This window comes from Oncorhynchus clarkii, chromosome 4 (assembly GCF_045791955.1).
Source record: "Oncorhynchus clarkii lewisi isolate Uvic-CL-2024 chromosome 4, UVic_Ocla_1.0, whole genome shotgun sequence".
In the NCBI taxonomy this organism is placed as follows: Eukaryota; Metazoa; Chordata; class Actinopteri; order Salmoniformes; family Salmonidae; genus Oncorhynchus; species Oncorhynchus clarkii.
This window is the reverse complement of record NC_092150.1, coordinates 45803479-45947657: the sequence shown is the minus strand read 5'-3', so window position 1 is coordinate 45947657 and position 144179 is coordinate 45803479. Positions and strand designations below refer to the sequence as shown.

The following is a 144179-nucleotide window of genomic DNA, read 5'->3' as shown; positions in this document are numbered from 1 at the left end:
AGACAGGTGTGTGCCTTTCCAAATCATATTCAATTAATTGAATTTACCACAGGTGGACTCCAATCAAGTTGTAGAAACATCTCAAGGATGATCAATGGGAACAGGATGCACCTGGACTCAAAGGTAAGGGGTCTAAATACTTTCTGAATGCACTGTATGTGGAATGATAAATAACATTGTGGCTGCTACAAGTTAGGTAGTCTTGGGTGTAGCCAAGTAGTGTCTCACTCTCTGCTTCCGTCTGCTAGCTCCAATCTCACCTGCACAGCTGCAGTAATATAGTGCCAACCTCTCCCTCACACAGCAGTGCTCGGGTTAAAGATGTATGCACTACATGTAATATTTTTGTGGCCAGCAAATCTCTTTTTGTCAAATTGACTGGGGCTGAGCGTTAGTGTATGGCTTAGACCCAGTCAATTTTAGTATGTGGTGGGTCGAACTGACAAATGTGAAGTTGATCGATCCCTGTTGAGGGAGGAGCTGATTTTTGTATACAACAGAAAAAACAATTGTTGTTGACACTTTCGATTCTTGCACATTTTATAATTTAAAGTATATTTCAACAAATCAAATCAAATCAAATTGTATTTGTCACATACACATGGTTAGCAGATGTTAATGCGAGTGTAGCGAAATGCTTGTGCTTCTAGTTCCGACAATGCAGTAATAACCAACAAGTAATCTAGCTAACAATTCCAAAACTACTACCTTATAGACACAAGTGTAAGGGGATAAAAAATATGTACATAAAGATATATGAATGAGTGATGGTACAGAGTGGCATAGGCAAGATACAGTAGATGGTATTTAGTGCAGTATATACATATGAGATGAGTATGTAAGCAAAGTGGCATAGTTAAAGTGGCTAGTGATACATGTATAACATAAATATGCAGTAGATGATATAGAGTACAGTATATACATATACATATGAGATGAATAATGTAGAGTATGTAAACATTATATTAGGTAGCATTGTTTAAAGTGGCTAGTGATATATTTTACATTGATGATCTTTATGGCCTTCCTGTGACATCGGGTGGTGTAGGTGTCCTGGAGGGCAGGTAGTTTGCCCCCGGTGATGCGTTGTGCAGACCTCACTACCCTCTGGAGAGCTTTACGGTTGTGGGCGGAGCAGTTGCCGTACCAGGCGGTGATACAGCCCGACAGGATGCTCTCGATTGTGCATCTTGAAGTTTGTGAGTGCTTTTGGTGACAAGCCAAATTTCTTCAGCCTCCTGAGGTTGAAGAGGCGCTGCTGCGCCTTCTTCACGATGCTGTCTGTGTGGGCGGACCAATTCAGTTTGTCTGTGATGTGTACGCCGAGGAACTTAAAACTTACTACCCTCTCCACTACTGTTCCATCGATGTGGATAGGGGGGTGTTCCCTCTGCTGTTTCCTGAAGTCCACAATCATCTCCTTAGTTTTGTTGACGTTGAGTGTGAGGTTATTTTCCTGACACCACACTCCGAGGGCCCTCACCTCCTCCCTGTAGGCCGTCTCGTCGTTGTTGGTAATCAAACCTACCACTGTTGTGTCGTCCGCAAACTTGATGATTGAGTTGGAGGCGTGCGTGGCCACGCAGTCGTGGCAGGGAGTACAGGAGAGGGCTCAGAACGCACCCTTGTGGGGCCCCAGTGTTGAGGATCAGCGGGGTGGAGATGTTGTTGCCTACCCTCACCATCAGGAAGTCCAGTACCCAGTTGCACAGGGCTTGATGACGAGCTTGGAGGGCACTATGGTGTTAAATGCCGAGCTGTAGTCGATGAACAGCATTCTCACATAGGTATTCCTCTTGTCCAGATGGGTTAGGGTAGTGTGCAGTGTGGTTGAGATTACATCGTCTGTGGACCTATTTGGGCGGTAAGCAAATTGGAGTGGGTCTAGGGTGTCAGGTAGGGTGGAGGTGATATGGTCTTTGACTAGTCTCTCAAAGCACTTCATGATGACGGAAGTGAGTGCTACGGGGCGGTAGTCGTTTAGCTCAGTTACCTTAGCTTTCTTGGGAACAGGAACAATGGTGGCCCTCTTGAAGCATGTGGGAACAACAGACTGGGATAGGGATTGATTGAATATGTCCGTAAACACACCAGCCAGCTGGTCTGCGCATGCTCTGAGGGCGCGGCTGGGGATGCCGTCTGGGCCTGCAGCCTTGCGAGGGTTGACACGTTTAAATGTTTTCCTCACGTTGGCTGCAGTGAAGGAGAGTCCGCATGTTTTAGTTGCGGGCCGTGTCAGTGGCACTGTATTGTCCTCAAAGCGGGCAAAAAAGTTATTTAGTCTGCCTGGGAGCAAGACATCCTGGTCCGTGACGGGGCTGGTTTTCTTTTTGTAATCCGTGATTGACTGTAGACCCTGCCACATACCTCTTGTGTCTGAGCCGTTGAATTGAGATTCTACTTTGTCTCTATACTGACGCTTAGCTTGTTTGATTGCCTTGCGGAGGGAATAGTTACACTGTTTGTATTCGGTCATGTTTCCGGTCACCTTGCCCTGATTAAAAGCAGTGGTTCGGGCTTTCAGTTTCACGCGAATGCTGCCATCAATCCACGGTTTCTGGTTTGGGAATGTTTTAATCATTGCCATGGGAACGACATCTTCAACGCACATTCTAATGAATTCGCTCACCGAATCAGCGTATTCGTCAATGTTGTTGTCTGACGCAATACGAAACATATCCCAGTCCACGTGATGGAAGCAGTCTTGGAGCGTGGAATCAGATTGGTCGGACCAGCGTTGAACAGACCTCAGCGCGGGAGCTTCTTGTTTTATTTTCTGTCTGTAGGCAGGGATCAACAAAATGGAGTCGTGGTCAGCTTTTCCGAAAGGAGAGCGGGGCAGGGCCTTATATGCGTCGCGGAAGTTAGAATAGCAATGATCCAAGGTTTTTCCAGCCCTGGTTGCGCAATCGATATGCGGATAAAATGTAGGGAGTCTTGTTTTCAGATTAGCCTTGTTAAAATCCCCAGCTACAATGAATGCAGCCTCCGGATATATGGATTCCAGTTTGAAAAGAGTCAAATAAAGTTTGTTCAGAGCCATCGATGGGGGGGAAAATTTATGGCTGTGATTATAATCGAAGAGAATTCCCTTGGTAGATAATGCGGTCGACATTTGATTGTGAGGAATTCTAAATCATGTGAACAGAAGGACTTGAGTTCCTGTATGTTGTTGTGGCCACACCACGTCACGTTAACCATGAAGCATACGCCCCCGCCCCTCTTCTTACCAGAAAGATGTGTGTTTCTGTCGGCGCGATGCGTGGAGAAACCAGCTGGCTGCACCGACTCCGATAGCACCGGCTCAGGCAAATTTGCCAAACTGCTAAGGTTTGAATCAATCAGAACTCCTGTACATACCTTGTGAAGACTTACAGAATACGTTTGACCTCTGTCATTGTCAACAAAGGGTATATAACAAAGTATTGAGATAAACTTTTGTTATTGACCAAATACTTATTTTCCACCATAATTTGCAAATAAATTAATTAAAAATCCAATAATGTGATTTTTTTTCTCATTTTGTCTGTCATAGTTGAAGTGTACCTATGATGAAAATTACAAGCCTCTCTCATCTTTTTAAGTGGGAGAACTTGCACAATTGGTGGCTGACTAAATACTTTTTTGCCCCACTGTACACATCGTGTTGAAGGTTGCCAATGGCCTGCTTCTATCTACAATGTAAACACAGTCTTTTGTGAAAACATGAGTGGCTGTCTGATGTAGAAGTGAACGACTTTTTGAGTCGACTCTGACACCTGTGTTTGGAGTCATAGTCGACTTTTGCTCGACTCCCAAAACACGCCAAAAGGCCTATCTTGTTTGAATATATACAGGTATAGAAGGTGATGTGTAGGAACTAAAATATTTCGGTGATATTTCTGCTGTGCCCATCCTTGACAGATCCCATGGGATGATGTGGCGCTCTCTACGCTAATAACCAGATGATCATTGTGCACATGTTGATTTTGTCTATCCCCACCAGATGCGTTCATGACATGCAGGTTAAAATACCAAAACCAACTGTGAACCAACTATATTAAAGGGTATTAAAGGGTAATTTCATCCTGGCTCTGCCACGGCATTTAGTCATTTCTATATTAACATTATGTTTTTATCATAAACAGGCCACCATTGTTCCTGTTCCCAAGAAAGCTAAGGTAACTGAGCTAAACGACTACCGCCCCGTAGCACTCACTTCCGTCATCATGAAGTGCTTTGAGAGACTAGTCAAGGACCATATCACCTCCACCCTACCTGACACCCTAGACCCACTCCAATTTGCTTACCGCCCAAATAGGTCCACAGACGATGCAATCTCAACCACACTGCACACTGCCCTAACCCATCTGGACAAGAGGAATACCTATGTGAGAATGCTGTTCATTGACTACAGCTCGGCATTCAACACCATAGTACCCTCCAAGCTCGTCATCAAGCTCGAGACCCTGGGTCTCGACCCCGCCCTGTGCAACTGGGTACTGGACTTCCTGACGGGCCGCCCCCAGGTGGTGAGGGTAGGCAACAACATCTCCTCCCCGCTGATCCTCAACACTGGGGCCCCACAAGGGTGCGTTCTGAGCCCTCTCCTGTACTCCCTGTTCACCCACGACTGCGTGGCCACGCACGCCTCCAACTCAATCATCAAGTTTGCGGACGACACAACAGTGGTAGGCTTGATTACCAACAACGACGAGACGGCCTACAGGGAGGAGGTGAGGGCCCTCGGAGTGTGGTGTCAGGAAAATAACCTCACACTCAACGTCAACAAAACTAAGGAGATGATTGTGGACTTCAGGAAACAGCAGAGGGAACACCCCCCTATCCACATCGATGGAACAGTAGTGGAGAGGGTAGCAAGTTTTAAGTTCCTCGGCATACACATCACAGACAAACTGAATTGGTCCACTCACACAGACAGCATTGTGAAGAAGGCGCAGCAGCGCCTCTTCAACCTCAGGAGGCTGAAGAAATTCGGCTTGTCACCAAAAGCACTCACAAACTTCTACAGATGCACAATCGAGAGCATCCTGGCGGGCTGTATCACCGCCTGGTACGGCAACTGCTCCGCCCTCAACCGTAAGGCTCTCCAGAGGGTAGTGAGGTCTGCACAACGCATCACCGGGGGCAAACTACCTGCCCTCCAGGACACCTACACCACCCGATGTCACAGGAAGGCCATAAAGATCATCAAGGACATCAACCACCCGAGCCACTGCCTGTTCACCCCGCTATCATCCAGAAGGCGAGGTCAGTACAGGTGCATCAAAGCTGGGACCGAGAGACTGAAAAACAGCTTCTATCTCAAGGCTATCAGACTGTTAAACAGCCACCACTAACATTGAGTGGCTGCTGCCAACACACTGACACTGACTCAACTCCAGCCACTTTAATAATGGGAATTGATGGGAAATGATGTAAATATATCACTAGCCACTTTAAACAATGCTACCTTATATAATGTTACTTACCCTACATTATTCATCTCATAGGCATACGTATATACTGTACTCTATATCATCGACTGTATCCTTATGTAATACATGTATCACTAGCCACTTTAACTATGCCACTTTGTTTACATACTTATCTCATATGTATATACTGTACTCGATACAATCTACTGTATCTGCCTATGCTGCTCTGTACCATCACTCATTCATATATCCTTATGTACATATTCTTTATCCCCTCACACTGTGTACAAGACAGTAGTTTTGGAATTGTTAGTTAGATTACTTGTTGGTTATTACTGCATTGTCGGAACTAGAAGCACAAGCATTTCGCTACACTCGCATTAACATCTGCTAACCATGTGTATGTGACAAATAAAATTTGATTTGATTTGATTTGATTATCATTCACTGTTCTACCTATCAGAGATTCACCCCGATTCTGCCAGTGGCTTGCGGTTATCAAGAATAGTGCAGTGACCAAAGATTAGAGTGATTTTACGGCTAAACTGATGGGGAATCCATTTCAACGGCAGCTGAGAAGTGATGCAATACCATTGATTTTTATTTTTTTTCACAACAAAATGGAAGATTCCCAATTAGAGACCTAAAAGTGGACACCAGGCTCCTCCGCCCCTGCAACCCCTCACCTGGCCTGCTGAGCCCTAGGAGCACCTGCAGTTGGATATCTGCAGTGAGATCCATGGGGTTCCCCACCACCAACGGTTCTTGGTGGTGTCCTGCAGTCTACGCTCAAAATAACCAGTGGTCATTGCGGTGGGCTCCGTCCCCTTGCAGGTTATCATCGACTTCTTAGAGTCCGTCTTCTCCCTCTGTGATTTAGCAAAGACCATCACTACACACAAAGGGCCCCATCTCATGTCATACGAACTGTCCACCTACCAGGAAAGCAAAGGCATCCATCACGTCCGAATGGAGTACAACAACCTCCAGGCCAACAGAGGGGTGGAGCGCAACAATCAGTCTTTAAAGAATGGACTCAACACACACCTAGCCGAGGGGTGTACTTTAAACAAGGCCCTCTTCCTCACGCTGCTACACTACAGAGCAACGCAACATTCCACAACGGGTGTCTCACCAGCATCCGTCATGCTGGGCCGCGAGCTAGAGCTGCCCCTCGACAGGCACAGCGCCACTCATCCTCTGATCCCCGTTCCTGCTCCTCGTGTCAAAGCCTCGGTCACCAGACAGAAACTGCGGATGAAACAGCAACTAGACCAATCAGGACGGGCTCGGGCTCCCAACATCGCTGTTTCAGACAGGGTCAGAGTTAACAGGCCCCACCGCAACAACAAAATGGCGTCAGCAGCCAACTTGGCCCAGCCACCTTCTGCCTCACTGATGCCTCCCGGTGTCATGCTAGACACTTACGGAAGGTGTTAGAACCCTCTGGTGCAAGACCACACACAACTCACCTCCAAGACATGCGCCCGCAATGGCTGAATGCACCTGTGGCTCAGCCTGCCACAACCACACGAGTCCCCACCTTGGCCTGCTCAAGGAACAGTGCCTCAGCACGACCACACAAATCCCCACCTCGGCCTGCTGTACACCTCGGCCTGCTTGTACACGCTCTCGCCCATACCACCTACAAGACTTTGCCACTACATTTCACGTTTGAAATCCTGTGAGGGGGAAGGAAATGTTATGTCAGCACACTGAATTTACAGTGCTGCATTGAGTTACACTAGTACACAGTTCGATAGAGCTTTTATTGTTGGGTTACGCCTTATATATTGGGATATGCCATTGATTGCGTTGTGCTGAAACCGTCACTTGAGTTTGAGATAAAGAGCAAAATGGTTGATTAGAAATTGCTGTCACAGAGTGTAATTCTAAACACAACAGAATGCACTTGAAATATGCATCATCAACAGGGCTGTAGTAGAGCAGGCTAAGAACTTCAAGTCCCTTGGTGTCCACATCAGCAACAACCTATCATGGTCCAAACACACCAAGACAGTCATGAAGAGCGCACAACAAAGCCTATTCCCCCTCAAGTGACTGAAAAGATTTGGTGGGCTCTGGCCGGGCTCTGGGTCCCGGGGACTTTCATCTCCAGTGTCATGCCCTGACCGTAGAGATCTTTTTATTCTCTATGTTTGGTTGGTCAGGGTGTGACTCGGGTGGGAAACTCTATGTTTTTTGTTTCTATGTTTTGGCCGGATATGGTTCTCAATCAGGAACAGCTGTCTATCGTTGTCTCTGATTGGGAATCATACTTAGGCAGCCTTTTTCCTTTTGTATTTGTGGGTAGTTGTCTTTGTTAGTGGCATTATAGCCTAAGTAAGCGTCACGGTCGTTTCCTTGTTCTTTGTTTTGTTGGCGACATTTATCAATAAAAGAAATGTACGCTCACCATGCTGCACCTTCGTCCGGTCCTTTCCCCGAGGACAGTGATCGTGACATCCAGAGACCTCTCAGGCTCCTCGGCTGTAAGGGGGGTTGGCGGCGAGTGAGCTGGGGACGCCTCCTTTTCCCCACGTTTGGAATCTAAACCAGTAGATGAATGTCTGTACATTAAATCAAGTGCATAACAGACCTGGTGGGTTTTTAAATACTTTGTGCTAAGTATTCACACCCCTTGACTTTTTCCACATTTTGTTTGTGTTACAAAGTGGGATTAAAATTGATTTGTCATTTTTTGTCAACGATCTACACAAAATACTCTGTCAAAGTGGAAGAAAAATTGTAACATTTGTAAAACAAGAAAATAAAAAGAAAACATGGTATCTTGATTAGATAAGTGAGTCTTTTGTGGTAAGTCTTTAAAAGCTTTGCTCACCTGGCTTGTAAAATATTTGCACATTATTCTTTTTTAAATTATTCAAGCTCTGTCAAGTTGGTTGTTGATCATTGCTAGCCAGCCATTTTCAATTCTTGCCATAGATTTTCAAGCCAAATGCAAACTGCAACTAGGCCACTCAGGAACATTCAATGTCTTGTTTACCAACTCCAGTGTATATTTGGCCTTGTGTTTGAGGTTATTGTCCTGCTGAAATGTGAATTTGTCGCCCAGTGTCTGTTGGAAAGCAGGCTGAACCATGTTTTGCCTGTGCTTAGCTCTATTCTGTTTCTTTTATCCCCCAAAAAAACTCACTTGTCCTTGCCAATGACAAGTATACCCATAACATGACGCAGCCACCACCATTCTTGAAGAGTGGTACTCAGTGATGTGTTGTTGGATTTGCCCCAAGAATAATGCTTTGTATTCAGGACAAAGTTCATTTATTTTCCACATTTTTGGAAACTGGATGCATGTTTTTAATATTTTTGTTCTGTTCAAGCTTCCTTCTTTTCGCTCTGTCAATTAGGTTAGTATTGTGCAGTAACTAAAATGCTGTTGATCCATCCTCAGTTTTCTCAGTTTTCTTTTTCAGACATTAAACTCTGTAACTGTTGTAAAGTCACCAGTGACTGCGTGTATTGATACACTATCCAAAGTGTATTTTAATATCTTCACAATGCTCAAAGGGATATTCAATGTCTGCTTTTTTATACCCATCTTCCAATACATGCCCTTATTTGTGAGGCATTGGAAAACCTCTCTGGTCTTTGTGGTTGAATCTGTGTTTGAAATCCCCTGCTCGACTGAGGGACCTTACAGACAATTGTATGTGTGGCGTACAGTGATGAGGTAGTCATTTAAAAATCATGTTAAACAGTATTATTGCACAAATAGTGAGTCAATGCAACTTATTATGTGACTTGTTAAGCACATTTTTACTCCTGAGCTTATTCAGGCTTGCTATAACAATTGGCTTGAATACTTATTGACTCAACACTTCTCCACTGTGACATTATGGGACATTGTGTGTAGGCCAGTGACACAAAATCTCAATGTAATCCATTTTAAATTCAGACTGTAACACAACAAAATGTGGAACAAGTCAAGGGGTGGCAATACTTTCTGAAAGCACTCTATATGACATTACAAATGTTAAAATGATACAAAACTGTAAATGATAGAAAACCCTCACACTGGTTGGTTTGAAATACTAGCATTAGGTAAAATTACACTTCAGAAAACCTTCTATTCTGTTTTATCTGCAGATGCATATAACCTTGCCCTAAGACATACAGTGCCTTGCGAAAGTATTCGGCCCCCTTGAACTTTGCGACCTTTTGCCACATTTCAGGCTTCAAACATAAAGATATAAAACTGTATTTTTTTGTGAAGAATCAACAACAAGTGGGACACAATCATGAAGTGGAACGACATTTATTGGATATTTCAAACTTTTTTAACAAATCAAAAACTGAAAAATTGGGCGTGCAAAATTATTCAGCCCCTTTACTTTCAGTGCAGCAAACTCTCTCCAGAAGTTCAGTGAGGATCTCTGAATGATCCAATGTTGACCTAAATAACTAATGATGATAAATACAATCCACCTGTGTGTAATCAAGTCTCCGTATAAATGCACCTGCACTGTGATAGTCTCAGAGGTCCGTCAAAAGCGCAGAGAGCATCATGAAGAACAAGGAACACACCAGGCAGGTCCGAGATACTGTTGTGAGGAAGTTTAAAGCTGGATTTGGATACAAAAGATTTCCCAAGCTTTAAACATCCCAAGGAGCACTGTGCAAGCGATAATATTGAAATGGAAGGAGTATCAGACCACTGCAAATCTACCAAGACCTGGCCGTCCCTCTAAACTTTCAGCTCATACAAGGAGAAGACTGATCAGAGATGCAGCCAAGAGGCCCATGATCACTCTGGATGAACTGCAGAGATCTACAGCTGAGGTGGGAGACTCTGTCCATAGGACAACAATCAGTCGTATATTGCACAAATCTGGCCTTTATGGAAGAGTGGCAAGAAGAAAGCCATTTCTTAAAGATATCCATAAAAAGTGTTGTTTAAAGTTTGCCACAAGCCACCTGGGAGACACACCAAACATGTGGAAGAAGGTGCTCTGGTCAGATGAAACCAAAATTGAACTTTTGGCAACAATGCAAAACGTTATGTTTGGCGTAAAAGCAACACAGCTGAACACACCATCCCCACTGTCAAACATGGTGGTGGCAGCATCATGGTTTGGGCCTGCTTTTCTTCAGCAGGGACAGGGAAGATGGTTAAAATTGATGGGAAGATGGATGGAGCCAAATACAGGACCATTCTGGAAGAAAACCTGATGGAGTCTGCAAAAGACCTGAGACTAGGACGAAGATTTGTCTTCCAACAAGACAATGATCCAAAACACAACCTTGGAGGACTGACATTTCAGTAAAAGCATTCTTCCCCAATACAAAGAAACAATACATAAACACAAATGTGACCATACATTTTGTGTGAGTCACATACACATACGATCTTGCTTTCATTCAGCCACAAGAGCATTAGCGAGGTCGGGCACTGATGTTGGGTGCTTAGGCCAGGCTCGCAGTCGGCATTCAAATTCATCCCAAAGGTGTTCTAGGGAGTTGAGTTCAGGGCTTTGTGCAGGCCAGTCAAGTTCTTCCACACTGATCTCGACAAACCATTTCTGTATGAACCTCGCTTTGTGCACTGGGGCATTGTCATGCTGAAACGGGAAAGGGCCTTCCCCAAACTGTTGCCACAAATTTAGAAGCACAGAACCGTGTACAATGTAATTGTATGCTGTGATTTTAGCTGTCTGGCAGCTAACATGTTCCTGATGTGTTCAACAACTTTAGCTAAATAGTAATTACATATGAATTACCTAACATCACATTTTGATAATATGCACCAAGTGTAGAACAACTTTGCGACAAATAAAATAACATTTGATTAATTGTTCAGCAGTCTTATGGCTTGGGAGAAAAACCTGTTAAGGAGCCTTTTGGACCTAGACTTGGCCCTCCGGTACCGCTTGCTCTGCGGTAGCAGAGAGAAAAGTCTATGACTTGGGTGAGTTTTGACAATTAGGTCCTGGATGGAAGGAAGCTTAGCCCCAGTGATGTACTGGGCCATAAGCACTACCCTCTGTAGAGGCTTACGGTCGGTCGGATGCCGAGCAGTCGCCATAATAGGCAGTGATGCAACTGGTCAGAATGCTCTCAATGGTGCAGCTGTAGAAGTTTTTGAGGATCTGGGGATCTATGCCAAAAAAATGTGTTGTTGTGCCTTCTTCATGACTATCTTGGTGTGTTTGGACCATGATATTTATTTATTTATTTGTTTTTTTCACCTTTATTTAACCAGGTAGGCTATTTGAGAACAAGTTCTCATTTGCAACTGCGACCTGGCCAAGATAAAGCATAGTAATTCGACACATACAACAACACAGAGTTACACATGGAATAAACAAAACATAGTCAATAATACAGTAGAACAAAAGAAAACATAAAGTCTATATACAGTGAGTGCAAATTAGGTAAGATAAGGGGGTTAAGGCAGTTTGTTGGTGATTGCCTACCACTGTTGTGTCATCAGCAAACTTAATGATGGTTTTGGAGTCGATCTTGGCCACGCAGTCGTGGGTGAACAGGGAGTACAGGAGGGAACAAAGCACTTCATGGCTACAGACATGAGTGCTACAGCGCGGTAATCATTTAGGCAGGTTACCTTCGCTTTCTTGGGCACAGGAACTATGGTGGTCTGCTTGAAACAGGTAGGTATTACAGGGAAGGCCAAACCTTCCCCAAACCTTCCCAAACCTTCCCTTAACACGGAAGACACTGGACCTCATGGGTCTCCCGGTTACATCCGGCTGTGACACAGCCTGCAGTGGAGCCTTAGCACTCATTGTTGAATTTGTGATTTCCAACTTGTTGTGTAATATTTATGTCCAATGGCCGATAAGCACCAATACGTTTTATCTAGAATTCCTCTTCATATGACAAGGATTGAAAAGGATTTGCCAGTAGATTGCCGCCTTGATTCATGATGATGACTGCTAGCTTGCTAGCTAAGATTTTGAAGTATGGTGAGTCCAATCAAAGCTACTGTAGATATAACGTGATTTGACATACTTTTATTTGTGGCCAATGACCTTGAGCCTTCTCGGACAGGCACTTCTAATGTAAGTCTATGTCAGCACCCAAGGGGCTTGAATTTTCAATCTCTAACCATAGATTTTGGGGGATCACGGCACAACTAGAGAACATTACCAACCCCTACGCTCCATATTTTCAACTGGCAGCCACTGTGCTAGGCGGAAACACCTGCATTTTGGAACTGCCTTACTCAAGAAAGCAAAAAAGTGACCATGTTTGTATGCAGCTTTATTAATGATTTATTTATTTACATCTCTTGCAAACTGAAATGTGACACATATTGAAGCCAAAATAATAACATGCAAAACAGACAACAAAATATATATACATGCCCCACCTGCCCTGAATGACGAGTCGCCAATGGTTGAACTGTGTGATGTTTTGAAGCAAATTATTTCATTTGACATATTTCCTTGTTTGTAAGAATTGCAAAGAAGCCTGCATTGGACATTGAGGGAGTTATATTCACCTGAGCCCCAATTAAATATTGAAGCATTGAACCACTAACTAAAGGCTTCAGTCATACAAAAAGTTGTACTTAAATCCAAACTGGTTTTCCAGCAGGTTAGTAAGAATGGCTCACCCAGTGTTCAAAAATGGCATTTCTCCCTTTATTCAGATGACAACCTCTCACATTCGGTTATTTGAAAATGAAATCATCTCCAAAATATTGCTATTTTTAAAACAAGCCATAGAAAACTGGTTGCAATTTCAGTTTAATCCACCAGCAAAGACAGAACAAATATTACAACAAATATTATGGTTACATTTAATTATAATAGTTGATAAAAAAAAAAAGTTGATATTTTTGTAAAAAATGTATTAAGAACAGTATAATCTTTCTTAATTAGATCATAAATAGGACTGGTGGAGTTACAGTTGAAGTCAGAAGTTTACATGCACTCAGGTTGGAGACATTAAAACTCATTTTTCAACCACTCTACAAATTTCTTGTCAACAAACTATAGTTTTGGCAAGTCGGTTAGGACATCTACTTTGTGCATGACAGAACTCATTTTTCCAACAATTGTTTACAGACAGATTATTTAACTTATAATTCACTGTATCACAATTCCAGTGGGTCAGAAGTTTACACACACTAAGTTGACTGTGCCTTTAATTAATCGGCTTGGAAAATATATGATGAATGAAATGAATGATTGATGATTTAAATTTTTATTTCAGGTGGTAATGCAGTGACCATTACCAAATACTAGTTATTTTATTTTTTAAGAGGTGATTCAGTAATAATCATCTATTTTATTTTGGGTGGTAATTTCAGTGACCATTACTGTCACGGTTTTCTGTATGTGAAGGAGAGTCGGACCAAAATGCGGCGTGTAGATTGCGATCCATGTTTATTCAACTGAAACAACATGAATCTAAATACAAACACTACAAAACAATAAACGTAACGAAAACCGAAACAGCCTAATACTCGTGCACATAAACACAGAATACGGACACAAAGGACAATCACCCACAAACACACAGTGAAACCCAGGCTACCTAAATATGGTTCCCAATCAGAGACAATGACTAACACCTGCCTCTGATTGAGAACCATATCAGGCCAGACATAGAAATAGACAAACAAGACATCCAACATAGAATGCCCACCCAGCTCACGTCCTGACCAACACTAAAACAAGGAAAACACACACGAACGATGGTCAGAACGTGACAATTACTGAATACTAGTTATTTTGGTTTTGAAGAGGTGGTTCAGTGATAATCATCCATTACATATTGGGAGGTACTGCAGTGATCAATGAAGCCTGTCACACCTGTTGAATATATGCTAAATAAGTTTCCCGCTGTGGAATTTACATTCACTTAAAAAAATGGCATATCTGGACAGAGATGGCAAGAGAAAATAGATACCCAATGGATGGTTCATTCAACAAGACTAGGTTGGATTTAGTCAAGGAGATAATTCAGACAATAAAAATGGACAAAAAGAAGGGGATGAAGAAAAGTACCCTTGTATCAGAAACTGTGATAGAAATGATGATGCTGGAAGGACAGATCTTCATGAGCAGACCAAACTAAAAGCTGGGGAGAACAGTAGAGTGTGGGAGGAAAGAAATTAGTCAGGACAGAGGCAGAACATGAGTACTCCCCACCGCCGTATGAGAATCAACCCAAAGGACCCCCGGGCGACTATACACAGATCTACCCTCTCATACCACTGACAGAAGAAAATGGAGAAGCAACCACAATTATCCTCAAGGAAGGGGACTCTGATGAAGGAGGTGGATGACACAACAGCAGCAACAAGTGACATGAGAACAATAGAATTTGATGAAAAAAGGAGGCACCGTTCCTGGAGGGAGTTTCCCTCACCACCCCAACTCACTCCACAAAAAGGAACAGACTGGAAGACCCTAGACATATGTAGAAAACAAACTAACTACTAAAGAAGTAAAATAAAAGTACAAAGAGTTACCATCCATGGGTGACCTATTCAGAAAGGGAGAGGCATATTTTATGATACCCTTGGTGTATTGTACGGGTCCAGGGGGACAGGTGACTCGGGAATACAAGGCTTGGAGTTTTGGAGACCTGAAAACAGCAGTAAAAGGCATGCCCAGGATCTCAAAAGGAGCGGATGGGTGGATACAGACTGTTGAGCATTTACACGGGCACAACGAAAAACAGCGCCTGGGGGACATCAAGGCGCTGCTGGTGAGGATGATGACACCAGGGCAATTGGAGACACTGTTGTTGAGAGCCCTCATCGATGATGCCCCACCTGAAACAGTATTGCATGAAGTCCGAGCACCCCTATGGAGGACTCTAAAATATGAATACCCCACTGTAAGAGATATGACCAGACTAAGCGATGTGGCCCTCGATGAAAACACAGATTTCGCAGAATGGCTTGAAAAGTTTAAAGCAATATGGAATGAGGAACTCCGAGAAAGATATGACAAGAATGACACTGGAGAACGCATGTTCTATGATTATACTGCCAAGAATTGCCCTGAACCCATCAGAAAAAAGGTTGAAGATGAAACAGTCACATCTGGCACCCGTGAACCTGGTGCCTGCAGGGAAGGTGCCTTTCCCCATTCAGCCTCATGGTGACCTAAAAATATGGTTTGGAAGAGGATATGGGCCCGCCAGAGCTCCTCGTGACTGGAACAGTCAATGCTGGACCTGTGGGCAGTTGGGACATATGAATTTGCAGTGTGGGGGACATGGAAGAGGAAGGGGTTACAGCAGGGGCAGAGGAAAGCTTGGGCCTGGCAGAGGAAATTTTGCTAATGCACATTCTGAAGTGTACTACCCACCATGGCAACAGTATGCTCCTCAGCCACAGTACCAGTCGCCCGGAGCTGAAAATGCTCCCCAGGGGCCACCTATGCCCTATGGACAAGGAGGACAAGTTCATGACAGAGGACAGCCATGGCCAATGGGAAATCAGCCGTTCTTATTTCCCTCAGAATCAACAATGAAGGTGCCTAACTCCCCTGCTCCAGTGTCACCGGTACGAATTCAATGATGGAAGAGAAGAGCCAATGGTTACTCTTAATGTTAATGGACATGACCTACCATTTCTAATGAACTCATTCTAATTCATGAGCTCACTGTTCCTGTTTAGGCAAACCTGGACAAGTTGTTTGGGCTTCTCTGAGCAAATCATCAGTAACAATAACAGGGACATCTGGACAGCCCAGGAATGTGTACTGGACAAAGACTTGTTTGATGAACCTCTTCTTGACTCTGACATGGTGCTGTTCGTTGTTGGTTCTGCTTACATAGATCAAAGCACAGGGAAGAAACATTTAGGATTTGCTGTAGTAAATGTGGAAGGTGATATTGAGGTTATACAGCCCCTACCAGAACACTTATTAGCGCATCAGGCAGATGTATTAGCTCTGAACACAGCTTGTGAATTGGGGGAAGGGAAGGCCCTTACTGTCTACTCAGATTCAGCATATGCTATTGGGGTTTGGAGAGCAGGAGGGTTTACTTATACAACAGGCACACCTATTAAAAACAGACCTTACGTTGATTGAGACTATGTGAAAACCTACCAAATTGGCTATTGTTAAGGTTGAGGCATACACAGGTAGGAGTGATTATGCTAGTATTGGTAACAGTATAGCTAATAAGGCGGCCAAATTGGCTGCTTCCTGTTGTCACACACATGCATTCTATTTTTAGTCGTTTGTGTCATTTGAAACTACTGATCTTGAGAAACAGCATCAGGCGGATATTCTCAATCACCATGTGTGGAGGGAGAGAGGGTGTGCTCTCTGTCCTAGGTCTGGCTTATGGCTACATATTTTGTCTGTCATGCCCTGTTTACCATCAACCATGATCTTTAATATTTGCCGATTGGCTCATGGATTGAGCCATTTGTCAAGGGGGATATGAAGGAGGAGAAGATTTAGGAGGAGAAGAGTTCGGCTCAATGGTTTTGCCAAAATTTGAATCAGCACATAAAAAAAGTTAATTTATCATTGCGTGACATGTCTTTTATATAACATAGACAAGGGAACTTCACTGCAACCAGGGAAGTTCCCCACTTCAAAAGGACTTTTGTCCACCTTGCTATGACTTTCATAGACATGGCAGAGCGAACAGAAAGAAAGAGATACTGCCTGGTGATAATTGACAGGTTCACCAGGTAGTTTGGAAGTATTTCCCACTACCAACTGTGTTGTGCGAACAGTTGCAAAATTGCTAGTCAGGAAAATCATACCCAGGTTCGGAATGCCTGAGGTTTTGTCTGCAGACAATGGGACCCATCTCATAGATGTGGTTGCCCAAGTGGTTTTCTTTGCTAGGATCACTTAAGGGTATGAGCAAAATACCAGCCTTGGTAAAGTTTCAAATGTACCCTGAGGCCTTTGGCTCTACAGCTACCGTACTCACCAGTTTCTCCCCAGAGGTCCATAGGTCATCCCTGTAGACTGTCCAAAGCTGGTGCTTTAAAACGTATCATTTATTTATCAACTTAGGATAGTGCCCTAAGCATCACACAGCTAATTAGGAACGTAATGTACTTCAATAGTCACAGATCAAAATACACTGAACAAAAATATAAAACGCAACATGTTGGTCCCATGTTTCATGAGCTGAACTAAAAGGTCCCAGAAATGTGTTTACATCCCTGTTAATGAGCATTTCTCCTATGCCAAGATAATCCATCCACCTGACAGGTATGGCATATCAAGAAGCTGTTTAAACATCATGGTCATTACACAGGTGCACCTTGTGCTGGGGACAAAAAAAGGCCACTAAATGTGCAGATTTCTCACACAATGCCACAGATGTCTCAAGTTGAGGGAGCATGCAATTGGCATGCTGACTGCAGGAATGTCCACCAGATCTGTTGCCAGAGAATTTAATGTTCATTTTTCTACCATAATCCGCTTCCAACGTTGTTTTAGGGAATTTGGCAGTGTTTCCAACCGGCCTCACAACCGCAGACTATGTGTATGGGATTGTGTGAAATCAGTCAAATTGTAACATGTTGCGTTTATATTTTTCTTCAGTATATTAAGCGTCTCGTTCTACAATTTAATGGATGGTATCAGGCAAGATTGTGTCTAGGCTTCAGTTATTGTTATGTGAATAGCTATTTAGGGTTGTGACTGTTTAATCTCACTCTCACACACCAGGCAAACTTTTCACTATGGCTAGCAGTGGCTTGCTGTAATGTTACAGGCATGCAGTCTTGCGATTCATTCCATTTGGCTAGTTTGACGCCAAAGCCAGCCAACAAAGCTAACGTACTTCAAAATTGTCAGTCATGGGTCAATAATATATGGATATTAGAAGCGTGTCTAATACATTTAATAACAAACCATGTACCTACTTAGGTAAACATATGAATTACCTGTTGCCCAAAGTTCGGCGCAACTGTTAGTAAGTGGTTCGCCATGTTCAGAACATGCGGCCACAGGGGGAAAGATGTGGCGTGTAGTGGTGACGTCAGACCGTCTGGTTAAGTAGCCCAAAAAATAAACTCATGTTCATTGATTATGTTAAAGTAAATAATCCCTCAAATTAGTGGACCAATGGAGACTCATTGTCTACACCTCCTTCTAAACCCTGCCCTTCACAACAACAAAAAGCCAAAACTCACAAAAAAAACTGGCAGTGAAAACAAAGAAATTGAGAGCCAAGACATGAGTAGCATAACCAAAAGGTAGTAATTGCAGCCAAGAGCATAGTGGAAATGGATTCAATAGGATTGGTTGTTGGGGAAGTTGAACTGAAAACATTTTTGCATTGGTTTTCAAATACGTTTCTCAATAATTTCAAGAGTTTTTGCTCTCGCTTTAAAATTGTCTTTGCAAGTTTTGGGGTTTTGCTTTTGATATACACTGCTCAAAAAAATAAAGGGAACACTTAAACAACACAATGTAACTCCAAGTCAATCACACTTCTGTGAAATCAAACTGTCCACTTAGAAAGCAACACTGATTGACAATACATTTCACATGCTGTTGTGCAAATGGAATAGACAACAGGTGGAAATTATAGGAAATTAGCAAGACACCCCCAATAAAGGAGTGGTTCTGCAGGTGGGGACCACAGACCACTTCTCAGTTCCTATGCTTCCTGGCTGATGTTTTGGTCACTTTTGAATGCTGGCGGTGCTTTCACTCTAGTGGTAGCATGACACGGAGTCTACAACCAACACAAGTGGCTCAGGTAGTGCAGCTCATCCAGGATGGCACATCAATGCGAGCTGTGGCAAGAAGGTTTTCTGTGTCTGTCAGCGTAGTGTCCAGAGCATGGAGGCGCTACCAGGAGACAGGCCAGTACATCAGGAGACGTGGAGGAGGCCGTAGGAGGGCAACAACCCAGCAGCAGGACCGCTACCTCCGCCTTTGTGCAAGGAGGAGCAGGAGGAGCACTGCCAGAGCCCTGCAAAATGACCTCCAGCAGGTCACAAATGTGCATGTGTCTGCTCAAACGGTCAGAAACAGACTCCATGAGGGTGGTATGAGGGCCCAACGTCCACAGGTGGGGGTTGTGCTTACAGCCCAACACCGTGCAGGACGTTTGGCATTTGCCAGAGAACACCAAGATTGGCAAATTCGCCACTGGCGCCCTGTGCTCTTCACAGATGAAAGCAGGTTCACACTGAGCACGTGACAGATGTGACAGTCTGGAGACGCCGTGGAGAACGTTCTGCTGCCTGCAACATCCTCCAGCATGACCGGTTTGGCGGTGGGTCAGTCATGGTGTGGGGTGGCATTTATTTGGGTGGCCGCACAGCCCTCCATGTGCTCGCCAGAGGTAGCCTGACTGCCATTAGGTACCGAGATGAGATCCTCAGACCCCTTGTGAGACCATATGCTGGTGCGGTTGGCCCTGGGTTCCTCCTAATGCAAGACAATGCTAGACCTCATGTGGCTGGAGTGTGTCAGCAGTTCCTGCAAGAGGAAGGCATTGAAGCTATGGACTGGCCTGTCCGTTCCCCAGACCTGAATCCAATTGAGCACATCTGGGACATCATGTCTCACTCCATCCACTAACGCCACGTTGCACCACACTGTCCAGGAGTTGGCGGATGCTTTAGTCCAGGTCTAGGAGGAGATCCCTCAGGAAACCATCCGCCACCTCATCAGGAGCATGCCCAGGCGTTGTAGGGAGGTCATACAGGCACGTGGAGGCCACACACTAGAGCCTCATTTTGACTTGTTTTAAGGACATTACATCAAAGTTGGATGAGCCTGTAGTGTGGTTTTCCACTTTAATTTTGAGTGTGACTGCAAATCCAGACCTCCATGGGTTGATAAATTTCATTTACATTGATAATTTGTGTGATTTTGTTGTCAGCACATTCAACTATGTAAAGAAAAAAGTATTTAATAAGAATATTTCATTCATTCAGATCTAGGATGTGTTATTTTAGTGTTCCCTTTATTTTTTTTGAGCAGTGTAGTTTACAATTCTCTAAATTTTGCTTCAAATCGTTTGGTTTTTGATTAACATCAATTTCACTCCTCAAAATAATGTTTACATTAGCAACTTTTTCATGTTTACGATGCATTTAAATTCAATGGCGTGAAATTGGCCACAAGGTACGATTGATTTAGTTTCTCCCAGTTGCTGGCCCACACTCCAGTACAGTAGGTGGCAGTAATAAGGTTGGATGCCAACCAATGATGAACCTGGTCATTTAGATTACTGAACAGGATGACACTAACTAAAAGTTTAAAAACAAAACTTTATTTCAGGAGAATCAGAACAATTCCATTGAGGGTTCCCCAGTCTTGCTTTACAGAATAAAAATGAGCAATATTTGCCAACTCTTGGACATGCACTTTGCAACACATTTCCTTACTCCCACAAACATTTTCAATAACCAGGTTTCCAGCCAACCTTTATGTGAGTAAAGGACATCAGATACAAAAAAGTAGTGACAGGCCGTAGACATTTTTGGGGTAAATTATCCAAATGTCAAAACAAAAAACACACTAGACAAAGTAGAATATTGTAAGTAAAATTAATTAGAAAAACAGTGGAAATGCTTTTATGCGCAAATATTGATACAATAACCATCATATTGAAGTAAACGTGGCGTCATGTGGTCCTCCCACAACAACTAGTCGGGAAAGCATGCTGTTCATTAAACTACAGATGAAATAAGTGAACTTCACAGGGTGGTGAAAGCGCAAGGTAATTAGCTTGATGCTACTAACCAATAAATATCTAGGGTTTTCGTCTGGTGACATGATAATCTATGCTTGGTTGTTAAAAAAAAAAACTATTGTCCATATGATGTCATGTAGGCAATATGTGCGCTCTAGCCAACAGCACACAGATCGTGCTATTGGTTAGAGCACACATGCCAATACCAAAGTGAGCACACTCACTATAACGCAATCAGTGGAGTTGAAAATGTGATGAAACCCATTTAACTAGTTTTTCATTTTTGATACATGGGAATTTAACCACAAAATGCTTTTAATTTGCACTACATCACACAGCCTTTTATTTGCAACAAGTCAATAGGATGGAAACATGCGCATGTTTTTAGGCAAATTCAAGAATATGTGCATGAAAATCTGTCGTCAATTGAATGGAAACCTAGCTGTTGCTGTACATTTTCTTGAGGGTAGACATGTGTCCAGACAGTTGAGTAAGATGTTCTCAGGTTTGTACTTAAAGTAAAAGGAACATGAAGGCTCCAAAATTATGAAGGAAAAAAAGAATCTAACAAACATGGACTCATACAAACCACATGGGGGGAAATGTTAAATAAAACCAAAACGTAACCCCAATAAAAATAAAAATACAACCCTGGTTGAATAAAGAAAAATACACCAACTGAGATTAAGAAAAAGAAAAACAAATATTTCACCCTAACTACGCCATCTCTGCCTCGCTCGTGAAGGTACTCGTTAAGTACTTGACAGAGCAGAATGTGAGATTAAAGTTCCGGTTGGGGGAGAGCGTGAATGTTAAGGGACAGTGAGCACCGTTCTCAGTTTGGTACCGAGGGACGGGTTTGAAATAATTGTGGTGAGGACCTCGTCCTTGGGGTTCAAATACAGAAGAAACAAAACCCTACTTAACCCATAAAACTGACAGTTTGTTTCTTATGCCTACACTGCGCCGTTGTGGTTTCTAACAGGGCAGCAGCTCATTACAATATCCTTCACACTAACAGGGAAGGAGTATGTGAGTTTGTGTTGGATACATTTATTTTTTTAAAGGAAATTAGTAAAGATGGCAAAGCCCCTCTCAATACTCTTCTGCCTGGGTCTCCACCTTGTAGCCGTTCTCATTGGAAACGTAACCCTCCCCCGATTGCACCGACTCTTGGTCCATCATCAACCCATCCTGGCTGTTCTCTTCTGGCTGGGGTGGCGCGTCGCCCTCATCCCCGTTACCCACGTCGTTCTGCTCGGCCGAAGGGAGCAGGAGAGAGCCATGCCGGTCCTCCCTGCGCTCCCCGCCACCCCGCTCCCTGTCTCTCTTATGCTCCCTGTCTTTCTCCCTGTCGCCCCTGTGCCTCTCACGGTCCCTCTCACGGTCCTTGTCCCTGTGGCTGCGCCTCCGGTCACGGTCCCGCTCCCTGTCTCTGTCCCGCTCCCTCCCGCCGCGCTCCTCTCCCACTTCCTCACCCACACTAGGCTCTTCAGGCATCCTCTCTCCTCCCTCCCCTATCATACCATCTCCTAGCACCAAGCCCTCATCACCTTCGCCACCCTTGCCCCTCTCCCGGTCTCGCTTGCGCTCTCGACTGCGGCTCCTCCTCTTCCTTTCACCTTTGTCTCTGCTCCTCTCCCTGCTATGACTGTCTCCCCCTGGCCCTCCTCCCCCCCTCTCCCTCTCTCTGTCTCTCCTTCTGCCACCCCCTACACTCTCTTCTGCAGGCCCAGCCTGGACCAGACCCCTGTCACCCCTCTCCCTGGAGCGGGAGCTGCGCCTGCGTCTTTCCCGGGACCGGGACCGCCGTCTCTCGCCACCGCGCTCTTTCTCCACACCCCGTTCGCGCTCACGGCTGCGCTCTCTGCGTTCCCCTCTGGGCTCAGGTCCACGTTCGCGCTCACGTTCCCTGAGGTGAAGAGAAGGGCAAAAATAAGTCAACTGTCAAACCTCTATACAGAAATATCAAGTCAGTCAAACAACAAAATGTCCAATCCCAAATCTACCACTGGCCCATACACTCTACACAGATCTCAAATAAATTGGATTGATGTAACTAGGGAATATGGTAATCTCTCGCCTTCAGATTATCCAATTCTTTCAGGTCTAATGGGTAGGGCCTATTTAAAATAGGGTGACAACCCTCCCATAGCAAACCACCCCAAGGGCTCAGTGTAGGTACTCACCCTCCAATTGGGGGATGGTCATCATAACGTGAGGTGTCGTCTCTTCCAGAGTGCTTGATGTTGACGTCAGCCCCACCTCTCCTTGTCCCACCAAGACCACCGCCTGGTTGGGGACAGAAAACAGGGCTCATTGTGATACCAAAATCATTGACAGGAAATGAAAGCATTTAAAAACTGACTAAATATTTAAAAAGGGTTCATAAAATGACCAATGCCAATATGAGAATCATCCATTCCAAAACACTCGGTGAATTCAGTGTTAAGATTTTAAATGGCATGACTGTAGTATGGATAATTATGCACCGTCACAGAGATCATGTGCAGTTCCTCACCTAGCCTGCGGGGATGCCATCCCTTCACAGTGCGGCCTCTCTCCACATCCACCAGCACTCTCCTTCCGTCGATCTTCTTCCCGTCTGCATGCTTGTAGGCAGCTGGGGGAGGGGGGTGAGAATAAGGTAGAGAAGGGTAAGTTGGAGATCTGCGGTTTTAAAGGTAACGCTAACAAAGAGTGCATGAATATACTGACCAGGAGCAGGTGAGGTAGTGTGGAGCTGCTCTCTGGGCAGACAGACCATGTAGTAGTAGACCTTTTTCCACCACTAAATGCTGCATTTACCTGCACATCTCTCTTTTTCGAAGATGCACCACAGTTTAAGTACTTTGTTGTGCAAGCACTTTACTTCAGTAAATCTTTATTTTGAAACGCTAAAGAGGGATAGAATAAAGAAATTCATTCTAGACCAAAATCACAAGTGAGCCGGTATAGCAGATAAGGTTGACAAAACCGGGGGCCTCCTGGGTGGCACAGTGGTTTAAGGCACTGCATCGCAGCGCTAGCTGTGCCACCAGACACCCTGGGTCGAGCCCAGGCTCTGTCGCAGCCGGCAGCGTCCGGGAGGTCTGTGGGGCGACGCACAATTGGCCCAGCGTCATCCGGGAGGGCTTGGCCAGCAGGGTTATCCTTGTCTCATCGCGCACTAGCAACTCCGGTGGCTGGCCGGGCGCAGTGCCCACTGACCAGGTCGCCACTGTGTTTCCTCCGACACATTGGTGCGGCTGGTTGGATGTGTGTTGTGTCAAGAAGCAGTGCGGTTGGGTTGCGTTTCAGAGGACGCATGGCTCTCGACCTTCGCCTCTCCGTACGGGAGTTGCAGCGATGAGAAAAGACTAACTATTACCAATTGGATACCACGAAATTGGGGAGATTTTAAGTTGACAACTTCCATTGAAAGCATTTATTAAAATCTCAAACCTTATTTTATTATATCAAGTTTGCCATATAATATATTCAAACAAAACATTGAAGTTAGGCATATAATGATTGCCCTGTTCAGGTGTGGTTTCTGTGGAGCACTAGAGTCTGATTATTTAAATCTTACTTAGGACCAACCGCTCACTGTTGAATGGCTCATTTTACCTTGAAGCTAAGAAGGTTCTAGTTTAGACCAAGGGTACGTAATTCTTACATGCTGACCACACCGTGCACTACAAAATAAAATGTACACGTTATGCAATCATTTCACCCACACTGCTCGAGCGTCTGTGTGGCCAGGCGCTTAAATATAAATTCTATTTGACGCTCAACGCGCTGCAAGTCCGGCCTCTCCCATCTCATTGGTTTTTAGGAGCATGTACCCACGTGGATGATTGAAAGATGAACTGACGTCCACACTCCTGTCGGTTGTAGTAACGCACTGTAAAGTTAGTTGCCAACCTCCATATAAAGTCCAAAGAAGTAAAAGAGAACCCTGAGGAAGGTGGAGAGATGAGACAGGAATTTGGTTTACCGTTTTATCTGTGGATTAATTGTTGGAGTAGAGGACCTTGTGCATTTCATGTAAAATAACCCAATGTATATATCCCAAGACAAATTAGCTAACAGACCCAAGCTAGCTAGCTAAATTGCCATAAATGTTTAATGCTTTTCGACCTGTCACCAAATTAATATAATTGATTAAGAGTTTGTTTTGATATTTTAATCTGCGTGTCCTGATCACGTCTGGTGTGGGGGTACAAAAATCAACATGCGCGCGTCCGGTTTGGTCAGCGTGTTACCCTACGCGGTCCCGAGCCTGCTGCTTTTCTGTTCTACCTTATAATTGCATACCTGGTGTCCCGGGTCTAAATCAGTCTCTGATTAAGGGGAACAGGCTTCCAAGGTCCAGAGTGGAGTTTAGACCAATCAACGGTCTTGACTTGGCCCACAACTAAGCTAAAATATTACATCTAAGGAAGCAAGCAAAAATTCTGAAAATCAATTATAAACTCAGCAAAAATAAATCCTCACAGCAAAGTTCGACATACATGTGACTAACAAAAATGGTATAATGTGTCCCTGAACAGGGGGGAGGGGGGCCAAAATCAAAAGTAACAGTTGGTATCTGGTGCATTATGTACTGCAGTGCATCTCCTCCTCATGGACTGCAACAGATTTGCCAGTTCTTGCTATGAGATATTACCCCACTCTTCCAACAAGGCACCTGCAAGTTCCCGGACATTTCTGTGGGTAATGGTCACCCTTCAATCCAACAGGCCCCAGACATGCTCGATGGGATTGAGGTCCGGGCTCTTCGCTGGCCATGGCAGAACACAGACATTCCTGTCTTGCAGGAAATCACGCACAGAACATGCAGTATGGCTGGTGGCATTGTCATGCTGGAGGGTAATGTCAGGATGAGCCTGCAGGAAGGGTACCACATGAGGGAGGAGGATGTCTTCTCTGTTAAGCACAGCATTGAGATTGGACTGCGCTTGTTGTCATTGCAGGCAATGATGCTGTGACACACCGCCCAATACCATGACGGACCCTCCACCTCGATCCCACTCCAGAGTATAGGCCTCAGTGTAACGCGCATTCCTTTGACGATAAAAGAGAATCCAACCATCACCCCTGGTGAGACAAAACCACGACTCGTCAGTGAAGAGCACTTTTTGTCAGTCCCGTCTGGTCCAGCGACGGTGGGTTTGTGCCCATAGGCGACGTTGTTGCCGGTGATGTCTAGTGAGGACCTGCCTTACTACAACAGGCCTACAAGCCCTCAGTCCAGCCTCCCTCAGCCGATTGCAGACATTCTGAGCACTGATGGAGGGATTGTGCGTCCCTGGTGTAACTCGGGCAGTTGTTGCCATCCGGATGTACCGATCCTGTGCAGGTGTTACACGTGGTCTGCCACTGCGAGGACGATCAGCTGTCCATCCGGTCTCCCTGTAGTGCTGTCTTGGGCGTCTCACAGTACGGACATTGCAATTTATTGCCCTGGCCACATCTGTAGTCCTCATGACTCCTTGCAGCATGCCTAAGGCACATTCACACAGAGGAGCAGGGACCCTGGGCATCTTTCTTTTGGTGTTTTCCAGAGTCAGTAGAAAGGCCTCTTTAGTGTCCTAAGTCCTCATAACTGTGACCTTAATTGCCTACCATCTAAGCTGTTAGTGTCTTAATGACCGTTCCACAGGTACATGTTCATTAATTGTTTATGGTCCATTGAACAAGAATGGGAAACAGTGTTTAAACCCTTTATGAAGTTATTTGGATTTTTACTAATTATCTTTTGAAAGACAGGGTCCAGAAAAAGGGACGTTTCTTTTTTTGCTGAGTTTATATATGTATACCCTTAAATTACAGTGTGCAACATGAATGGCTCATGTAGCATTGCAAAGATTTTTACATGAAACTATATTAATTTAAATAGCTCCAGTGATTTAGAAAATACCCAGCCTTTCATAACTTTAATCTCATGGGATTCTGTAAAAATGCATTAATTTAAAAGCTACGGTAATCAGATAAATAGACCATTACCAATAATGCTTTATTACTGAATACTGCGTGTCCCTAATGGTTAGCCAACAGTTAAGAGCGTTGGGCTAGTAACCGAAAGGTCGGTGGTTCAAATCCGAGTAGACTAGGTGGCAAATCTGTCAATGTGCCCTTGAGCAAACCCTAATGGCTCCTGTAAGTCGCTCTGGATAAGTGTGTCTGCTAAATGAATAAAATGTAAACAAAGTAGTCCAAGCAGTTGACAGTACTTCGTTGTGGAGTGCGTTTGAGAGCCTGCTGTGAAAAATGCTTGCGCACTTGAAATTAAAATCAGATGACAGTAATTCATGTCGCACCATATTTATGCATTTCCGCATTTTCACATCAACCTCTTACCCAGAAGGAACAGTGAATAGGCGTCACATCAGACACCCACCTCACTTACCAAAGCACGTCTATCCACTTACAGGTGGAATTGGGGATTTTCTACCAGTAGCTATGTTTCCATCCAATTGGCGACAGATTTGAATGCAAATATTCTCAAATCCAAAGTAAATGCAATTTTTCCCACCAAACTGACTTGTTGCGGATTTAAAAAAAGGTGCGTGACGACGTAGTGCACACAACTTAATTTTTCGCTTAAGTTCTGATGTATAAAAATGTAAATTGAGTGGTCACAAACCTGCGTTTAATAGCAAATGTGCCTACGCTGGTCTTGGCACGTGTGCTCTAGCCAACAGATTGCATATACAGTACGGATAGGCTAGTCTACACAAGATAATGGATGAGAGAATATTTTGTCACGGCAGTCAAACATCGATCATCATGTCACAAGCATAAGACCCTCGATATTTATTGGAAAGGAAAATCAAGCTTATCACCGTGCACTTTTCACCACACATATTTTATCGGTAGGCTATCAAACTGCATGGTTTCCCCAAGTCGTAATGGGAGGACCACACACACACTATATATTAATTTGATAAGATTATAATTACAATCAATATTTTGCACAAGTCATTTACGCCGCAATTTCGCACATAATTCAATTTTATAGACACAAAGATCCCACCATGCCAAACTAACAAATTCTGTGACACATTGGTTTGAGTTCCTGAATATTTACTCTGATTGCCAGAGTACACAACCTTGTATGGCAATGCTGCAATCTTCTTACCCAATATATGTTGTGCTTCAGACTATATTGAGACTAGAGTAAATTAGGTTGCCTTACATACAACCTCTGACCTTGTAATACTGGTCTAGAGGGGGAGATATAGGGGAGGGGTCATCTCAATACGAGCAAATGTTAAATGTGACCATGTTCACATACCTTAGTGGGAGTTTTATGGGCTGCTGTGTTTGTTTTTCACCAACTATCTTACCACCGCCTGGACACGAGCGCAGTGTCGGACTCAGAACCTCTCAGAGCATAGGGCTTCCAGTTGCAAGTCAACATGGCAGGCTCCTGCCAGATTTACCACCACATAGAAGCTGCAGCTTCTGAATCAAACTCAGAACACACACAAATATATACTCCCTTGGCCCAGACAGTCTTGGGATCAGTCTATTATGACCGAAGAATTCGGCGAGATCCATGATGACCCATCCTGGCCTCTACACTGGTCTGCTCTGCTGTGGTAGACGATCCAATGGGAAACGGCACAGAGGACTCTTTCCTCTTTATATCCAATCAGAGGGCCTTACCAGAACCACTCACTTTCATAGCCAATCTGAGGGCCTTACCAGAACCCTCTCTAGAGCATGGCAAATTATCGCTGTACTTTAATGACATCTCACACGTTTATACTACCCAGGGGGCCTTACCACAACCCCTCACTAACCTAACCAATCCAGGTTTGTCTTACCACAAACCATAACCTTCTCAACCAATCAGACAGGACTTTACTCAAACGGGGGTTGCCTTACCTCGACCCCAAAAACGACTCGAAAACATGGCCTAAATACAATCTTACTATACAAGCACACATACGGTGCATATCAAAAAAATATTTTTTTTAAGAAACAGAAAGGTATGTATCTACAGAAAATTGGATGTGTTTGGTGTAGGCTAGAATAAATGTAGGCTAGTAAAAGTGGTGACATGTTTCCTCACTAGACTGGTTATATTAGCTGTATACACGGGATCCTTGCTATCAGCTGTGCTAAAGAGATCTAGGGGTGAGATGACTGCCATGTCTGAATGAGCTACCGCTATGCTCTTGTTGGCATCTGCTCTTGCCTAGTTATATAGTAGGGACAAAGCTAAATGTGCGCATAAGTATGTGCCTTGCTGTAAAAGTGTTTAGAGTCCCTTCGTAACCCTATTCCATTAAAGCCAGCTCAACGCACACAAGAAAGGACCTTAACTTACAATGCTAGGGGATTTTGTTTTGGACGTGTGGTCTTTTTGATGCAATGTTATGCAATATATTGCCCTTTTCTTAATAATTATGCAAGAGACAACTTGATAAAATGCTGTTTCAGACAACTAAAATACTCAAATAGTAAAAGCACTTCGGTCTATTTGTAAAAAACAAAGTGCTAAAATGGATACATCTGAGGTGGCTTTAACACAAAAGGAAAACTCATAGGGCACCCATTAACTGACTAATGGCCTGGGGGGGTGCATTCAATGGTCAAAGCACCAGCGCCATCTTATCAATGTCAATATTGTTCAAGCAACATAAGCAGCTTCAAACAAAAATGTGCTTTGCCCATTGAACGTAGCTCCTCTTCCCTAAATAGGATGGAGGGTGGAAAGAAAGCTTACCCATCATACAAACCCATCATACCAACCATATACTGAGCTGTGGTAGTAGGGTGTAGATGTATCATAACCATCATCATCATCATCATCATCTGCAAGCCAGCTCTGGCCAATAGCCATCACAGATAGGCGGCTGCAGTGGCAATGAGAACAACAAACAATTAATACACTGCAGAGCCAGCATAGACATCCCCTCAAGTCAACCCTCACCTGAGTCACATCATACCAAGGGTGGGTGACCCTGGTCCCGGGGAACACTACTCCCTGTCTGTTCATTGCACCATGGGTGCATGACCCTAAGTGTTCCAGCAATTAATCAGTGGCTGCGTTTCAGGCCAGCTACATTGCAGTCGCTCTGTGTGGATACTTGCCTCATCACCGACTAGCAGTCAGGCATCCGATTGTTATTTTATATGATTAGCTGATATGTAAAACACCTACCCAGGTGATGTGATATCTGGCAAGTGACTGCAATGTAGTCGGCCTGGAAGGTAGCCAGTAAGTAGCAATCTTAGAGGCCAGATTTAGACCGGGAACACCCGCCTGCCTGAATTTAAATACGATAATTTAAATACGATAAATGACAATAATGCCAGGACCAGGGTGGAGGACCACTGATATGAGCTGATAGAAATGGCCTAGTGTCACACAAAAGCACAGAGAGGAGGGTACCCAAGTTAACCAGACAAGTTGGGAGGGGGGGGTACTAGCCTGTTGGTGGCCTGTAGCTTACCGTTGGTGGTCCAACCAGGGAACCCACCCATTCCACAGAGGACTTAACACTAATCATTACAGGCCTAACCTAATGCAAGCAAAGGCATTCAAGGTGACCAGAAGAACAAGGCTTAGAAGTTGTTTATACATACAAGACATAGGCCAAATCTTCCCACCGAATGGCACCGCCACATAGAAGTGCCATGGCTGGACTAACTGCACTCACTCAGACAAGTGCAGTACAGAAACCCTTTCTTGAGTTAGTCAAGAGGTCATCATGCTCCACAAACACAAGACAGACGTCACACAAACCTCACTCAGCACCTTGTTTCCCCTAATTAATAACATAGCCATTCTAAACTCAAAGTTCTGAAAATAAAAAGGATGGATGGATTTTGGTGACCCTTGTGTTCAGAGTTATACCTTCAACTTGTATGGACTGTGGATCCATATTTTTAACCCCCTTGCCAGTAGGCTTGGGCGTTATACCGTATACCGGGGTATTTGGAAAAAGACAAGGATGGTTTTTCCATACTGTTGAAACAATTTCTTTCAAATTTGATACATTTTAACATTTGTAGCTACTTAAGTAAATACCTGCAGTCAACTTGTACAATACATTAGGAGATAAACATTGAGTTCTTAATTTCACCCGTTACATTATAATGCAGCTTACTGTAGTCCCCTGTCATGTGGTGTTTGTTTACAAGCACACAACTACGAGAGACCGGAGCCTTGGGAGTCATTCACTGTTGTGCCGCATGAGCCAGGTGATCTAATTACAGAAGGTCTAAAAGTTCTCCTCTGTGTTTGGTTGGCTAATTTAGTAGCTAGTTAGCCATCTAGCTAAGTGGTTAGCTTCTTCCAAAAATCAAGCATTCGCTTGGTAACAGCAGAGAATCCCCTCCTGGATCAAGAGCCTTGTTGGCATATATTGGTTTTGTGCATGCAGCAAACTGTGTAGCATTTGAGTTACTTGTATAGTTTAGGTCAGAAACTGTACAAAATGTTCACAATGCGGTTAGCATTCCATGGAATTTTACATGTACTTGTTAGCAATGCTAACCTTCAGATTAGAGTATCAGTGGGTTTTGAAAACAGCACCGCTTGGGTTCAGTGCCAGTATTACCGAATATCCCAGTATGACAAGGTCATTATGAAAGCATGACAATCTGGATACCGCCCAAGCCTACTTGCCAGCTAGTTCTCGTCTGACTCTTTTCATACCATTGTTCCAATCCAAACCATACTCTGGATACTTTCCATTCAACATGTCCTCGCAGCATAATCAGACCAGCGCAGAACAGCTCAGTGTGCCTCAGCAGTGTGAACATTTTATTTTTTTTAAATTTGGCAGATATTAAGAGTGGGCCTAGACCTATGGATAAATGTAAAACCAACACCCATCCTGGCCCGTCAATGGGAAATCACACCAGGGACAGCATAAGCTGCTAGTGCAGTACAGAAAGAAAAAAAACACTTTAAAAACAGATCCTAGTCAGTTTGCACCATAAAAAAGGTGCTATTCAGTAAAGAGGCTTCCTCGTACACTGGGCAAGAGTATAAGGTGCTGATGTTAACTAATAGTCAGCAACACCAACTGCTACAACTTCTAAAGCTATAGTGAAATTACAACCATTTGTAAGCTGCCACAATCTGGTGCCGTCGTCATTTCTCACTTACACGAGTCCTTCAACAAATACTATCCCACCTACGTACCCTCCCAGCATTCAGACACCCATTTGAGATGGTGGGTTATAAGGGGGTTGGTCTCTCGTGGTACTCACAGTGCATGTCTCTCTCGTGCTCGTACTCTATGAAGGCGTAGCCTCTGGGCTTCCCTGACCGCTTGTTGTAGACTATGTAGATCTGGAAGAGAGAGCGACTATAATAAAGCTAGCTGAACAAGCTGGGGGGGGGGGCAAGAGGACCAACTGCCACTAACAAATGGCCAATAAGTTGTATTGTAAAACCAATGGGTGGTTTGGGAGACAAAACTTACCCTTTTGATGGGTCCATAGACCTCAAACTCACGGCGAAGCTTGGATTCCGTTGTGTCATAATTCTGCAGCAATGATAACAGTTAACATCGATCACATGTGCCAAATACAAAAGGTGTAAACTTCACTGGCAGCTTGGTCTTAGAATTGTCCTCAGAACACACTTCTGTCTTTCATACCATTCGATAACAAAGCATCTGCATTTTCTTTCATTATATTGTGGTGTATGTGTGCTTCATTTGTTATTAATCACTACCCGGTTTAAGTATCAATGGCCAAAACAGGATGGAAGGTAAAGATGCCATGGAAGAGCCTGTATAATGCACTTACAACACGAGCCACAAACAGGGTCTTGAAGGCATCCCCCTGAGCATTGGGGTCATTGTGTGGATCCCCTAGAAGAAAGCAGAAGCCAATATTACAACATGACTTCAACTTTCAGTAAATCCTATGAATGTCACAAGCTCATCATGTCAACTTACAGAGTTTCAGTTCTGTCTCCACAACCGTCTGCCTCCTCTCGATCTTCTCCCTCCTCTGTAAAACAGACACAAGTTAGCTAGGCCCCTCAGACTCAAACCCCAAATGGGTACTGTACATGTACATTTAAGCCATGTACTAGTACAACCTACTGAAGATTCCAAGTTATCCAATCTCATTCAGATACGCATTGAGGTTTCAGAGACTAAAAGTGAAAGAAAATGTCCAAAAGAAAGTAACCCCTCTTCCAATTGTCTCACCTTTCTCTCCAACCTCTCATCACGAGTTTCTGCCCTAGTAGGGGGAGGGGCATCTCTGGGATCCTATCAAAAGAGTCCAAAAGTTAGGCTAAGAAAAGCTAAAGGGCCAAAGGCATTCAATCAAATAGCCAACTATCCATCTCATTCATGAAGAGTAATTGCACAAGAACTAGGTAGGTTTGTCTTACCTCAAAGTGCCTGATGAAGGGAGCGATGCCACAGTATGGCTGGTTGTGGTGTTTCTCATGTGGAAGCTTCTCCAACTGGGTCAGAAATGGTATGGGGTCCCGCGGTGCAAATAGGGCCAGCAGATTGGGGGGTAAAAACTGGGTCATCTTTCACCTGCAGCGAGAAAACGACATGTTTAGTTTACAAACTACATAGTAACTAATAATATGCAGACATGGAGTTGGTTGCATCAGTGTTGTCATTAGGCAGTGTGGACAGAGCCACAAAGGCTTGGAAGACCATTGCGATAACCATGTGCAGCTCAATTTCTTCTGCAAAGCTAGCTAAATGATTTCCATGTAGCTAGCAAGGTAAGGCAACATCTTATTTTGATGTGTGGAACTAGCTTCGAAGCTAGTGTCGAAAACTGATCAATGTTGCCAAACAATGCTCAAATCTTCCCATTTTCAAGGAAAATGAAGGCCGGAAAGTCACAGGTTAACGTTAACTCGCCAACATGAGATTTCTCCCCCAAAAACATTTACAAGGATAGCTAGCTAGCAGAAAGTGAATGCTTTAGGCTGATACACCACAAAATTAAAAACACAACAACTTAAGATTTTACTGAGTTACAGTTCATATTAAGGAAATCAGTAAATTGAAATAAAAAAAGCATTAGGACGTCATCTTTGGATTTCACAACTGAAAATACAGATGTAGCTGTTAGCGATACCACGGAAAAAAGGGCGTGGATCAGAAAACCAGTCAGTATCTGGCATGACCATTTGCCTCATGCAGTGCAGTTGATTGTGGCCTGTGGAATATTGTCCCACTCCTCAATGGCTGTGCGAAATTGCTGGATATTGGCGGGAACTGGAACACGCTGTCGTACACGTTGATCCAGAGCATCCCGAACATGATCAATGGGTGACATGTCTGGTGAGTATGCAGGCCATGGAAGAACTGCGACATTTTCAGCTTCCTGGAATTGTGTACAGATCCTTGCGACATGGGGCCGTGCATTATCATGTCGTGCCATTCATCCATCACTTCATGTTTCGACAATGGGCCTCAGCATCTCATCACTGTATCTCTGTGCATTCAAATTGCCATCGATAAAATGCAATTGTGTTAGCTGTCCGTAGCGAATGCCAGCTCGTACCATAAACCCACCGCTATCATGGGGCACCCTATTCACAACGTTGACAAACCGCTCACCCACACATGCTGTCTGCAATCTGCCCGGTACAGTTGAAACAGGGATTAATCCATGAAGGGCACACTTCTCCAGCATGCCAGTGGCCATCGAAAGGGCGCATTTGCCCACTGAAGTCAGTTACAATTTGAACATGTTGCAGCAGTGTATAAAATGGAGATCGCACAATATGAGAAATGTACAGGAGGGCATAGTCAGAGGGAGTGTACAGTTAGGATAGAGAAAGCACTGTGGGGGTGCCCATGCACTTGGGGATCAAAAGTGCCCCGAGAAACAGGTTGAGATTGCCAGAGTTCGAGTGGTGCAAAAAGCAGCCTATGTTGAGGCAGCGAATAGAGCAGAGAATAGCCCGAGGGTGAGAGAGAGTCGACTGGGAGCCCCCGAGTGAGTAGGATTTCTTGCATTTATAGCCATGGTGATCAACTACACTGAATAGAGGTCGACCGATTATGATTTTTCAATGCCTATACCGATTATTGGAAGACCAAAAAAAGCCAATACCGATTAATCTGCCAATTTTATTTATATATACACATACATAAGTGGGGCAAAAAAGTATTTAGTCAGCCACCAATTGTGCAAGTAGGTACACTTCAACTATGACAGACAAAATGAGGGGGGAAAAAAAAATCCAGAAAATCACATTGTAGGATTTTCAATGAATTTATTTGCAAATTATGGTGGAAAATAAGTATTTGGTCAATAACAAAAGTTTCTCAATACTTTGTTATATACCCTTTGTTGGCAATGACAGAGGTCAAATGTTTTTTCTGTAAGTCTTCACAAGGTTTTCACACACTGTTGCTGGTATTTTGGCCCATTCCTCCATGCAGATCTCCTCTAGAGCAGTGATGTTTTGAGGCTGTTGCTGGGCAACAGACTTTCAACTCCCTCCAAAGATTTTCTATGGGGTTGAGATCTGGAGACTGGCTAGGCCACTCCAGGACCTTGAAATGCTTCTTACGAAGCCACTCCTTCGTTGCCCAGGCGGTGTGTTTGGAATCATTGTCATGCTGAAAGACCAGTTTCATCTTCAATGCCCTTGCTGATGGAAGGAGGTTTTCACTCAAAATCTCACGATACATGGCCCCATTCATTCTTTCCTTTACACGGATCAGTCGTCCTGGTCCTTTTGCAGAAAAACAGCCCCAAAGCATGTTTCCACCCCCATGCTTCACAGTAGGTATGGTGTTCTTTGGCTGCAACTCAGCATTCTTTGTCCTCCAAACATGAGTTGAGTTTTTACCAAAAAGTTATATTTTGGTTTCATCTGACCATATGACATTCTCCGAATCTTCTTCTGGATCATCCAAATGCTCTCTAGCAAACTTCAGACGGGCCTGGACATGAACTGGCTTAAGCAGGGGGACACGTCTTGCACTGCAGGATTTGAGTCCCTGGCAGCGTAGTGTGTTACTGATGGTAGGCTTTGTTACTTTGGTCCCAGCTCTCAGCAGGTCATTCACTAGGTCCCTCCGTGTGGTTCTGGGATTTTTGCTCGCTGTTCTTGTGATCATTTTGACCCCACGGGGTGAGATCTTGCGTGGAGCCCCAGATCGAGGGAGATTATCAGTGGTCTTGTATGTCTTCCATTTCCTAATAATTGCTCCCACAGTTGATTTCTTCAAACCAAGCTGCTTACCTATTGCAGATTCAGTCTTCCCAGCCTTGTGCAGGTCTACAATTTTGTTTCTGGTGTCCTTTGACAGCTCTTTGGTCTTGGCCATAGTGGAGTTTGGAGTGTGACTGTTTCAAATCAAATCAAATCTTATTTGTTACATACACATGGTTAGCAGATGTTAATGCGAGTGTAGCGAAATGCTTGTGCTTCTAGTTCCGACAATGCAGTAATAACCAACAAGTAATCTAACTAACAATTCCAAAACTACTGTCTTATACACAGTGTAAGGGGATAAATAATATGTACATAAAGATATATGAATGAGTGATGGTACAGAGCAGCATAGGCAAGATACAGTAGAAGGTATCGAGTACAGTATATACATATGAGATGAGTATGTAAACAAAGTGGCATAGTTAAAGTGGCTAGTGATACATGTATTACATAAGGATGCAGTAGATGATAGAGTACAGTATATACGTATACTTATGAGATGAATAATGTAGGGTATGTAAACATATTAGGTAGCATTGTTTAAAGTGGCTAGTGATATATTTTACATAATTTCCCATTAATTCCCATTATTAAAGTGGCTGGAGTTGAGTCAGTGTGTTGGCAGCAGCCACTCAATGTTAGTGGTGGCTGTTTAACAGTCTGATGGCCTTGAGATAGAAGCTGTTTTTCAGTCTCTCGGTCCCAGCTTTGATGCACCTGTACTGACCTCGCCTTCTGGATGATAGCGGGGTGAACAGGCAGTGGCTCGGGTGGTTGTTGTCCTTGATGATCTTTATGGCCTTCCTGTAACATCGGGTGGTGTAGGTGTCCTGGAGGGCAGGTAGTTTGCCCCCGGTGATGCGTTGTGCAGACCTCACTACCCTCTGGAGAGCCTTACGGTTGTGGGCGGAGCAGTTGCCGTACCAGGCGTTGATACAGCCCGCCAGGATGCTCTCGATTGTGCATCTGTAGAAGTTTGTGAGTGCTTTTGGTGACAAGCCGAATTTCTTCAGCCTCCTGAGGTTGAAGAGGCGCTGCTGCGCCTTCTTCACGATGCTGTCTGTGTGAGTGGACCAATTCAGTTTGTCTGTGATGTGTATGCCGAGGAATTTAAAACTTACTACCCTCTCCACTACTGTTCCATCGATGTGGATAGGGGGGTGTTGAGGACAGGTGTCTTTTATACTGATAACGAGTGGAGGACAGAGGAGCCTCTTAAAGAAGGTCTGTGAGGGCCAGAAATCTTGCTTGTTTGTAGGTGACCAAAAACGTATTTTCCACCATAATTTACAAATAAATTCATTAAATCCTACAATGTGATTTTCTGGATTTTTTTTCTTTTTTTGTCTGTCATAGTTGAAGTGTACCTATGATGAAAATTACAGGCCTCTCATCTTTTTAAGTGGGAGAACTTGCACAATTGGTGGCTGACCAAATACCTTTTGCCCCACAGTACATACACACACAATAATGACAATTACAACAATACCGAATGAACACTTATTTGAACTAAATATAATACATCAATAAAATCAATTTAGTCTCAAATAAATAATGAAACATGTTCAATTTGGTTTAAATAATGCAAAAACAAAGTGTTGGAGAAGTAAAAGTGCAATATGTGCCATGTAAAAAAGCTAACGTTTAAGTTCCTTGCTCAGAACATGAGAAAGCTGGTGGTTCCTTTTAACATGAGTCCAATATTCCCAGGTAAGAAGTTTTAGGTTGTAGTTATTATAGGACTATTTCTCTCTATACCATTTGTTTTTCATATACCTTTGACTATTGGATGTTCTTATAGGCACTTCAGTATGTCCAGCCAAATCTCGGGAGTTGATAATCTTGAAGTCATAAGTCATAAACAGAAGTCATAAACAGCACAAATGTTTGAAGCATTGAGAAGAGCTGCTGGCAAACGCAGTAAAGTGCTGCATATACCCTGACTGTTGCACAGAACGCAAGAGAAGTGACAATTTCCCTAGTTAAAATAAATTAATGGTAGCAAGTAAATATTAACTAAATATGCAGGTTTAAAATGTTTTACTTGTGTAATGATTTTAAGAAAGGCATTGATGTTTAGGTACACATTGGTGCAACGAGTGCTTTTTCACAAATGCGCTTGTTAAATCACCCGTTTGGAGAAGTAGACTGTGATTCAATGATAATCAATGTGATTAATTTACATGCCAGACAGGACAAGCTAGATAAACTAGTAATATCAACCATGTATAGTTAACTAGTGATTATGTTAAGACTGGTTGTTTTTTTATAAGAGACGTTTAATGCTAGTTAGCACCTTACCTTGGCTCCTTGCTGCACTCGCATAACAGGTCAGCCTGCCACGCAGTCTCCTCGTGAAGTGCAATGTAATCGGCCATGATCGGTGTCCAAAAATGCAGATTACCGATTGTTATAATAGGCCCTAATTAAATCAGCCATTCCGATTAATCGGTCAACCTCTAATACTGATGGAGCAGAAATCACAGAAGATACATGGTAGTTGCAGCAGCAGATAAATATTTGGGTGTAAGATTTTAACACAGAAGATCTGCAGTACGTTGAGAGAAGGGGTTCCATTCTCCCAGGCCTAGTGTAGGATAATTTAGGGTCAAAGTAGTGGGATGGGTTGGTCGGTTTTGGGGAATAGTTTATAGGTGTAAGGTAAAGTTAAACAGTGGTGCAATTGAAGTTTCCATTCGCTTTTTATTATATTTTCTCGGTGACCAAAATGTGCAATCCACACTGACCTGTGAAAGCAGAGAACAGAGTCTACTTCTGCTGGATAACCACACAATGAGAACCCGCTATTACACAAACAGTACATTTTTTGAATCCCTACTGTTGACCAATGAGCAACGAAGGGGCGTTGACTTTTGCACCGAACTTGTGAAAAACAAATGTTCGCACGAACAGCCTAAAAAATGAATTAACGGGATGCCTCCCCCCTCAAGCATCCCATTAATCTCTGCGTGTACATAGCGCAGGGAGAGTCCTTCGAATTGCACCTTCAAGACTAAAACGAACAAAAATGTCACAAAATTACGTAATATATGCACCAACTGTTCCGGATAAGGACGCCTTTAGAACAAGCATTTCGTTACACATGGTTAGCAAATGTTATTGCGAGTGTATGTGACCAATACAATTTGATTAGATTAGTCTGGCTTCCGACGAGACACCTCAGTGGGCTAACTGAGGCTAACAACGCAGTCAAACAATGGACCTTAGCCAATCCACCAAAGCTTTAAGCTAGTTAACTACAGAAATACCAGATACCTAAAATGAAATATGGTGCAAATGTGGTACATTTTAACAGGTCTAGTTCGGTTAACTAAACTGGAATATGTAACGTTATCTACCAAAACGCTAACCACTGTCCAGCGTAGGCCTCGTGCCTCCACTCAGGGACACTACACATTTCTGGCCCACTCACCTTAACTCTTCATTCAATCCCTTTAAAACTCAGAGAGCCCGAATCAGGCAACGTGGAATAAGAGCGTGCACTCTAATTGTTCAACGCAAGATGTTTCCCCACAGTTGAATATACTTGAGCTTCAGCTTGGTTAGCTTCTTGCCAGAAAAAATATTTGTCCTCAACTTAAAATGGCGGGATGACGTAAAGCGACAACACTGTCGCGACAGTTCCTCTAATGTTTCACGAAGCTTCGGGATAATTTACGTGAGACCTGGTTTCCACAGAGAGGGTGGGGAAGAGAGAGGCCCAACTCCGCGGAAATCTGTCTCCCTCCAGCAGATGGCGATTTTTCGTTGTTTCGCCTACATGGTAGGGACTTTCTGTATGGAGGTCAATGAAAGTGTTGAAATATGGCTTATTTGCTACGTGAGGTTTATTTGATTGAATAGATGTTTCATACTGCTTACGTTGTTACGAATGTACTGATATAAATAGAACACGTAACATCCCTGCAACTTTGTGAAAAATCGGAATGGTCTCGAGATGGATATGCATATTCATGGTATGAGGCTAGTGGCAGTGTTGGGCCTACAAAGCCAAAGTCCCCTGATGGGTGAGCATAATATACAAGAAAATTCTCAAAGCTGTTAATGAGAACCTTGACAACCTTGTACCTAGCCGGTGGGGATTTGGGTGGGGTGCCCCCACCCAGGTAGTGGCAGTGCTGGCAACACTAGCTGCAGTAACCCATGGGGAGGGGGTCACACTCAGACAATCAGAGAGGGGATAAATTACTGTGGCCCTGGTGGCACGGAATAATCAAAGGTCTGACTGCACAGAGATACTTGGGGAAATGATCACAACGGGGGACCAGCGTGTGTGTGTTTCAGGGGTGTACCTGATCTCCAACAGCTAGGACTTGACATTGATTAATACAATTGACATATTTTTGCCAATTTTTTTTGCTAAATTCTGCATGCCTTCTCAAACAACTGCAACTGTCTTCACACATCAAGGCCTTTCTTGAGTTGGTCTCGGGGATGGAACAACTGTTGAACATCTGAGCTTGTGGTTGTTTGTGGGGGAGAGGGGTCGAGTGTGTACGAGTACGTGTGTGTGTGTGTGTGTATGTATCCCACATCTGTTGCTATGGGGTTATGATGTTAGGGACAATGTAGGATGAATCACAATAATTGTTTCCTAAAATAATAATTTCTTGCCAAAAATGTAATCTTTGTAATGGCAATGCTGCTTATAGGTAACAAACCTTTGCATGAACTGCCTGTCACACCCTGACCTTAGAGAGCCTTTTAGTGTCTCTATTTGGTTTGGTCAGGGTGTGATTTTGGTGGGCATTCTATGTTCTGTTTTCTATGTTTTTCTTTTTTTATGTTTTGGCTGGGTATGGTTCTCAATCAGGGACAGCTGTCTATTGTTCTCTGATTGGGAATCATACTTAGGCAGCTTTTTCCCTTCTGCCATTGTGGGAGGTTGTCTTTGTTAGGGGCACTATAGCCTTTGTAAGCTTCACGGTCGTTTTTGGTATTTCTTGTTTTGTTGGTGACATTTTAACAAATAAAAGAAAATGTACGCTCACCACGCTGCACCTTGGTCTCATTCCGACGATGGCCGTGACAGAACCTCCCACCACCAAGGGACCAAGCAGCATGGCCAGGAGGAGCATGGATCCTGGGCCCGGAAGAAGAGCGAGTGGAGGACATCTTGGACATGGGAGCATGTTATGGCAGGGGACAAGGGAGGAATGACAACGATACCAGGAGTCACTGCAATGTAGCAGGCACGAGAGGCAGCCCCCCAAAATATTTGGGGTGGCACACGGGGAGATTGGCGGAGTCAGGTTATAGACCTGAGCCAACTCCCCGTGTTTACCGTGGGGAGAAGCGTGGTACTGGTCAGGCACCGTGTTATGCGGTGAAGCGCACGGTGTCTCCAGTGCGCGATCACAGCCCGGTGCGCTACATCCCAGCTCCCCGCATCTGCTGGGCTAGGGTGAGCATCCAGCCAGGACGGATGGTGCCGGCTCAGCGCGCCTGGTCTTCAGTGCGTCTCTTCGGCCCAGGATATCCTGCGACGGCTCTGCGCACTGTGTCTCCGGTGCGTCTACACAGCCCAGTGCGTTCTGTGCCAGCGCCCCGCATTTGCAGGGCGAAGATAACTATCCAGCCAGGACGGGTTCTGCAGGCTCTACGCTCGAGACCTCCAGTGCGCCTCCACGGCCCAGTGTATCCGGTGCCTCCGCCAATAACCAAGCCTCCAGTATGTCTCCCCAGCCTGGTGAGTCCTGTGCCTCCTCCCAGAACCAGGAATCCTGTGTGTCTCCCCAGCCTGGTAAGCCCTGTGGCAGCTCCACGCACCAGGCTGCCCATACGTCTCCTCACTCCAGTGATGATCCATGGCACGAAGCCTCCAGTTAAGAGTCATAGCACGAAGGCACCAACGACGGCCTCCCTTCTGTCATTGTGGGAAGTTGTCTTTGTTAGGGGCCTTTGTAAGCTTCACGGTTGTTTTTATTGGCGACATTTGAACAAATAAAATAAAATGTACGCGTACCACGCTGCACCTTGGTCTCATTCCGACAACGGCCGTGACACTGCCTACATTATTACGCATATTATTTGTGAATTGTGGAAATTAAGATAAGCAAAAAAAAAATTATATATACACTACAGTTCAAAAGTCAACTGGCAGCTTCATTAAATAGTGCCCACTGCTGACTGGTGTTTTGCGGGTACTATTTAATGTTGTTTTTTAAATTTTTTAATTACCCCTTTTTCTCCCCAATTTCGTGGTATCCAATTGTTGTAGTAGCTACTATCTTGTCTCATTGCTACAACTCCTGTACGGGCTCGGGAGAGACGAAGGTTGAATGTCATGCGTCCTCCGATACACAACCCAACCAGCCGTACTGCTTCTTAACACAGCGCGCGTCCAACCCGGAAGCCAGCCGCACCAATGTGTCGGAGGCTACACCGTGCACCCGGCAACCTTGGCTAGCGCGCACTGCGCCCGGCCCGCCACAGGAGTCAAGGAGATCCCTACCGACCAATCCCTCCCTAACCCGGACGACGCTAGGCCAACTGTGCGTCGCCCCACGGACCTCCCGGTCGCGGCCGGTTACGACAGAGCCTGGGCGCGAACCCAGGGGCTCTGATGGCACAGCTGGCGCTGCAGTACAGCGCCCTTAACCACTGCGCCACCCGGGAGGCCGCAAAAAGGTTTTCTAATGAACTAGTCTTTTAAAATGACAAACTTGGATTAGCTAACACAAAGTTCCATTGGAACACAGGAGTGATGGTTGCCTATATTCCATAAAAAAATCTGCCGTTTCCAGCTACAATAGTCATTTACAACGTTAACCATGTCTACACTGTATTTCTAATCAATTTGTTATTTTAATGGGCAAAAAAGTGTTTTTCTTTAAAAAATAAGGACATTTCTAAGGGACCCCAAACATTTGAACGGAAGTGTATGTATTGATAACTATATAAACTCAGCAAAAAACGAAACGTCCCTTTTTCAGGACCCTGTCTTTCAAAGATCATTCATAAAAATCCCAAAACACTGTTTCCAATGCTTGTTCAATGAACCACAAACAATTAATGAACATTCTCCCGTGGAATGTTCGTTAAGACACTAACAGCTTACAGACGGTCGGCAATTAAGGTCACAGTTATGAAAACTTAGGACACTAAAGAGGCCTTTCTACTGACTCTGAAAAACACCAAAAGAAAGATGCCAAGGGTCCCTTTTCATCTGCATGAACGTGCCTTAGGCATGCTGCAAGGAGGCATGGGGACTGCAGATGTGGCCAGAGCAATAAATTGCAACTGTGAGACGCCTAAGACAGCGGTACAGGGAGACAGGATGGACAGCTGATCGTCCTCGCAGTGGCAGACCATGTATAACAACAGCTGCACAGGATCGGTAAATCCGAACATCACACCTGCGGGACAGGTACAGGACAGCAACAACAACTGCCCGAGTTACACCAGGAATGCACAATCCCTCCATCAGTTCTCAGACTGTCCGCAATAGGCTGAGAGAGGCTGGACTGAGGGCTTGTAGGCCTGTTGTAAGGCAGGTCCTCACCAGACATCACCGGCAACAAGTCGCGTTTGGGCACAAACCCACCGTCACTGGACCAGACAGGACTGGCAAAAAAATGCTCTTCACTGACGAGTCGCGGTTTTGTCTCTACATGGGTGATAGTTGGATTCGCGTTCATCGTCAAAGGAATGTGTGTTACACCGAGGCCTGTACTCTGGAGCGGGATCGATTTGGAGGTGGAGGGTCCATCATAGTCTGGGGCAGTGTGTCACAGCATCATCGGACTGAGCTTATTGTCATTGTAGGCAATCTCAACGCTGTGCTTTACAGGGAAGACATGTGGTACCCTTCCTGCAGGCTCATCCTGACATGACCCTCCAGCATGACAATGCCACCAGCCATACTGCTCGTTCTGTGCGTGATTTCCTGCAAGACAGGAATGTCAGTGTTCTGCCATGGCCAGCGAAGAGCCCGGACCTCAATCCCATTGAGCACGTCTGAGACCTGTTGGATTGGAGGGTGAGGGCTAGGACCATTCCCCCCAGAAATGTCCGGGAACTTGCAGGTGCCTTGGTGAAAGAGTGGGGTAACATCTCACAGCAAGAACTAGCAAATCTGGTGCAGTCCATGAGGAGGAGATGCACTGCAGTACTTAATGCAGCTGGTGGCCACACCAGATACTGACTGTTACTTTTGATTTTGACCCCTCTTTGTTCAGGGACATATTATTCCATTTATGTTAGTCACATGTCTGTGGAACTTGCTCAGTTTATGTCTCAGTTGTTGAATCTTATGTTCATACAAATATTTACACATGTTAAGTTTGCTGAAAATAAACGCAGTTGACAGTGAGAGGATATTTCTTTTTTTGCTGAGTTCATAATACAAATCGAGGTGAGGGCGTTGGAAATGCTTTTGGCGGTTAATCTTCTTCTGTTCTGTGGGTGGCACTGTGTGCTCTTTTCGAAGTTTGGGTCCCGGTGTCTCGGGGGCCCTGGGACCTCATGGCTTGGTTTTTGCTCTGACATGTGTCTGCCTTTCCAAATCATGTCCAATCAATTGAATGTACCACAGGTGGACTCAAATCAAGTTGTAGAAACATTTCAAGGATGATCAATGGAAACAGGATGCAATTGAGCTCAATTCCGAGTCTCATAGCAAGGGTCTGAATACTTATGTAAGTAAGGGTTTAAAAAAATATTTAAAAAGTTATACATTAGCAAAAATTCTAAAAACTGTTTTTGCTTTGTCATTATGGGGTGTTGTGTGTAGATTGATGAGGAACATTATTTCATCAATTTTAGAATAAGGCTGTAACGTAATAAAATGTGTAAAAAGTCAAGGGGTCTGAAAGGCCTAGTGAGATATACATGGCAGAGGCTCAATCAAGCTAGTCATCTTGACTACTTTCTTATGTCATTCTCGCTGGCATAAAAAGTTTAAAATGTGTTGATAGGGGACAGAATGTGGTCAGACCATCAAATAATTGACATATATATTACTCTTACAGAATTTCCACGTATGCAAGGATATTGGAAATTGAATCAGCCTATTGGATGATCATTTGTTTTTAACTAGGGCATAAGAATTTATAAAGGACATAACATGGGTACAGCAGATCCCCTTATTGTATGAATGTGCCTTTAGAGGCCATGCAATTCAGCACTCATCTCTAAAACAAAAGCAATTTAGGTCAAAAGAGTCCATATTAACAAAGCAAATGGAAGGACTAATAGTACAGATAGATAGCAATAAAAACTGTACCATAGAGGCACATAATAAGTTAGAGGAAAAACTAAAGAAAAAAATAGAGCAAACTGGATGGAATATGGGGGAAAATGCACCAAATTATTTAGAAATGCCACCAAAAATAATTTACTGAAACTTGTGACAATAATGGAGTCACCCATGATTCACCAAACAATATTTTGAAAGAGGAAGCAAGTAGTTTAAGCACATTTTAATTTCAGTCTCCTCCATCTCCAGATAATTGTATGGATTTTTTTATATTAATTATGTAAAATTAACTAACTAATTATGGCATGTGAATCCCAAATTACAGTGGAGGAACTTCTTGATGCAATTAAAGCCTTTAAGTCAGTGAAAACTCCAGAGTTGGATGGCATACCAGTGGAAGTATACCAAACCTTTTTTGATGCACTCAGAGGACCGTTATTAGCATGTTTTAACCACTCCTACACACATGGTAGATTATTAGTTACTCAACAAGAAGGTCTGATTTCATTATTACTGAAACATGATCCAAGTTCTAAATATAAAGACCCTGTCCATTAAAATAAATTGGAGACCCCTTACACTGCACTTTTGTGATGCAAAAATTCTAGCAAAATGTATAGCGCATGGAATTAAAAAGGTAATGTCTGATATTATTCATCCTAATCAGACAAGTTTTTTACATGGACAATAAATTGGAGATAATATAAGATAAGTACTGGAAACAGGTGTAAGGCTCTGATTGTCCACAAGAGGTCACAATGTCCTTCTTAATTGTTTGTGTTCACCTGCACTCGTTCTGGAAGAGTGTTCTTCGGAGGACAGCTAATCAGCCGTCTCGATGATTCCCAGAGTGTTGATGAAAGCAGTGTAGTCGGCGATGATTTGAAAAGAGTAACCGGATGGTCCTACTTAAATTGACTTTTTTAGATACAGTACCTAGAACAGCCCCTCAACCGTAACATTGACTGTTAGAGGCTACTTCGTCTTCTTCAACCTTGTGTTGATTTTCAGGGTCGTGATGCTTGTGGTCCTTATAGTCTGGTATATTAATTCTTAACACAATCTTTTATACCCCAAGGAAAAAGGGGCGTTTTCGTCATGCTGACACCCTCTCTGAGCTCCCTGGGGCGTGGCTAGTTACGAGGCAAAGTATCATCAGTACTATGATCTCGTCAGAGAACTCAAATAACATTCCTAGTTGATCTATTTGCGTATGGTCTTGCTTACACCCAGCGACCTGTTTTTTTTTTTTTTTTTTTCATTTTATGAGCAAAAAATATTCAATTTTATTTGGAACAGCAAGTCAGACAAAATTAAAAGGGCCTATTTATATAATGAATATGAATTCAGAGGGCAGAAATTATTCGACCTCTCACTAAAGGTGTCAGTCATACAAAAGTTATATTTAAATCCAAACTGATTCTATAGCAGATTAGAAAGAATGTCTCACCCCATGTTCAAGAATGGCCTTTTCCCCTTTATTCAGATTACAACCTCTCACTTTCGGTTATTTGAAAATTAAATAATCTCCAAGACATCGCTATCTTTAAAACAAGCCATAGAAAGTTGGTTGCAATTCTAGTTTAATCCACCAGAAAAGACAGAACAAATAATTCAACAAATATTGTGGTTAAACTCAAATATACTAATTGATTTTTACAAAAGCATTATTTTTCAAAACAATGTTTAAAAAGGTGTGATCTTTGTAAATTATATCATAAATAGGACCAGTGGCGTTATGTCACACATGCAGCTAACAAAAATATATGGAAATGTGTCAGACCCTTGATCTGTTTCACCTGTCTTTGTGATTGTCTCCACCCCCCTCCAGGTGTCACACATCTTCCTCATTATCCCCAGTGTATTTATACCTGTGTTCTTTGTTTGTCTGTTGCCAGTTTATTTTGTTTTGTGAAACCTACCAGCGTTTGTTCTCTTGCTCCTGTCTGTTATGTTTCACTATATTGGATCACTCCAATATATTGGTATCAGTCCGAGGCGGAGGGATACATCCGAGGTGAGGATTTACAGAGTTACTCCCGTATACACCTGTGTCACGGTTGGGGTCCGCCCCTATATATAGACCCCATGGCCGCGACACACGTTCTCTTTCATTTCTCACTGGACGTCGGTATGGTTTGAGGTAAAACTTTCTGAAGTTCGCTTGGTAAGTCACTGGTAAGTGTAATATCTTGCATGGAAGTATACTCACTGGCTGTTTGCAGCCTGGAGCAGCTGGCCACATGGCCAGCCCCTCTTCTTGAGTGCTCCACTTGCTGCGCAAGGTTGATCTGTATCTTCTGCCTGTGGTTTGTCGTGCTTGTGTTTCATTAGCGTTAGTCTACAACTCCAAGTGCATCCATTAATATATTGTTGGCTCTTGCTGCCACATACTGTATGTACCTTACACAACTTGCTGACTGGCTTGTTCTGTGTGTGTTGGGAATTGCTTTAATTAACCTGCAGGTTTTTTTCTTCTTGTTCTTTCCACTGCCAAATGTAAGAGTATCGTGGTGGGCTTCCACTACATTGAGACATTAACTTTGGAGTTCCTTAACGGAGTTACTCCATCATATGGTGCTGTTTTTTGTTTTCTGCTTGGATATTAAACCTGCTAGGTAATATTGCAGTTGGCGTAATTTTTTTTTTTTAAAACAAAAAAAAAGTCCATTGCCTGGTTGCTGTTTTTTTTTGGTCTGCCTGCTTTTCCCACACAAATCTTCCCCATATTTTGCAGAGGTACCGGGTAATTTATCCCTCACCGGGTACCTATTCCTCCAGGCAAGTGTCCTTGGTGGCTTGGCTGGGCTTATGGCTTCCCTTTGTGACAGGTGTGATGGTGGCATCCCCCCTGGAGATCCGCATATCTTGTGTGTGCACTGCCTAGGTTTGAGCCACTGTTTTGTGTGGTATTCTCAGAACGCCTGCGCCCAGCGCGATTGGAGGCCATGTGTGAGTGGGTCGGCCAGGCTCGGGCCCAGGCTGGTGACGAGCTCCCTCCCTCAGGAGTGGTGTGCCAGCGAGCTGTTAGTCCCTCTATTGGGCCCAGTACCTCTCCCGGGAAGCGTGGCCAGCGCCCCCGAAGGCAGATCCCATCTGCTGCCAGTCCTGGACGAGGGCAGGAGTCGGACCACTGGGACCACCTTGAACGGAGGACGCATGCCCTGCATCAGGAGGTTGATATCTATGATGGCGACGACAGCTGTTCCCTGTTGGCCAGTGATAGGCTGTTTTTGGGGGACGATGCTGGCACTGTTCACCACCGTGAGCGGGGCTACCAGGCTGACAAGCCATCAGTAGCCGGCAGTGGGGCTTCATCGCCCCAGCGGCTCGAGAGGCTATGAGGGACCTACTCACTCAGTTAGCCAATGCACTTGGACATCAAACTGGTGGACAGTGATGACTCTCCATCTGTCCCCATCTCTGTTGAGTTCAGCTAGGCCTTTCAGGAGAGCTGGGCCTCTGCCAGGGGGCGCTTCCGACTCACGGCAGAGACTGGACCAAGGAGTTATGTTGTTGGCACAGAGTCACTCGGCCTCCGGGAGTACCCGACCATGGACACCATGATAGCTGCCATGGTCCTCCTGGACCAGGAGATTATAGGGCAGAACCCGTGACTGAAGTAGGGACCCCCCAGAGTCCTTGATGAGGACTTGAAGCCACATATGGGTCCCTCTGCTCTCTTGTTCACCTTACCAACATGGCCATGCTGCTGCAGGCCTACCTGCAGACTCTGTTGCCACAGCTGCAGGAGGGTGCAAAGGAGCTCCTCTGGGAAGCGATGGAGGTGTCTCGCCTGCTTTCCCTGCTCCAGAGGGATGTGGCCCGCTCCAATGGACGGGCCATGGCGTAGGTGGTTACTTCCCGGCGCCATCTCTGGCTGGCCCAATCCTGTCTGCCAGCTGCTCTCGAGAGCACATTTGCCACTCTACCCATCACTCCAGGGCTGACGTTTGGCCCAGGGGTTAATGACATTCTGGAGCAGACTGGTAAGGTTCGTAGCGTCCGGGAAACCCTGAGACTGTTCATACCGCCTCCTCAGGGTCCCTCTCCTGCCCATCGCCTTGTGAGGGACGACAGCGGGAAGGGGCAAAGCGTGTGGTGGAGCAACAACCTGTCAACCGTCCCTGCCATAGGGACGTGCCTGGGGGACCCAGGCCCTCGGGGCGCCAGAGGAGAGGACCCCTGACACACCCTTCCCCGTCCTCGGCCTCTTCTTCAGGTCTCAAAGGGCATAGTGGGAGGAGTGTGTGGAGTCCCCATCACCGGTCCCCATCCTTCAGGGGCCTTCATGTCAACATGGTGGCCAACCCCCTGAAGAAAAGCCTGCGACTGTAGATGTCCTCACTCCTGTATAAGGGTGCCATCCGCAGGATCGAGACAACAGAATGGCTAGGTGGGTTCTACTCAACTTATTTTGTGGTCCCAAAAAGAGACGAAAGGGTTTTGACCGATTCTGGACCTTCGCAGCCTCAATGGGTACTTGAAGGTACTGAGGTTTCACATGCTGTCCCCAGCCTGCGTGTTGCAGTGGACAAGTGGTTTGTGATGCTGGACCTGAGGGATGCATACTTTCATGTTCCTGTTTACCTGGCTCATTGGCAGTACCTCCGATTCGATTTTGGAGCAAGGGCTTACAAATTCATGGTTCTTCCCTTTGGTCTCCTTGGCACCCCACATTTTCACAAAGTGCACGGGCACCTCTCACGTGCCGAGGATTGTTGATCCTCAATTACCTGGACGATTGGTTAAATTGTGCCCCGACCAAGACCCAGAGGCATGCTCCTGACCCACATCGGTGGGCTGGGCATTACTGTAAACAACCAGAAGAGTCGTCTGATGCCTACCCAGAGGGTGGCATTAATTGGCATGGACCTGGACTCAGTCCTCATGAGAGCACGCCTGCCCACCAGAAGGGTTCAGGCAATCTTATCTTGCCTCGACCGCTTTCAGCAGGGGCGGGTGGTTTCTGCCCTAACCTGCCAACGCCTACTGGGCTTGCAGACGGCAGGACTCGTTGTTGATTGAGTCCCCTGGGCCTGCTCCATCTCCGGCCTCTTCAACGGTGGTTCAACTCCCACCGGCTGCACCGTCACCGCCACCGCCACCGCCAGCTGCGGGTGACCGCACAGTGCCTCAGGGCATTGTTGAGGTGGTGCTGTCACTCCTTTCTCTCAGGTGGGTGGAGATGATGAGGATGTGCTGCTGGGAGCTAGTCAGCACGGCTGGGGGGATGTGACCAAGGGCAGATCGGCCAACGGCTGTTGGCTACCCCCTTGGAGCGGCAGGCACATCAATACACTAGAGCTCCGAGCTGTACTGCTGGCCCTGCAGTCTTTCCTTCCACATCTGAAAGAAAGACGTGTCCTGGTGAGAATGGACAATACCACAGTGGTGGCTTACATCAACCATCAGGGTGGACTAAGGTCCCACCGCCTCCACCTTATGGCACGAGGGCTACTTCTTTGGGCTCAGGGATGTCTAGCATCTCTACGCGCAACCACGTACCTGGCACCCTGAATGTGGCAGTGGATATGCTCTCGAGGGAGGGCCCGCCACCTTAGAACTGGAGCCTACATCCCCAGGTGGTGCAGCACCTGTGGGATAAGTTCGGAAGGGCACAAGTGGACCTCCCTGGACAATGCACACTGCGCCCTGTGGTACTCCATCTCGGAGCCACCAGGGCCTCTGGGCTTGGATTCTCTGGCTCATGATTGGCGGGGCTGGAGCTTTACACATTCCCTCTTTTCCCCTGATCCAGGCTGTGATGGACAGGACCATGATGGCAGAGCATCATCTGCTTCTGGTGGCCCCATACTGGCCCAGATGACCCTGGTTCAGCCTTCTCCTGTCCCTGTTGTCTGGGACACCTTGGCAACTTCCTCTGAGATCGGACCTGCTCTCTCAGGCCGCACCGCCTGGATCTGTGGGCTTGGCCACTGAATGGCACCAATGGTCCATGTTAGGACTACAGGAGGGTGTAATGAACACCATGCAGAGCGTAAAGGAACCAGCTACAACTGCGGCATACCAGTTGCGCTGGTGGTTGCTCTACTCTTGGTGCACTGGTATTGAGGTTGTGCCCGAGTCATGCGGGATGCAGTATGACCTCCAATACCTGCAGTCTCGCTTGGATGAGGGCTTGGCAGCCTCTACACTGAGAGGGTATTTGGCCGCTATATCTGCCTGCCATGTGGGGTGGATGGACAGGCCAGTGGGGTGCCATCCCTTGGTCTCCAGGTTTATGAAGGGGGTTCATTGCCTGCGTCCAGCTAGGACCCATTCAACGGGGAGCTGGGATTTGGATGTGGTCTTGGCAGCTTTGGCAAAGCCACCTTTCGAACTGTTGGAATCTGCCACCTTTCGAACTGTTGGAAACACCTCTCTATGAAGGTGGCTTTCTTGGTAGCAATTACTTGCATGAAGAGGGTGGGTGAGCTCCATGCTCTTTCGGTAAGTTCTGAGTGCTACCGGATGGACCCCTGGGGGAGGAGTATATCTCTCCGCCCCAACCCTTCATTCCTCCCGAAGGTTCTGTCAGACAGGCATGTGAACATCCCTTTTATCCCGTCTGTTTACGACCCCCTGGCAGTGGCGGGGGAGTCTGGGCCTCCCTTCGGGGCATGCTGTGTGGAGTGGACACGGTCAGTGAGAACAACAGACCAGCTCTTTGTCTGCTATGGTGAGAGAGTCCTAGGGGCGTGGCCATCAAAGCAGAGGCTCTCTCACTGGATAGTGGACACGATTACGACAGCATACCGCCTGGCTGGCAGGCCAGTGCTAGGATCTGTGGTGGCCCATTCAACACTAGGTGTGGCTGCGTCCTGGACTCTACTGAGATGAGAGCCCCTCGCTGATATCTGTGCTGCGGCCAGCTGGGCTTCCTCTTGCACCTTTGCTAGGTACTATCGGGTAAATGTGGCACCTCCCTCTGCAGTTGGTTCAGCGGTCCTGGGCGTCGCAGGTGCATCCTGTTTCCATTGATTATCCTTGAGATGTTTCTAAAACTTAATTGGAGTCTACCTATGGTAAATTAAATTGATTGGACATGATTTGGAATGGCACACATCTGTCTATATAAGATCCCACAGTTGACAGTGCATGTTCGAGCAAAAACCAAGCCATGAGGTCAAAGGAATTGTCCGTAGAGCTCCTAGACAGGATTGTGTCAAGGCAAAGATCTGGGGAGGCGTGCCCAAAAAAAAATCTGCAGCATTGAAGGTCCCCAAGAACACAGTGGCCTCCATCGTTCTTAAATGGAAGAAGTTTGGAACCACCAAGACTCTTCCTAGAACTGGCCGCACAGCCAAACTGACCAATCGGTGGAGAAGGGCCTTGGTCAGGGAGGTGACCAAGAACCCACTCTGACAGAGCTCCAGAGTTCCTCTGTGGAGATGGGAGAATTTTCCAGAAGGACAGCCTTTATGGTAGAGTGGTCAGACGGAAGCCACTCCTCAGTAAAAGGCATTTGACAGCCTGCTTGGAGTTTGCAAAAGGGCACGGTGAAACATGGTGGTGGGAGCATCATACTGTGGGGATGTTTTTCAGCTGTAGGGACTGGGAGACTAGTCAGGATTGAGGGAAAGATGAACGGAGCAAAGTACAGAGAGATCCTTGATGGAAACCTGCTCCAGAGCACTCAGGACCTCAGACTGGGGCAAAGGTTCACCTTCCAACAGGACAACGTCCTTAAGCAAACAGCCAAGACAACACAGGAGTGGCTTCGGAACAAGTCTCTGAATGTTCTTGAGTGGCCCAGCCAGAGCACGGACTTGAACAGGTGTACCAAGATTGTAAGGTGATACCCAAAGAAGCCTCGAGGCTGTAATCGCTGACAAAGGTGCTTCAACAAAGAATTGTATGTATATTGATGAGGGGAAAAAACAATTGTAGACATTTTAGAATAAGGCCATTACGTAAGGGGTCAGAATACATTCCAAATGCAGTGTATAGTGAATTTACAACGTAGCTTATTTGATTCCTTTACTATGTCACTTTTGTTGTCATTTGACTGTGAGAAGCCTGTCAATTAAACATTTAATTTGACAGGATTTAGTTCTTATTATATCACTTTAGTGTACTGAGAACCAAATCCAAATCACATTTACATTTTTATTTACATAATTATCACACAGTGAAATGGCAACAAAAGTAACATAGTAATCAAAGTGACATAGGTTTCCACCGGAGATATCTCTTGTTTCCACTAGTTTCCAACGCCATGAAGTCGAAATAAGGTTAGGGTTAGCAGTGTGGTTAAAGCTAGGGTTAAGATTAGTTTTTAAGAAGAGAAATTATAGAAATGGTCAGGTTTATGAAGCTAGTGATGACCATTATTTTTGTCAACATGATAAAATCGGGGAGGGGACTGTGTATCTGTCTCTGTCCGTGCGTACCAGGGGAGATCGACCGCTTGCACTCATTGGAGCCGGGGAAGTTCATAACCGACCAAGGTACTGCAGGCATTGTTAGCAAAAAACAGGATCCCCCATTATAGCGAATGGAAATAAAAATGAAAATAATTCATAGACAATCATGGTACCAATAATTGCTTCTCCACAAGTAATCTTGTGGAATAGTAGTTGAACTGTTGAGATACTCTGAATGACTTGTGGTTATTTCGATGCACACACACAACATTCAGTTATTCGTGTTATTGCCCACAATAAAAAGTATTCAGAAAACATGCCTCTTCTCTCTTCGGACAGCGATAACACTCTGACCTGAGTGGGCGGGTGCAGTGTCCAGACACGCTTTTCCAAGCACTCTGATTGGTTGGGAATGGCATGAGTGACAACTAAGTTAGACTGAGCAGACAAATGAACAGGATTTAAGGGAAACTAAGTAGACTGTGAGGGGATGTTGGGTAGAGAGGTGGGGAGCAGGACAACTGGTTGGATTGGATTTTGTGTACTCGCTCTCTCTCCTCCCTGTAAAAGTCTATAAAAACAAATGTTTCCATCCCCCTATCCCAAGGTGAGTCTTCTGGACTATAGAACTCTAGAGCACCACATAAAAAATCCTGCCACCCTGTTGTCAGTTATCTGCAGACAGTTCCTTGAGGAAGAAGGATGCACCTATCAAGCTTTTAAGTGGCCACATTTTGGGGATGACCAAATACAATAAGGTTTTGCATAAACAACTAATTTTCATTTTTCAGTTGTTAGATTACAAAACAATAACTTTTTATTTTTATTTTATTTATTGGCAGTCTCTCAACCAGCTTCATGAGGAATGCTTTTCCAACAGGCTTGAAGGAGCTCCCACATATGCTGAGCACTTGTTGGGCGACTTTTCGTTCACTCTGCGGTCCAACTCATCTCTAACCATCTCAATTGGATTGAGGTCGGGTGATTGTGGAGGCCAGGTCCTCTGATGCACCCTCCATCACTCTCATTGGTCAAATAGCCCTTACACAGCCTGGAGGTGTATTTTGGGTCATTGTCCTGTTGAAAAACAAATGACAGTCCCACTAAGCGCCAACCAGATGGGATGGCGTATCGCTGCAGAATGCTGTGGTAGCCATGCTGGTTAAATGTGCCTTGAATTCTAAATATATATATCACAGACAGTGTCACAAGCAAAGCACCCCCACACCTCCTCCTCCATGCTTCACGGTGGGAACCACACATGCAGAGATCATCCGTTCACCTGCTCTGCGTCTCACAAAGACACAGCGGTTGGAACCAAAAATAAACAAATTTGGACTCATCAGACAAAAAATTCCACTGGTCTAATGTCCACAGGTAATGTTTTTTGGCCCAAGCAAGTCTCTTCTTCTAATTGGTGTCCTTTAGTAGTGGTTTCTTTGCAGCAATTCGATCATGAAGGCCTGATTCAAATCAAATCAAATCTTATTGGTCACATACACATGGTTAGCAGATGTTATTACGAGTGTAGCAAAATGCTTGTGCTTCTAGTTCCGACAGTGCAGAAATATCTAACAAGTAAACTAACAATTCCACAACACCTACCTAATATACACAAATATAAGTAAAGGAATGGAATAAGAATATATACATATAAATATATGGATGAGCAATGACCGAGCAGCATAGGCAGATGCAATATATGGTATAAAATACAGTTTATACATTATATGAGTAATGCAAGATGTGTAAACATTATTAAAGTGTCATTATTAAAGTGACTAGTGATCCATTTATTAAAGTGGCCAATGATTTCAAGTCTGTATGTAGGCAGCAGTCTCACTGTGTTAGTGATGGCTGTTAAACAGTCTGATGGCCTTGAGAAGCAATTTATCAGTCTCTCAGTCCCAGATTTGATGCACATGTACTGACCCCGCCTTCTGGATGGTAGCGGGATGAACAGGCAGTGCGGGTGGTTGTTGTCCTTGATGATCTTTTTGGCCTTCCTGTGACATTGGGTGGTGTAGGTGTCCTGGAGGGCAGGTAGTATGCACCCGGTGATGCGTTGTGCAGACCACCCTCTGGAGAGCCCTGTGGCTATGGGCGGTGCAGTTACCGTACCAGGCGGTGATGCAGCTCGACAGGATACTCTCAATTGTGCATCTGTAAAAGTTTGTGAGGGTTTTAGGTGACATGCCAAATTTCTTCAGCCTCCTGAGGTAGAAGAGACGCTGTTGCGCCTTCTTCACCACACTGTCTGTGTGGGTGGACCATTTCAGTTTTTCCGTGATTTGTACGCCGAGGAACTTCAAACTTTCCACCTTCTCCACTGCCGTCCCTTCGATGTGGATGGGGGGTGCTCCCTCTGCTGTTTCCTGAAGTCCACGATCATCTCCTTTGCTTTGTTGATGTTGAATGAGAGGATGTTTTCCTGACAACACACTCCAAGTGCCCTCATCTTCTCCCTATAGGCTATCTCGTCGTTGTGGGTAATCAAGCCTACTACTGTTGTGTCGTCTGCAAACTTGATGATTGCGTGGGAGGTGTGTATGGCCATGCAGTCATGGGTCAACAGGGAGTACAAGAGGGGGCTGAGCATGCACCCTTGAGGAGCATTGTTTGAGGATCAGCGAAGTGGAAATGCTGTTTCCAACCTTCACCACCTGGGGGCGGCCTGTCAGGAAGTCCAGGACCCAATTGCACAGGGCGGGGTTGAGACCCAGGGCCGCAAGCTTATTGATGAGCTTGGAGGGTACTATGGTGTTGAATGCTGAGCTGTAGTCAATGAACAGCATTCTTACATAGGTATATCTCTTGTCCAGGTGGGATAGGGCAGTGTATAGTGTGATGGCGATTGCATGCCTGTGGACCTATTGAGGCGGTACGCAAATTGAAGTGGGTCTAGGGTGACAGATAAGGTAGAGGTGATATGATCCTTGACTAGTCTCTCAAAGCACTTCATGATGACAGAAGTGAATGCTACGGGGCGATAGTAATTTACTTCAGTTACATTTACCTTCCTGGGTACAGGAACAATGGTGGCCATCTTGAAGCATGTGGAGACAGCAGACTGGGATAGGGGGAGATTGAATATGTCTGTAAACACCAGCCAGCTGGTCTGCACATGCTCTGAGGACGCGGCTAGAGATGCTGTCTGGGTCGGCAGCCTGGCGTGTGTTAACACGTTTAAATCGCCTCCCGGGTGGCACAGTGGTTAAGGGCGCTGTACTTCAGCGCCAGCTGTGCCATCAGAGTCCCTGGGTTCGTGCCCAGGCTCTGTCGTAACCGGCCGCGACCGGGAGGTCCGTGGGGCGACGCACAATTGGCCTAGCGTCGTCCGGGTTAGGGAGGGCTTGGTCGGTAGGGATGTCCTTGTCTCATCGCGCACCAGCGACTCCTGTGGCGGGCCGGGCGCAGTGCGCGCTAACCAAGGTTGCCGGGTGCACGGTGTAGCCTCCGACACATTGGTGCGGCTGGCTTCCGGGTTGGATGCGCGCTGTGTTAAGAAGCAGTGTGGCTGGTTGGGTTGTGTATCGGAGTACGCATGACATTCAACCTTCGTCTCTCCCGAGCCCGTACGGGAGTTGTAGCGATGAGACAAGATAGTAGATACCACGAAATTGGGGAGAAAAAGGGGTAATTTTTTTTTTTTTTTAAATCAAAATAAAATACACGTTTAAATCCCTACTTACGTCGGCCACGGAGAAGGGGGGCCCACAGTCCTTGGTGGCACTGTATTATCCTCAAAGCGGGCAAAGAAGGTATATACTCTGTCTGGAAGCAAGACATCGCTGTCTGTGACGTGGCTGGTTTTCTTTTTGTAGTCCGTGATTGTCTGTAGACCCTGCCATTTACGTCTCATGTCTGGGCCGTTGAATTGCGACTCCACTTTGTCTCTATACTGACATTTTGCTTGTTTGATTGCTTGCGGAGGGAATAACTACACTGTTTGTATTCGGCCATATTGCCAGTCAACTTTCCATGGTTAAATGGGGTGGTTCGCGCTTTCAGTGTTGTGCAAATGCTGCCATCCATCAACGGTTTCTGATTAGGATATTTTTTAGTCACAGTGGGTACAACATCTCCTATGCACTTCCGTATAAACTCACTCACCGAATCAGCGTATACATCGATATTATTCTCTGAGGCTACCTGGAACATGTCCCAATCTGCGTGATCAAGCGTGGATTCTGATTGGTCAGACCAGAGTTGAATAGTCCTTGTCACGGGTACATCCTGTTTGAGTTTCTGCCTATAGGAAGGGAGGAGCAAAAAGGAGTTGTGGTCAGATTTGCCAAAGGGAGTGCGGGGGAGGGCTTTGTATGCATCGCGGAAGTTAGAGTAGCAGTGATCCAGAGTTTTGCCAGTGCGAGTTCTACAATCAATATGTTGATAGAATTTAGGTAGCCTTATTCTCAAATTTGCTTTGTTAAATTCCCCAGCTACAATAAATGAAGCCTCATGATATATGGTTTCTAGTTTGCATAAAGTCCAGTGAAGTTCCTTGATGGTCGTCGTGGTATCGGCTTGAGGGGGGATATACACAGCTGTGACAATAACCGATGAGAATTCTCTTGGGAGATAATACGGTCGGTATTTGTTTGTGAGGAATTCTAGGTCAGGTGAACAAAAGGACTTGAGTTCCTGTATGTTGTTACAATTACACCATGAGTCGTTAATCATGAAACATACACCCCCGCCTTTCTTCTTCCCGGAGATATGTTTATTTCTGTCGGCGTGACGCACAAAGAATTCATGTCTTAAAGTAATGATGGACTGTCATTTCACTTTGTTCATTTGAGCTGTTCTTGCCATAATAGGGACTTGGTCTTTTACCAAATAAGGCTATCTTCTGTATACCACACCTACATTGTCACAACTAAACTGATTGGCTCAAACTCATTAAGAAGGAAAGAAATTAACTTTTAAGAAGACACAACTGAAATGCATTCCAGGTGACTACCTCATGAAGCTGGTTGAGAGAATGCCAAGAGTGTGCAAAGCTGTCATCAAGGCAAAGGTTGGCTACTTTGTTAAACACTTTTTTGGTTACTACATGATTCCATATGTGTTATTTCATAGTTTTGTAATATAAGTCAGTGCTTTTGCCCGTGGAAGTTTGTATTTGACCATTCAAATTCATACAAACTTCTACAGGCGAAAGCACTGACATATTCACTTTGTCTATTTGTTCCATTGTTCAATGGGAAGAATACATGTTGACAGAATGGCTGTGTGAGAGAGAGGGTGTTGCTGCAGTCCCAGGTAAGGCCCTTGCTTCCGGTAGCACTGAAGGCCACAGTATTCAGTCAGGCAGCTTGAAAAAGATGTCTCACCATCCAGGCCCATGTCACAGCATACATTGATTAGACTGCCAGGGAGATTACAATAAATACATTATGTACCTTTAATCACAAAAGCCGTGTTAGTATTTACTGCACGTTACTGAAAATCCAACCCTTTCTTAAGTGTCATTGATATATTTATTTTGATTTTACCTTTATTTCAACAGGGGGTCCCATTGAGACCAAGGTCTCTTTTACACGGGAGCCCTGCATTTTACAATTGACACATTTTATAGAATACAAGCAACAGTTACAATACACAAATAAAAAATACAATCATAGATAACATCTACATCTCTCAGCTACCAGGTATTCAATCAATACACTAAACTGCCTGAGTGGCCACCAGAACATCCAATTTCAAAGAGATCTGCAGATTGTTCCAGCAGCCGGGCACATAAAAACTAAAAGCAGATCTACCCAATTCGGTGGAGACCCGAGGAACCAACTCGAGACAACCAACCCTTCGAGTGTGTTTTGTAATATGTCTTTATACTTCAACAACAAATATATGGCAATTTACATACAATATTCAGTTAATAATCATTGACTGTAATACCTCTAGGGTACTATGGTGAAACGACTGCTGTGCAAAGTATTGGGTAACAGCTTTCTTCCAGGGCCAATATCCACAAAGTGTCTCAGAGTAGGAATAGTGATCTCTGATCAGCTCCCCCTTGTCAATGTATTTGTACTCTGTGTGAAGGCAAAACTTATCCTAAATCACCACACCTACTCTGAGATGCTTTATGAATGTGGGCCCTGGACGGTCAGCAGCATGCTGCTCTCTGTGATCCCACTCACTCTCCACCTGAAATGCAACAACAACAAAAACATGAATAAGAATAAGCCTAGTCAGTCAGTAACTTAGCTAACTAATGAAACACTCAGCTAAATGTGCACAAGCCAAATCACCCAAATTATTTGCAGTGAAATCAAGAGGGGCATTTATATTGCTAACTTTTTCAGTCACCAATTCATCTATAAACAGGCAGGGGAACAAAGTAGTTTGACTAAAAGTGTTCAATATCAGTAACTAGTCTTTAAAATATAACTAACAATTATATAGCTAGTTGTTATTTTCTAGAAACCTAGCTACAGTCCACTTAGCTAAGGTGAACTCAACTCAGACTGATGGTGGGAGTTACCATCAGCAAAGGTTAGCTAGTTTTCCCCCAGCAATTTCAATCTTGCGAACTATGGCATTTTCTCTACTTCATCAGTCAGATGGAAAGCTAGCAAAAAATACAGAGTACACAAAACATTAGGAACACCTTCCTAATATTGAGCTGCACCCTCTTTTGCCCTCAGAATAGTCTTAATTCATTGGGGTATGGACTCTACAAAGTGTCGAAAGCGTTCCACAGGGATACTGGCCAATGTTGACTCCAATGCTTCCCACAGTTGTGTCAAGATGGCTGAAAGAAAACAAGAAAAAAAAAACAATGAGCCTTTCCTCCTATAGCTCCTCCCAACCTTTGGGTCATATTCACTCTAACCTACTCAGATTATATGACCATCCAGGCCAGACAAGTTGTCAATTCAGGCAAGAGAGTATCGTAAAGTATATATGACCAAGATTCATTGCATAGTAGATCAGAGTGTACAATACCCTCTAGCCAGAGTTGTCCACATAGGCCGACAAATATCTAACATTCTATACTTCAATCCACTTCATCCACATTGGGACATAAGTCTAATATCTGGGCATTCTGAGAATATGGCCAAGCAATCAGTCATAGTCTCTGGATGTGCTGTGGTGTCTGGAGAAGTGAATATACTGTAATTTTTCCAAACATTATCCAAATGGCCCGCCTGGTAAAAAAATGTGCCCTGTGTGAAAAATTCTATGAGCAACGGTAACATACACTCTGAATTACCTAAAATAATACATACCATATTGGTCTTTCACAGTCATGCCAGCCCAAGCTGTACCTAAGCTGTACTGTGCAAGTATATTGATACAATGGCACTGGGTGAGATGGCTGTGATTTTACTAACCAACTGTGCTATTGTGTGTGTTTTTTCACGTTATTTGTAACTTATTTTACACATAATATTTCTGCCACCGTCTCTTATAACCGAAAAGAGCTTCTAGATATAAGGACAGCGATTACACACCTCATACTGGAAGATTATTTTTTCTTTAACGAGTCGGACGCAAAGGATTTACTTCAGACACCAAACAAGGCCCTCATTCCCGTCATTTGAAAGGAGAAAGAGAGGGCGATATCGGGGACGTAGGTCGGGGTGCCTTGTAAGGATCCAATGGCGAGTGGGTAATCTCCCTTTACCATCAGTCCTATTAGCCAACGTACAATCACTGGATAACAAAATAGATTAACTACGATCACATATTTCCTACCAACAGGATGTTAAAAACTGTAATATCTTATGTTTCACCGAGTCGTGGCTGAACGACGACATGAATAACATACAGCTGGCGGGTTTTACGCTGCATCGGCAAGATAGAACAGCTGACAAGGAGTGGGGGTCTGTATATATATATTTATAAACATGCCTGGTATGGCAAATGCTCGGTCTCCGACCTCAAGGCACTACAGAGGATAGTACGTACTGCCCAGTACATCACTGGGACCAAGCTTCCTGCCATCCAGGACCTCTATACCAGGCAGTGTCAGAGGAAGGCCGTAAAAATTGTTAAAGACTCCAGCCACCCTAAAAGTTGTCAAAGACTTGCGCCACCCTAGTCATAGACTGTTCTCTCTGATACCGCACGTCAAGCGGTATCGGAGCGCCAAGTCTAGGTCCAAAAGGCTTCTTAACAGCTGCTACCATCAAGCCATAGGACTTTGTTTCTGGACATTTTGAGCCTGTAATCGAACCCACAAACGCTGATGCTCCAGATACTCAAATATTCTAAAGAAGGCCAGTTTTATGGCTTCTTTGATCAGAACAACAGTTTTCAGCGGTGCTAACATAATTGCAAAAGGGTTTTCTATCAATTCACCTTTTAATATGATAAACTTGGATTAGCTAACACAATGTGCCATTGGAACACAGGAGTGATGGTTGCTGATAATGGGCCTCTATACGCCTATGTAGATATTCCATTAAAAAATCAGCTGTTTCCATCTACAATAGTCATTTACAACATTAACAATGTCTACACTGTATTTCTGATCAATTTGATGTTACTTTAATGCACAAAAAATAGCTTTTCTTTAAGTGCATATATACAGTACCAGTCAAAAGTTTGGACACACCTACTCCTTCCAGGGTTTTTCGTTAGTTTCACTATTTTCCACATTGCAGAATAAAAGTGAACTATTAAATAACTATTAAATAACACATATGGAATCATGTAGTAACCAAAAACGTGTATATATTTTATATTTGAGATTCTCCAAAGTAGCTACCCTTTGCCTTGGTGACAGCATTGCACACTCTTGGCATTCTCTCAATTAGCTTCATGAGGTAGTCACCTGGAATGCATTTCAATTAACAGGTGTGCCTTGTAAAAAGTTAATTTGTGGAATTTCTTTCCTTAAAACGTCTTATACAGGGGCAATATTGAGTAGCTTGGATGAAAAGGTGCCCATTGTAAACGGCCAGCTCCTCAGTCTCAGTTGCTAATATATGCATATTATTATTAGTATTGGATAGAAAACACTCTAAAGTTTCCAAAACTGTCAAAATATTGTCTGTGAGTATAACAGAACTGATATTGCAGGCGAAACCCTGAGGAAAATCAAACCAGGAAGTAGCTTCTATTTTGAAAACTCTGTGTTCCATAGCCTCCCTTTGCTCCATTTAAAGGGATATCAACCAGATTCCTTTTCCTATCGCTTCCTCAAGGTGTCAACAGTCTTCAGACATAGTTTCAGGCTTTTATTTTGGAAAATGAGCCAGAAAGATAACATCGCGTCAAGTGGTTGCATGAGTTTTGCTCGCGCAACAGAGTTTGGACAGCCATTGCTTTTCCCTCTCCTACTGATTAAAAAATTTGCGGTTGATATATTATCGATTATATATTTTAAAAACAACCTGAGGATTGATTATGAAAAACGTTTGACATGTTTCTGTGGACATTACGGAAACTATTTGGAATTTGTCTGCATTGTCGTGACCGTTTTTTCCTGTATTTTGGTATTTTGGATATAAAAATCATCTTTATGGAACAAAAGGAACATTTATTGTGTAACTGTGAGTCTTGTAAGTGAAAACATCGGAAGATCAAAGGTAAACAATTAATTTGATTGCTTTTCTGATTTTCGTGACCAAGCTACTTGATGCTAAGTGTACTTAATGTTTTGTCGAGCGATCGATAAACTTACACAAACGCTTGGATTGCTTTAGCTGTAAAGCATATTTTCAAAATCTGACACGACAGGTGGATTAACAAAAGGCTATACTGTGTTTTCCTATATTGCACTTGTGATTTCATGAATATAAATATTTTTAGTAATATTCATTGAATGTAGCGCTATGCAATTCAGCGGTTGTTGATGACAATTATCCCGTTAGCGGGATTGCAGCCATAACAAGTTAATGTGTTTGAGTCAATCAGTTGTGTTGTGACAAGGTAGGGGTAGTATACAGAAGATAGCCCTATTTGGTAAAAGACCAAGTCCATATTATGGCAAGAACAGCTCAAATAAGCAAAGAGAAACGAGAGTCCATCATTACTTTAAGACATGAAGGTCAGTCAATACTAAAAATGTCAAATACTTTGAAAGTTTCTTCAAGTGCAGTCCCAAAAACCATCAAAAGCTATGATGAAACTGGCTCTCATGAGGACGCCACAGGAAAGGAAGACCCAGAGTTAAGACCCAGAGTCATCTGCTGCAGATGATAAGTTCATTTGAGTTACCAGCCTTAGATTGGAGCCCAAATAAATGCTTCACAGAGTTCAAGTAACAGACACATCTCAACATCAACTGTTCAGAGGAGACTTCGTGAATCAGGCCTTCATGGCCAAATTGCTGCAAAGAAACCACTACTAAAGGACACAAATAAGAGACTTGCTTGGGCCAAGAAACTCAAGCAATGAACATTAGACTGGTGGAAATCTGTCCTTTGGTCTGATGAGTCCAAATTTGAGATTTTTGATTCCAACCGCTGTATGTTTGTGAGACGGAGAGTTGATGAACGGATGAACGGATGTTCCCACCGTGAAGCATGGAGGAGGTGGTGTGATGGTGCTTTGCTGGTGACACTGACAGTGATTTATGTAGAATTCAAGGCACACTTAACCAACATGGCTACCACAGCATTCTGCAGCGATACGCCATCCCATCTGGTTTACGCTTAGTGGGACTATCATTTGTTTTTCAACAGGACAATGATCCAACACACCTCCAGGCTGTATAAGTTCTATTTGACCAAGAAGGAGAGTGATGGTGTGTTGCATCAGATGACCTGGCCTCCACAATCACCTGACCTCAACCCAATTGAGATGGTTTAGGATTAGTTGGACCGCAGAGTGAAGGAAAAGCAGCCAACAAATGCTCAGCATATGTGGGAACTTCAAGACTGTTGGAAAAGCATTCCAGGTGAAGCTGTTTGCGAGAATGCCAAGAGTGTGCAAAGCTGTCATCAAGGCAAATGGTGGCTATTTGAAGAATCTGAATTGTTTAACACTTTTTGGTTATTACATGATCCCATGTGTGTTATTTCATAGTTTTGATGTCTTCACTATTATTCTACAATGTAGAAAATAGTAAAAAATAAAAACCCTTGAGTAGGAGTGTCCAAACTTTTGACTGATACTGTTTATCTGCAGTGCATTCTTAAAGTATTCAGACCCCTTGACTTTTCCCAGATTTTGTTATTTTACAGCCTTATTCTAAAATGGATTAAATTGTTTTTTTCTCTCCTCATCAATCTTTTATTTTATTTATTGAACTTTTATTGAACTAGGCAAGTCAGGTAAGAATAAATTCTTATTTACAATGACGACCTACCCCGGCCAAACCCTAACCCAGACGACGCTGGGCAAATTGTGGGCCGCCCTTTGGGACTCCCAATCACGGTCGGTTGTGATACAGCCTGGAATCAATCCAGGGCCTGTAGTGACACCTCTAGCACTGAGATGCAGTGCCTTAGACCGCTGCGCCACTCGGAAGCACAATTTTACACACAATACGCCATAATGACAAAGCAAAAACAGTTTAGACATTTTTGCACATTTTCATTACATGAAATATCACATTTACATAAGTATTCAGACCCTTTACTCAGTACTTTGTTGAAGCGCCTTTGGCAGCTATTACAGCCTCAAGTTTTTTGGGGATTGACACTACAAGCTTGGCACACCTGTATTTGGGAAGTTCCTCCCATTCTTCTCTGCAGATCCTCTCAAGCTGTCAGGTTAGATGGGGAGGGTCGCTGCACAACTATTTTCAGGTTGATCGGGTTCAAGTCTTTGGCTGATCATGTCAACATCATACTTTCACAATCTTAGCTAGCAAGCTAGACAAGCAGTCATTATCATGAATCATGTTGACAATCTACTGGCAAATCCTTTTCAATCCTTGTCATATGAAGAGAAATTATGGATATAAACTTAATCGGTGCTCTCGCCATAAACATTACACAAGTTTGAAATCACAAATTCAACAATAAGTGGTTTAGAAGGAATCAGCGGCTAACTGCAAGCGATATAAAGCAATCACTATTTTGTTTCCCCTGCCTGCTATTCAGTGGAGAGGGTTTGTGGTCGAAGTCTGGGTTCAATGGTCTCTTTTCCAAGCTTAAAATAAACATTCACACGCAACACCATGGGCCAGAAAAGGTTGAATACATTGGCCATGCTGTCAATCCAGCATGACTTTTGCCGCCTACAAAACAACTGGACACTCGGAACTGGGAAATCTCAGACTTCAGTGAGTTCAAGACAACTGGGAACTCTGAAAAGAAATTAGCTCCGACTGGGAAAATAGGTTTTGAACAGTCATCCAACACGGAATTCCAAGTCAGGAACTCTGGCCTCTTTCTAGAGCTCCGACCTGAAGATCACTGACGCCATGATTCTATCTTCCCAGTTGTCTTGAAAGCTCCATAAATCCAGAGAATGCCAGACTTTGATGACTAAGTAAATTATGTAATATGCCAGGGAGATATGTATACTGTAGCTAAGAAAGTAATACTAAATGTATGTTGTGTAGTAAGCTGTTCGTAGCCCATGTGCCTCACCATTTGGTAACTTCCCCCCTTATAACTTAGCCTACTTTGTGGTGCATTTCTTAGCCTATAGCCTGAGAAATTTTATTGAATATTGTAAAAGCTTTCATTGTTTTTTTATATGCCCCCTTTATTTATAATATGGTTTTGTGTACAGGGAGAATACTTTGTGTACAGGGAGAATACTGTAAGAACAGCCCATGTTCTGAATTATGTCGCTGTACATTACAAAAGTGCTGAACAAATAGTTATATTGACTACCCTCGGTCTAGCTCATTCATTAAGGTCTAAATAAAAATTACAGATAGCCACTTATCCGCTCATCGTTCCCTTAAGCCATAGTTTGTACTTCTCAGTTGATAAAGGCCTATTGATTATATATATACACTATAGGTGTATCTCAGTATCTTAATCATTTTAGGCAATATTGGAATTATTTGTTTTGCTTACTTTGTGTATTAGCTCATATGCTTTTCTTCACGAGGGGATGCTATATGTTGTTGGGTCTGTAACCATGTTTTATCGGAATGGCCGATCAATTAGGGCCGATTTCAAGTTTTCATAACAATCGGACATCGATCATTTTGGATGCCGATTTTTTTAAATTCTTATTTTTAACACCTTTATTTAACTAGGCAAGTCAGTTAATTAAGAACACATTCTTATTTTCAATGACGGCCTAGGAACGGTGAGTTAACTGCCTTGTTCAGGGGCAGAACAACAGATTTTTACCTCGTCAGCTCAGGGATTCAATCTTGCAACCTTACGGTTAACTAGTCCAACGCTCTAACCACCTGCCTCACGAGGAGCCAGCCTGTTACGCGAATGCAGTAAGAAGCCAAGGTAAGTTGCTAGCTAGCATTAAACTTCATCAATCATAATCACTAGTTATAACTACACATGGTTGATGATATTACTAGTTTATCTAGCGTGTCCTGCGTTGCATATAATCGATGCAGTGCGCATTTGCGAAAATGGGCTATCGTTGCTCCAACGTATAACTAACCATAAACACCAATGCCTTTCTTAAAATCAATACACAAGTATATATTTTTAAACCTGAATATTTAGCTAAAAGAAATCCAGGTTAGCAGGCAATATTAACCAGGTGAAATTGTGTCACTTCTCTTGCGTTCATTGCATGCAGTCAGGGTATATGCAACAGTTTGGGCCGCCTGGCTCATTGCGAACTAATTTGCCAGAATTTTACGTAATTCTGACATAACATTGAAGGTTGTGCAATATAACAGGAATATTTAGACTGATGGATGCCACCCGTTCGTTCCGTATTTCACTGAAAGAATAAACGTCTTGTTTTCGAGATGATAGTTTCCGGATTCGACCATATTAATGACCTATGGCTCGCATTTCTGTGTATGTTATAATTACGTCTATGATTTGATAGAGCAGTCTGAGCGATGGTAGGCAGCAGAAGGCTCATAAGCATTCATTCAAACAGCACTTTCCTGCGTTTTGCCAGCAGCTCTTCGTTGTGCGTCAAGCATCGCGTTCTTTATGACTTCAAGCCTATCAACTCCCGAGATTAGGCTGGTGTAACCGATGTGAAATGGCTAGCTAGTTAGCGGGGTGCGCGCTAATAGCGTTTCAAACATCACTCGCTCGGAGACTAGAAGTAGTTGTCCCCCTTGCTCTGCATGGGTAACGCTGCTTCGAGGGTGGCTGTTGTCGTGTTCCTGGTTCGAGCCCAGGTAGGAGCGAGGAGAGGTACAGAAGCTATACAGTTACACTGACAATACTAAACAGCAAAGGTATAAGAAATACAAATGGTATAGAGATAAATAGTCCTATAACTACTACAACCTAAAACTTTCTACCTGGGAATATTGAAGACTCATGTTAAAAGGAACCACCAGCTTTCATATGTTCTGAGCAAGGAACTTAAAAGTTAGCTTTCTTACATGGCACATATTACACTTTTACTTTCTCCAACACTTTGTTTTTGCATTATTTAAACCAAATTGAACATGTTTCATTGTTTGAGGCTAAATTGATTTATTATATTTAAAATAAGTGTTAATTCAGTATTGTTGTAATTGTCATTACAAATACATTTTAAAAATCAGCCGATTAATCGGTATCTGCTTTTTTGTCCTCTAATAAATCGGTATCGGCGTTGAAATATCATGATCGGTCGACCTCTACCCAAAATACTTCAAATGGTAAGCTCAGTGAGTCTCTGTGTGATAACTTAGAGTAAAGTTAAGGCCTCCACAGCTTGCTGAATTTCTGAACATCTGTAGGCCTCCGTTTAAGTACACAGCACACTTATACTTTGAGCTAAGTGTAAATAATTGTGTGTGGGGGGGCTCATAACTATTGGCTAGTGGGTTGGTTTGTGCACTCCCAGGCCCACCCATTGCTGCACCCCTGCCCAGTCATGTGAAATCCATAGATTAAGGCCTAACACATTTATTTCAATTGACTGATTACCTTCTATGAGCTGTAACCCAGTAAAATTGTTGCGTTTGTTTAGTATAGCAGATTGTCGAGACACCCACTGCTTAAAAGACTGTTGCATGTTGACACAAACCTGACCCGATTTATTTTCAAACAGTCCCCACTGTTTTGATGACAAATGGACTCTGATAAGCCAAGTAGTTTAATAAGGGAGTACACAAATCCTGACAGGTTTAAGCAACACTGGCCATGTGTCCTCTATTTATGAATGGTTTCTTCAGAGCCAACTCTATTCCAATTGCCATAAAGACATGAGCCAATACAAATATTCTGAAACAGAAGTTACAAAAAAAGACATGATAGTTTCCCATTTCACTTTATTAAAAAAAAAAAAAATTAAAAGTGTTGGGTCCGCACTCAAGCCGCATGAAGCAGCAAGGCCAAAAAAGACATAACATGAAACAGTCCGGTCTGACCCATCTCCACCCTGCATAGCCAACTGGTAATAACCAATCTCAGAGGTAGACATCTGCCACTCCTGGCTGGCGGCCTGGCTATATTGGCACACCTTTCAGATTTAAGTGCTGCACTTTGCGCTAGAGGGCAAACAAGGGTCCCTGGGTTCGGCTAAAACAATGCTACGGAATCCAGGCGATGACAACAGGGTAGAGGAATCTCGTTTACTCCTGCACTGGGAAGAGTGGACGCTTTGCTGTGGTCCCAATAAACCAGCCATCCAGGTCTAGCACTAAGGTACACAGGGCTAAACTCCTCTAATCAAAACACACTTATTTGCTTTTCTTAGTAGGGGGGTTCTTATGAATTCTGATTGCTAGAACAGGTTCAGCAAAGACCAATCTGAAAGAGGGGGAAATTATAACGGATTCATGGTTAGACTACATCACCCCCACCTGCCGGATGAGAACAAACCGCTTACGGTCAGTCTTGTGCAAGATCAGCACAGACCTACCCAATCAGACATGATGATCCATGGGGCCACTCAGCTCATCTTGAGGCAGGCTCCATGTCATGATAGTCATATCACAGCTACAATTGTAATTGGATTTCCTCCAATTACTCTCAATCTGAATTTTTAAATACACCAATGGCTGATTTGCATCCCCCCAATAGACAATCTAATTGGCTGGTGGGGGGACAGAAACCAGTCACAGGAGGCACTTCTTATGAAAATGGGGGGGGGGCTCTGCCAAGTCAACAAGATCCAGGACGTAAAAAAAAAAAGAGAAAAAAAAGGCCAAAATAACTGAACAATAACACTATGTACAGGCAGGTGAGGGGGTCAGCGTGTGTGTACACTTCGAGTTTAAGCACAGGCTAAGATCGAGCTGAACGTAAAGACATAAGCACATGTAAAAAAAACTATTTCAGTGACTATTGCACAATGAGTCGCCATGTCTTTCCACTGGTTGTTTTAAACCTCAGAACATCTGATTAAACGTTACAAGAAAGCAAAACAGAATATTTCAAATATTGCTTAAGAGTACTAGTTTTGGAGGATGAGAATTAAGTGATCATAGACACACACTGACCGCTGCTCTTCCTTCAGAACTCCCCCTTTCACAAAACACACAAGGTGTGGGAGAAGGGGGCACCTAACGCATTCTGTACTCTGAGGTCTTGGACACCTCACAGAGCTGACCCTTGAAGTCTATGTCAACTGTGAAGTCGAGGTCCCTCTGCAAGCAAAACATACAGAAACAGGTTAAAAGAGTGGGCACTGGATAAGCTCCCAGCTTTAAACCACAGAAGATTAATCATTTCTAGTTTTGGAAAATTATACCCAGGAAAAGCGTAAACAGCCTTATAAGACCGTCAAACCAACGGAAGGCAAAAAAAAAAAGAAGATTGGGATGCCTTTTTAGTCTCCAATCCCAACAAACTAAGACTGGGAGGTTTTTCCTCTCTTACGTTGTTTTTGACATTGGGCTTCATGTTGATGTTGCCGAAAATCTCCTCTCCAGTCTTCACAGTCAGATAGTCGTCAAGGTAGAATACAGTCTGCTTCCAGTGGGTGTAGGGGGACTCTGGACCTGGGGAGAGGAGAAACAGGTCTAATATGACTTCACGTAACAGAACAAAAATATAGCCCTTAAGAGTCAAATGTATTCTCGCAATTATTAAAGACTACTTGTGTGCTGTCATTTACCATAGACTTAAATTTACGAGGATTCAGTGAACAAGTCTATTATTGTAGTGCAGACTATTTACGGGGGGGGGCTAAAGACTCACTGGTGGAGAAGCCCGTCCTCTTGTGACAGCGAGTGAACTCGATGTTGAAGTAGGTGACGAGGGCGTGAATGTAATCATTCCTCTTCACCTGCAGGCAGAAGGGCGAGGTGAAGGACAGGTCGTCGATCTTCACTGTGTAGATGTCCACCTCCTGGGGACAATGTAGGGAGGGGGGAGACTCAGATGACAAGGCAAAATCCTCTGTTTGAACTGGAGATATGGTGCCGATACAAAGTCACAGAACTATATTGGGGAGGCTGCTGAGTGTGATTGACTCACCTTGATGAGGCAGGCGCTGCTGACCAGCTGTTTGGGGTCCACCACGTCCACTAGGGGCTCCTTGATGGCCACCTCCTTGATGCAGGACATATCGAAGCCGTAAACGTTCTCCCACCCTGTTACAGAGAAGAAATAGGGGGTTACCACCACAACTGGGCAGACGGCGAGTTTAGAAAGTAACTTTATTAAATTGTCATCCAGGCATTGCTCTTTGAAGGAAAAGGAAAGCTTTGCTAGGTCTAGAAATGCACACTTAAGTCCAGACTAGTTAGCTAGCTAGATCAGCATTATGGCTAACTATTACAGGGGTGGCAGGTAGCCTAGCAGTAAGGATTGCTGGTATCAAATCAGACACCATTGCGCAAGGCACTTAACTCCCCAGGCACCCAGTGCGGCATCTCACCGCACCTCTCCAAAACACGTGCATGTATCTTTCGGAGGGGTTAAGTTAAAAGAGAGTTACATTTTGGTTGGACCTTGCGTGTAATTGACAAATAGTGATCTTAATACAAACACAGAACAAGTAAATGTTATTTCCCAAATTGCTGATGAGTCAGTAAAAGTAGCTTTTGGCTCCAATGACAGACTCCACCTTGAGAGTTAGCTGAATCTGTTCAATAAGGGCCATGACAGTCCTTGACCACAGAATCCAATCTGACACTCAAAGTCCCCTGACTAGCTCCTCTCCAATCAAAAACATGGGTACAACGCTGGCCAAATCACACCAACTACATTACCCCAAAATTTAGAGGAATTCTCACAGTGGATTTTATAGTCCTTGTACTGCCTGTCCTCAATGGCTGTGACATACAGGGTAGCCCTGTCTGGGAAAATCAGGCCCTCTGGTTTCTGGGAGACAAAGGGAGAGGGAAAAAGAGCATGGCAGGTTAATACACTTAGGAATGACAGATTAGCAGGCTATTCAGAGGCCTGACATTTTGTTGCAGCTGTGTGGAATCATGGCACAATGACTGCTGGTGGTATGCATGCATCAGTCTGCAAGGGGAGTTGAGCCCCCAAAAGAGGGAAGCCAACTCCAGACAAAGTCTAACACTGATCTAAAACACTTCACAATTGCATAATTTGATCAGATTGAATATTGTTACAGGACAAACACTTATACATGTTATGGACAACATGTGAGTTTACACCAGTGCAAAAGCTGTTCCCAATAAGTCACCCCAGCATGGCGCTGGCGAGATCCACTGGAATGAGTTTTACTTTATGGCCAATTCCACAGCAAGTCAGGAACTGAATCTCCTAAAAGCCTTGGTATATGGCCAAACAGAGTTGAACACTTGTCCCTGAAAATTTCAGTATAGGGAAAGATGGCAATTAAGACATTCAAACAAGCATAAGTCTATTCCATCATGTACTAATTAAATATACGGACAGGAACATACCAGCCACTTGTCCCTGGCGTAGATGACAGTGTTGAGCATGGACTCGTAGAAGAGGCAGTAGCCCATCCACTCAGAGATGATGATGTCCACTCCCTCTACAGGAAGGTCCACCTCTTCCACCTTCCCCTTGATGATGGTCACAACTGAAGGAGAAGGAGTTACAACTAAATAGCCACAACATTGTTTCAAGCCAGGTTGAAGCACTGTGAAGGATAGATGTGACTGAAGAGGCAGGGGAAAAGTACTGACTTACTGTGGTCCATTTTGTTGGCCTTGACAATCTTCACGGCATAGTCAGAAATACTGCTGCACTCAATCTGAAAGCACAGAAGCGAGGGTTAGACAGCAGGCCTTTGGGTGTCTCAAGTAATGACAACTAACCAGAACCATGGTATCCTTTAGTGCACCAATCAAAGGAATTGAAGTCCACTTGGAATTCGTGGGCTTTCTATGTTCATTATGATTAAGCAAATAAAAAACAGGGCTAGATGCAAAGCAGTCCCATCTGTGCTAGATTAAGAACAGGTGTGCCTTACACAATATGGTATGACAATGGGGACATGTCACACATAGCATATAGAATGGTGAAGCTGTATCACAAGTTCTAAACGTACTACAGACTATTGACAATGCATGGCAGTAAATGAGGTGTGTGTGTGTGTATGAGTCTCTTCTCCATATGCAAACAAGGTGGGGATACTTACGCCTATGACCTTCTTGGCACCAGCTTTGGCTGCAAACATGCAGAGGATTCCAGTCCCACTGCCCACGTCCAACACCACCTTGTCCTTGAACAGGTGCTTGTTGTGGAACATTGAGTTCCGGTAGGTCAGGGTGCGCACCTCATCTTTCAGCATCTCCTACAGAGCAGGACATGAGGAACATTAGTTAAGGCAACACTTACCAGGTGAGTCATTCCAACTGGGATGTATACATGACCGAACATTTGACAAATGTACTACCCATCGAAGACTATTATTAGCCCCATTGTATTTTGGTACAGATATGCTGACCACAATTCAGTATAAGGCAGTGTGACAGGAGTCTCCACATTTCAACCATTTTGGTTGTGGTACCAATTCTCACCAAATAAACATTTACATTTGAATTCGGCAGTTTACATACACCTTAGTCAAATACCTTTCAACTCAGTTTCACAATACCTGATATTTAATTATAGTAACAAAAAAAAAATCCCTGTTTTAGGTCAGTTAGGATCACCACTTCATCTTAAGAATGTGAAATGTCAATAATAGGAGAGAATGATTTATTTCAGCTTTAGTTTCTTTCATCACATTACCAGTGGATGTGGTAATGGGGCATAAGTTCACTCAATTAGTATTTGGTAGCATTGCCTTTACATTGTTTAACTTGGGTCAAACTTGTCAGGTAGCCTTCCACAAGCTTCCCACAATAAGTTGGGTGAATTTTTGCCCATTCCTCCTGACAGAGCTGGTGTAACCGAGTCAGGTTTGTAGGACTCCTTGCTCACACACGCTTTTTCAGTTCTGACCACAAATGTTCTATAGGATTGAGGTCAGGGCTGTGTGATGGCCACTCCAATACCTTGACTTTGTTGTCCTTAAGCCATTTTGCCACAACTTTAGAAGTATGCTTGGAGTCATTTTCCATTTAGAAGACCCATTTGCAACCAAGCTATAACAACAACTGATGTCTTGAGATGTTGCTTCAATATATGTACAAATTTCCTTCCCCATGATGCCATCTATTTTGTGAAGTGCACCAGTCCCTCCTGCAACAAAGCACCCCCACATGATGCCGCCACCCCCATGCTTCACGGTTGGGATGGTGTTCCGCGGCTTGCAAGGCTCCCCTTCCTCCAAGCATAACAATGGTCATTATGGCCAAAAAGCTCTATTTGTTTCATCAGACCAGAGGACATTTCTCCAAAAAGTACAATCTTTGTCCCCATGTGCAGTTGAAAACCGTAGTCTGGCTTTTTCATGGCAGTTTTGGAGCAGTGGCTTCTTCCTTGCTGAGCGACCTTTCAGGTTATGTCAACATAGGCCTGGTTTTACTGTGGATATAGATACTTTTGTACCCGTTTCCTCCAGCATCTTCACAAGGTGCTTTTTTGTTGTTTTGTGATTGATTTGTACTTTCCGCACCAAAGTACGTTCACCTCCAGGATACAGAACATGTCTCCTTCCTGAGTGGTATGACGGCTGTGTGGTTCCATGGTGTTTATACTTGCGTACTATTGTTTGTACAGATGAACGTGGTACCTTCAGGCGTTTGGAAATTGCTCCCAAGGATGAACTAGACTTGGAAGTCTTGGCAGATTTTTTTAATGTTCTCATAATGTAAAGAAAAGTGGCACGGAGTTTGAAGGTAGGCTTTGAAACATCCACAGGTACACCTCCAATTGACTCAAATGATGTCAATTAGCCTATCAGAAACTTCCAAAGCATGACATTTTCTGGAATTTCCCAAGCTGTTTAAAGGCACAGTCAACTTAGTTTATGTAAACTTCTGACCCACTGGAATTGTGATATAGTGAATTAATCTGTCTGTTAACAGTTGTTGGAAAAATGACTCATGCACATAGATGTCCTAACCGACTTGCAGTTAACGAGACATTTGTGGAGTGGTTGAAAAACGAGTTAATGACTCCAACCTTGGTGTATGTAAATTGCTGACTTCAACTGTAAATGTATAACTACTACCATTTTTTCCAAATATACCTACCTCATGGATACCGAAGTGGGCATATGAGTCAAAGTAATAGTCCTTAGAAGTCATGTCTTCTGCTGCTGGCTTGGCCGAGCTCTCCCCCTGAGAAATCTCACCAAAAGAGATAACAGTCACAACCAGCACCAGACTGGCAACAATGAACATGTATGAAGGTTCTCCATCCAAACCATTTACAGCCAGGCAGAACATGCTGATAAAATAACTCTTGAACAGATGTGAAGTGTGTGTTCATTTCTTTAAGTAGCTAAAAACTTATAACATTTAATGTTCATAGGACAATACTTCCAACTTTTTAGTTACATTTGGGAGTACGGGTGTGCGGTGTTAAATTCACGTAGTTGTAGTTAAGCCCAAGTTCAGTGTAGTGCATAAAGCTTTCCTTTTCTCCGAGCACAAAGGGAGAGAGAAAGCACATGGTGATTTAGGCCTTCACTGACAGATGTGAAGTTGGGACAGCAAATAAACGTAGAAACCATTAGTTAACCGAATGGTGCGCGCTGAACATAAGAACGTTACTTGCGAGCTCCCCTAATGAAAATGTGCCATGCCTTATTCAAGGAACATAGTTATCTAGCTAAAATAGTGGCGTCTAAATCCTCCCGGGCTGCCGGTTAGGTTAACGTAAGTAGCACAACTTAGCGCTAACACCAATGTCTAACAATTATTAAATTGATTTAGTTATCGACACTTACTTGATGGATTAAAACGGAACTTGGCCTACATAAATCAAATGCCGGCACAGTGCCAGATGTGCCTTGTGAAATGCTAGTTAGCATTACCAACCTGGCACCCATGCGGGCTCTCCCCGAAGCACGAGCTAGCGATGGCTTGATAATGATTAGATCACAACATACATATGTCATTACTAATCAATTTCCCAATTGCATTCATAATTCCGTAGCTATAATTACACGACAACCGCGTATACACAGTAAGAGTTTGCTGTGCTAGCAAACGTGGCGACAAATGAATGAGCCTACATTATATGGTGCCTGGCTAAAATGGATGCTTTGATAGTGAAGTGCGTGTGTTCTCTGAACTAGCAGGCTCCGCGGCCTACGGTGCCATTGGACATATAGTTACTTTTGCTTATTGAAAATACTTACATTTTAACCCACAGAAACAAATTATATGTTGTTTAAAGTGTATTCGACCACACCGCTGCGCTTACCTCCATTCTATCTGTTGTCTCCGCCATTTCAATTCCGTGTGGTCCTGGACGCAGACTCATAGTGGTATTAAAACGCACAGCTTTGAGCCCCCACCCTTTGACGCAAAATACAGTTCGTAATTGGATCCGTGTTGCAGGCACCTCCCAAACGACAGCCCCAGTTTTACATAAAGATTTATCATTGGTTCACAATTTCACCTCGAATCAAATCAAATCAAATTGTATTAGTCACATGCGGCGAATACAACAGGTGTAGTAGACCTTACAGTGAAATGCTTACTTACGAGCCCCTAACCTACAGTGCAGTTTCAAGAAATACGGATAAGAATAACATATACAAGCAACAAGTATTTAAAGATGAGCGGTAAAAAATATATATATACAGGGGGGTGCTGGTACAGAGTCTGTTAGTTGAGGCAGTATGTACATGTAGGTAGAGTTAATTAAAGTGACTATGCATAGATGACAACAGAGAGTGGCAGTGGTATGGAGAAGGGAGGGGGGGGGGGGGCAATGTGAATAGTCTGGGTAGCCATTTGACTAGATGTTCAGGAGTCTTATGGCTTGGGGTAGAAGTTGTTTAGAAGCCTCTTGGACCTAGACTTGGCACTCTGGTACCGTTTGCCGTGTGGTAGCAGCAAGAACAGTCTATGACTAGGGTGGCTGGAGTCTTTGAACATTTTTAGGGCGTTCCTCTGACACCGCCTGGTATAGTGGTCCTGGATGGCAGGAAGCTTGGCCCCAGTGATGTACTGGGCCATTCGCACTACCCTCTGTAGTGCTTTGCGGCCGAGCAGTTGCCATACAAGGCAGTGATGCAACCAGTGCTCTCGATGGTGCAGCTGTAGAACATTTTGAGGATCTGAGGACCCATACCATATCAGTCTCCTGGGGGGGAATCGGTTTTGTTTTGCCCTCTTCACGACTGTCATAGTGTGCTTGGACCATGTTAGTTTGTTGTTAATGTGGACACCAAGGAACTTGAAGTTCTCAACCTGCTCCACTGCAGCCCTGTTGATGAGAATGGGGGCGTGCTCGGTCCTCTTTTTTCTGTAGTCCACAATCATCTCCTTTGTCTTGATCACGCTGAGGGAGAGGTTGTTGTCCTGGCGCCACACGGCCAGGTCTCTGACCTCCCTATAGGCTGTCTCGTTGTTGTCATCGTTGTGTCATCGTCAACTTTAATGATGGTGTTGGAGTCATGCCTGACTGTGCAATCATGAGTGAACAGGGAGTACAGGAGGGGGCTGAGCACACACACCCCTGAGGGGACCCTGTGTTGAGGATCAGCATGGCGGATGTGTTGTTACCTACCCTTACTACTTGGCGGCGGCCCGTCAGGAAGTCCAGGTTCCAGTTGCAGAGGGAGGTGTTTAGTCCCAGGGTCCTTAGCTTATTGATGAGCTTTGAGGGTACTATGGTGTTGAACGCTGAGCTGTAGTCAATGAATAGCATTCTCACATAGGTGTTCCAAATTGGAGTGGGTTTAGGGTTTCTGGGATGATGGTGTTGATGTGAGCCATGACCAGCCTTTCAAAGCACTTAATGGCTACAGATGTGAGTGCTACGGGTCGGTAGTCATTTAGGCAGGTTAACTTTGTGTTCTTGGGCACAGGCACTATGGTGGTCTGCTTAAAACATGTTGATATTACAGACTCGGACAGGGAGAGGTTGAAAATGTCAGTGAAGACACTTGCTAGTTGGTCAGCGCATGCTCGCAGTACACGTCCTGGTAATCCATCTGGCCCTGTGGCCTTGTGAATGTTGACCTGTCTAAAGGTCATGCTCACATCGGCTGCGGAGAGCGTGATCACATAGTCTTCCGGTACAGCTGGTGCTCTCATGCATGTTTCAGTGTTATTTGCCTTGAAGCGAGCATAGAAGTAGTTTAGCTTGTCCTGTAGGCTCGTGTCACTGGGAAGCTCTTGACTGTGCTTCCCTTTGTAGTCTGTAATGGTTTGCATGCCCTGCCAGCTATGATTGCGTTTGGCTAAAACTGCTGCACTTCTGACTAATGAAAGATTATTGGATTAAGATCTTTGCGCAATCTATCAAACAAACAAAATGTAAGTAGTCGTCATCAACAACTAACTATATGACTAAGTATACTTAGAGCTTGTGGGATATACCAAGGTTGTAGGCTTTATCCCAGCAGTGAATATTACAATGGCAATTTTTATTTCTTTATTTAACTAGGCAAGACACTTAAGAACAAATTCTTATTTACAATGACGACCTACCCCAACCAAACTCTAACCCAGACGATGCTGGGCCAAGTACGTGCCGCTCTATGGGACTCCCAATCACGGCCATTTGTGATACAGCCTGGAATCTAACAAAGGTCTGTAGTGACGCCTCTAGCACTGAGAGGCAATACTTTAGACCTTTGCGCCACTCGGGAACCCCACTTGCAATTGCAGTTGTTCTTATGCACCTTTATTTGAAAAGGAAAGCGTTGCAGTGGAGCCAACAAGCTAGGGACACTGAAGCAAATATGGTATCAGGGGTGTCAAGGGCTTTTAAGTCCAGCAATGCTCTGGAAAACTGTCCATAAAAGAGTCAGAACAGATTTTCAATTGGAGGTCTCATATGAAAGATGGAAAATATTGACCACCACCTTTCTCAGAGGACGATACCACTCACAAAAATAGATAATTAACCTGACCATGGTGCATCATCAAATCAATGTATTTCACCTTACAATTGGTCATAAATATGTTTGTTTTTTAAAACAGGGTTTCAATGGTATGCTCAATATTAGGCTTTAGTTTCAATTTGGTCAAGCGCTTCATTTGTTTAGTATTTGCAGAAAGTGCAGAGCAGACATTATTGATGAGGCTTAGCAGTAGTACTAGCTAGTAACATTGAGCTGACTTCATGCCACATTTGCATGGAGGGGAGGGGGGGCAAGAAACCAACTTACTTGAGTTAAAAAGTCTCATTTTATAAAACAATTGTATTTTCTCTTTCAAATCTTTGTCATTAAAATAATATGCACTTAAACTGATTAAATACGGCAGATTTTGTTCCACCCAAGGGTCCAACTTTGAGATGAGCAAATAGTCAACATTCCACCAATCAGTTTTTGTGTTTTGAGCTGAGGCCCGAGATGTGTGTGTCATGAACAACATTAGTGTGAGAAACAATAGTGAAATCGGCTGTTCGCCATCAAATTAAAAGACCTTGATTGAAATGGATTCAAACAGATAAAAATAATATCATCATGACACAATTGGTCTAGATAATGCAACAAAAAAGGTTGGAATGTTGTTATATAAATAATATAAATAATTGCAATTCAGAATTGCATTGGGGGCATACTTATATACACATTACAGCCTAACCTATGACTTGTGCACCTATGAAATGGTGTATCAGCCTACTCAGTGACACCCACAGAAAACAACTATGTAGAGTTTACACATATATTAGAATCTTAGCTCTTATTGCAGGATTTTGATTGTGGGAAATCACCTTTCCAGTCAGTCTATTATGTGTATTGGACATTCATATTGAGCTGTACAGCCTAACCTATGGATTGCGCACCTATGAAATGGTGTATCAGTCTACTCGGTGACACCCACAGAACACAACTGTTAAGAGTTTAAGAGTTTACACAAGTATTAGCGTCTTAGCTCTTATTGGGGAACATTAACTGTGGGAAATCAGCTCACTTTACAGCCTATTATGCCTGTTTAACATTCATATTGGACTGTACAGCCTAAGTTACAGATTGTGCACCCATGAAATGGGGTATCATCCAACTCGGTGACAGCAGCAGAACACAACTATGTAGAGTTTACCCACATATTTGTTTCTTGGATGACTAAAGCAATTTTTCCCAGTTCGATCTCATTTTTCTCTGAGTTCCCAGTTGTCTTGATCGCTCGGAAGTCTAAGATTTCCAAGTTCCCAGTTGTTTTGAACATGGCATTATGCCGCATTCAAAACAACTGGGAACTCGGAACTGGGAAATCTCAGACTTCTGAGTGTTCAAGACAACTGGGGAACTCTGGACAAAATGATCTCCGATCATCATCAAACTCGGAATTCCAAGTTGGAAACTCTGGCCCTTTTCTCGAGCTCCGACTTTCCGACCTGAAGATAACTGAAATCCTTGTTTGTTTCCGAGTTCCCAGTTGAACCATAAATCTTAGCTGAGGGAGAGAGACATGGTCCCTGCTCTCTCCTTCCTTTCCTCAGGTGAGACTGACCAGAGAGAGGGGACACCGTTTTTTGCCTCATGGCGAAACTCGAGTCGCTCTGGCTCTGCATCTGCCTCATGTACAAATTCATGTTGTTCCTATGACCAAAGAAAGTGAAATATTCTTCAATTTTAAAATGGACACGACGAGCTGCTAATAATAATAAAAACGCAGGGCTATTGATACACTTGGCTACTCATTCAATGCAGCTGCAGCTCGAGTGGAAGTAGGGAGATGAACATTTTATGTTTTGTAATAGTGTTGAATAAAACCAGTGCTGAATAAATACTTAAACATGAACTCACTCATAAAAACAGCAGCTCTTGCTGTATTCTTTACAGTCTCCCTCTGGTCATTGTTTAAAAAGTTATGAAATCTCAAGTAGGCTAGTATAAAACCTTGCTATGGCCATAAGATCATGGAAGTTGTAGGCACTGTGATTTGAGCTATCCAGATTGGCCAGCAGTAGATACACTCGATTTAGCCACAGATCTCCCGGTCCTCCAGGCAGCTAGAGTTAGTATTTTCAGACAAATTAAATGGTTAAATAATGGGAACACTTTGCCTACCCGGTGCGCAGGGCTTCTGAATCAAGTGCACTGACTGCCAACAGTGCAACACAAATAATACAAAAAGGCAAGCCTTTATCATTGTCTTTTCTACAGAAATGTTTGGTGATCGACGAGGTATGCCTTGAAGATCGACCAGGTTGGTGACCACTGGTTTAGGCTGTACAGTGCAGTCTGAATGTCCAAATACACACAATAGACTGACTGGAAAGTTGATTTCCCACATTCAAATTCCTGCGATAAGAGCTAAGATGCTAATGTTTGTATAAACTCTACACATTTGTGTTCTGTGTGTGTCACTGAATAGGCTGATAGATTAGATTACATGAGTTTATTAGTCAGATGCACAGGGTCGCAGGGGTATTAAGTCTGGGGGACATGGGGAGCAGCTGGTCTAGGGGTAGCCTAGTGGTTAGAGTGTTGGACTAGTAACCGGAAGGTTGCAAGTTCAAACTCCTGAGCTGACAAGGTACAAATCTGTCGTTCTGCCCCTGAGTAGGCAGTTAACCCACTGTTCCTAGGCTGTCATTGAAAATAAGAATTTGTGCTTAACTGACTTGCCTAGTTAAATAAAGGTTAAAAAAAGGGGTAGAAGCTATTGGCCAGTCTCACAGTTTTTGCCACGATGCTACTATACTGCCAATACTATAAGGCGCGACTATACTGTACTGCGCCTTCTTAACCATGGTGTCCTTCTGGTTTGACCATTTCAGTTCCTCTGAGATTTGTAAGAAGAGGAACTTGACGTTTTTGACCATCTCGAGGCTGCTTCATTGATGAGGATGGAGGTGTGCCCAGCTTGGTTCCTTCTGAAGACCACAATCAGCTCCTTTGTTTTGCTGACGTTGAGTGAGATGTTGTTTGCCAGGCATCACACCGTCAGAGTGCCTACCTTCTCTCTGTAGGCCGCCTTGTCACTGGTAGTATTCAGGCCTACTAATATTATGTCATCAGCGAACTTGATGATGGAGTTGGAACTGTGAGGCTATGCAGTTGCGGGTATATAGGGAGTACTGGAGGGGACTGAGGATGCACCCTTGTGGGGTCCTGTGTTATGGATCAGTGTGGTGGTGGTAATGTTGCCTACCTTCACCACCTGGGGACGGCCCGTCAGGAAGTCCTCTTGGGAGGAGTTCAGTCCCAGGGCCATGAGCTTTGTGGTGAGCTTAGAGGGCACTATGGTGATACCCCATTTCATGGGTGTACAATCCATAGGTTAGGCTGCACAGTGTAATATGAATTTTCAATATACTGGCTAACTGGTGAGATTAATGTTGCTCATTTCAGTGGTTTAAGAGCTAAGACGCTAATAGTTGTGTAATTTTTTTTTAGTCAAATTAACAAATAATTGTCTTTTGTTGAAGTTATATAACAACATTCCCACCTTGTTTTGCATTATCTAGTCCAATTGTAGCATGATTACACAATTTGTATCTGTTTGCGTCAGTTTCAATGGGGAACTGTTATTTTGAAGGCGAACCGCGGATTCCGCTATTGTTGCTTACGCGAATGATGTTCACAACACACTGGTGAGTACAAGACGAAGGAAAAAGAAGCGCCGGAGTCTGCGCAAAACGAACACGTCTCGTGGTCGCGCTGCTTGTGCTGTCACGAGCCTTGTCCAAGGCTACCGAGTAGTGAATTGACATAAATTATTGACGACATCGAATTGCCTTCGTTTAGCCATCGGACATACGTCATTATTGGAATAGATACATTGTGGAAATACGATGGTATGCTGACTGATCACGGTCAACTAGTGATGTTTTCCAAGATTTGATATAGCTAGCTAGCCAGCTAACGTTAGCTGTTTAGCTAGCTTGCGTGCGTGACTCACTGACAGTCAGAGATCAGACTGAGTGGCATTTTTTTGGCATTGTGCTTTTTCTCTGATATCTGGATATATAACGTTAATATATTTAGCGGGTAGATGTAGTTAGTTACAACTGCGTGTACTTTAACCGTCATCTGGTCGTGAACGAAGAGAAGGTTTGAATGAATTTGCTAGCCAGCGGAAACGTCGGCTAGTTAACACGGATACACTTGGAGTAACCATACTGCTAGTTTGCTGAATTGATCAACGGCACTGTCATCCAAACTAGCTAATCTACATTGCTAGCAAGCTATTATAAACCTGCTGTCTTTGGTAAAACGCCAAGGAACATAAACGGTTAAAAGTTGGTTAGCTGGCTAACTAGCTAGGAAACAAGCTAACACACCCTGCACTGTAACACCTAAACGCCAGCTGACGTTTGATAGCTGACCATCGACAATTCATTTTTTTACGGGAAAGGCCGGAGTGAGGACAGAAACCAGCAAAAATGCCGGCTGTGTCGAAGGGAGATGGGATGCGCGGATTAGCGGTGTTCATTTCGGACATACGGAATTGTAAGTGTCTTTTTCCATCATTGATTGGCTTTTCAACGTGCCATGTTATTATAAACATTTGCATGGTGGACGACATTTGATCAACAGACATTTGTTTTCAACTGTACCCTGAAATGTAGTGGTGTAAAGTAAAACAGCTAGCTCAATGGTAAAGAGAGAGGGGTTATAACTATGGAGAGGTCATTCGCGGGTACAGTTGCTGCTGCACCGCATCCCTTTTCCATTTGCGCTGTCTACTACTGTGCTTGGTGGTTATACACGGTCGACCGTGATGATGTGTTGTGTGTCAGACTCGTAGCATACTACTAGGCCGCTACTCATGAGATGCTGTCACTGCTGTTCACGTCACCCGTACCAGAACAGAAGCAGAGTAGCTGACTTGTTATCGCGATAGGCCACCAGGGTTAATTTTGCCCAGTTTTTGTTGTTGTGATAATACATTTATCAGGCAGTCGCATAGGGCGAAATGTAGCAGGGCTGGATGGATAGTTATGTTGTATCGCTGTTGAGAGAGAACGTTACAGTAGCTAAACCAACCGGTTGAACTACTGGGTCGATTAGAATTGGTCGCCACTCGCAGCGTAGTAGTCGATCATGTGTTTGCGCCTACCTTGTTTAGTGATATTAATGTATTGTCAATAGTTGGAATAATATACAAATGTTGCTAATCCAGTTTTTCTAATTTGAGGCCTGGTTTATTCCGAGTGCATTGTCTGTCATAGCGCACACATACACACCCATACATTATACAGATATTGTGCATGACACTGCCATTTTTCATAACCACTGTCATGATAGAGCAGAATAATCTTTCTCACTCACTCAAAATACACACACACACCGTGTGCACATTAACCCTTACAAAAAAAAGATTGCAGTCAGAGTGCAGTATAACTGCAGTATGCTGCAAATACTGTGTCCAATATAATTTTTTTACTGCAATAGAAATACCACAGTCGGCTGCAGTTACTGCACTTTTACTGCAGTTTCAAACCGGCAATCTTTTTTTGTAAGGGAAAATGCAGGCTTTAAGAATACTAGACAGTGTCTTGCTTGCAGCTTGTTTCATGTAAAGCTGGCCCTTACAAAAAAGTGCAGTAACAGCAGTCGACTGTGGTATTTTAGACGCAGTTATACTGCAGCTACACTGCAAAATTATTGCAGTAAAAAAAAAATGCATTGTTCTTCAGTTTACTGTGCTCTGACTGCAATATTTTTTCATAAGGGGGCACCGCATGGCATTTAGGGTACCTTGCCCCTCTTTCAAACATGATAAACAACAGAAACAAGACCTGAAGAGGTTACAAGACAAGTGGTGTTGTGGGGTTAGCATAAGATTGATTTGGAATAGACTGCTGTCTGAGATCACAAAATGACATCATAGTAGTCCAGATTGAAAAGTTGGAAAACTCAAACAGCACACGCATTACCTTAGTCCAGCGTCTAAACTGAAATTGCAAGGACTGCCTCTATTTGAAATGGAAACAGTCACACACTAATATCTTGAATTTCACCCTTATTCACCCCAGCCCCTCCCTCCTCTGTCCCACCTCCAACTCTTGTCCTCTTCCCATCCATCCCTCTGATGATTTGTACAGTATGGCTTTTCCTCTCTTCTCCCTCTGGAACGTTGTGTTCTCCTTGATCTCTCCTTCCCTACTGTTCCCCAATTTAGTCGCTGTTCCTGTTATTCTATTAGTTAACTCTCAAGTTCTTTGCTTATTTATTTATTCCTCATAAATACATAGCCTAATTCTCCAACATTCACCCTATCTAAGAACTTTACACATGCTAGGCCCTATTTCTTTCAAGTTACTCAATATACTACTCACCCCTTTCTTTCCCCCACATGGCCCTATTCCCTTTATGAGATATGAAGGAGAGTCTGAGGAGTGGAGAAGCAATTCTCATTCCTTCCTTGCCTTGCCTTCCGTTGTGGCTGGCAACGTGACATTCCTGGTCCACAACTCAAATTGACTGTAAATATCACAGTTAGCCAACCCAGTAAACCACAAACTTATCTTCTAAAACATATTACACTATTGAATAAGGCAACCAAACCACATTGCACTCTTGAATAATTCAACAATTCACAAGCAGGTGCAGACAATTTAAAAGGTATATTTTCTCCTCTGTAGTCTACACTCATTACATTTTAGCTTCATTTTAGCTTCATTTTAGCTTGTTCATCAAGTCACGTTAGCTTTAAAAAAACAACAACAATTAACCCTCTCATACGAATATAAAAGTACAGTAGGCCTACCTTACAACATTACAATAAATCAGACATTTTTTATCAATATCATGCAAATGTTGTAAAAGCAAATTGTGACTGAACAGGGGTGTAAGTGAATTCACTGTGGAGTTGCAATGAGCTGTTTTATGTGTAAGCCCATACCTGCCACACAAAATAAATTCTTAATGATTTGTGAAGGTGCACAATTAGTCTGTGCTTCAGTCTGATCAACTGTAGCCTACTGATATCGACCACAGCTACAGGTAGCCTAGAGAAGCCTATGCACTCTGATCTCATCTGGACCAAGGGGAAAGAAACGTCATATTTTTATAGCCTAAGCTTTGTATTTATAGAATCAAATATTTCCATTTTATTTGTGTTGTTGGAGAATATGATCAAATTTGGTTTATATTAAAACTTTGGGTGCTACGTTACAGGAGACAAAGGGCTGTGAGACAGGTTTAATCCGTGACACTTGAAAAGTGGGATGGTACGGTGTAACAGACGCTGAACAGCAGAGGGACTAATGATCTTGGAGATGGGGGGGGAGGTCCGATTTTTTTTTTTTTTTGCTGCCCCTCCACTCGGAGGGGCAGGTCATGAGTGGACAGCCAAAACCCTCTGCCCGAGACGATGCCGGGGTCCGGTAGCGGTTTGCTTGTCGTCGATACCTGGAGATGGTCTTGAGAAGAGCCAACCGGGCTCTCTTCCAGGTATGGCAACAGCGGAGGACAAACATCTGGGCCGAAGGTATGCCGACCTCTTGCTCCGGGAAGAGTGGGGGCTGATACTCCAGGGAACACTCGAAATGCGAGAGCCCGTTGGCAGCCTGAAGGAGTGGGCCCACTCCAGGACCTAGGAGCGGACAGCATCATGTACAAACATCTGGTTATGATGTTTCCCAGCCGAACTGCCACACTGGGAACACTGCGCCTCACTGACCTGCTTCTCTATTCCCCAGCTGAGTGCCGTCGCCAGACACGAGGTGTGAAGGATGGTCACGAGGTGGGAAGGATGGTCACGAGGTGGGAAGGATGGTCACGAGGTGGGAAGTTAAACCGGGTGAAAAGCAGGGCACGCATAGCTTGCCTGAAATTGAGCCACTTGGCGGTGCGAAGATATTCCAGGTTCTTGTGGCCCGTCCACACAATGAACGGATGTTCCCGCCACCTCCAACCAGTGTCTCCACTTCTCCAACGCCATCTTCACCGTGAGAAGCTCACGATCGTAGTTCCTCTCCATGGCGTTGAGGCGATGGGAGGAGGGGCAGGCATGTAATTTGAGGTCCATGGCAGAACGCTGGGACAGGACAGCCCCCACTCTGCTTTTACTAAAAGCTGGTTCTCCAGGAGGCTGTGGAGGGCCTGTTGGACATGGAGCACGTGTTCTTGGGCTGAGTGGGAGAAACAAGGATGTTATCGAGGTAGACAAATTAACCGGTTCAACATGTTCAAATGGCACGACCAGGTATTTGTAGTGGCCGCTGGCTGTGTTGGAGGTAGTCTTCCACTCGTCCCCTTCCAGTATCCAGTTCCTGGTACTCCGCGATTATGGCGGAGAGGTCCGGGGCAACCTCCGAGCCCACAGGAAGATATCCCGGGGCAGGCTGTGCTGACTTCAGACAATGGGCGTGGCAGAACAGGCTCCTAATAATGGCACCAGCAGTTCAGTCGGAGGGGATTGTATTGCTGGAGCCAAGGGAATCCCCTTTACCACAGAAACCTGAAGAGACTTAATCAACATAAATTGGATTGCCTCGCTGTGGTTCCCTGACACTCGCGACAGGGTACTGTCCCTGCTACATTCTCCCTGCTACATTCTCTAAGCCACCCATCGATCCGCATGGTCAAGGCTATGAGGGAGTCAAAGTCCGTGGGCAGCTCCCGGGCTGCGAGCTTGTCTTTGATCACCTTCGATAATCCGTGAAGGAACATTTCGAACAATGCTTCCGGGTTCCAGGCACTCTCAGCCACCAATGTGCTAAAATCCACCGTATAGTCTGCCACACTACGGGATTCTTGACATAGCTGGAGCAGCTTATGAGCAGCCTCTCTCTCCCGGACAACAGAGAATCAAACACCTTCCGAACATCCGTCACTAACTCCTCAAGACTGAGGCAGACGGCGGACTCTTGCTCCCACACCGCCGTATCCCCGGCGAGTGCCCTCCCGGACGTCAGCGTTATGATGTACTCTATCCTTGAGCAGTCCGAGAGGAATGAAAAAGGCTGCAGCTCGAAGGCGAGGGAACACTGGGCGAGAGAAGCCCGGCAGGTTCCATATTCTCCAGCATAGCGCTCCGGAGTAGGTAAGCAGGGTTTTTATGACACTGGGGTAGGCTGGGAGGTTACTGGTGTGACCCGCTGCCCAGTAGGGAATCGGAATTGCTCCAGCAATGTATTGAAAGCCTGGTCATGGTGTTCTGCCAGGGTATGGAGTTCCTCTATAAAGACATTGTAGTAGCTCCTCGTGTTTTCCAATGGTGGCTCCTTGCAGGGAGACAGCATTATGGAGCTGGTCTGAGTCTGCTTGGTCAGTCATGGTTAGTTCGTACTATCAAAACTAGAGGTCGACCGATTATGATTTTTCAACGCAAATACTGATTTATTGGAGGACCAAAAAAGCCTATACCGATTAATCAGCCATTAAAAAAATAAAATCATATATATTTGTAATGAAGACAATTACAACAATACTCAATGAACACTTATTTTAACTTAATATTATACATAAATAAAATCAATTTAGTCTCAAATAAATAGTGAAACGTGTTCAATTTGTTTTAAATAATGCAAAAACACAGTGTTGGGGAAGAAAGTAAAAGTGAAATATGTGCCATGTAAAAAAAAAAGCTAATGTTTAAGTTCCTTGCTCAGAACATATGAAAGCTGGTGGTTCCTTTTAACATGAGTCTTCAATATTCCCAGTTAAGAAGTTTTAGGTTGTAGTTATTATAGGAATTATAGGACTATTTCCCTCTATACCATTTGTATTTCATATACAGTGCCTTGCGAAAGTATTCGGCCCCCTTGAACTTTGCGACCTTTTGCCACATTTCAGGCTTCAAACATAAAGATATAAAACTGTATTTTTTTGTGAAGAATCGACAACAAGTGGGACACAATCATGAAGAGGAAAGACATTTATTGGATATTTCAAACTTTTTTAACAAATCAAAAACTGAAAAATTGGGCGTGCAAAATTATTCAGCCCCTTTACTTTCAGTGCAGCAAACTCTCTCCAGAAGTTCAGTGAGGATCTCTGAATGATCCAATGTTGACCTAAATGACTAATGATGATAAATACAATCCACCTGTGTGTAATCAAGTCTCCGTATAAATGCACCTGCACTGTGATAGTCTCAGAGGTCCGTTAAAAGCGCAGAGCGCATCATGAAGAACAAGGAACACACCAGGCAGGTCCGAGATACTGTTGTGAAGAAGTTTAAAGCCGGATTTGGATACAAAAATATTTCCCAAGCTTTAAACATCCCAAGGGGCACTGTGCAAGCGATAATATTGAAATGGAAGGAGTATCAGACCACTGCAAATCTACCAAGACCTGGCCGTCCCTCTAAACTTTCAGCTCATACAAGGAGAAGACTGATCAGAGATGCAGCCAAGAGGCCCATGATCACTCTGGATGAACTGCAGAGATCTACAGCTGAGGTGGGAGACTCTGTCCATAGGACAACAATCAGTCGTATATTGCACAAATCTGGCCTTTATGGAAGAGTGGCAAGAAGAAAGCCATTTCTTAAAGATATCCATAAAAAGTGTTTAAAGATAGTTTGCCACAAGCCACCTGGGAGACACACCAAACATGTGGAAGAAGGTGCTCTGGTCAGATGAAACCAAAATTGAACTTTTTGGCAACAATGCAAAACGTTATGTTTGGCGTAAAAGCAACACAGCTCATCACCCTGAACACACCATCCCCACTGTCAAACATGGTGGTGGCAGCATCATGGTTTGGGCCTGCTTTTCTTCAGCAGGGACAGGGAAGATGGTTAAAATTGATGGGAAGATGGATGGAGCCAAATACAGGACCATTCTGGAAGAAAACCTGATGGAGTCTGCAAAAGACCTGAGACTGGGACGGAGATTTGTCTTCCAACAAGACAATGATCCAAAACATAAAGCAAAATCTACAATGGAATGGTTCAAAAATAAACATATCCAGGTGTTAGAATGGCCAAGTCAAAGTCCAGACCTGAATCCAATCGAGAATCTGTGGAAAGAACTGAAAACTGCTGTTCACAAATGCTCTCCATCCAACCTCACTGAGCTCGAGCTGTTTTGCAAGGAGGAATGGGAAAAAATTCAGTCTCTCGATGTGCAAAACTGATAGAGACATACCCCAAGCGACTTACAGCTGTAATCGCAGCAAGAGGTGGCGCTACAAAGTATTAACTTAATGGGGCTGAATAATTTTGCACGCCCAATTTTTCAGTTTTTGATTTGTTAAAAAAGTTTGAAATATCCAATAAATGTCGTTCCACTTCATGATTGTGTCCCACTTGTTGTTGATTCTTCACAAAAAAATACAGTTTTATATCTTTATGTTTGAAGCCTGAAATGTGGCAAAAGGTCGCAAAGTTCAAGGGGGCCGAATACTTTCGCAAGGCACTGTACCTTTGACTATTGGATGTTCTTATAGGCACTATAGTATTGCCACCCTAATCTCGGGAGTTGATAGGCTCGAAGTCATAAACAGCACAATGCTTGAAGCACAGCGAAGAGCTGCTGGCAAATGCAGGAAAGTGCTGTTTGAATGAATGCTTACGAGCCTGCTGTTGCCTGCCACCGCTCAGTCAGACTGCTCTATCAAATCATAGACTTAATTAGAATATAATAAACACATTAATACGAGCCTTAGGTCATTAATATGGTCAAATCCGGAAACTATAATTTCGAAAACAAAACGTTTATTCTTTCAGTGAAATACGGAACCGTTACGTATTTTATCGAACGGGCGGCAACCCTAAGTCTAAATATTGTTGTTACATTGCACAACCTTCAATGTTATGTCATAATAATGTAAAATTCTGGCAAATTAATTAGACTTTGTTAGGAAGAAATGGTCTTCACACAGTTTGCAACGAGCCAAGCTGCCCAAACTGCTGCATATACCCTGACTCTGCTTGCACAGAACGCAAGAGAATTTCCCGAGTTAAATGAAATTCATGTTAGCAAGGCAATATTAACTAAATATGCAGGTTTAATTTTTTTTACTTGTATATTGATTTTAAGAAAGGCAGTGATGTTTATGGTTAGGTACATTGGTGCAACCACGGTGCTTTTTTTCGCGAATGCACTCGTTAAATCGTCACCCGTTTGGCAAAGTAGGCTGTGATTCGATGATAAATTAACAGGCACCGCATTGATTATATGCAGCGCAGGACAAGCTAGATAATCTAGTCATATCATCAGCCATGTGTAGTTAACTAGTGATTATTTTAAGATTGATTGTTTTTTATAAGGTAAGTTTAATGATACTAGCAATTTACCTTGGCTCCTTGCTGCACTCATGTAATAGGTGGTCAGCCTGCCACGCAGTCTCATCGTGGAGGAAAAGAAGACGGGTATAAATACACGGGGGATAATGCGGAAGATGGGCGACACCTGGAGGGGGGTGAAGACGAGCACAAAGACTGGTGAAACAGATCAGAGTGTGACAGTTGTCTATGTAAAGGATTTTAATGTTTCGATCCTCCCTATAGCCAGGAGTTTGTCTGGATTTATTGTTTTACCATATGACCTAATTTAGAACAAATCTGGTCCCATCATAGCGCATATGAAACTGCTTTTTACAGCTGATTTATTACTATGACATACACTACAACTAGTGTCTGGAGTTGGTTAGATTAGGCTACTGGGTTCAAATGCCTTCTGTTTTAAATTTTTACTGTATGTATATTATTTTACTGCTCTAGGGATATAATTATTGTTTGGATAATCTTATTTACTATTATGTATTGATTTGTACCTTTACATTTTTTCACTCTTTATGTGCTGCGGAGAACACCGGAAGAAGAATTACCACAGTGAATTATTGTAATGTTTGTGTGAATTAATCCCATAAGAGATGGGTTGCCAATAGGCAATTTGACACGAAAATAAAATGTAATTCATTCACCAGATCAGTCACAAACTGGGTTGTAAAAAAAAACATTTCCTCCCACCACTCTGGGACCTATGGCGCCACCCCTGAAATCATCACACAATGTTACAAATGAAAAAACATATCCTATTTGTATGATCTACATAAAAATAAATCAATTGGTGTTGGATGGGCTTTGATAGTTTTGTGGCTCAGTGCAGCTGGTGGCTGCTGCGACAAATAATGTAACTGTCTTTTCCTGCAATTTCAGGTAAAACTCAATAAAACAAGTCTCATATTAGGAAAATGTCTGTACATTTCAGCAGTTTAAAAAAATATTGCTCTGCTGTTACCATTTAGACTGAGTGTTGGCTCAGTGAAACAGTTCTGTTTTACATAGCCCTGCTTCAAGGGGCAACTGTCGGGCAAGTTCGTGCGCTACCTCTGGAGGTAGATGTTAAGACATAGAAAGTTTACATTTGAGTAATATGTGTAGCCAATTGTATTTTTTACAAACATTGTACTAAGTCTGAAGAGGTTCCAAGAGCATTTTTACCCACCTCCTCACTCTTGAAAATAGTCGCCTCTTCACCACACCCTTCACACAACTTTTCTCTTGTTATAAGCATTCCTTAAATTTATGTCTCAAAATTTAAAAGGTGTGGTTTCCTCAAACCTTATTGGTCATGCATCGGACCTGCATATTTGTGTCCACTTGCAGCATGTTATTGTTTCCAGACATTTTGTGCAAACTGAACAGATTATCTGAAATTAGTTAGTTTAAAGCTATTCTATTGAGGGCTGGTTTAACAGACTCGGATTAGACCAATCCAGAGTAGGCATTTATTCTTCAGTTTAGTCAAAGAATGTAGGCTAAACCTTTAGATCAACCTTGGATTATATAGGCCTACTTCTTAATCTGGAGATTCTGTGACTTGGATCTTTTAGCCCAAAAAATGTCCATAGTTCAGGAGCATATTAAGATGAATCCATGAAACCATAAGATGAATTCAATTCCTTTTTGACAGCATCCCTTTTGATTTAAACAACTTTCCGTATGTGTTTGCCCATAGAAGTGGTCAGAAAGTGACTTTTTGGACCTGAATGCCACAATTTTCAGCATTTAAAGGTGCTTGAAGTTTACCCATTTTGCATACCCCACCATACAATGACACATCCATGTCGTCATCCCTAGAAAAAATAAGCATTTGAGGTTATCATTAAAATAAAAGGGATCATTTTTAAACCTTCAACAACAAATATCTAAAATGCGTAAATTCAGGTTTTTATGTTGTGCCTGTCATCGGTTGAGATGCAAAATGCTCTTGAATACAGGGTGGGTGTCATTTTAATCATAGGTCCATTCTAAGAAATGTTATTCAATCTATTCTGACCACTGGTACACCATTTTAAAATGTCAATTCAATAAAATAATTCAATTTATTACCACAAACTGCTATTCCACCCACTGTCGAATATTAATTGAATAGACATGACCATTAAGTTACCTATATTTCTATGATTTCAATAGGTTTCCTATGGAAGATTGACTGTAATTTAAAACAACATTCCCATTTCAAGTCAACATTCTCTGATGTGTGGACCAACTTTGTGGTACCAGTTGAAATGTACATTTTATTCCAATGTTAGTACATTTGTTAGCCAAAACATGACACTCACCCTGTACTCGAGCATATTGTCTCAACCGATGGCGGGCACAACACAACCTTAGATTATAGGGCTTAATCAAATTCAGATTGAAATTGCGAAATTGATGTGATTACCAGTCACATACAGTGGGGCAAAAAAGTATTTAGTCAGCCACCAATTGTGCAAGTTCTCCCACTTAAAAAGATGAGAGAGGCCTGTAATTTTCATCATAGGTACACTTCAACTATGACAGACAAAATGAGAAAAAAACCAGAAAATCCAGAAAATCACATTGTAGGATTTTTAATGAATTTATTTGCAAATTATGGTGAAAAATAAGTATTTGATCAATAACAAAAGTTTATCTCAATACTTTGTTATATACCCTTTGTTGGCAATGACAGAGGTCAAATGTTTTCTGTAAGTCTTCACAAGGTTTTCACACACTTGCTGGTATTTTGACCCATTCCTCCATGCAGATCTCCTCTAGAGCAGTGATGTTTTGGGACTGTTGCTGGGCAACACGGACTTTCAACTCCCTCCAAAGATTTTCTATGGGGTTGAGATCTGGAGACTGGCTAGGCCACTCCAGGACCTTGAAATGCTTCTTATGAAGCCACTCCTTCGTTGCCCGGGCGGTGTGTTTGGGATCATTGTCATGCTGAAAGACCAGTTTCATCTTCAATGCCCTTGCTGATGGAAGGAGGTTTTCACTCAAAATCTCATGATCCATGGCCCCATTCATTCTTTCCTTTACACGGATCAGTCGTCCTGGTCCCTTTGCAGAAAAACAACCCCAAAGCATGATGTTTCCAACCCATTCTTCACAGTAGGTATGGTGTTCTTTCGATTTAACTCAGCATTCTTTGTCCTTCAAACACGACGAGTTGTGTTTTTACCAAAAAGTTATATTTTGGTTTCATCTGACCATATGACATTCTCCCAATCTTCTTCTGGATCATCCAAATACTCTCTAGCACTTCAGACGGGCCTGGACATGTACTGGCTTAAGCAGGGGGGACACGTCTGGCACTGCAGGATTTGAGTCCCTGGCGGTGTAGTGTGTTACTGATGGTATGCTTTGTTACTTTGGTCCCAGCTCTCTGCAGGTAATTCACTAGGTCTCCCCGTGTGGTTCTGGGATTTTTGCTCACCGTTCTTGTGATCATTTTGACCCCACGGGGTGAGATCTGGCGTGGAGCCCCAGATCGAGGGAGATTATCAATGGTCTTGTATGTCTTCCATTTCCTAATAATTGCTCCCACAGTTGATTTATTCAAACCAAGCTGCTTACCTATTGCAGATTCAGTCTTCCCAGCCTATTGCAGGTCTACAATTTTGTTTCTGGTGTCCTTTGGTCTTGGCCATAGTGGAGTTTGGAGTGTGACTGTTTGAGGTTGTGGACAGGTGTCTTTTATACTGATAACAAGTTCAAACAGGTGCCATTTAATACAGGTAACGAGTGGAGGACAGAGGAGCCTCTTAAAGAAGTTACAGGTCTGTGAGAGCCAGAAATCTTGCTTGTTTGTAGGTGACCAAGTACTTATTTTCCACCATAATTTGCAAATAAATTCATTAAAAATCCTACAATGTGATTTTCTGGATTTTTTCCCCCTCATTTTGTCTGTCATAGTTGAAGTGTACCTATGATGAAAATTACAGGCCTCTCATCTTTTTAAGTGGGAGAACTTGCACAATTGGTGGCTGACTAAATACTTTTTTGCCCCACTGTACGTCAAAGGGCAATTCCACCACTTTTCAACCTAATATTCATCACCTCCAGCACCAAACGGGTGTCTATGTGAAAATGTTTCTATGATCTGTTGCTAAAAATATAAGTAGGAAGGTCTAAACTACAACGTATGCAAAAAAAAATTTTAAATGCTTTTTAGATAATTGATGTTAAAGGTTTGCATTTTGATAAAACATTTTTTTCCCCAGAAATGATAAAATAGTTTGACAACCCTGTTTTTGTAAGCTTTTAAATTAAATCAGTCTCAACCTTTTATCTTTTGCAGTGATGAAGACATGGATGTCTAATCGTATGGTGGGGTATGCAAAATGGGTTAACTTTGAGCACCTTTTATCTCTTGAATGTTTTGGCATTGAGGTCTAAAAATTCACTTTCTGAGCACTTCTACAATGGGCAAATATGTATGGACAGTTTTATTAAAATCAAAAGGGTGATGTCAAAAAGTGTTTGAATTAAAATGGATTTACTCCATACCATTATTATCTTTCAATGAGTGCAATTATTTCCAGAGAGTAGTCTAGATATAGGCCAGCCTGATCTAGACCTTTTATGGTCGTGTGTGGTAATATCTAGGTCACACGATATACAATCTAGACGATTGTATATCGTGTAACCTAGATGTTACCACACACGACCATATTTATATTGCAGATTATGAACTTTCCTAACATATGTAATGTCTTGATTGTATGTAACAGCTATGCAAATGAATGTATTCAGGGCTCAACATACAGGGCTGCCTGCTGGCCAGTTGAGCATCTCCATCAGTGGCCTACTTGGGCCAGTGAAAAAAAAAGATTGTAATAATGCTATTTTTTTATCAAGGCTATATAATTGATTAAACTACCAGCTTCGGGATTATAATTTTTTAATGTTGATTATTGTGTACACGCGCTGCGCACATAGCCTTGTTTGAGATAATCTGTTGGGCAGAGAGGGTGCTCAGCTCTCAAACAGCTGGTTGTTGCAAGGAGCAGCTCAACAAAGACCAACACCGGGTAGGGGTAGGAAAGATGTTCCAAGTGATATCTACCAGTAAATGCTAAGGCAAGAATGGGTTTGCAGAATGGGTATGAAAACCAGGTATTTAAAAAGTTCAAATTCTTGGTTGAATATTTGCGATGTGCAATGGTCACCATGGAAATAACCTATCTTGAAAATCTGACACTTCCATATGGTATTTTGTCCTTAGTCATTGTAGCTGATTTAGAATATCTACTGCTCCAATATAATTATTGTAATTTTCATTTCTGATCAGTTTTTATGAGAGAGGTAGCTGCTTTCGTTTGTTTCCTGGCGTTTCAATTGGAGTTTTTTTGAGGTACGCTGTTGCGTTAACCATGTGTGGTTATTATGAGCAAGACAACATCAGAAGATGGAGCCGACAGACATGGCAGCTTTGCTTCTAGCGCCTAAGCAACTTCGCACTATTTCATATTTTTTGTTATTTCTTAGATTATTAGCCATGAATGTTTTTTTTTTTGTTATTACATAGTCAGAAAATACTTTTGGATATCAGAGCGGTGGTAACTCAATAGCATTACTACAAGAAATACGACTTTCCCGAATTAGATCTTTTGTTTTTACCCCCCCAGGGCAGTTTAACTTAACCCAGAGGCTGCTCCAAGACGATGACGGCGGTGGAGAGGAGGTATTCCGAGTGGACTTCTATTCTGACTCTGGAGGCGTACACATCATCCACCACTGCCGAGTATATTACTCGCTTATGTTCAGTCCCTGGACCATAAAGTAGATGAGCTCAAGGCGAGAATCACCTTCCAGAGAGACATCAGGGACTGTAACATACTCTGTTTCATGGAATCATGGCTCTCTCCGGATATACTGTCCCTGTCCATACAGCCAGCTAGGTTCTCAGTACATTGCGCCGACAGGAATAAAGGGAAGAAGAAAGGCAGTTGTGTATGTTTCACGATTAACTACTCATGGTGGGATTGTGATAACGTACAGGAACTCAAGTCCTTTTGTTCACCCAACCTAGAATACCTCAGAATCAAATGCTGACAATATTACCTCCCAAGAGAATTCTATTTCGCTTGTAGTCACAGCCGTGTATATTCCCCCTCAAGCCGATACCATGACGGCCCTCAAGGAACTACACTGGACTTTGCAATCTGGAAACTACATATCCTGAGGCTGCATTCATTGTAGCAGGGGATTTTAAACAAAGTCCTCTCACCACATTGCCTGTAGTACTCGCGCTTCAAAAACTCTCAACCATTGTTACTCTCCCTTCCGGGATGGCTACAAGGCCCTCCCCCGCCCTCCATTCGTCAAATCCGATCACAAATCCATTCTGCTCCTCCTTTCTTATAGGCAGAAACTCAAACAGGAAGTACTCGTGCTAAGGTCAATTCAACGTTGGTTCGACCAATGTTTGCCTCTGAGAATAACATTGACGTACACACGGACACGGTGACTGCTCATAAGGAAGTGTCTAGGGGATGTTGTTCCCACTGTGACTATTAAAACCTACTCAAACCAAAAACCGTGGATAGATGGCAGCAAAACAAAGTACCACCGCATTTATCCACGGCAAGGTGATTTGGGAATATGGTTGAATACAAACAGTGTAGTGATTCCCTTCGTAAGGCAATCAAACAGGCAAAATATCAGTACAGAGACGAAGTGGAATCGCTATTCAACGGCTCAGACACAAGGCGTATGTGAGAGGGTCTACTGACAATCACGGATTACAAAGGGGAAAACCAGCCATGTCACGGGCACCGTTTTACTCCCGGACATCTAAACACCTTCTTCCCCCACTTTGAGGATAACACAGTGCCACTGACAAAGCCCGCTCCCAAGGACTGTGGGCTCCCGTTCTCCGTGGCTGACGTGAGTAAGACATTAAATGTGTTAATCCTCGCAAGGCTGCCGGCCCAGACGGCATTCCCAGCCGCGTCCTCAGATGTCTGCCCCAGGTGGTGAAGGTAGGAAACAACACCACTACGATGATCCTCAACACAGGGGCCCCACAATGGTGCGTGCTCAGGCCCCTCCTGTACTCCCTTTTCACCCATGACTGAGTGGCCACGCACGCCTCCAACTCAATCATCAAGTTTGCAGACGACACAACGGTAGCAGGCCTGATTACCAACAAGGAGGTTGGGGCCTTGGCGGAGTGGTGCCAGGACAATAACTTCTCCCTCAACGTAAAGAAAACGAAGACGCTGATCATGGACTTCAGGAGACAGCAGAGGAAGCCCGCCCCTATCCACATTGACGGGGCCTTACTGGAGAAGGTGAAGAGCTTCAAGTTCCTTGGCTTACACATCATTGACTAACTGAAATGGTCCACCCACACAGACAGTGTGATGAAGAAGGTGCAACAGTGCCTCTTCAACCTCAGAAGGCTGAAGAAATGTGGCTTTTTTTGTAAATGTATTTTAGATATATACATATATATTTGACCTTTTATTTAACTAGGCAAGTCGGTGAAGAACAAATTCTTACTTACAATGACGGTCTTCCCTGGCCAAACCCTGGGCCAATTGACCCTGGGCCAATTGACCCTGGGCCAATTGACCCTGGGCCAATTGACCCTGGGCCAATTGTGCGCCACCTTATGGGACTTCCCGGCCGGATGTGATACAGCCTAGATTCTAACCAGAGACTGTACTGACGCCACTCGGGAGCCCTAAGACCCTCACAAACTTTTACAGAAGCACCATTGAGAGCATCCTGTCAGGTTGCATCACCGCCTGGTATGGCAACTGCACTGTCCGCAACCACTGGGCTCTCCAGAGGGTGGTGCGGTCTGCCCAACGCATCACTGAGGGCACACTGCCTGCCCTCCAGGACACCTACAGCACCAGAATTCACAGGAAGGCCAAAAAGATCATTAAGGACATCAACCACCCAAGCCATGGCCTGTTGACCCCTGCTATTATGCAGAAGGTGAGGTGCATCGAAACTGGGACCAAGAGACAGAAACTGTTTTTCAATCTCAAGGCCATCAGACTTAAATAGCCATTGCTAGCTGGCTACCACCCGGTTACTCAAGCCTGCAGCTTAGAGGCTGCTGCCCTATGTACATAGACATGGAATCACTGGTCGCTTTAATAATGAAACACTAGTCAGTTTGTTTACATACTGTTTTACTCTTTTCAAATGCTGTATTTTTCTGTATTTTCGTCAATGACACTCCGACATCGCTCGTCCTAATATTTATATACAGTGAGGGAAAAAAATATTTGATCCCCTGCTGATTTTGTATGTTTGCCCACTGGCAAAGAAATTATCATTCTATAATTTTAATGGTATATTTATTTGAACAGTGAGAGACAGAATGACAACAAAAAAATCCAGAAAAACGCGTAAATGTTTTAATAAATTGATTTTATGGCCCACCAGAGTACTCGCCCCTACCGGTGAGGCTGGTCTTTCAGTGGACTGGAGGATACGAAATTACCAGTAGACGCAACTCTTCATGTGAAGCCGGTGTAGACGTTTGGCTGGGGACAGCCAAGCGCTGCCTAGTTGCGTCGACTCGGGAAAAGGTGATTTGTCAGACTTTGGAGACTCAGGAGAACTCTGATAGACTCGGGTCCTCTGTCAGGGAGACGTCGAGGACTTCTGGGATGCCTCGGAGGCGTGGTGGAATTGGACCTCCTCACTTACCTATATTCCTGTAGCCACCCATCAATTCAGGTGGTCAAGGCAATGAGCTAGTCGAGATCCGTCGGTAGTTCCCGGGCTGCTTGCTTGTCCTTCACTTCCTCCGATAATCTGTGCAGGAACGTGTCAAACATCGATTCCGGGTTCCAGGCACTCTCAGCTGCCAACGTGCAGAAATCCACTGCATAGTCTCCCACACTGCGGGAGTCTTGCCGAAGATGGAGTGACTTCAGGCAGCCTCTCTCCCGGACAATGGAGAATCAAAAACCTTCTTCACTTCTGCCACAAGCTCCACCAGACTGAAGCATACGCTGGCTGACTGTTGTTCCCACACATCTGTAGCCCAGGCGAGAGCATTCCCGGACATCAGTGATGAGGTACGCTATCTTCGAGCGGTCCGATGGAGTAGGGCTGCAGCTCGATGATGAGAGAACACTGAGCGAGAAATGCCCGACAGGTTCCAGACTCTCCAGCGACGCCTTCTAGAGAAGGTAAGTGGGGTTCTCGGGAAACCGGGGTGGCCGTGCTGCTAACAGCCGGGTTACTTAGGGGCTGAGAGGTTACCGTCGTGGTAGGCTGCCTGACAGACAACCTGCGTAATTGCTCCAGCAATGTGTTCAACGTGCACTCATGGCGTTTGGCTAAGGTCTGGAACCCCTCCATAAGACCATGCAGCAACTCCTTGTGCCTTCCAAGGGTGGCTCCTTGGGAGGAGACGGCATTGCGGAGCTATTCCGAGTCTGCTGGGTCAGTCATGTCCAGTTCGTACTGTCAAGGCTCAGGAGAAGACCCAGATGCAGACAGTTTCGAAGTAACCAAAGATAATTACAAAACGGGGGCAGGCAACGACAGGTCAAGGGCAGGCAGGGGTCAGTAATCCAATGGAGAGTCCGAAAGGTACAGAACGGCAGGCAGAATGGTCAAAACCGGGATAACAGGAACTAGAGAAAGACAGGAGCATGGGAAAACGAACTGGCAACAGACAAAGAGAAAACATGTATAAATACACTGGGGATAAGGGTGAAGACGAACACAAAGACAGGTGACACAGATCAGGGTGTGACAGTATTTGGGGAGTTTCTCCCATTCTTTGCTGCAGTTCCTCTCAAGCTCTGTCAGGTTGGATGTGGAGCGTCACTGCACAGCTATTTTCAGGTGTCTCCAGAGATCTTCGATCAGGTTCAAGTCCGTGCTCTGGCTGGGCCACTCAAGGACATTCAGAGACAACTCCTGTGTTGTCTTGGCTGTGTTTTTAGGGTCGTTGTGCTGTTGGAAGGTGAACCTTCGCTCGAGTCTAAGGTCCTGAGCGCTCTGGACAGGTTTCCATCAAGGATCTCTGTACTTTGCTCCGTTCATCTTTTCCTCAATCTGGACTGGTCTCCCAGTCTCTGCCACTGAGCAACATTCCCACAGCATAAGGCTGCCACCACCCTTCTTCACTTTAGGGATGGTGCCAGGTTTCCACCAGATTTTCGTTTCTTCAGGCCAGAGAATCTTGTTTCTCATGGTCTGAGAGTCTTTTGGGTGCCTTTTGGTAAACTCCAAGCGGGCTGTCGTTCCTTTTACTAAGGAGTTGCTTCTGTCTGGCCACTCTACCATAAAAGGCCTGATTTGGGGGAGTGCTGCAGCGATGGTTGTCCTTCTGGATGGTTCTCCCATCTCCACAGAGGAGCTCTGTCAGTCACCATCGGGTTCTTGGTCAAGGACCAAGGTCCTTCTTTCCCAATTGCTCAGTTTGGTCGGTCGGCCAGCTCTAGGAAGAGTCTTGGTGGTTCCAAACTTCTTCCATTTAAGAATGATGAAGGTCACTGTGTCCATCAATAATGCAGAAATGTTTTGGTACCCAGATCTGTGCCTTGACACAATCCTTTGCTCTGATATGCACTGTCAACTGTGGGACTTTATTTATATAGATGGGTGTGTGCCTTCCAAATCCTGTCCAATCAATTGAATTTACCACAGGTGGACTCCAAGTTGTAGAAACATCTCAAGGATGATAAATGGAAACACGATGCACCTGAGCTCAATTTAGAGTATTATAGCAAAGGGCCTGAATACTTATGTTAATAAAAGTTATTTCTGTTTTATTTTGTAATACATTTGCAAACCTTTCTAAGAAACTGTTTTCACTTTGTCATTATGGAGTATTGTGTGTAGATCAATGAGGAGAAAAAGTTTTATCCATTTTAGAATAAGGCTGTAATGTAACAAAATGTGGAAAAAGGGAAGTTGTACTTTCCGAATACACTTGTTTATGGATGATTTAACAGTTAGGCTATTATTTATAGACCTAATTTCAATTTGTTTCCTGAGTTTTCTTAGACAATTAAGCTAAGGCGAGGTCTGTTTCTTCGTCTCTGCTACTGCTGCCTCCATCGCATTGTTTTCAATCCTAATATGTTGGGTAACTTTGATATTATGCACCTAACAACATAAGGAAAGGCAGCAATTCTACGGTATACTGAAGAATATGTTACAGAACCACAAACTGCAACCGTATCCAACAGCGGGAGAAAGATCATTTGTTCTAAAATAATATTAGATTGATTAGTGTTGCACGATTATTTTTGCTTAATAACCATATACAATTTCAGTATCACATGTCTTCGAGTGACTGCCGTCCCCGTGGCCTCAGCAATGGATTAGACCAAAGAGACAAATCATACCAATGTATTTTTTTTGCCCAATAAAAAAAGATCTAACAATTTGCACCTGCTCAACTAAAGAGATCTTGGTCGACCAACAGCCTATCGACAAAACAATTGACTAAACAATCAACCAGTCGACTAAACAGGGTGTCATTTGGGTGATAAAACCTAAAGAGACCGCATTCCAGAGCATAAGTTAATGTTTCTGTTCTATATGGTACCAGGGAGAGATGACCCCAGACCCTGGTCTCTACACAAAGATAACTGTTTTTACAGCAGATACTGTCTGCTGTGAAATATACGTGTCTTTCATACAAATCTTAACCTTGTGACCCATTCTGTACATCTGTTGTTCGTCATGTAGGTTGAAAGGGGTGTATCTTGGCTATAAAATACCTTTTGTACTTTTTGTCTCACGGCTCTCAATGAATCATCTGAGGGTGTTTCGTTGACCAGCCATCATTATTGTAGCGCACTCAATTGATTCACTTTATATGTGTGCGTTGTGTTGACCTGCTCCCTTATTAATAAGTGATTCAAGATTTAGTATTACTCTGACTTGTGTGATAAGTTTGTCTCTCATTTGATAGTAAATAAATGTACCTGAATGTTGATCCCTGGTATGTATATGTGTATCTTTTTGTCCCTTTTTTTAAGAGCCGCATTAAATCTAATTCCTTACATCTTTGGTTGGTATGGCAATAAAGTATTAAAACGTTAATCCAAACTAAAAGGGCTGCACTTCTTCCCCAGGTAAGAGCAAGGAGGCAGAGATCAAGCGGATCAATAAGGAGCTGGCCAACATCCGCTCCAAGTTCAAGGGGGATAAGGCACTGGATGGCTATAGTAAGAAGAAGTATGTCTGCAAGCTGCTCTTCATCTTCCTGCTGGGACATGACATCGACTTTGGACACATGGAGGCTGTCAACCTGCTCAGCTCCAACAAGTACACAGAGAAACAGATCGTAAGTGAAGTGTGTATGTGAGAGAGCACCGAACTTTGTATGAATGAACAATGTGTGTGTTCTGTCTGTGTTTGGTTGTCTGTATTTTCAGTTTGTGGCACTCCATTTCTCATTGTCTATGTCTGTCTGTATCATGGTATCCCAGTGTCTGTTTTTTGTCAGTAGTTTGTACTGGTTGCCTGCTACTGTTTTTCTTTTTCTCTTAACTTCTTGATGCTACCCATCCCTTAAGCGGGATAATTGTCATCAGCTGCTGAATTGCATAGCACCAAAGTCATATAATATGACATAAAATATTCATATTCATGAAATCACAAGTGCAATATTGCAAAACACAGTTTAGCCTTTTGTTAATCCACCTGTCGTCTCAGATTTTGAAATTATGCTTTACAGCGAAAGCAATCCAAGCGTTTGTGTAAGTTTATTGATAGCTTAGCATAGCATTATGTACAGTTAGCATCAGGAAGCTTGGTCACGAAAATCAGAAAAGCAATCAAATTAACCGTTTACCTTTGATGATCTTTGGATGTTTTCACTCACGAGACTCCCAGTTACACAACAAATGTTCCTTTTGTTCCATAAAGATTATTTTTATACCCAAAATACCTCCGTTTGTTTGTCACGTTATGTTCAAAAATCCACAGGAAAGAGCGGTCACGACAACGCAGACACAAATTCCAAATAATATCCATAATGTCCACAGAAACATGTCAAACGTTTTTTATAATCAATCCTCAGGTTGTTTTTAAAATATATTCGATAATGTATCAACTGGGAGTGTAGGTTTTTCAATAGGACAGGGAGAAACAATGACCGCTTTACTCTGTTGCACAAAACTCACTCTGAGAGCCCCCGCCTATCCACTTACGCAATGTGATCTTTCTCGCTCATTTTTCAAAATAAAAGCCTGAAACTATGTCTAAAGACTGTTGACACCTTAGGGAAGCCATAGAAAAAGGAATCTGGTTTATATCCCTTAAAATGGAGGATAGGCATACATAGGAACAGAGATGTTTCAAAATAAGAGGCACTTCCTGATTGGATTTTCCTCAGATTTCCACCTGCAATATCAGTTCTGTTATACTCACAGACAATATTTTGACAGTTTTGGAAACTTTAGAGTGTTTTATATGCATATTCTAGTTTCTGGGACTGAGAAATAGGCAGTTTCAAATGGGTAATTTTTTTGTGTGCCAAAAACGCCCCCTGAACGCAAAAGGTTAAACTGTTCTTTCAATGTTGATACAAAAAATACACTGATGCATTTACTAAACCAATTCTGGGGTCCTAGTCTTGTCTGTCTATATTTGCAGTACAACAGATCATTGAACTTAGTGTCATTCATTTGAACGCCAAGCTCTGCTTTTGTGATCAGATATTCCGGAACATTCAATTGCCAGAGCAAAGACTTATAAGTAGTCTTAAATATGTCTGTATGACTATTGGGGTATATACAAATATTTAGGTCTAAGGTTGACCTGACAGGGCCTGTTTCAGTACAAACTCTTTCACAATGGTAGCCTTTGGTCTGGTTTGAATACTTTGAAAATGCATCCTCCTTCCTCCCTTCCTTTCCTTCCTTGATAATGTTGTGGAAACCACACATTCACTCTTGCCATGTCAGATTAGTGGTTTCCTTGAGGAAAAAGGAAGGCATGCAATACGGTACGTAGTATTTTTACAAGGCCACATTGCACATTCAGTAGGGTACAACATTGTGGAATGTTCACATAGAAAAATACTGTGAAGACTCGCCTCTGTTTACAGTAAGAAATCATATAATCTATTCACTCTAACACAACCTAGGTTCAGGGGGATAGAATTGAAATGATTATATCATGCCTTTTCAGCATTTGGTGGAGGAACTCCAATGCACCTTAAGACAAAACAAATTAGGGGTGTGAATGTTTTAGGGATGACCCCAATTAGTCGGCGTGTCGATTGTTTGGTTGATACGCTGTTGGTCAACTGATACTTGTTTTGTTAGTTGACCAGTAACAAATATATATATGTCTTTTTTTGTTATGGCACTCGAGACACCTGTCTGATTCGCGCCCAATCTCAGTGAACTAATCCATTGCAGAGGCTGAGACTAATCCATTGCAGAGGCCGCATGGATGGCACAGTCCAAGAAGGTCAGTGTGGCTAAAATGCACAAGGCACGTCTCTCTCCAGAATGCGCGCTCTCCTGCCAATTTATGCACATTCATTGTATTGTAACTACATTGTGTGAATTGTTTGCCTTAATTGTTAGTGTCTATCAATTCCCCGTTACATACAGTACCAGTCAAAGTTGACACCTTTTCATTCCAGGGTGTTTCTTTATTTGTACTATTTTCTGGTTTGTAGATTAATAGTGAAGACATCAAAACTATGACATAACACATGGAATCATGTAGTAACCAAAAAAGTGTTAAAATATATTTTTGTTTATGTTTGAGATTGTTCAAAGTAGCCACCTTTTGCCTTGACAGCTTTGCATCCTCTTGGTATTCTCAAAACCAGCTTCACGAGGTAGTCTCCTGGAATGCATTTCAATTAACAGGTGTTCCTTGTTAAAAGTACATTTGTGTAATTTCTTTCTTTAATGCGTTTGAGTCAGTCAGTTATGTTGTGACAAGGTAGGGGTGGTTTATGGAAGATGGCATTAAAAGCAGCCAACAAGTTCTTAGCTTATGTGGGAACTCCTTCAAGACTGTTGGTAAAGCATTCCAGGTGAAGCTGGTTGAGAGAATGCCAAGATTGTGCAAAGCTGTCATCAAGGCAAAGGGTTGCTACTTTGAAGAATCTCAAATATGTTATGATTTGTTTAAACCTTTTTTGGTTACTACATGATTCCATATGTGTTATTTCATAGTTGTGATATCTTCATTATTATTCCACAATGTAGAAAATCGTTAAAATAAAGAAAAACCCTTGAATGAGTCAGTGATCAGACTTTTGACTGGTACTGTGTGTAAATGTGATATTTTCGTTTTTACATTTATACAAATTTGAGAACATTTCTGAAACCTGTTTTTGCTTTGTCGTTATGGGGGTATTGTGTGTAGATTTAGGGGGGAAAACAATTTCATCAATTTTAGAGTAAGGCTGTGACGTAACAAAATGTGGAATGAGTCAAGGGGTCTGAATACGTTCCAAATGCACTGTTATGCATGTATAAAAACACAATTTTTTTCAAATTTTTAGAAATTCTCCCGCAATCCTTTTTTCACAACTGCTGCCGTAGTGAGTGCATACATTTTTGTACTGGTCCATACTGGTGTTGCAAACGCCATGCTCTACCAACTGAGCTACACGAAACCAATCATCTTATTTTTTATTTAACCTTTTATTTAACTAGGCAAGTCAGTTAAGAATAAATTCTGATTTACAATGACGGCCTAGACCGGCCAAACCCTAACGCGGACGACACTGGGGCAATTGTGCGCCACCCTATGGGACTCCCAATCACGGCCGGTTGTGATACAGCCTGGAATCGAACCTGGGTCTGTAGTGACGCCTCTAGCACTAATGCAGTGCCTTAGACCGAATTGAGACTAGATAACTTGAACTGTGCACTTTCTCCCCTTCTGAATCGTACAGTAAATAGCAGCCTATCTGTTGGCTCTTGGTGTTGTAGCCTGGCCTTTTAACTTTTAGTTCTGTCATTTTAATTCAGTCTTCCATCGAGTCGCCGGTTTGATGATTTGTATGACAACAGCAACAACAAGCTACACGTGCCGCTCTTGTGAATAGGGGTGGCAGGGTAGCCTAGTGGTTAGAGCGTTGGACTAGTAACCAAAAGGTTGCAAGTTCAAATCCCCCAGCTGACAAGGTACAAATCTGTCGTTCTGCCCCAGAACAGGCCGTCATTGAAAATGAGAATTTGTTCTTAACTGACTTGCCTAGTTAAATAGTTTTTTTTTTTTTTTTTTTTTAAATAGCAAGAGCTCCAGCAGCATAAATTATAACATTTTCTCTCTCCAACGGGAAGCGCGATGTAGACCATCTGCATTGTGAATTCATGTGGGATTGTATGAATTTTCTGAAAGATTAACAGAAAAAAATAAATGTAAACGTTAAGAAAAATTGCCCATTTGTCACATCCCTATCTCAAACGGTACCCTATTTCCGTTTGTAGTGCGCAACTTTTGACCAGGGCCCATAAGGCTGTGGCCCTCATTTCCCAGTTGCGATGTAACTTAAGCATTACGATGATCCTACCAAATGCAATTGTTATTTACAAGCCAACTTTTTAAGTGTTTCCCAAACAAGCACGTATAGAGAACCTTCTCTAACTGCGTTGTCAGACCATGTGTCGATACTAATAGGATCGAAGGAAAAGCAGCGCTACGCTCTTTTAATTTTCTTTTATTGTTTTGCTAATTGACATCATTTGAGTCAATTGGAGGTGTGGATGTATTTCAAGGCCTTCCTTCAAACTCAGTGCCTCTTTGCCTGACATCATTGGGAAATCAAAATAAATCTGCCAAGACCTCAGAAATCTGGTTCATCCTTGGGAGCAATTTCCAAACACCTGAAGGTACCACGTTCATCTGTACAAACAATAGTACGCAAGTATAAACACCATGGGACCATGCAGCCGTCATACTGCTCAGGAAGGAGACGCGTTCTGTCTCCTAGAGATGAATGTACTTTGGTGCTGAAAGTGCAAATCAATCCCAGAACAACAGCAAAGGACCTTGTGAAGATGCTGGAGGAAACAGATGCAAAAGTATCTAATATCCACAGTAAAATGAGTCCTATATCAACCTAACCTGAAAGGCCGCTCAGCAAGTAAGAAGCCACTGCTCCAAAACCGCCATATAAAAGCCAGACTACGGTTTGCAACTTCACATGAGAGACAAAGATCGTACATTTTGGAGAAATGTCCTCTGGTCTGATGAAACAAAAATAGAAATGTTTGGCCATAATGACCATCATTATGTTTGGAGGGAAAAGGGGGAGGTTTGCAAGCCGAAGAACACCATCCCAAACCTGAAGCACGGGGGTGGCAGCATCATGTTGTGGGGGTGCTTTGCTGCAGGAGGGACTGGTGCACTTCACAAAATAGATGGCATCATGAGGGTGGAAAATTGAGATGGCTTCAATGTATTCACATTGACATCAGTCAGGAAGTTAAAGCTTGGTTGCAAATGGGTGTTCCGAATGGACAATGAACCCAAGCATACTTCCAAAGTTGTGGCAAAATGGCTTAAGGACAACAAAATCAAGGTATTGGAGTGGCCATCACAAAGCCCTGACCTCAATCCTATAGAACATTTGTGGGCAGAACTGAAAAAGCCTGTGTGAGCATGGAGGCCTACAAACCTGACTCGGTTACACCAGCTCTGTCAGGAGGAATGGGCCAAAATTCACCCAACTTATTGTGGGAAGCTTGTGGAAGGCTACCCGACCCAATATAAACAATTTAAAGGCAATGCTACCAAATACTAATTGAGTGTATGCAAACTTCTGACCCATTGGGAATGTGATGAAAGAAATAAAAGCTGAAATAAATCATTCTCTCTACTAATATTCTGACATTTCAATAATTTAAAATAAAGTGGGGTTCCTAACTGACCTTAGACAGGGAATCTTCACTAGGATTAAATGTCAGGAATTGTGAAACTGAGTTTAAATGTATTTGGCTAAGATGTATGTAAACTTCTGACTTCAACTGTATGACTGCAAGTAGGCTATGAGGCACTTAATTATGCTTACCATATAATGATGCACTAAATCACAAATTGGTCACATCATGAAACACGTTGAGACTTAAAATTAGACAGTAGCCTTGTCGCAAAATAGAACTCAATTGATTTCAATATGATTTGAAATAGCCTATATACAGTCGTGGCCAACAATATTGGCACCCTTGCAGAAAACCGTTGAAATTAAAACATATTTTGATATCCACATATGTACAGTCGTTGCCAAAAGTTTTGAGAATGATACAAATTAATTTTCAGTCTGCTGCCTCAGTTTGTATGATGGCAGTTTGCGTTTGAAGAGTGATCAGATGAATTGCAATTCATTGCAATGTTCCTCTTCGCCATGCAAATGAACTGCAAAAAAACATTTCCACTGCATTTCAGCCCTGGCACAAAAGGACCAGCTGACATGTCAGTGATTCTTTCGTTAACACAGGTGTAAGTGTTGACGAGGACAAGGCTGGAGATCACTCTGTCATGCTGATTGAGTTTGAATAACATACTGAAAGCTTCAAAAGGAGGGTGTCATTGTTCTTCCTCTGTAAACCATGGTTACCTGCAAGGAAACACATGCCATCATCATTGCATTGCACAAAAAGGTCTTCACAGGCAAGGATATTGCTGCCAGTAAGATTGCACCTAAATCAACCATTTATCGCATCATCAAGAACTTCAAGGAGAGCGGTTCAATTGTTGTTTAGAAGGCTTCAGGGCACCCAAAGTCCAGCAAGCGCCAGGACCATCTCCTAAAGTTGATTCAGCTGCGGGATCGGGGCATCACCAGTACAGACCTTGCTCAGGAATGGCAGCAGGCAGGTGTGAGTGCATCTGCACGCACAGTGAGGCGACGACTTTTGGTGGATGGCCTGGTGTCAAGCTACCAAATGGTAGCTATAAATGCAGAGGATGCGCACAGTGCAACAATATGATGAAGTGTGAATATTTCTGCCACCCACACACAGGACAACTGTTCCAAATAAATGACATCATTACATGTTCTACCAACCATGTTATTTACATTATTAAATGTCCATGTGGGCTCTGCTATGTCGGTAAAACCTCCCGCTCTCTCAAACAGAGAATTAGTGAACATAAAAGTTCAATCAGGAAAAACAACAGGGATTATCCAGTCGCAGTACATTTTTAATGACAAAAACTTGACATTTCTACCATTAGATTTTGTGGCATAGAGAAAGTTAAGATATCAGACATGGGAGGTGATATAAATAATACTCTGAGCAAAAGAGAATGTTTTTGGATTTTCACCCTCCAGACATTATAGACATCCTATAGACACCCTCCAGACATCCTAAAGGTCTTAATGATGAAATGCCTTTCTGTTCTTCAGGCTTATCAGTGGTTTGCATCTTGTAGTGTACCCTCTGTAGTCCTGCTGGTGTAGTCTTCTACGTATGGTAGACTTTGACACATCTGCACCTGCATCCCTCCAGGGGGGGGGGGGGGGGGGGGGTTCTTCACCATAGAGCGTATTCTCCGGTCATCCACTACAGTGGTCTTCCTCAGTCTACCGGGTCTTTTGACATAATTGAGTTCACCGGTGACTTGGGCATGCCCAGGGTTTTTGCAATGTTCCTGATTGATTGATTTTCATTTCTGAGCCTTATGACGGCCAGCTTCATTTGCATCGACACTGCTGTCTTCCTCATATTGTCACACCCCAACAACAACCTCCAAAGGCAATAGCAAAGTCTAGAATACATACTATTCATCATCAGCTCTCCTGCATTCACTAACGACACAAATGAATACACCTGCCTAACGACACACAGCTGTGAAGCCAATTCAACAAATGCTTATTGTACCTTAAAATGGGGGGACCATGTACAAAAGTTGCTGTCATTTCTAAACGGTTCATCCGATATGTATGAAAATACCCTCAAATTAAAGCTGACAGTCTTCACTTTGACTCTCATTGCCATTGCTTCCTTTTAAATTCAAAGTGCTAGAATACAGAACCAAAGTAACAAAAAAATGCTCACTGTCCAGTGAATTATGGTGCTCACTGTATGCACACACCACTTCATTTTTTTTATTTATCATTTTTTGAAACAAGTAATTTTTTTCACTTCACCAATTTGGACTATATTCTGTATGTCCATTACATGAAATCAAAATAAATTAAATGTATATTACAGGTTGTAATGAAACAAAATAGAAAAAACGCCAAGGTGGTGAATACTTTTGCAAGGCACTGTACGTAGGCCCCTAACACGCTGTCATTCAAGTGACAGCGTTTCGTATGCCTGTGATAGCAATCACTACAAATGAATTGCTATTGATCTTTCTCACCCTCATCAAAGTAGAATGTACATTAAGTGGCAGCCAGTGGGAAGCTACTAGCTGTCAGAGCCATAGAGTTCTGCTATGTTTGCGCCTTTTGAATATTAAATTGATAAATTCATTGGATTCTCTAACTCTCTAAATATATGACTCTGCTAGCCGTTATGGCTTTGGGATCACTCCCCTTGACAGCATTAGAAACAAGTCCCAATTCGCTATCCTTCTCCCGAAGTGTGCAATTGCATACATTCTCACATGGATTTGACAGTGGTGGAAACTCCCCTCCAGCCAATTCTTACACCAATTCCAAGCTTTTAAATCAATGACGAGGAGTGTGCAAGTGCTCATTTCTGGAAAATAGTGGAGAATTGGGACATAGCCATAGAGACACAGGAGACGAGCATTAGGCCCCCTAACAGCATAGCAATTCACTCAGTCAGGACCATATTTAGCATTAGAGTACATTAGCCTACAGTCACAATACACTCCAAACATTCTGGGGCCTGTCTTTCTATGCTACTGCTCAACAGGTTATTTGCAGCTTATTCTGCTGTGTAATGGCTGAGAGTGTTTTCTGTCTGAGGAGAGGATGTCTGGCTAATGAAGAGAGGGATGGGGAATGGATAGATGGGTGAATAGATAGGTAAAAATACTTTATTCTATTAACACATTTGGGAACAAATTGATTGTATCTTTCCACAATTTTCGACATTTTGTTATGTTTTGTCTACACACAATACCCCATAATGTCAAATCGAAAGACCGGTTTTGGAAAAATGTAAGTACACATGACATTTACATAAGTATTCAGACCCTTTACTCAGTACTTTTTTGAAGCACCTTTGGCAGCGATTACAGCATCGAGTTTGGCCCACCTGTATTTGGATAGTTTCTCCCATTCTCCTCTGTAGATCCTCTCAATCTCTGTCAGGTTGGAGGGGGAGTGTTGCTGCACAGCTATCAGGTCTCTCCAGAGATATTTGATCCGGTTCAAGTCCAGGCTCTGGTTGGGCCACTCAAGGACATTGAGACTTCTCCTGAAGCCACTCCTACATTGTCCTGGCTGTGTGCTTAGGGTCGTTGTCCTGTTGGAAGGCGAACCTTCGCCCAAGTCTGAGGTCCTGAGCGTCCTGAATTTCCGTCAAGGATCTCTCTGTACTTCGCTCCGTTCATCTTTCTTTCGATCCTGACTAGTCTCCCAGTCCCTGCCACTGAAATACATTCCCACGGCATGATGCTGCCACCACCATGGTTCACCGTAGGGATGGTGCCAGGTTTCCTTTGACATCATGGCTTGGTTTTTCCTCTAACATGCACTGTCAACTGTGGGATAGGTGTGTGCCTTTCCAAATCATGCCCAATCAATTGAAGTTACCAATGGCGGACTCCAATCAAGTTGTAGAAACATCTCAAGATGATAAATTAATACAGGATGCACCTGTGCTCTATTTCGTGTCTCATAGCAAAGGGTCTTATGTAAATAAGGTATTTCTGTTTTTTTACTACATTTGTAAAAAGAAACAAACTGTTTTTCACTTTCATTATGGGTATTGTGTGTAGATTGCTGAGGATTTAATTTTTATTTTTTTAAATCCATTTTAGAATAGGGCTGTAACGTAACAAAGTGTGGAAAGAGTATAAAGGGGTCTGAATACATTCCGAATACACTGTATACAGGAATGAGTGTGTTATGGAATGAATATGATGTGAGAGGAAGTGGCAGGCAGCCACGGTTCAGGCGGTGAGACTGTATCGTAATGATGGCCTACTCCGTCTCAGCCACATGAAAGTGACACAGACGAACGGCAGGGAGGTAATGAACCCTGCACAAGGCGTCCTGCCATCACTCCCTACTGGTTCCTCTCAAGGTTTCTTCCTTTTAGGAATTAACAAATTTTTCCTTGCCACTGCTTGTCGGGTTACTGTGAACCACTTTGTGTAAAATGTTGTTGTAAAAAGGCTATACAAATAAAATATGATTGACTGATCTCTCTCTTCTCCCTCTCGCTCCCCTCCCAGGGCTACCTGTTCATCTCGGTGCTGGTGAACAGCAACAGCGAGTTGATCCGCCTCATCAACAACGCCATCAAGAACGACCTGTCTAGCCGCAACCCTACCTTCATGTGCCTGGCCCTGCACTGCATCGCCAACGTGGGCAGCCGTGAGATGGCAGAGGCCTTCGCTGGAGAGATACCACGCATTCTGGTGGCCGGGTAAGAATGGAGGGGATGGAGAAGGGGAGAGGGGGGTAGTGGAAGGGAGGGTGAGGAGACCGGAGAAGCAAATGGGGGAGGGGGACTGAGGACATGATTTTCTTTGTATTAATTTGCTGTAACAGCGTGATTATACAAAATCTGCGGCATAGACTATATTTCCAGGTCCAGAGATGTTGGAGACTGGTAGCCCTTTATAGTGAGCATTGTGCTATTTGTGATGTGATTGCCAGGGACACCATGGACAGTGTGAAGCAGTCTGCTGCCCTGTGTCTTCTGCGTCTGTACAAGGCCTCCCCAGACCTGGTTCTGATGGGGGAGTGGACCTCCCGGGTGGTGCACCTCCTCAACGACCAGCACATGGTGAGAGACAGGCTATACATTTCTGCTCCAGCCTAACGCTAGCACACCTGGGGTGTATTCACCTAGGAAGCAAACAATGAAGACGGGGAGCGACTAAACTGAATTGTCTAATTAGAAACGTTTGCGTTCGTTTCAAAACGTTTTCCATTGTAAAGCGGTTTGCTACACTAAGGAATACACCCCTGATTTATCAGGTTGAATCAGGTGTGCTAGTGCATTTATCTTCCAGGCCGTAGGTGTGCTAGCTAAATAGCTCTGTTACATTATCCACACTAGTCTAGAATGTGTTTACACAGGCAGCCCAATTCAGATTTTTTCCAAACGAAGCCAGAGTAACCAACGTAGCAGGCATAAATGCCTGAAAATAGATGCCTCAGATACTGGTCTTGATGAGAAAAAAATAAATGTCACGGGAGGTTCTTCTGCACTGTTCAAACAATCCAGAAAATGTGGAGGAGTTAGATGGAGTGTCGCCTTGTTAATGTACAAAAGCGGAAGTTGCGTTACAGGCTTTTTTCCATTTCCCCTGAAAACCTTATGCATCCGTTTGCTAACATCCCCTCTCAGGGTGCTTTCTTAGTATGAAGCAAGGCATTGGATATGTTTTTTTAAGTGGTATGCTGGTATGGATATTGGAACGTAATTACTGACTTCATTGAGACTGTAAGGTTGAGGTTTATGCCTTTTAGGTGTTACTGTTGTTTCTGATGATGAGCGTGTGTCTCTCTCTCGCAGGGTGTTGTCACGGCAGCCATCTCCCTCATCACCTGTCTCAGCTCGAAGAACCCAGATGAGTTCAAAACCTGTGTGTCCCTGGCTGTTTCTCGTCTGAGCAGGGTGTGTGTGTGTGTCTGCGCACGTGTGCATGTATACCTATAAAATCATGTATGTCAGTCCAGCGATCCATCCTTCCTTTGCCTCATTGTCTCTATCCCCTGGATTTCAACCCATCTCCTCCCTTTCTCCTCCAGATTGTGTCGTCAGCCTCCACTGACCTGCAGGACTACACCTACTACTTTGTCCCGGCCCCATGGCTGTCCTGTAAACTGCTGCGCCTGCTGCAGTGCTACCCCCCCCCAGAGGATGGCGCCGTGAAGGGCCGCCTGGTGGAGTGTCTGGAGACCATCCTGAACAAGGCCCAGGAACCACCCAAGTCCAAAAAGGTGCAGCACTCCAACGCCAAGAACGCCATCCTGTTCGAGGCTATCTCACTCATCATCCACTACGACAGGTGAGGAGGCTGTCTGTCACTCTAGGGGTCTTTCTTCTTCTCGCTCTCTTTTTCTCTCCCTTTTTCAGTATCTCTGTATATTTCTCTCGCTCATATACACTAAACAAAAATATAAACGCAACATGCAACAATTTCAAAGATTTTAATGAGTTACAGTTCATGTAAGGAAATCAGAAAATGTAAAAAAATAAAAAATAAAAAATTCATTAGGCCATAATCTATGGATTTCACATGACTGGGAATACAGATATGCATATGTTGGTCACAGATACCTTAAAAAGAAAGGGTGGGGATCAGAAAACCAGTCACTATTGGATGTGACCACCATTTGCCTCATGCAGCGTGACATATCTCCTTCGCGTATAGTTGATCAGGCTGTTGATTCTGGTATGTGGAATGTTGTCCCACTCCTCTTCAATGACTGTGCGAAGTTGTATATTGGGGGGTCTATTCAGAGCATCCCAAATATGCTCAATGGGTGACATGTTTGAGTATGCAGGCCATGGCAGAACTGGGACATTTTCAGCTTCCAGAAATTGTGTACAGATCCTTGCACCATCCGTGCATTATCATGCTGAAAAAAATGAGGTGATGGCAGCGAATGAATGGCATGACAATGGGCCTCAGGTTCTTGTCATGGTATCTCTGTGTATTCAAATTGCCATTGATAAAATGCAATTATGTTCATTGTCTGTAGCTTATGCCTGCCCATACCATAACCCCACCGCCATCATGGGGCATTCTGTTCACAAAGTTTACATCAGCAAACATTTTGCCCACTCGACGTGGTTACACGTGGTCTGCAATTGTGAGGCCGTTTGGACGTTCTGCCGAATTGCCTAAAATGACAGAGGTGTCTTTTCGTAGAGAAATGTACATTAAATTCTCTGGCAACAGCTCTTGTGGATATTCCTGTAGCCAGCATGCCGATTGGACGCTCCCTCAAGTTGAGACATCTGTGGCATTGTGTTGTGTGACAAAGCTGCACATTTTAGAGGGGCCTTTTAGTGTCCCCAGCACAAGATGCACCTGTGTAATGATCATGCTGGTTAATCAGCTTCTTGATATGCCACACCTGTCAGGTGGATGGATGATCTTGTCAAAGTAGAAATGCTCATTAACAGGGATGTAAACAAATTTGTGTACAAAATTTGAGAGAAATAAGCTTTTAGTGCGTATGGAAAATGTCTGGGATCTTTCAGCTCATGAAACATGGACCAATACTTTACATGTTGTATTTATATTTTTGTTCAGTATGTGCATATATACCAAACATTTGGAACACTTTCCTAATATTGAGTTGCACTCAGAACAGCCTCAATTCTTTGGGGCATGGGACTCTACAATGTGTCGAAAGCTTTCCACAGGGATGCTGGCCCGTGTTGTGTGAAGTTGGCTGGTTGTCCTTTAGGTGTTGGACAATTGTTGATGCAAACGGGAAACTGTTAAGTGTGAAAAACCCAGCAGCGTTGCAGTTATTCTTTTTTTTGGGTTACTTTTACCCCTTTTTCTCCCCAATTTTGTGGTATCCAATTGGTAGTTAGTCTTGTCTCATCGCTGCAACTCTCGTACGGACTCGAGAGAGGCGATGGTTGAGAGCCTCGCTTCCTCCGAAACACAACCCAACCAAGCCGCACTGCTTCTTGACACAATGCCCACTTAACCCAGAAGCCAGCCCGCACCGTGCACCTGGCAACCGTGTCAGCGTGCACTGCGCCCGGCCCGCCACAGGAGTCACTAGTGCGCAATGGGACATGGGCCTCCCTGCCGGCCAAACCCTCCCCTAACCTGGACGAGGCTTGGCCAATTGTGCGCAACCCCATGGGTCTCCCGGTCGCGGTTGCCTGAGACAGAGCCTGGACTCGAACCCAGAGTCTCTAGTGGCACAGCTAACACTGCCATGCAGTACCTTCGACCACTGCGCCAATCGGCAGGCACCTACTACCATACCCAGTTGCCCATTCACCCTCCAAATGGCACACAATCCATGTCTGAATTGTCTCAAGGCTTATTAATCCTTCTTTAACCTGTCTACTTCCATTAATTTACACTGATTTGAAATCAATTTAAACAGGTGACATCAAGGGAGCATAGCTTTCACCTGATCAGTCTCTGTCATGGAAAGAGCAGGTGTTTTTAATGTTTTGTGTACTCAGTGTACACCTTGTAGAGTCCATGCCCCAACGAATTAAGGCTGTTCTGAGGGCAATAAGGGGTGCAGTGCAATATTAGGAAGGTGTTCCTAATGTTGTGTACACTCGGTGTGTATGTATGTATGTATATATATATATATATATATATATATATATATATATATATATATATATATATATATATATATATATATATATATATACATACATACATACATACATACATACATACATACATACATACATACATACATACATACATACATACATACATACATACATACATACATACATACATACATACATACATACATACATACATACATACATACATACATACATACATACATACATACATACATACATACATACATACATACATACATACATACATACATATATATATATATATATATATATATATATATATATATATATATATATATATATATATATATATATATATATACACATATATACATATATACATATATACATATATATATATATACATATATATATATATACATATATACATTGCATTCAGAAAGGATTCACAGCCCTGGACTTTTTCCACATTTTGTTGTTACAGGCTGAATATAAAATTGATTAAATGTAGATATTGTGTCACTGGCCTTGCTAGTGGAATTATGTTTTTACACATTTTTACAAATTAATACAATATGAAATGTCTTGAGTCAATAAGTATTTAACACCTTTGTTATGTCAAGCCTAAATAAGTTCAGGAGTAAAAATGTGCTTAACAAGTCACATAATAAGTTGCATGGACTCACTCTGTTGACTCACTCTGTCAATTATTAACCTAATTGACAGAGTGAAAAGGATGCCTGTACAGAATAAAAAATATTGCAAAAGGATGCATGTTTTGGAATAAGGCACTAAAGTAAAACTGCAAAAACATGTAGCAAAGAAATTAACTTTATATCCTGAATACAAAGCATTATGTTAGGGGCAAACACAACCCGTTACTGAGTACTGTTCTTCATATTTTCAAACATGGTGGTGGCTGCATCATGTTATGGGTATGCTTGTCATTGGTAATGACTAGGAGGTTTTGAGGGGATAAAACTAAACGGAATAGAGCTTAGCACAGGCGAAAACCTGGTTCAGTTTTCCAACAGACACTTGGAGACATTCACCTTTCAGCAGGACAATAACCTAATACACAAGGCCAAATATATACTGGAGTTGCTTACCAAAACGACATTGAATGTTCCTGAGTTGCCTTGTTTCAGTTTTTCCTTAAATTGGCTTGAAATGTATGGCAAGACTTGAAAATGGCTTTCAAGCAGTGGTCAACAACCAACTTGACAGAGCTTTAAAAATAATAATGTGCAAATGTTGTACAATCCAGGTGTGCAAAGCTCTTAGACTTAGCCAGAAAGACTAACAGATGCAATCGATGCCAAAGGTGATAATAACATGTATTGAATACTTTATGGAATACTGTATTTCATGGGGTATTCTTAGTAGATTGGTGAGAGAAATATTTTTTATCAATCCTGTAATACAACAAAATGTGGAATACTTTTACACACACACACACACAGAGTATATTCTTCTTTCTACTCCCTCTGTATCTTTCTCTCTTTCTCATCCTAAACCTAAAGAATGGCAATTATAGTGTGGCTTACTCATTTTTTTTCTCCCTCCTACCTCCCCCTCTCCAGTGAGCCCAACCTGCTGGTGCGTGCCTGTAACCAGCTAGGTCAGTTCTTGCAGCACAGAGAGACCAATCTGCGCTACCTGGCTCTGGAAAGCATGTGTACCCTGGCCAGCTCGGAGTTCTCCCATGAGGCCGTCAAGACCCACATCGAGACCGTCATCAACGCACTCAAGGTCCGTCTCTGTCAAACACACGCACGCTACACACACACTGTTCAGATGAGACGCTGCTTTTTTGATTAACACTTTGTTTGAAGTACTTTGGTGTTTGTAACACATTTTCTACCTTTTTTTCTCTTCAGACTGAAAGGGATGTGAGTGTTCGCCAGAGGGCTGCTGACCTGCTCTACGCCATGTGTGACCGTAGCAACGCCAAGCAGATAGTTGCCGAGATGCTCAGCTACCTGGAGACAGCCGACTACTCCATCAGAGAGGAGATGGTATGCGTCTGTGTGTGTGTGTGTGTGTGTATTGTATGTTTTCCCCCTCTGAGTGCCTCTGTTTGTGTCTGCGTTAAAGAGTGTGTAACCCAGCGTTTCCCAAACTGTGGGTCGCCTGATATGAAAATGGTGTCGTGGGAGAATTTATAAAATTCAGAATTTAAAAAAATATATATGTAGATATATATTATCGTATCGTCTTTGTGTCTCAAAATCATTGTAATGTGGTTAATCTTAAAAATCTAAATGAAAATGTTTTTCAATTGACTGCCATAGCCCCAAATAAAAACGTACAACTTGGCTGTTGTACTTAAAAATATCATACACGCCTCACGCCTCCCGGGTGGCGCAGTGGTTAAGGGCGCTGTACTGCAGCGCCAGCTGTGCCATCAGAGTCCCTGGGTTCGCGCCCAGGCTCTGTCGTAACCGGCCGCGACCGGGAGGTCCGTGGGGCGATGCACAATTGGCCTAGCGTCGCCCGGGTTAGGTCGGTAGGGGTGTCCTTGTGCCAGGTGCACGGTGTTTCCTCCGGCGCATTGGTGCGGCTGGCTTCCGGGTTGGATGCGTGCTGAAGCAGTGCGGCTTGGTTGGGTTGTGTATCGGAGGACGCATGACTTTCAACCTTCGTCTCTCCCGAGCCCGTACGGGAGTTGTAGCGATGATACAAGATAGTAGCTACTACAACAATTGGATACCACAAAATTGGGGAGAAAAGGGGGTAAAATTCAAAAAAAAAAAAATAATATCATATGGGTGGGGCTGCAAGAAATTTCAGATATCAAAATGGGGTCATAGGCCTAAAAGGTTTAGGAACCCCTGGTGTAACCTCTGCTCCCTTCTCTCCCAGGTGTTGAAGGTGGCCATCCTGGCAGAAAAGTATGCAGTGGACTACTCATGGTATGTTGACACCATCCTTAACCTCATCCGCATTGCCGGGGACTACGTCAGTGAGGAGGTGTGGTACCGCGTCATCCAGATTGTCATCAACCGCGATGACGTGCAGGGCTACGCCGCCAAGACTGTCTTTGAGGTAGGGGTTCCCCAGGCCGGATACGTCTGGATCCAATGTGCTCTTTTTGTCTCAGCTTGGAAATTCCTCAATCATATTCCCTGGTTGAGTACATTACGGTGAAAACATTTTTAAAACTATTAAAATGTATTAAAAAAAAATATATATGTTTATAAAGTCCTCCCCGTTTGAGTAATTTGTTTCTGTTTGGTGCCTACTGAACACGGCTCTGAAGATCCATAGCATTTGGCTATCATAAAATCTGTTCAAATTACTTACATTTCTAACTGTCCCCCTCCTCCCCCTCTCCAGGCGCTGCAGGCCCCAGCCTGTCATGAGAACATGGTGAAGGTGGGGGGGTACATCCTGGGAGAGTTTGGAAACCTCATCGCCGGGGATCCCCGCTCCAGGTGAGTGGTGTCCTCTCCCACACCAGTGACATCATCAACCTGAGACGCACACAAATATGCGGGGTGCTCTTATTTTCTGATGTATTAATCAGGTTTTTCTTCCCCATCTTTCTCATTTCTTTTTATGGTTCTACCTTTTTGTCATCCTTCTCTCCCTCTTCTCCTCCATTCTCATCCTCTCTTCCCACGATCATTTGAACTTTTACCGCTCCCATCTCTCTCTCTCTCTCTCTCTCTCTCTCTCTCTCTCTCTCTCTCTCTCTCTCTCTCTCTCTCTCTCTCTCTCTCTCTTTCTCATCCCTCTCTCCAGCCCTCTGGTCCAGTTCAACCTGCTCCACTCAAAGTTCCACCTGTGTTCGGTGCCCACGCGCGCCCTGCTGCTCTCCGCCTACATCAAGTTCATCAACCTGTTCCCCGAGACCAAGGCCACGATCCAGGAGGTGCTTCGCTCCGACAGCCAGATCAGGAACTCAGACGTGGAGCTGCAGCAGAGGGCCGTGGAGTACCTCAAGCTCTCCTCCATCGCCAGCACCGACGTCCTGGTGAGCTTTTGGGGTTTTTGATCGGCAAAAAAAGAGATCTATATATTTGTAGGTGTTCTGACACTTTGTGACAGGTTGGAAGGGTGGGTACTGGGATTGAACCCTGGTCTCCAGTGTGAGAGTCGTATATGTGACTGTGCCAGGGAGTGTTATCACTGCACACACAGCTCTTGCCTGGCTACCCATCCACATCGCTCTGACCAACTGACGTTTCTTTTCCACAATGAGTCTGGATTTGCCACTCTCCCCGACGATTTCTAGAATGTGAACACATTCTTACCGTTCTGATTGGTCCCAGAAACTGATGGGTTGGGCCAGAGCCGGACTACAAGATGTCGTGATCAATTTTGATCCTCTGGTTAGATTTGATACACTATCCAATCGCTGATTTAAATTGTTTTGTACCACACCCTTCATTTTAAAGTCATACAAACGACTTCTACGGTAGCAGTTTCAGACTCTCTGTAGCGAACAACAGAGCAGAGGAAGAATTTAGTGTGAGGTGTCAGGCAGCTCTGCACGTGTTTTTGTTATTTTACTGATCTCTTTCACTTCTTTATTTTTTATTGTTTACTGTCAAATATGTTGCCATTTTATATGCACTTACAGTGCCTTCGGAAAGTATTCATACCCCTTCACTTATTTCGATAGATTTTCTCTCTTTCTTTACACACAATTCCCCATAATGTCAATGTGAAAACATGCTTTTAGATATCTTTGCAAATGTATTGAAAATAATAAAATAAAATACAGAAAGATCACACTTACATAAGTATTCACTTCACACCCCTGAGTCAGTACATTTTAGAATCACCTTGGGCAGCGATAACAGCTGTGAGCCTTTCTGGGTAGGTCTCTAAGATATTTGCAGTCCTGGATTGTACACTGTTTGCCTATTTTATTATTTTCAAAGTTCTTCAAGCTCTGTCAAATTGATTGTTTATCATTTCTAGACAGCCATTTTAAAGTATTGTCCTAGATTTTCAAACAGATTTAAGTCAAAACTGTAACTAGGTCAGGAACATTCACTGTCTTCTTGGTAAGCAATTCTTGAGTAGATTGTGTTTTAGGTTTGTTTTAGTCCTGTCTGGTGGAAAGCAGACAAACAGGTTTTCCTCTTGGATTTTGCCTGTGCTTAGCTCCATTTAGTTTCTGTTTTTTATCCTGAAAAGCTCTGCAGTTCTTAATGATTACAAGCATACCCATAAAATTACACTTTCTATTCTGTATAAAAAGTTAATGGACTTGCCTAATTTTAGCAGTATTTTTTAGTGCCTTGTTGCAAACAGAATGCATTTATTTAATGTCTGCTTTTTAAAATTGTTACCATCTACCAATAGGTGCCATTGCGAGGGATTGGAAAACCTCCCTGGTCTTTGTGATTTGAATCTGTTTTGAAATTCACTGCTCAACTGAGGGACCTTACAGATAATTGTGTGGGGTACAGAGATGAGGTAGTCATTCAAAAATCATGTTAAACACTATTACTGCACACAGTGGGTCCATGCAATTTATTATGACTTGTTAAGCACATTTTCACTCCTGAACTTTATTTAAGCTTGCCATAACAAAGGGTATGAATACTTATTGGCTCGAGACATTTCAGCTTTTCGTTATGAATTAATTTAGTAAAAATGTTCCTGTAACACAACAAAATGTGGAGAAAGTCAAGAGTTATGAGTACTTTCTGAAGCCACTGTAGAATACCTTTCGATTTGACTGCGGGCCACAGAGCAGCAACAACATAACCTTGCCGTGTTCAGATACGGTTCAGTGTTTCAAATGTAAACCTCAACCACGGTCATGGACATTGCTATACGGTCACAGGCCTGACCTCTGACTGGTTTAGTCACATTGTCATAACTGTAACCACATCCCTCCCTCCCCCCTCTTCAGGCCACTGTGCTGGAGGAGATGCCTCCCTTCCCAGAGAGGGAGTCATCCATCTTGGCCAAGCTGAAGAAAAAGAAGGGTCCGGGTGTCGTGTCGGTGGAGCTGGAGGACGGCAAGGAGAGAGGAGAGCTCAACGGTGGAGGGGACAGGGGGGGCGACGCTGCCATCGCAGCCTCTAACGCTGTGAGCATTCAATTCAATATACTTTCTCTGCACCCCAAATGGCACCTATTCTCTACACCCGCGGAAATCTAATTAGCATAATCAAAAAATCCTCAACAAAATCCGTCTTAAGTTTTTTGAATGGGCTGCATCTCAATCCACCGCATCCGCCAATAGTGGCCTTCTGCAGTGGAAGGTGGCCAAGCTACAGCTGTGTTTGTCAGACCATGAGACATCGCGAAAACTCCTGTAGCGTCCAAACCCCTCTACGAAAATATGAAATTCAAGAACACGATGGTGTTTCTCCGTTTTGCTCCGAAGTAGCTATTGTCGATCTGCCAACCTCTGTCTGCAGTTCCCGAGCAGTTTTGGGATTACACACCGAGACTCTCACGAACACGTGCATGTTGGTTATTTGACTCGTCTCAAGGTAGCGGTACCAGTTTAAAAAATGAATGGAAGTAAATATGGAAGAAGTTTAGTGCCAAAAGAAATTGGTGAAATATGGGTCAAACTAAATAAAAAATAATTTCCTGATCTTTCTTATACACTATATAAACAAAAGTATGTGGACACCCCTTCAAATTAGTGGATTCAGCTATTTCAGCCACATTCGTTGCTGACAGGCGTATAAAATCGAGCACACCGCCATGCAATCTCCATAGACAAACATTAGCATTAGAATGGCCTTCACTACCAAGTTCCAAATTGCCTCTGGATGCAACGTCCGCACAATAACGGGAACTTCATGAAATGGGTTTCCATGGCTGAGCAGTCGCACACAAAAGATCACCACGTGCAGTGCCAAGTGTCGGCTGGAGTTGTGTAAAAATCTGCACCATTTGACACTGGAGCGGTGGAAGCACGTTCTCTGGAGTGATGAATCACGCGTCACCATCTGGCAGTCCCATGGACTAATATGGGTTTGGCGGATGCCAGGAGAACGCTACCTGCCGGACTGCATGGTGCCAACTGTAAAGTTTGGTGGAGGAGGAATAATGGTCTGGTGCTGTTTTTCATGGTTCAGGCTAGGCCCATTAGTTCCAGTGAAGGGAAATTGTAATGCTACATTATACATTGACATGCTAGATGATTCTGTGCTTCCAACTTTGGCAACAGTTTGGGGAAGGCTCTTTCCTGTTTCAGCATGACAATACCCCCGTGCACAAAGCGAGGTCCATACAGAAATGGTTTATCGAGATCGGTGTGGAAGGACTTGACTGGCCTGCACAGAGCCCTTGACCTCAACCCCATCGAATACCTTTGGGATGAATTGGATCGCCGACTGCGGGTCAAGCCTAATCGCCCAATATCCTTGCCCAACCTCACTAATGCTCTTGTGGCTGAATGGAAGCAAGTCCTCGCAGCAATGTTCCAACATCTAGTGGAAAGCCTTCCCAAAGGAGTGGAGGGTGATATAGCAGCAACTCCATATTAATGCCCATGATTTTGGAATGAGATGTTTGACGAGCAGGTGTCCACCTATCTCTCAGAAGACGGACACTTTTAAACAAACATCCTTTTATTATTTATTTATTTGACTATCTGTTATTCAATGTGTTTCTATGGGCTAATGGCAGTAAGGACAAATTCAATGTTTCATAACAATCTTTACAAATATTAATTATACCTAAATGGGTCCTTAAATTCAAAATCAAGTAGCTAAATGATACTTGGTATGACCATCTTAATGGATAGCTTAGTAGACCCCCTTGCCCTTATCATCGTTGTTTTTCTGTGAAGGGACAATTTTGTTTTGTAGCAATTACAAGACACAGCACAATGACATAAATCACTTGTATTCAAAGACTGGCAGCAGTTGAAGAAAAGCAAAAGATGCATACAGTTTATATGATTCAAGGCTATATCTTCATAGACAGTGAAAATCAAATATTTAATGCATAATGCAGTGCATGCAACAATGGAGTTTAATAAAATAAGCATTAGTTATTAGTTATCTATCACACTCCAATGGATCAGCATGGTGGAAATAACTATTTCTAGAAACTAAAATTAGCATATTTTGTTGGACAAATCCAGGTAGTGACTCCTGGTTTAAGTAAAATGTATTCCTTTGGTGCCTAATGAACATGACCCGAGACAAACGTCATGATTCCACTATTTATAAGGCAACTCCTATAGTCTCTCTGCCATTAATAACACCATACCTGCTATAGTTCCTAACTATTATCACTATCATCAAAAACGTAATTTGGTAGTGGAACTAAGTCATAGATTAGGATCAGTTTCAATCTACCCATTCACCAATCAATCCGTCAGTTTTAAAAATCATTCAGTTTTCAAATCATAATCAAAACCCAATTAATTTTCCAACCAAATTGTAGAATGACATTGCTCAGTGATAGGACCAATCACTCAAAACCCTCAATTCAACACACATCGACATTGGCAGAATGTACATTTATATTAACATACTGCATAATTATCCAATAATTATAGTATTAACTTATCATGATTATAATTACAGATTAGTATCCTAATGCATCATTCTTAATCTAAATTACTATTTTAACACTGTGTAGACCTCTACAATCAATTTTGGGCACAGTTGTTGACCAATGCCTCCCCCCCAACGCTTCAGGCACTGATTCTGCTGCCGTCTTCGTCATTGTCTTCAGATAGCTTTACAGTTCAAAGTGGATGTCCATGATAATGTCCCAATTTCAATGTCTCACCTGAGCCACCACCACATTTACCACCCATTATGTCTTGTCCATTTGTCAACCAGTATACCAACAACATAAGAGAACTTTGGAACAGATTTCTCCCCATGCTCACTCAATGTGGACTCCTGTCACACTCCTGAGAGAAAAGACGAGCGAGTAAAAACAGCTTAGATTGGATGCTGTACACCGGTTGCTGGCTCGGACTCAGGTCTCTCTGTTGAAGTGGTGCGGACAGGGCGGTATTGAACGCCTTTGTCGCTCTTCTTCAGCCAGTTAGGGGGGGTTTTGAGGTTCACACTGTTCTCGTGGGCAAATGATTCCTTTTATGCATTAAGCCACCGGCTGTGACCTCGAGAGAGGAAAGATCAGAACAACAGTTTAGCTCAGTTCATTTCTGATTCAGGAAATCCAGACAAGCATTGGCTATATGATAAATTAGTACGTTTACCAATTATTCTTAATACCAATGTCTAAATGTATGTCAAAGAGAATAAGACATTATATTGAAACAACAATTTTTTCAAATTGGCTTATACTCCCCATCACACTGTCAACTTCATCGCAGAGCCACAGGATCAGGAAGATAGACCACATCCCAACCATCCAGCAGACCTATTCTGGTGAGATTTGTATCAGAACAGAACAAACAACACAACAATACAACAACATACATTCCTTCACATGTCATGCCCTTTTAAGATACATTGGCACAAAGACAAATGGAAAACTCACTAAACCCTAATTTAATTTAATTTGACCTTTATTTAACTAGGCAAGTCAAATTCTTATTTTCAATGACGGCCTAGGAACAGTGGGTTAACTGCCTGTTCAGGGGCAGAACGACAGATGTGTACCTTGTCAGCTCGGAGATTTGAACTTGCAACCTTTCAGTTACTAGTCCAACACTCTAACCACTAGGCTACCCTGAAATAGAACACTCACAATAAATCACACATAGTATTTGAAAAACACCAACAAATAGTCATAACAAGTGTGTTGTGTGTGGGTATTTGCAAATCTTAAGGTAAAAACAAACAAAAATGGCCAGGCCTTATTTAATTTGGTAGTTTCGGTCTCAGTCACACTCACTGCTCTCGCCAAGACCATAGCCCCGGGGAAACATTTCAAAGAGAGGAAAATGACCACCCCCATTCTCATCCTAGAGAAAGTGTACATTTCATCAATATCCACTATACTACATCTTAATCAGCAAACCAAAGTTATAACTACAAACATAACATAATAAGTCCACTGTACTCCCTCAAATCATTTTTGTTTTAATGTACCCCAACGTTTATGTGTGCTTAATTTAGCATGTGCTACCCTTAGACACAGCAAACTCTGTCTCGCCACTAACGATTCCCTCCCATATCATATGATATGACTGGTCTCTCTTTTCCATAACCATATAACGTTATCCTGGTATCGTTACTAAATGTAATACTTTTTTTTCCCGGTCACAAATGTAGTCAATTTCTCAGCATAAGGAATCAGTGATATTTGATCTCAGGCATCTATGAAACAGTTGTTTGAGACGTGGTCTCCTACGTCTCCCTTAACATACATACTGCTTGACTAGTTGGGCCCAAGCTTGCTGTACAACATTAAAACCCATTCAGTCTGTCTACAAACAGGCTCTCAAAGTGCTTGATAGGAAGCCCAATTGTCATCATCACTGTTACATCCTCAGAAAGCATGAGCTCCTGAGTTGGAAAAATCTTGTGCAATACACTGATGTAAGTCTTGTATTCAAGATCCTTAATGGCCTGGCTCCCCATCCACTCAATACTTTTGTTAAATGAAAACTCAAACCTATGGCAGCAGAGCCACAAGGTCTGCCATGAGAGGTGACTATAGTTCCCTTAAGGAAAAGCACCTTTAGTCGATCTGCTTTCTCTGTGAGAGCTTCCCATGTCTGGAATACACTGCCATCAGAGAGACACAACTGTACCACCTTTCACACCTTCACAAAAAACATGAAGACATGGCTAAAGGCCAATCAGACTAGTGAATATTATCCCTAGCTGTGTATTGCTGCTTTCCATGTTGTCTGTAGCTTGTGAGTTGTGGAAACACTTTGTTGCTTTTATGTGTTTTGTTGCTTTTTGTGCTATTGCTCTGTCTGCGTGCTACGTGTTGCTTGTTCTATGTTGCTCTGCATGTGCTCACTGCTCATTGATTGTCTGTACTGTAATTGTTTTTAATAACCTGCCCAGGGACTGTGGTTGAAAATTAGCCGGCTGGCTAAAACCGGCACTTTTATTGAAACGTTGATTAATGTGCACTGTCCCTGTAAAAATAATCTCGAACTGCAATCCACTTTAATGACCGGACACTGTTCCACATAATGGAAACATATTATAATGTAAGAATACATTAACTACCTGCTCAAATTCACTGGTGTGACATAAACTATAAAACTCGGCAACAGTAATCAGAAATGATTGAAGAAAGTTTCCGATTCAACTATTCAGACCTCTACTGCATCCCTTACGGCCCGATATAGCCCAGCGAGCACGACTCGCTTTCACCAGTGGACTAAAACATGGAAACTCTTACCAAAAAAAAAAATACACACACACACACACACACACACACACACACACACAGTGGGGAGAACAAGTATTTGATACACTGCCGATTTTGTGGGTTTTCCTACTTACAAAGCATGTAGAGGTCTGTAATTTTTATCATAGGTACACTTCAACTGTGAGAGACGGAATCTAAAACAAAAATCCAGAAAATCACATTTGTATGATTTTTAAGTAATTAATTAGCATTTTATTGCATGACATAAGTATTTGATACATCAGAAAAGCAGAACTTTATATTTGGTACAGAAACCTTTGTTTGCAATTACATAGATCATACATTTCCTGTAGTTCTTGACCAGGTTTCCACACACTGCAGCAGGGATTTTGGCCCACTCCTCCATACAGACCTTCTCCAGATCCTTCAGGTTTCGGGGCTGTCGCTGGGCAATACGGACTTTCAGCTCCCTCCAAAGATTTTCTATTGGGTTCAGGTCTGGAGACTGGCTAGGCCACTCCAGGACCTTGAGATGCTTCTTACGGAGCCACTCCTTAGTTGCCCTGGCTGTGTGTTTCGGGTCGTTGTCATGCTGGAAGACCCAGCCACGACCCATCTTCAATGCTCTTACTGAGGGAAGGAGGTTGTTGGCCAAGATTTCGCAAATACGTATGGGTTGTTTAAGTTGCATCTCATTATTTTCCCAGAATTACTTTATAAAATCTCTAGTAATCGATTATACACACATACAATTCATCATATTTTCATATCTTCACAGAATCCATATAGAACGTTAGAAATTCTTAGGTACTCACATCAACCAAATCCATTGGTTCAGTAATCTCCCAGCGGAAAAAAACGGAAGTTTCCTAGACACTGCCCAGCGGGTCGTTGGAATAATGCTCTTCAGGTATAAAACAACATCCCGCTCTCAATACCACCCGGTGATATTCTATGATGGGAAGTAATGGACGGAACCCCAAAATAACATTATCAACATTTATTAACCAAATTTCAATCTTATTATATACATTTCTACATCTTATTTCCACACTCACATAACTTTCATATCACATTCACACAGCACTGTTCCCAAACACACTTAATATTTATCGCCTGACGGAATATTTTCTTACTTCTATAGGTACATTTGGTTTACAGCTTTCACATATGTACCTAACTATTTTAAACCATTGCATATCATTAACTTATCTCCTAATTATTATTTATCTCAGGCTTACACAGAACCTTAATGATCATCCACACAGGAGTGATCAAATGCTCACACAGAACATGACTAAATAACCATCCACAGAGGAATGGTCAGACCACTCACACAGACTTGGTCAGAACGCTTCTACAAAGATTACCCACACATGATTTCAAACCCTGTCTATATGAACAGGAAAACGCATAACATTATCAAATGATTACCTAATTAGTGGTCCCAACAACAAATAAACTCACAATAACCTCTCAACAATTGTAACCCAGGTCATACCTGTTTAACTAATTTTTCAAAACATTTCATGTTATAATTTTAACTTCAGTAAGCCAAATGCCCTCGCAAGGCGTCACCCGCACTCTGGTTCCTCGATCAATACATTAACCTCACCAGTCCTACTGTGATCAACCAGTACCACGGATTTGGACTTTTGGAAGTCCGCAACTGATACCTCACTTAAGAACACTCTTATCAACTCAACTCAGTCCTGCTAGTTACCCCAGCTGTGGCCATCTTAAGGAAGACCTCGCTCTGAGAGTACCTTCAACAGGGGCTTTTATGTTTTGTTTTGTTATTTCATTTTTTTCTTAGCTTATCACTTATTGATTTTCCACTCCGACGTCAACGTTCAATGTAATGTCTAACTAGTACTATCAATTGTGCACTTTCAAATTCAATTGAAGAAGAAGAAAGTCTCCTCCCTAATCCAATTCGGGTCAAAATGATGTATCCATTCAGCTGACGCTCCCAGCCAGGTGGGGATCCGATCTGCTCTGAATAGTGGAGAGTGTCTTTCCCCAGCTGCATCTAATGCACACGGTTAACCTGAATTTCACTGGGAACAATCAGAGAAATGAAGTTCATCATCTCATCCTCGTCACCAAAATTGTCGTGGAATTATTGTAATCAAAAGGAGAGACTTTTACATTTCTTCAAAGCAAGTTATCGTTATTATTTAATTACTGCAGTAATGGAGCTTGTCAATGAGCCCCCCGTAGGTGATTCGTTGAGACCCCAGCCAGCAGGACTAAGCCACAGCATTTTATAACAAAGTCCATCCTCCTGGATTTTCATGACAAATCACATATGAGAGAATTTATACAAAGGCACATTTTGCTCTCATGCAACAGACATCAAGATTTACATGGCACCAAATATCTGTCTCTAGTTAATTTACTGCTTTCTGGTACAAAAATACTAATGCAACCTAGAATACTAAATCCTTTCTTTAAAGAAACTGGAGATTGGTTCTCCCTGTTACTGACTGACAGACACTAATCATGGAATGGGATGTTGTTTTATCACCAATCTGTCGTAAATCCACAGTCAGGGTTAATCTCTGAGACCCACTTTCAGTCCACACACACAAATGAGTGTTCAAAAAAACTATTCTGTTGCATTAAACAACCATTTGATGTTATAATACTGTTATTGCAATCTTGTAATTTCTGTTCTGACAATTCAAAGACTGGCAGCAGTTGAAAGAGATGGTGATTGCTTTGGAAAAACCACAATCACGGTCTGTGTAATGGATTTACTTAATATTGAGCAATATATTCTCAAAGCACTGCTATTATACAAATGATGTCTCTCTCTGTTCACTCTCTCTCTCGCTTTCTCTCTTGCTCTCTGTTCTCCCCTCTCTCTCTCTGTTCTCGCTCTCGTGCTCGCTCGCTCGTTCTCATTCTCTCTGTTCTCGCTCTCTCTGTTCTCGCTCGCTCTCTCTCTCTCTGTTCTCCTCTCTCTCTCTCTCTCTCTGTTCTCCTCTCTCTCTCTCTCTGTTCTCGCTCTCTCTCTTGTGCTCGCTCGCTCGTTCTCGTTCTCTCTGTTCTCTCTCTCTCTGTTTTCGCTCTCTCTTTCCCTCTATCCTTTCTCTCTCTGTTCCCTGTCCATCTTTCTTTGTCTTCCAGTCCACCCCCTCCCCTTCAGCAGATCTGCTTGGCCTTCGTTCGACCGCTCCTGCTAGTGGGGCCACTCCCAGTGCAGGCAGCCTATTGGTTGATGTGTTTTCAGAGGCGGGGCCTTCTGCCACTTCTACTGGCGTGAACGACGACGGCTTCCTGAGGTGAATGTTCACCCTGTGACTAGAAGACTCCCATAGACACAGATCTGGAATCAGCCTAGATTACCCCCACTCCAAGCCTACCCTTGGGGATAAATTCAAAACTGACCTAAGATCAGTGTCTAGTGGATACTTGATGTTTGTGGTGTGGCTGTTATGTGTTTTAGTTGTCCAGATGCACTGTGGTAGAATATGAAGCTTGCTCTTGAAAATGAGCGTTGTTTTATTCTTGTAGTGCTTGCTGTCTGTGATATGTGCTGGTCCTCTGTCTCTGTCTTTATCAGTCATTCTTCTTGTTTCCTCTGCGTCTTCTATGTGTAATCTTGTCTGTTCTCTTTTTATCTTGCTGTGTTTGTGACTGTCTTTCTATTTTCTTACTTTCTCTCCTTCCCCTTTTCTATTTCTCCTTCTCTGTGTTTTTGTGTGTGTGTGTGCGTGCGTGCTTGGTCCGGCAACGTGCGTGCTTGTGTGTCTCTTGTCCTCGATTGTGATTGGACATTGGCAGCGCTCTTCACGCTCCCGAGGCCTCTGACTCCCCATTGGTGGAGGGTCCTGGTGACTCGGAGTAAGGGGCCAGCAATAAGATGGCTGACTGTCATGTTGCACCCAAACACACATATGAACACTGTTGTTCTAATCTAAAGCTATTTAGGGAGGCTGCATGAGCACCTCAACCTTAAACTAGTCACATGAACACAGATACCCTCTATTGCATGTGGGTTGTTTGATTATGTTATTGTAGTCTACCTATGCTGTTTATTCATACATACATGTACCACACACAAAAGAAAATGTTTACAAGCAAAATACTTTTCATTGTTTTTGTTAATACTGTCAGTTTTGATGAATTGGATCTAAGTGCTCATACTAACCCACCTCTGCTTTTTCTCTTCTCCTTCTCTTCTCCTGTTTGTCATGCCTCACTGCTTTGGGTCTCGCTTGACACACTCTTTTCCTCCTCCTCTCTCTATCCCTTTTTCTATCTGTAATTCATTTTATCCCCTTCAAACACATTTTACATTCTCTCACACCCCCTGCCATTTTCTGTGGGTGCTGTCATCCACTTCTCCTCATCCATCCTTTCTCCATCCCTCCTTCCTCCTCTCAGCTCTGCTCCCCCTACTGTGGCCTCTGAGGATCCTGCCCCTCCTCTGCCCGAGTCAGATGAGCTTCTCAACAAGTAAGAGCTTTCTCTCGCTCCTCCTATCTCTCTCTTTCCGGCGGGGCTGGCTTGTTTTTGGGTTCTGTCACTCTTGAGCAAAGGTATCTAACAAACTACTGGATTGAAACAAAACCAACTTGTGTAGATGTCACTGACGTCTGTTATGTTAAGTCATTCACGTATGGTAAGATACGTATGTTTGTCTGCAAAGTGAATTGATATTGCGATATGATGGCATGACTGCAGAGTTCCAATGACTTATAGGTAGTGTATGTACCACTTGATTGACATGTTATAAGCAGCAAATGATACATGATGATAAATCCTAACACGTTCATTCTCACTCACTTTCTCCCTCTCTCTCTCCTGTCAGATTTGTGTGTAAGAACAACGGTGTGTTGTTTGAGAACCAGCTGCTTCAGATCGGCATCAAGTCTGAGTACCGCCAGAACCTGGGTGAGTTTGGGCTACTAGACAATGCGGGGAGATGCTTGAATCCTATAAGTCACATTTGTCACATTGATGTGAGTTCTGGGAGATTGCGTTATGTGTGGGATTCAAGTTAGGATTCTTCCCTTGAAGTATTAACCCTTTTCATGCAGATCAATCCTGTGTGAAATACATTAACCTATATGCTTAAACCTATTTGAATTGATGTCTGTGCTATTCTATAGCATTGGTAAGTACCTCTGAGCGTGCACAGAATGTAATAGATGGCGTCATTTAGAATGTGTTCACATCCTAGCTTTGTCATGTCCATTTTAGTATACAGAATGTTTATTCAGGGGTAAGGTACGCTTCAGTTTCTATAATGCATTAGATGCTGGGTGAGTGAGTATAATGCATATCTTGGCTACGGCATGGGTGTATTTGCACGTGTGTATGTACAGTTGAAGTCGGAAGTTTACATACACTTAGGTTGGAGTCATTCAATCTCGTTTTTCATCAACTCCACAAATTTCTTGTAAGTCCGTTAGGACATCTACTTTATACATGACAAGTCATTTTTCCAACAATTGTTTACAGATAGATTATTTCATTTATAATTCACTGTATCACAATTCCAGTGGGTCAGAAGTTTACATACACTAAGTTGACTGTGCCTTTAAACTGCTTGGAAAATTCCAGAAAATGATGGCTTTAGAAGCTTTTGGTAGGCTAATTGACATCCTTTGAGTCAATTGGAGGTGGACCTCTGGATGTATTTCAAGGCCGACCTTCAACCTCAGTGCCTCTTTGCTCGACATAATGGGAAAATCAAAAGAAATCTGCCAAGACCCCAGAAAATAAATTGCAGACCTCCACAAGTCTAGTTCATCCTTGGGAGCAAATTCCAAACACCTGAAGGTACCGCGTTCATCTGTACAAACAATAGTACGCAAGTATAAACACCATGGGACCACGCAGCCGTCATACCGCTCAGGAAGGAGACGTGTTCTGTCTCCTAGAGATGAACGTACTTTGGTGTGAAAAGTGCAAATCAATCCCAGAACAACAGCAAAGGACCTTGTGAAGATGCTGGAGGAAACAGGTACAAAAGTATCTATATCCACAGTAAAACGAGTCCTATATCGACATAACTTTAAGGGCCGCTCAGCAAGGAAGAAGCCACTGCTCCAAAACCGTCATAAAAAAGCCAGACTATGGTTTGCCATGGTTTGCCACTGCACATGGTACAAGATGGTACATTTTGGAGAAATGTCCTCTGGTCTGATGAAACAAAAATAGAACTGTTTGGCCATGAAGACCATCGTTATGTTTGGAGGAAAACAGGAGGCTTGGCAAGCCGAAGAACACCATCCCAACCGTGAAGCACGGGGGTGGCAACAGGGGTGATGGTTGGATTTGCGTTTATTGTTGAAGAAATTAGCGTTACACCAAGGCCTGCAATCTGGAGCAGGATCGATTTGGAGGTGGAGGGTCCATCATGGTCTGGGGCGGTGTGCCACAGCATCATTGGACTGAGCTTGTTGTCATTGCAGGCAATCTGAATGCTGTGCTTTACAGGGAAGACATCCTCCTCCCTCATGTGGTACCTTTCCTGCAGGCTCATCCTGACATGACCCTCCAGTATGACAATGCCACCAGCCATACTGCTCGTTCTGTGTGTGATTTCCTGCAAGACAGGAATGTCAGTGTTCTGCCATGGCCAGCGAAGAGCCCGGATCTCAGTCCCATTCGGCACGTCTGGGACCTGTTGGATCGGAGGGTGGGGGCTAGGGCCATTCCCCCCCCAGAAATGTCCGGGAACTTGCAGGTGCCTTGGTGGAGGAGTGGGGAACATCTCACAGCAAGAACTGGCAAATCTGGTGCAGTCCATGATGAGGAGATGCACTGCAGTACTTAATGCAGCTGGTGGCCACACCAGATACTGCCTGTTACTTTTGATTTTGACCCCCCCCCTTTGTTCAGGGACACCATTCCATTTATGTTAGTCACATGTCTGTGAAACTTGTTCAGTTTTTGTCTGTTGTTGAATCTTGTTATTTTTATACAAATATTTACACATGCTAAGTTTGCTGAAAATAAACGCAGTTGACAGTGAGAGGACGTTTCTTTTTTTGCTGAGTTTATGTATGTATGTGCTTTTACTAATGAGATGGGTGAGTTCCCGACTGTGTCCATACGTTGTTGTACTGTAGGTATTATGAATTATAATGCATTATAAACGGGAATGAGTTGGTGTGTAAATGCAGCACTATAGCCTTAATATAATAGCATACATAACAGTACATAATGCATTATAACCTGTATGTTTTATTTTGGAAATGTCACCTAAATGTGTCCATTTGACATAATATCTTCTAACATGTTTTTTAATATTTTTTTTAGGGAGGATGTATCTGTTCTATGGCAATAAAACCTCGGTGCAGTTTGTCAGCTTTAACACCACAGTCAGCTGTCCAGGGGAGCTGCAGTCTCATATCCTTCAAAGCATTTGCACACACACACACACTGGCACACCCTTATCTTGCACACTATAGCAATAGCAGAATTTTGACTTCGATACTGATACCAGGTTTAGTATCACAATGCGCGATACCATCACGATACTCGATACCAAAATGATACCGCTGCAAAAAAAGAAGGTATATTAGCCAAAGTCACAAAATGACAGATGATCCAGACAAACGCTGCTGCTGCTCTGTTCAGTATTTGGGCATCTTTTAAGTTCAATATCATTACATTTCTTTTTTTTTACGTCAACATTTTTTGGAGACAGACATGTATGCATTAAAGGGGAATGGAAACAATAGGCTTTAGAACACCATCTAACTGTAAATCGCCATGTTGGCATTTTGTTGCATCATGTACTGGCCAGCAACACAAGGTATTCACCTGGAAAGCATTTCTGTTAACAGGTGTGCCTTAAGTTCATTTGTGGCATTTCTTTCCTTAATGCGTTTGAGCCAATCAGTTGTGTTGTGACAAGTAAGGAGTGGTATACAGAAGATAACCCTATTTGGTAAAAGACCCAAGTCCATATTATGTATAGAGCAGCTTAAATAAGCAAAGACATTTGAAGAACTTTGAAAGTTTCTTCAAGTGCAGTCGCAAAAACCATCAAGCGCTATGAGAAAACTCTCATGAGGCCTGCCACAGGAAAGGAAGACCCAGAGTTAACTCTGCTGCGGAGGATGAGTTCATTAGAGTTAACTGCACCTCAGACATCTCAGCCCAAATAAATGCTTCAGAGTTCAAGTAACCGACACATCTCAACATCAACTGTTCAGAGGAGACTGTGTTAATCAGGCTATAATGGTTGAATTACTGCGAAGAAACCACTACTAAAGGACACCAATAAGAAAAAGAGACTTCCTTGGGCCAAGAAACACGAGCAAAGGACATTAGACCGGTGGAAATCTGTCCTTTGTTCTGATGAATCCAAATGAGATTTTTGGTTCCAACATCTGTGTCTTTGTGAGATGCAGAGTAGGTGAACAGAAGATCTCTGCATGTATGATTCCCACCGTGAAGCATGGAGGAGGTGTGTTGGTGCTTTGCTGGTGACACTGTCAGTGATTTATTAAAGGTATAGTTGAAGTCGGAAGTTTACATACACCTTAGCCAAATACATTTAAACTCTGGTTTTCAGAGTAAATATTTACCACTTTATTTTAAGAATGTGAAATGTTAGAATAATAGTAGAGTGATTTATTTCAGCTTTTATTTCTTTCATCACATTCCCAGTGGGTCAGAAGTTTACACACACTCAATTAGTATTTGGTAGCATTGCCTTTAAATTGTTTAACTTGGGTCAAACGTTTCGGGTAGCCTTCCACAAGCTTCCCACAATAAGTTGGGTGAATTTTGGCCCATTCCTCCTGACAGAGCTGGTGTAACTGAGTCAGGTTTGTAGGCCTCCTTGCTCGCACACCCTTTTTCAGTTCTGCCCACAAATGTTCTATAGTATGCTTGGGGTCATTGTCCATTTGGAAGACCCATTTGTGACCAAGCTTTAACTTCCTGACTGATGTCTTGAGATGTTGCTTCAATATATCCACATAATTTTCCTTCCTCGTGATGCCATCTATTTTGTGACGTGCACCAGTCCCTCCTGCAGCAAAGCACCCCAACAACATGATGCTACCACCCCCGTTCTTCACGGTTGGGATGGTGTTCTTTTTTTCTTCCCTTTTTCCGCCAAACATAACAATGGTCCTTATGGCCAAACATTTCTATTTTTGTTTCATCAGACCAGAGGACATTTCTCCAGAAAGTACCATCTTTTTCCCATGTGCAGTTGCAAACCGTAGTCTGGCTTTTTTATGGTGGTTTTGAAGCAATGGCTTCCTTGCTGAGCGGCCTTTCAGGTTATGTTGATATAGGACTCGTTTTACTGCGGATATAAGACATTTGTGGAGTGTTTGAAAAACGAGTTTAATGACTCCAACGTAAATGTATGTAAACTTCCGACTTCAACTGTACACATAAGCAGCATGGCTATCACAGCATTCTGAAGCGATACGCCATCCCATCTGGTTTGCACTTAGTCCCACTATCATTTGTTTTTCAACATGACATTGACCCAACACACCTCTAGGCTTTGTAAGGGTTATTTTACCAAGAAGGAGAGTGATGGAGTGCTGCATCAGATGACCTGGCCTCCACAATCACCTGACCTCAACCCAATTGAGATGGTTTGGGATGAGTTGGACCACAGAGTGAAGGAAAAGCATCTGACAAGTGCTCAGCATATGGGGGAGGAGTGTGCAAAGCTGTCATCAAGGCAAAGGGTGGCTACTTTGAATAATATAAAATATAGTTTGATTTGTTTAACACTTTTTTTGGTGACTATTATTTCATAGTTTTGATGTCTTCACTATTATTCTACAATGTAGAAAATAGTCAAAATAAAGAAAAACCCTTGAGTGAGTAGGTGGTACTGGTACTGTATATGATTTAGTATATGTAAAGACAAGATTATATCAAGAATAGTGTGATGGGTGACAATATTAGCCGCTCACTTGTGAATGATGCCCTGCTGTTTCACATGCTTTTTTCCACCTTCTTTTTCCAAACCATAGTCGTGTAACAGTTTTTTGCTTCCGTCCCTCTCCTTGCCCCTACCTGGGCTCGAACCAGGGACCCTCTGCACACATCAACAACAGTTACCCACGAAGCACCGTTACCCATCGCTCCACTAAAGCTGAGGCCCTTGCAGAGCAAGGCGAACAACTGCTTCAAGGTCTCGGAGCGAGCGACGTCACCGATTTTGAAACACTATTAGCGCGCACCCCCTCTAACTAGCTAGCCATTTCACACCGGTTACACTCACCCCCCTTTTGACCTCCTTTTCCGCAGCAACCAGTGATCTGGGTAAACAGCATCAATGTAACAGTATAGCTTCCGTCCCTCTCCTCGTACCTACCTGGGCTCGAACCAGAGACCCTCTGCACATATCGACCACAGCCACCCTCGAAGCATCGTTACTCATCACTCCACAAAAGCCACGACCCTTTGCAAGCAAGGGGAACAACTACTTCAAGGTCTCCGAGTGAGTGACATCACCGATTTTGAAACACTATTAGCGCGCACCCCGCTAACTAGCTAGCCATTTCACACCGGTTACAGTCGCACACCTCAATGAGCCTTGCCCATAGGCCTATATGTTTTGATGAGGTTTGCATCATAACTGATGTTGCCAAATAGCTTCTTAAAATTTAAACACATTAATCTGCATTACAACGGTTGTAGAGCCTAACTGGCATGCATACGCTGATCATTTTCACCATAAAAATGCACCTTTTTATAATAAAAGCATTACACTCATAATCGCATTTGTGGTCACTTTTGAGAATGCTGTTAAAGCTTTCGGTCTGTTATTCAAACTCAATCAGCATGGCAGAGTGATCTCCAGCCTTGTCCTCGTCAACACTCACACCTTTGTGTTAAACAAGAGAATCACTGACATGATGTCAGCTGGTCCTTTTGTGGCAGTGCTGAAATGCAGTGGAAATGTTTTGGGGGGATTCAGTTCATTTGCATGGCGAAGAGGGACTTTGCAATTAATTTAAATTCATCTGATCACTCTTCATAATATTCTGGAGTATATGCAAATTGCCATCATACAAACTGAGGCAGCAGACTTTGTGAAATTTAATATTTGTCATTCTCAAAACTTTTGGCCACGACTGTACTGTGCAACACTACTATGTGTGTCCATTGGGTTGTAGTCTATACTTTTTAACACACATAGCTATATTCAATATTACAGTCCCCCCAGTATAGTCTCTAGTCCCGGCTCTGTTCCTCTCCTTGACTGGCTTTCCCACAGCTCAACGTGCAGACCAAAACAGTGGAACCCCTAGTGGAGGGAGGAGCACAGGTGCAGCAAGTCATCAATATCGAGTGTCTGACCGACTTCATTGATGCTCCGCTGCTCAACATCAAGTTCAGGTGCACACGCGCACAGAATATTACACAGAACATATGATACAAACACCTCGCAATGACGCACGGAAGATCAGTAGTAACTCAAACATACACGCAAACATTTTTTGTTGTTGTTATCTTCAGTTTATAAAGTAGCGTGTGTGTGTTCCTCTCAGGTATGGGGGAGCCCTGCAGAATATCTCTCTCAAGCTGCCAGTCACCATCAACAAGTTCTTCCAACCCACAGAGATGGCCGCCGCAGACTTCTTCCAGCGCTGGAAACAACTCAGCCAGTGAGCGAGAGTGTGTGTAGGGTGCGAGCATGTAAGAGGGTGCGTGTGTGTGTATTTATGACTTCTTCTCTTTTCAGGCCCCAGCAAGAAGCACAAAAGATCTTCAAGGCCAGTCATGGCATGGACACAGAAGTGCTCAAGGCCAAGGTAGACACACACACACACTTTAGGCATATTAATTTAATTCCTTTGCCTGCTGAATGTCTACCACATTCTACCCCCTCCCATTTTCTCTCTCCCCCCCACCCTCCCACTCTTGTCTCTAGTTGCTGGGCCTGGGGACAGCCCTGTTGGAGAATGTGGATCCTAACCCAGAGAACTATGTGTGTGCTGGAGTCATCCAGACCAAGGCCCAACAGGTCGGCTGTCTGCTGAGACTGGAACCCAATGCGCAGGCCCAGGTACACACACACAAATGTATATGCACATATACACACACACACAAATGTACATGCATATATATTTATATATACATACACACACACACACACACACACACACACACACATATATATATATATATATATATATATATATATATATATATATATATATATATACATACATACATACATACATACATACATACATACATACATACACACACACACACACACACACACACACACACACACACACACACACACACACACACACACACACACACACACACACACACACACACACACACACACACACATATACACACACACACACACATATACACACACACACAGAGTCCGTCTGTCCTTCTCTGTGCTGCTCTCATTGCATCACTCACTGCTGTCTGTGTCTTTCTGTGTGCTGCTGCAAATCAAGCCTGGCGAGCAGGTAACACACAACTGTCCCTGTTCTCTCTCACTCTCGTTCTTTCTTTCTCATCCCCCTATTCTCTCTTTCACACCCTTTTTTCACGTTCTCATTCACTTTTCCCTCCACATTGATTCTTCCACACTTTCTCACTGACACCCCAAAATTGAACACTTGAATCTCCACATTCTCTGTCTCTCTCTCTCTCTCTCTCTCTCTCTCTCTCTCTCTGTCTCTCTCGGTCTCTGTGCAGTGTTAGACTCGAGGTTGATAATGTGTCATCAGTGTAAATCCATTCTAAACACGTGGTAACATTTTTGATGATCCAATATATACAATGCCTTAAAGTTTTCATACCCCTTGACTTATTCCACATTTTATTGTTAAGCCTGAATTCAAAATTGATTAAATGTATATTTTTCACCCATCTACACACAATACATCATAATGACAAAGTAATTTTTATTTATTTTTTAATTACAGAAATATCTCATTTACGTAAGTATTCACACCCCTGAGTTTATACGTTATGGATTCACTTTTGGCGACGATTACAGCTTTGAGTCGTCTTGGAGAATGTGTCATTATTGTCTGTATCAGCTTTGTACATCAGAATTTGGGGATTTTCTCCCATTCTTCCTTGCAGATTTTCTCAAGCGCTTAAATTAGATGGGAGCGGCGGTAAACAGCAATCTTCAAGTCTTTACACAAATGTTCAATGTGATTCAAGTCTGGGCTTTGGCTGGGCCACTCAAGGACTTTCACATTCTTGTCCTGAAGCCATCCCAGCATTGCTTTCTCTGTATGCTTGTGGTCATTATTGTCCTGTTGGAACATAAATCTTCGCCCCAATCTAAGATTTTTCACTCTTGAAGCAGGTTCTCATCAAGGATTTGCCTGTATTTGGCTCCAATCATTGAAATGCATAGCATAGGGATGGTGTTGACAGGCAAGGACCTGTGCCTGGTTTTCTCCAGACATAACACTTTCCATTCAGGCCAAAGAGATACATTTTTGTCTCATCAGAATCATCTTTTGCTTTATGCTTTGAGTCTTTAACGTGCCTTTTTGCAAACTCCAGGTGTGCTGTCATGTACCTTTTTCTCAGGAGTGGCTTCCGTCTGGTCACTCCTATAAAGCCCAGATTGGTGAAGTGCTTTAGAGACTGTTGTCCTTATGTCAGGTTCTCCCATCTCAACCAAGGAATTGTCAGATTGGTCATTGGGTTCTTGGTCACCTCCCTGACCAAGGTCCTTCTTGCCCAGTTTGGTCGGACGGACAGCTGTAGGCAGAATCTGGGTTGTTCCATATTTTTTTGAATTTCCCAATGATGGAGACCACTGCTCTTGCAAACTTTCAGCACTCTATACCCTTCCCCAGATATACCTCATCACAATACTATCTCTGAGCTCTACGGACAGTTCCTTGGACTTCATGGTATCGTTCCCGCTCTGACATGCACTGTTAACTGTGGGACCTTGTATAGAGTGTTTCTCTTTCTAAATCATGTCCAAACAACTGAGTTGGCCTCAGGTGTATCACGGATGATCAAAGGAAATTGGATGCCCCTGAGCTCAATTTGGGGTGTCATAGCAAAGGTGTATAAATACTTATGTAAATGAGATATTTCTGTATTTGATTTTCTATCAATTTGCAAACATTTAAAAAAAATCTTGATTCCACTTTGTCATTGTGGGATGTTGTGTGTAGATGGGTGAGAAACTAAATGTAATCCATGTTTCAATTCAGGCTGTAATGCAACATAATGTGGCATAAGTCAAGGGGTATGAATGCTCTCTGAAGGCACTGTATATATATTATGTGTGTTTGAACTTTACTGACCACCCTGTATGTTCATTCGTGTGTGTGTGTGTGTGTGTGTGTGTGTGTGTGTGTTTACACATGTTAAATCTGTGTCCCTTCTCTGTCAGATGTACCGGCTGACTCTGCGCAGCAGCAAGGACACTGTTTCCCAGCGCGTCTGTGACCTCCTGGCAGAACAGTTCTGAAACCCTGAGTCTAGAACTCACCCAACGTGCTCCAGGCCATCATCACTACGCTCTAGACGCCCAACACACCGAGACCAGTGTTTCAACCCCCCCCCCCCCCCCGAACAAAGAATCAACGAGAAGAAAGAAAAATACCTACATAAGGGAAAAAAGCAGCCGTTGCCACTTGCACGACTGCCCTATTATGAATGTCATTTATTATTTTTGTCATGATTATAATTCCGATTCTTATTGTTATTACTGTTTATTATCAATGGCGCTACAATTCTTGTTTTTTTTCTGGTGTTTACCCGTGCGTGCGTGCGTGCGTGCGTGTGTGTGTGTGTGTGTCCTGTTCTTCTCCGTCCTGTCTGTTTAAGCCCTGAGTACTTGTGATGACAGCTGGTGCCTGTGTGATGCATGGGGGGGAGGGTGGAAGAATTTGTGCGTTGATTCCGTGACATTTCAACCTTAGACTATTCCTGGGAGTTCTACACACACACACACACGTAATACACACCCAGATACTCTCACATGTAGGCAGATACATATATTTGTACACGCTTAAGTGTCCGTGTAAATAATCTGTATAGGGTCCTCCTTTAGTGGGAGGGAGGGGTAAAACGAAATCACTAAAGAAATGGGCCTCTTCTGTGTAAGGGTCCAAAATGACACTCTAAACCCCCACCTTCACCCCAACCCCATCTCTTCTCCACCCTTGCTGTCCCAGTCCCCCACCGGTTATACA

At 43.3% G+C, this 144179-nt stretch overlaps 3 protein-coding genes and 1 non-coding gene across 10 annotated transcripts; 1 reads left to right on the top strand and 3 right to left on the bottom strand.

Moving 5' to 3' along the window:
- Positions 1-20620: 20620 nt before the first annotated feature.
- Positions 20621-46341, bottom strand: LOC139406898 (U1 small nuclear ribonucleoprotein 70 kDa-like). Of its 2 annotated transcripts, none has more exons than XM_071150036.1 (10): positions 46237-46341; positions 33421-33574; positions 33233-33295; positions 32975-33029; positions 32823-32887; positions 32495-32557; positions 32280-32361; positions 23581-23682; positions 23249-23351; positions 20621-22971 (listed from the first exon to the last, which is right to left on the bottom strand). In XM_071150036.1, the coding sequence occupies exons 2-10, from the start codon at positions 33565-33567 to the stop codon at positions 22155-22157; spliced, it is 1497 nt and encodes a 498-aa protein (XP_071006137.1). In that variant the 5' UTR covers positions 33568-33574; positions 46237-46341; the 3' UTR covers positions 20621-22154. The 2 variants fall into 2 exon arrangements, with proteins under 2 accessions (XP_071006137.1, XP_071006136.1); XM_071150035.1 differs by lacking the exon at positions 46237-46341 and adding an exon at positions 39665-39865.
- LOC139408151 (small nucleolar RNA SNORD35) lies at positions 33642-33720 on the bottom strand. The gene has a single exon (XR_011634207.1). It is a non-coding gene; the product is annotated as a small nucleolar RNA SNORD35 (small nucleolar RNA).
- Positions 46342-69089: 22748 nt separating the features above from the next.
- On the bottom strand, positions 69090-76664 carry LOC139406882 (protein arginine N-methyltransferase 1-like). 4 transcript variants are annotated; one of them, XM_071150011.1, is made up of 10 exons: positions 76548-76664; positions 75371-75457; positions 73366-73521; positions 72915-72978; positions 72662-72804; positions 72020-72107; positions 71259-71374; positions 70980-71130; positions 70659-70780; positions 69090-70426 (listed from the first exon to the last, which is right to left on the bottom strand). In XM_071150011.1, the coding sequence occupies exons 1-10, from the start codon at positions 76605-76607 to the stop codon at positions 70343-70345; spliced, it is 1071 nt and encodes a 356-aa protein (XP_071006112.1). In that variant the 5' UTR covers positions 76608-76664; the 3' UTR covers positions 69090-70342. The 4 variants fall into 4 exon arrangements, with proteins under 4 accessions (XP_071006112.1, XP_071006111.1, XP_071006110.1 ...); XM_071150010.1 differs by having other exon boundaries at positions 75371-75466; positions 76548-76646; XM_071150009.1 differs by having other exon boundaries at positions 71996-72107; positions 76548-76641.
- A 6238-nt stretch (positions 76665-82902) lies between these two features.
- On the top strand, positions 82903-143552 carry LOC139406881 (AP-2 complex subunit alpha-2-like). Of its 3 annotated transcripts, XM_071150005.1 has the most exons (22): positions 82903-83709; positions 103489-103700; positions 113717-113910; positions 114144-114273; positions 115009-115110; positions 115245-115504; positions 119349-119517; positions 119646-119783; positions 120631-120813; positions 121105-121202; positions 121513-121744; positions 123641-123820; positions 132151-132305; positions 132808-132867; positions 133411-133482; positions 133838-133920; positions 136297-136387; positions 140242-140364; positions 140517-140633; positions 140711-140780; positions 140900-141034; positions 143375-143552. In XM_071150005.1, the coding sequence occupies exons 1-22, from the start codon at positions 83643-83645 to the stop codon at positions 143450-143452; spliced, it is 2949 nt and encodes a 982-aa protein (XP_071006106.1). In that variant the 5' UTR covers positions 82903-83642; the 3' UTR covers positions 143453-143552. The 3 variants fall into 3 exon arrangements, with proteins under 3 accessions (XP_071006106.1, XP_071006107.1, XP_071006108.1); XM_071150006.1 differs by lacking the exon at positions 132808-132867; XM_071150007.1 differs by lacking the exons at positions 132808-132867; positions 133411-133482.
- The last annotated feature ends 627 nt before the right edge of the window (positions 143553-144179 follow it).

Excerpts from the sequence above, each read along its gene's own strand:
- LOC139406898 (XM_071150036.1), bottom strand. The coding sequence starts at position 33,567 with ATGACCCAGTTTTTACCCCCCAATCTGCTGGCCCTATTTGCACCGCGG. Across the intron at positions 33,296-33,420 it reads CCTTCATCAGGCACTTTGAG|GATCCCAGAGATGCCCCTCC; the intron begins GTAAGACAAACC and ends CTCTTTTGATAG. Across the intron at positions 23,352-23,580 it reads ATGGCATCCCCGCAGGCTAG|GCGGTGGTCTTGGTGGGACA; the intron begins GTGAGGAACTGC and ends GTCCCCAACCAG.
- LOC139406882 (XM_071150008.1), bottom strand. The coding sequence starts at position 76,607 with ATGAGTCTGCGTCCAGGACCACACGGAATTGAAATGGCGGAGACAACA. Across the intron at positions 75,467-76,547 it reads AGACAACAGATAGAATGGAG|ATTTCTCAGGGGGAGAGCTC; the intron begins GTAAGCGCAGCG and ends TCTTTTGGTGAG. Across the intron at positions 71,131-71,258 it reads GCAGCGCCTGCCTCATCAAG|GAGGTGGACATCTACACAGT; the intron begins GTGAGTCAATCA and ends CATTGTCCCCAG.
- LOC139406881 (XM_071150005.1), top strand. The coding sequence starts at position 83,643 with ATGCCGGCTGTGTCGAAGGGAGATGGGATGCGCGGATTAGCGGTGTTC. Across the intron at positions 123,821-132,150 it reads CCATCGCAGCCTCTAACGCT|TCCACCCCCTCCCCTTCAGC; the intron begins GTGAGCATTCAA and ends TTTGTCTTCCAG. Across the intron at positions 140,365-140,516 it reads CTGCTCAACATCAAGTTCAG|GTATGGGGGAGCCCTGCAGA; the intron begins GTGCACACGCGC and ends TGTTCCTCTCAG.